This window comes from Thunnus albacares, chromosome 20 (assembly GCF_914725855.1).
Source record: "Thunnus albacares chromosome 20, fThuAlb1.1, whole genome shotgun sequence".
In the NCBI taxonomy this organism is placed as follows: Eukaryota; Metazoa; Chordata; class Actinopteri; order Scombriformes; family Scombridae; genus Thunnus; species Thunnus albacares.
Genome location: NC_058125.1, coordinates 17,320,841 through 17,452,991, shown reverse-complemented (window position 1 = coordinate 17,452,991; position 132,151 = coordinate 17,320,841). Strand labels below are relative to the sequence as shown.

General features: G+C 39.5%; 3 protein-coding genes and 2 long non-coding RNA genes across 7 annotated transcripts; 2 read left to right on the top strand and 3 right to left on the bottom strand.

The window, feature by feature from the left end:
• Positions 1–27,907: 27,907 nt before the first annotated feature.
• On the top strand, positions 27,908–64,290 carry LOC122971341 (carbohydrate sulfotransferase 15-like). The gene is made up of 8 exons (XM_044337942.1): positions 27,908–28,159; positions 50,423–51,025; positions 52,419–52,758; positions 56,458–56,601; positions 59,987–60,143; positions 61,215–61,371; positions 62,505–62,652; positions 63,948–64,290. Exons 2-8 carry the CDS (start codon positions 50,585–50,587, stop codon positions 64,145–64,147), a joined length of 1,587 nt encoding a protein of 528 aa, XP_044193877.1. The 5' UTR covers positions 27,908–28,159; positions 50,423–50,584; the 3' UTR covers positions 64,148–64,290.
• A 6,434-nt stretch (positions 64,291–70,724) lies between these two features.
• LOC122971813 lies at positions 70,725–79,711 on the bottom strand. Its single transcript, XR_006399565.1, has 3 exons — positions 79,576–79,711; positions 79,297–79,479; positions 70,725–71,023 (listed from the first exon to the last, which is right to left on the bottom strand). It is a non-coding gene; the product is annotated as an uncharacterized LOC122971813 (long non-coding RNA).
• A 2,668-nt stretch (positions 79,712–82,379) lies between these two features.
• Positions 82,380–113,935, top strand: cpxm2 (carboxypeptidase X (M14 family), member 2). The gene is made up of 14 exons (XM_044338560.1): positions 82,380–83,007; positions 85,828–85,929; positions 90,877–90,986; positions 93,581–93,720; positions 98,294–98,378; positions 99,655–99,805; positions 100,625–100,713; positions 104,011–104,134; positions 104,355–104,551; positions 106,558–106,737; positions 107,604–107,901; positions 108,245–108,384; positions 109,467–109,566; positions 112,479–113,935. The coding sequence occupies exons 1-14, from the start codon at positions 82,725–82,727 to the stop codon at positions 112,733–112,735; spliced, it is 2,256 nt and encodes a 751-aa protein (XP_044194495.1). The 5' UTR covers positions 82,380–82,724; the 3' UTR covers positions 112,736–113,935.
• Positions 113,936–116,392: 2,457 nt separating this feature from the next.
• Positions 116,393–121,035, bottom strand: LOC122971230. 3 transcript variants are annotated; one of them, XR_006399436.1, is made up of 4 exons: positions 120,829–121,035; positions 120,409–120,561; positions 118,293–118,488; positions 116,393–116,833 (listed from the first exon to the last, which is right to left on the bottom strand). It is a non-coding gene; the product is annotated as an uncharacterized LOC122971230 (long non-coding RNA). The 3 variants fall into 3 exon arrangements; XR_006399435.1 differs by having other exon boundaries at positions 118,315–118,488; XR_006399434.1 differs by lacking the exon at positions 116,393–116,833 and having other exon boundaries at positions 117,670–118,488.
• A 4,113-nt stretch (positions 121,036–125,148) lies between these two features.
• On the bottom strand, positions 125,149–131,522 carry LOC122970693 (G-protein coupled receptor 26-like). The gene is made up of 3 exons (XM_044336852.1): positions 130,434–131,522; positions 129,517–129,630; positions 125,149–126,941 (listed from the first exon to the last, which is right to left on the bottom strand). Exons 1-3 carry the CDS (start codon positions 131,099–131,101, stop codon positions 126,713–126,715), a joined length of 1,011 nt encoding a protein of 336 aa, XP_044192787.1. The 5' UTR covers positions 131,102–131,522; the 3' UTR covers positions 125,149–126,712.
• Positions 131,523–132,151: the final 629 nt, after the last annotated feature.

The window sequence follows — 132,151 nt, the reverse complement described above, 5'->3', positions numbered from 1 at the left end:
TCATATCTTTCCTCCTTGATTATTGCAACTTGTTATATCTTGGTATCACTCAGTCTTGTTTATCCTGTCTCCAACTAGTTCAAAATGCAGCAGCACGAGTTTTGACAAGGTCAAAAAAGAGAGAGCACATTACTCCCACTCTTGCCTCCCTACACTGGCTGCCTTTTAGCTACAGAATTGCTTTTAAAATCCTGATGTTAATCTACAAGGTGTTAAATGGTCTCGCCCCCCTTATATTACAGAACTCCTATTCCTATATCACACTGTCAGAGAACTGTGATCATCTGACTAAAGACTTCTGTCTGTCCTGAGATCCAGGACTACATGTTATGGGGACAGAGCCTTCTCTATTGCTGCCCCAAAACTATGTATTTCTCTCCCTTCCATCTGATTCTCCCCCACTATTGAGCTCTTCAAGAGTTATCTTAAAACACACTTATACTCATTAGCTCAAATACTCAAAGTATTTCTCCCGAAGTCACTGTTGGTCTATGTTGTCACTATAGGCTCTGCGTGACCATGCGCCTTTACTATTATTATTATTATTATTATTATTATTATTATTATTATCATTATTATTCATTATGAATCAGATTTTTCTTCTCTATTCTGTTTGTTTAATTCTTTTGTTTTTGTTTTCCTCTGTGTGTGCTATAAAGCACATTGGATCAACTGTGTTGTGTGTAAAGTGCTATATAACTAAATGGAGTTGAGTTGAGCAACTGTATGTTTAATCTGTGTGTCAACCTCTTAAACTGAACTGCCTAAGGATGCAAAACGAATTTCATTCTAAGCTGACAATAAAGTTGTATTGTATTGTATTTAACTTTCTACAAATAACTTGAGCCTTGACTTGGACTTGTCTCAAATGACGTTAGCCTTGACTTGGCAGTTTTGTAAATGGAGTACAATCCATTTGGACTTGGTACAATCTTGAATGATGATTTGACTTGAGCTTGTCTCAGATGACTTGACTTGACTGCTGCAAAAGTCTTCCACAGCTCTGGACCACACAGTACTTAAGCTATGTACATCTTGATAACAGTTAGCCTGTGGATCTACTTACCACACACACGGCATTGATTCTCTGAAGATTCTCGCCAACAAGAGAAAAAACTAAAATAACATGTACAGTGTATAAAATGAGGGAGTGCTGCTGGTAATTTCAGATGCACTTGATGTGCTAATGAAAAAAGGATGCATAAAATGCTTCACATAAATGTAGAAGCAGCCAGCTGTGGAATATGGCAGCTGTTAAAGTGGAGAGAGTATTTTTTATTGAACAAAGCCAACCCTGCCCCTGAGGAGAGCGTGGTGACTTCGTTTTACTTCAAGCAACTTTTAGGAACAACCCTTGAGTCTCATATTCAGTACACTATAAAATGTGAATAGCTTGTTCTAGAGGTACTGTGGGAATGAAAATGAGAATGGATTTGAGAAAGGCGTGCGCATGTGTGTGTGTGTTAGTACAGTATGTATCTATGTGGAAGACACACACACACACACACACACACACAGAAAGTATAATGGCAGTGAGATCAATGACTTGTATATCTCCCTCTTGCAATCTAGAAAATAAGGTTCATTTAATTGAGTTAGTGAAATGAAGTGCTATTGCAATATGCACTATATTGATTTTATGCTGCTGTATTCAGCCTCAGTGGCTGTTTGTTTCAAATAAGAACAATACCAGGGAAACAGAGACTTATCTGCCAGATCCCTCAAAGAGAGAGAGCTGATTTGAACAGGGAATGGAGCTGTTGTCTTTGAGGCTGTGAATCTGCTTTGTCATCGCTAAGCACCATTTGAATAGAGCTGCAGGCAAATAGTTTGTTTTGATGACAAAAGGAAAAAAAAAAGAGAATGAATGAGGGGTTGAGGACAGAGACAGAAGATTTGTTGTGAGGCTCAACCACAGCCACTTCTGAGTCTTTCATTTGTGTCAAGACTGCTGACCATTTACCAATACAGCTGTGTCACACAAGACATTTGCTCAAAGAGAGTTTGTGCAACGTTTTTTTCTTTTTGCTCCGCCGTGGTAAAGGAATCCGTGTTGCCTTCCAGACGCCTCAGGACATGAATACTGCATTTAGTACGACCCCAAACACTGACATTATTTATGAAGACGATCATCATCAGCCCTGAAGTGAACCCTGTCTGCCTGTACCGAGCAGCTGACCTCTAACAGTCCTCTTTGTGTTTAAAACTGAAGCTCGCTGTGTGGTTAATAAGGGGGGGGGGGGGGGGGGGGGGATTCAATCAACATATCAGTATGTATTTTTACATACAGAGTGTCAATGTGTGTAATTGTGCCTTCTGTGGTGGTTAATGACCTGCAAGATGTACATTTTCCCATTTCTGTGCTGTTTCTTACTTCAGCAGTTTGACGGAGATCTCGCCTCCTTCTTCACCCCCAGACTGTCTCTGTATCTTCATTGTGTGGTTGATGAGGCTGTCAAAGAGACAGTGTCTGGCCAAGTGATGAGACGAGACAAGGGCGATGACTTGCTTCAATCAGACCCACCTGCAGCCGCTGGCAAAGTCAGAATGTGTGTGTGTGTGTATGACTCATGTGTGTAAATCTGTATGATGGAAACGTCAGGTGCTCGCTTTTATCTAAGCCCTCAACATTACTGTGGAGAACAATTACAGAACATTTGCTGTTAGTGGTGCTTAAAATACAGTCGGTAACAACATTTTCTGTTGTGTTGGCTCTGTGCTCCAGCACACTGGATTTTAAGTGAAGCAATGACTGTGAGGGTAAAGTACCAACTTTCAGCAGTTGTTTGCATCTAATATAATGATAATAAGAAGACTACAAAGAAAAATAATTATTGCCTAGCTTAGTGCATATCTTGATCACAGCTCTTTAAAGTCTCCCTCCATTCAAAAATGTGTGTTGTTTATTGTTACTTTACTTGGATGCTTGACCACTAAAAGGCTGTTTTCATATCTGTTGAAGGGGGAAAGAGTCACCTTAAATCTGAGGTTAAAACATGCATGTATGAGCATAATTGGTGGCATTACAAGTAGTTTGGAAGCCAATCATGATCCAATATGCAGTGTACACAAGTGTGATGTGGAAACTTCAAACTTCCTGTACACATACTGTACACTGAGAATGGACCTTTCAGTGGAGTAAGAGACATCTTGTGTCCAGCAGTTAAACTTTAGTAATATTCATACATTGCATATTCATAGATTCTGGATTTGTCAATGAGGTAGAAGGAGTACATGTATAACTTTAAGATTTTTTTAACCAGGTAATAGTAAATTTGTTGTGGAAAAAACTTTTTTTATATCTTGAAATATGTCTGGAGGGAATTTTTAGTAACCAAATTTAGGAATTACTCATGAGAAATGTTTATGTTATGTTATCATGTATTAAAACTCATATCAAAATTTCAAATATAATATTGACATTCCTCTCATACAGACTCTTTAGAGGGTATGGTTTAAATGATGTTAAATCTGCAATATCATATCCTGAGGCAGGATGTTCCAGACCTGAGGTGACCTTGACCACAAAAATATGGATATGAACACCTTTAAAAATGAAAGTCAGCTCTCAGTCATCATTTCATTTCTAATCTAATATATCGGTGCACAGAACCATAACAACAGAAAATGTGTTTCTGTCCAAATTCTTACGGACTGCGCTGCATGTGTAAAAGTAGGTCAGGAGAAATGAAAAGTGGAGTTGAAGATGATGGTTGGTGTGAAGTGATGAATAGATGAGAGTTCAGCTCAGTATGAGTCATCATAGGTGGTGAGGTGGTAGGCAAACAACCTTCCTGTGTCAATAATAAAGGAGGAACTCTGTGAACAGGAGAGGCATCACGTGGCAAACTGAATTATCAAGTCACGGCTGCTCACAAATTAAATGGAAAATTTAACGCTTTCACCTTCAGAGTGGCGTGAGTGACACTGAGAGAAAAAGATGAATTCCAATTCATTTCCACAACTTGAAAGTACAAAAGCATCTGGCTCAAAACTCCTTATTGACTTAAGGTTGTTAAGGTACCACACTAGCTTTCAGTGTAAATAGCCCACCAGGGTTGAACGCCTTTCCTAATGAGCATCTGAAGCACTGTGAGCACCACAGTGCATGTTTGATGGCAAACATTGTAATGCATTATTCTGTTCAAGTGAGAAACAACAAACAATGGAGGAAAAAAAAAAACGTCCAGGACACGCAATCAGGCCCTGCAAATGCAGAGCATGAATAAAACATTAGTAGAACAGGAAGGTTTTACATTGTGAAGTCTCTCCATGGACTTTTTACTGTACACAGAGAAATTCTGCCAGGCGATAATGCACAATGGGAGACTTTATCAACTGTTCATTTTTGCTCAGCAGGTATTCTGCCATACATGCAGGCTCGGAGCTATAGTTACACAGGAATTTGGAGATTTTGATTATAAATATGGAATATGAGAGATTACGTTACTGCACTGTCTTAAGCTCAGCATTCTGTGGATGTGACTATTAAATATTCTTTAAATCTGACCTTTATTTAACCAGTATGGTCTCTTAAGCTATAAATTGTTTTTTAAGAGAGTCTTGGATGAAACGGCAGCACAATAATGTTGCAGGAACCAACGCAAAGAAGAAGGAGAGGAGGAAAAAGTGGGAAAATTTACAAGGAATTTAACCACATATTAAACAGGAAAGTGGAGAAACTTAAAAAGCCTTTAAACATTTTAAAACACACCATTTCCACCAAAAGAAAGAACTAGCTTTTGCTAGTTTCAATCCTTAAAATGTAAATTTATGTCTCTTCATCCAACTGCATGTGGATAAAGCTGGTTGGTGCCCAGACGATGTGGAATTTCAGCCACAATGCTCATCCAAGACACACAAAATTTAATTCGGACATGTTATGTCCTCTGGCATGATAAACACGATAAACATGATGACATGATGAAATATGAAAGTGTAACTGTAGCCCATGGGTACTCTCCTGACCCGACTAGCTCCGTGAAGGTGCCACGATTCTATCTGCAATTTACCTCCAGCCCTGTGAAATCTGTGAGAAGTTTGCTTTTCCACTCAGCTTGCCTGCACCTCAGTGACAGGCCCTGCCAGAGTTTACATCCATGAGAGGCCCCCCGGTTTTCATATTACAACATCAGAAATTCCTGTGGCCTTGTTGCACAGTACTCTGACTGTTTGGAGCTCCCGCCAAGTCCATAGTAACAGACAAGCCTATATTTAGGTGTGTTTACGGCCTGTTGGAAAACGCTTAAAATAGTTTGGAGGGAGACACTTCCATAATGCTGCCCCACAGGGGTCCATCAGGCTCGGGAATATATCAAAACTGCATAAACACAGCTCTTATAGTACCACGACTGAATCTTGGCACTTGAACATGGACATGATTGTTTACCTGTTTGAAAAGAAGTCCAAAAACTGAACTGAAAAGTCTCTAAAACCTCATTGACTCACTTACTCCCTCAAGGTTGTCGAATAGAATTTTTCCTGGTTTGCTAGTGGGTACAGGAGCTTTTTCGCCCCGGGCTATGAACTCAGCTCAAGCCAAAACATTGTGGACTTATAATGCAGTCTTTTCCCTGGTCCTCTCATCTAACAGGTTCAGCTCTCCAACATTGTCCACAGGGAAACCTGCAGCTTTAAAAATCTGGAACCAGCTTCATACCTACAGGAAACAATGACTGACAGGCCTCAACATCAAAGGTTGAACCCCTAGTCTGCATGATGCAGGAGGTTCAGAGACACAAGCAGAAGCACATCAAAACTCCAGAGACTCCAGCCTGAAGTGCACACACACACATACTTTGCAGAGACGCACAGCTCAGATGGATGTCAACTATCTTTCTACATTTTAAATGAGTCTTTGAACAGCCTGCACAATCAAATGCTCAAAGGGAATTATAATATCATGAAAGACACATGGGCTACACCTTCAACAGCATGTGTTTTTGTTGAATTTTTTACTCTTATATACAAAAGCTTTGAGAGGAAAACTTCTTTTAAGACTTCTGTGCGACACACAACACGCTATTGTCTCCATCACTTTCGTGCATGATCCTAAGTATATGTTTACAGCCTGTCGTGAAAAGATCCATCTAATGAAGCATTACATACACTGTTGTGCAAACGGAGCCCTGTGCAAAAGATGTTGGAACTTGCAAACGAGTGCGTGATAAAAACCTAGATCAGACTGCAAAGGCAATTGCTGTTTAAGCGTGCAAGGCATCAGAAGATTGCTGGAAGCTGAGATAATGATGTGGCATCAACAGATAAACTGGTGGTATGAGCCAATAACAGAAATTCCCAGTATTGTTAACATAGGAGCATATCAACACTATATTTAGACCCAATTCCATAGACCCTGTTTGGATAATGCCATCTCTTTGTTGATATTATGGATACATATCACAGCCAGATTCCCCACCACTGGACAGAAAAATGTAATCAATCCATCCATGTGCAGGCAATTTTCCTGACAATCCACTCCAGTCCACTAATCCACGCCTAAATAAAGCATCCCTCCCAGTCTAAGCAGAGGAATCCCAAGGCTGCGTAACACCTGCTTCATACACTCGGCAATAACCTTTAACCAGCTGCAAAATCCACAACTAGTAAACATCGAAATTCAGTCTGAAAATTGTTTTTCCACCTGGGAGAACTATAAGGTGGTGGACATTCAGGCTTGCACAGATATTGGGAGCAGAAAGGTGGAATAGTTCTTTGGTAGCGCAGTGGGCTCGGAGCGGCATGGTGGTCCGGGCTTTGTGACCCATGTGTGTGATGGTGTGATGGTATGAGGGGACGTTTCAGACGGCGCCTAATATCTAGCCAGCTGGAACAAGTTCCTAGAGTGTTCTTGGCTTGTTCACTGTGCTGTTGACAGTGAAGCCAGCGCCCTGATTGCCTCCCTCCCTACCCTCCCTCCCTCCTTATAACTCTCTGGGCCTGAATAGCTGCTCCCGTGGAGCACAGAGATGCTGATTATGCTGAGCAACGCGTGCTGGGAGAGCACCAATTACCCTGATGTGCCTTTTCATGTTTGCACGTTGTTGAGCAGCACATCAGCTGGTATCCCAGGTGTACACTACGGCACACACGTCTGGAGAGGCAGCAGCAGTGACAGCAGAGGTGACCCTCTCTGAAGGATGACACGGAAAGATAGAGGGCACAGCCATGGTTGTCACTGAAAACATCATGCATATGAATATATGCAGAGTGTAACGCAGGGAAAGAGGTTTTGGCCAACTGCTGTCGCCCTTCATTATTGAGTCAGAGTGATAACTGAGGGAAAAGGAGTCTTAAAACACCTTCATTTCCCAAATATTTCATAATCCATTAAATACTTTCAAGGCTACAACTACTGATTATTTTTAATATCAACTGACTTGTTGATTACTTTTGATTAATCCGTTTATCGTGCAGTCTATAAAATGTGAATGTGCCCATTACAATTTCCCACAGCCAAAAATGACATCTTCAACTTGCTTTTCTTGTCCTACCAATTCTCCAAAATTAATTTATGCTAATATAAAAACAGAGAAAAGCAGCCAATACTCACATGTGAGAAGCTGAAATCAGCAAACATTTGGCATAATTTCATGATAAATAACTTTAAATGGATATTTCAGAGATTTAATATTGCAGCTCAAGTTGTGAGAGACATATTTAAAAATAATTTTTAAAATCGATGTAACTGAGACCAGGATATCTTGACTATTAGTTCATAGTTGGGGTCACTCTCCAGCCAAAATTGCTGCAACTCATTTTCATTCTATCATGCAGTTAAATATCTTGCCTGAAGAACAAACTTCATCTTTCCACATTAGCATCCACCCCACATCACAATCTCTAACTCAGCATTCACAAAGTTGTTGTTTGACGTGAAGGACTGCAATAAATAGATGACCCTGTGTCAACTGTGCCAGCACCCTGACCTTTGAGATCCTCTGTGCTGTTAATAGCCTCATTGGCACCGAGCTGCTGTTGCTTCTCACATTCCCTATAACACCAGGAGAAGAAGAAGAAGAAGAAGAAGAAGTAAACTGTGCCATTTAAATTCAGACTTGGTAAGCTGTAATGTGTTGCAGCTGTATGATAAGCTGCAGGATAACAGCATCCTATTTTGTGCATTAAATCGTTTAGCATCCATATCAGGAAAACAGCAAACTTTTATAAACAGCAATGCTTTTATGTGAAATTACAAGTATCCGTTGAATGCTGATGTGTACATTAGGCTGAATGAGAAACAGTTAGTCATATGTTTGTCCCGGTTAAAGCTTATGCTGACTCACGGTATGCATTTGTGAAATTACTGGGGTAATCATATTCCCATTTGGCAGAATAAACAAAAAAAGCATATACTGTGTGTCTGACAGGATTTTCTATAACAAGGTCCAAACCAGTGATGCTGCTGTTCATATCTGATAACAACTCTGCAGGAAATTCATCTCAAAAAGTGATTTGTTATTGTCTCCAGAGGTAACAATTTCAGTCAACTAGTTGAGGTGTTCAGCGAGTGAAGCAGGTCCACAGTGACAATTTTACTTTGTGTTACAAAGCCACTGATTTGCTTCTGGGCTTGCTTGAAAAAATATCAATTTAATTTTCGAGGTTGCTGGAGGAGATATAGCTAAATCTCTGGGGTGCTTCCCAGAGGGATCCAGCCTATAATGCCTCCTGGTGCTGAAAAACAATCATGTGTGAGCTGTAGGTCTCTCCCAGCGTCTGCCTTCAATCATAGCACCTGCCTCTGTCTGCTAGAGGCATGTGAGTGGCGGCCATGTTGGAGGGCTTAACAGTAGCACCTTTTGTCATCGTCAGTCCTGGCCCTGAAAAAGGCTGAAACGCTCAAGCAGAACCACAAGCTCAGGTGGAGTTATAACAGTCTGAAAGTATGAAAAAGATACAAAGACCATGATCCATTTAACGACAAGGACACTGAAGCAGATGTTCTGAAGAAAGTAATGTGTCCATTAAAATTCTGTACAAGTTTTAAATGGATTTCTGAAATTTCTGTGAAATAAAAAGTGAATCAGTGCATGTTTCCTTCAACTACTTTTAAAGGAAAGTATTCAAAAGGAGGTGAATTACAAAATAAATGAAGAACTCTGACACATGTTGGCATTTTATTGCTACTTCCCGGCTAAGATGACATTTGTATTTTTTGTTAATGAGTGCATTTGTCTCTTCTTAAATCCAACAAGTCCTCCAAATGAAACAACCAAATACCATTTGACCATCTGCACTCCAGAATGACACATAGGAATGTTTTCTAATCTGGCGTCCCTATCAGCTGTAATCAGCAAGATGACATCATTTGTCTGTGCTTCCCAAAACCATTACAAATCACTACTAAAAAATAATTATGATTTATGATGTGACAATGCTATAGTTAAGGTCTGGTTACATTTAGGCACAAAAAACACTAAGAAAAGATCATGATTTGGGTTAAAATGACATTTAAAAAAAAAACTGTTCTGGCTTGCAGTTTGAAATGTGTCACTCTCGGATAGAAATGGGAAATGAATAGCGGTCTCCTGTGGCAAAATTCACTGTTAGGTTATAGCCCCCCATCCACCCCACCTCCTCCAAATTAGGAAATTTGTCAGCATACAAAGACATCATCTGAACTGCACCACTGCTCTGGGTCATAATTACTATGGCTGCTAGATGGCATCAACCCAAATGTAACTATATGTTGTTTTGGGGCGACTGACATTACGACCTATTGTGTCGTTGCTCTTGGGAGGACAGTCTCCTTAAACCACGTGTCCCCTGTGGTGTTTTTCTCAGTCACTATGGTAATAGAAAAGGGGGTTGACATGCAACAACGGCCTCTGTGTGGACGTGGACCAGGGATGCTCTTTGTATTCTTTTATTTGGGAAGTGGTGGAGTGGAGGTAACGATAAGTAGCAGCATGACATGAATCCTTTGTCCGGATTAGAAGAAGCAGAAGCAGATAACATCATTGTCTAGGTATATTCGAAAAATATGTCCACAAGCCTTTATTGCATATGGCAACTTTTATTTTTTCAAATTTCTATTGAGGTTATTTAATGTATAAATTAAAAATGTGCACAGAAACCAGTGAACAGAAATGTATCTTCTGTACAGTCTTATTTCAGCACCTTCCCTTTGAAACAGAAAAACATGTTTGGTCTTTGCCATTTACCCACTGAATACAAATTGAAACTTTTTTTTTTTATACGATTCAAGTATGAATGCAGTAAAAATGTAATAAAACACTTCTCACCACATTACCTTTTGAGATTCAAGGCTGCAGCCGCTCGCATGTAAAAGCTGGGAGTCTTGTTGCTGTTGAGGAGCATCTTGTAGTGTTCATTAAAGGTGAGAGGCAACATCTGAAGAATGTGAAATGAGGGTTTGGGCTTTAGACTGAGCCTCAGCACTGCTTTAAGAAAAATAAAAAACGCTATATGAGTTCATTTAGACTGCATCATTAATCAAATAAATTGGTTTGATTGAAGATTTCAAGTTCGGAGCGTGAGGCTGATTGATGATAGCTTTTTAAGGGCCCAATCCCACTTGTGATATTTCGCTATAAATGGAATATGCAAACACAAGGGATTATCCACAATTAGGGATGCATCCTCATGAATATTCACGAGCAGAGGTTGCAAGTGTAACAGAATCTGGCTCTTTATCAGCTCTATGCAGATACCTACCTTGGGCTTTTAAGGGACTCTCTTGATCCTCTGTGATATCTCCTTAGTCAATTTATCTTTTCCTCAAACTTTGAGTTTAACAAAGATTCCATTGGCAGATTATTTTATTTTATAAATTATGTGGGTATTTGTGTGCAGCGAACAAACTCGAACCTACTTTAAGGTAATGTGTGAACAACCCTTCCCAGACTCATTGAGGTACTTTTTCAAAGGGTGCAGATGCATGAGAAACTACAGATATTGGCAGGAAGAGACGAATATCTGCCTCAATCTAATCTCGCTTCCTGTGTGTGTGTGTGTGCTAGTTTTAACCAAGCGTGTGACCTCCCCTTGGTTTCACTCAGTGGAAAAGTGTCCATATTTCAAACAACACTCAGCAGATGTTTTCCACCAGCAAGCCAGGCAGTAGGAGATGACCACGCAAACTTGATTCATAAACAAGCGAGCCTCTCTATCTTGCAATTTGTCACTTCTTCAAAATGCTTCTGTTGTCGCATCCAGCAACTTTGTTTTTAGAAGTGCACAGATGCCGTACACTGACCTTTGCAAGGATAAATGAGCAGGAAACTCTGCATAGATGTTCTGAGACATTCTGTACTGACTGCTCAACAACTTGGCGACCTGCAAAAGGACATCAGCGCTGACCAGAAAGCAGTTTCCAGTGGAGTGTGGCCTTCATACTTTCCACATTAAAGAAACGCGAGCATAGAGAATTGTTCAAAACCACATCTCTCCTTATAGTTGAAATCGCACTGACAGGCAAGTGAGCCCCTCGCAGGATTGTATGCGGTCCCATGCGGTCGAGATGATATTTCCATTAACACACCATAACAGGCCACTGCAGCATAGCTGAAAACGCTGATCAACCTCACACTCTGATGTCCTTTATCAAAGGAAAAAGAGCTGTGGTGAAGACTGTGTCTATATTGTGCAATTATGTATAATTGCTTCACAGCAGCTATACATCTATAAACAAGAACTATAAACAAGTGCTGTTTTCTGGTAACACTACTGTCCATGGTTCACTTTGTTTGAAGTGTCAAAACTCGTTCTATGAGTGATGAAAGAAAAAGCTTCAGTCCCTTAAAGGATCTGCTGTCATTTGAAAAATGAAACTTTCCTCCTCCCTTTAGAAGTATTTCATATGTGTAACTGATGTTTAAATAGTCTGCCCTTTTTAAAAAATGTTTTTTATATGATTCATTTTCATTAAGGGACTTTGAGCTGCACTTCTTGAACGAAAGGTGCATTTAAATAAAGTTAATTACCATTTTTATAAAAACATTCATTTAAATGTGTGATTAAAACCAGTGAAGTTGCTGGTTTTAATCACTAAACACAAATCACACATATTGTACGTCCATGAAGCTGCTCAACAGCTACAAATAGGAGACTGGGAAACTCTAAGGTGCTAATAATTTTAAGTTTATATCCTTCCTTGTGAAACCATTATTTATACAACTCTTAGATGTTCCTGTCATGAGTAGAATTATTTATCTTTTAAGGAATATATTACAACATTTTCTCTTTTGAAATGTACTCCATCTTCCCCATTTCTCTTTTATTATTTTAAATTGTTGTACCTGATCTTGTTTAAAAGAAGCTGAACTGAGATAATCATTGAGTCTGCACAATGAAGAAGAAAAAGTTTGTGCAAGGCTTGACTGCCAGATGTGAGACGTCAAGAATGAAAGGGAAATTTCATAGTCGTTTTATCTCCTGTATTTTGTCATATTAGTTTATTGTCTCTCAACTAGTTTGACATCTATGACGTGCTCTGTGATGCTGACCAATGAGAGCGAGAGTTCCTGCAGTAATTTAAGGCCTTAGTCTTCTGCAGTCTAAACAAATAAATATGCAATGATTTAAAACTCTAAGAACTTTAAAAACCCTGACTGATTTTGAATTTCTTTAAGGTCTTAACAACCACCACCCTTTTATGATGAATATGAATATATTCAGCTTGACTCATTAATAAAGATTCTTCTAATAAAGATCTTTCACCAGATAAAACATGACACATTCTTGTACCGGCTCTCTGCTTCGTCTCAGTTTCTTCTACACAAAGTGAAGCATATAACCTCCAGTCTGTGTAAAATGTGACTGTCTCTGTTCATCTTTTGAGACTGCAATTCTAGTTGCTGGTTAAACTTCTACTTCTACTTGTAAACAAAAAATAATTACTCCCAGTAGCTTTATCTATTGTATATGCATCAGGATAAGAGTCTCAGACAGATCAGCTGCTAAGCATACGGCGGAAATGAAACCTAAACCGACACTCGGAAAACCGAGAGGGTAACAGCACAGAGGCGGGACAAGGAGCATATGTGGTTTCAGTTTAAAGAGCAATGCATAAGATTTAATTCAATTAATATCAGTATAGAGTAACGACCCCACTTAAAACAACCGAAGTGCTGACAGCTTTTATGTGTATGTATATGTCAACCGAGCCACTCTGGCATGGAAAATATGACAGAGTTGAGGGCAGTTTGAGCCCACTCTGCTTGTGTTTTGGGACACAAAGCTGAGCCCATTTTGAACTTTATGCCCCAGTTTCTCACAGTCGGACACAGCAGGCATCATCCCACTGTTCCCCCATGAAAGCAGCTCGGACCGGCCATTATCCGCCAATAAAGCCTTTGGCTACACTGTGTGGTGGCCAAAGCCCCGGGGGATGCGATAAGACGTGAGGGTGGATTTGGCTCTCAAAGCTGTAAATCTTTTTTACATGCCCTCCTGCCGGCTCATGTTGGAGACTGTTACTGTCTGAGCTAATTGGTTGAAAGGACTCTCCCAGCTCGAAGCTATGAAAAGAAAACAACCGGCTTTGGCTGCACATAGAGGAATCCGGAAAATTACAAAGGGATGAATCGAGGGCGGAGAAATTAAGGAGAAAGAATGACGACAGGGGTGTAACTATATATTGTGATACACGAACGTGTAACATTGTGCAGCAGAACAATCCTCACAGTATTCAGCAAATCTGATCAGTTCTGACTCCCAAATGGTGCAAATTTTTGTTTTCAATTAACTGCCATGGATCGATACTGTGATGTAAGACAGGTATTTGCTGTAGGTGGTGCCAATCGAGGCATCGACACGTCCTGTGTGACTGTAAAATATTTCAACTTGAGCAACAAATTTGTGTTTATTCTGAAGCTTTGTGACTGAACGTCTTGTACATAGATAAGAGAAAACAGGAGAGGAACTAGAGAAAATAACAGGAAGAACTGCAGTTCCTGGTAGGTTTTGAGTCTGAGCTGTCACGTAAACAAATACGTGACAGCACACACAGTGACTATGTTTGCATGCACACTAATACTCCACTATTATTCCAAATATGACAATATTTGGAATTTGTTACTTGTAATGGAAACAGCATATTCTGTTGGGATATTCTGAATTAGACCATATTCTGAATATAGCATATTCCGATTAAGACACGTGGAATATGCTGATGTTATTGGGGGTTTAAGAGCATTCTTTGGACATGTATACAGCACATTCGGAATAAGCGTCTCAACTGGGGTTTTTACCGCGGTTTGCAACACATGGCCCTCTTTCCTGTTTACCCTTGAGCAGGCAAAATGACATATGCTGGAGCAGGAAGGCAGACAGAGGAGAGGAATGAAAGGAGAGTGGAGAGTTGGAAAAACAGAGCACACCTTCTCCACGGGGACGGAAGGGTTTGGTTATTATCCTGACATGCAGCCATGCACTTACGGTGACGGCTTGGTGTGATGCACCAAAAACACTCAGCGGTGTAGTAAACATCATGGGACAACCTAAGTATTGGATGTGCCTGTAACTATATATTTACATTATCAGTTATATCAATATCACTTATAAATATCAGGCAGCAGCTCATTTATGTTTTTCACCTCGCTGGTTTACGTCACTGCCTGCAGAGATCTTGTGATTCCAGTTCCCCCTGGAGCAGAGAGAAATCCTGAAAACCCTCTGCATGTAAATGGGAATATTAGTGGAATATTCATTTTCATTAGCCATGTAAACAGCTTAGTAGGAATATTTTGGAATAAGGGCAAAACCCAGAATATTTTGTGGATGTAAATGTAGTTACTGTTGATGTGCACATTGCTAGCGAGCTAACGGCTAATGTCTGTTCAGTTTGTGCCAATAAACCAAGTCAATTTTGTGGTTTTGGGTTCAATATTAACATATTTGAATTATCTCAACTGCTGCCTGAAAATGGTGACTAGCTTATAGTCTGAAAAATGTCCTTCTCCAGAAATGTAAGATGATTAAATTTAATTTGTGTGTTTGGAGACTTTGAGCAAGTTCAGACATGAAGCTCTTTACCTCTATGAGGTCTTTCTCTTCTAGACATTTTTTATATTTTTATGTTATATTTAAGTTTTATGTAAATAAAGAACTGCATGTAAAAAAGGTTTTACTATTCCACTAAACAACCTGTAAGAAAAAAGTATTTTAAAAAAGAAAAGTGAAACCTTGAAAAGTTTTCGTACATTGTACACCCAAAGAAGAAAAATGAAGAGAATGTGCACTGATACAGTTTCTTTTAAGTCCGTCCATCCAAAAATATCATGATATTATATAATCCATTATCTTTGTATCATCTGTCGTGCCAAACCATGGGCTGGCCATCATACTATCTGTGGATAAACATAGAGAGATAATGACAAAAAATTACAATCTGAGTAGGAAGTGTGCAAGAACCTATGTTTTGGAAACAGCAGCTTGGAGGGGAATAATGACCTTGGACATTTGCCCACGTCTTTTGCAATGAGCAGACTGTGCAGCTGCTGTGAGCGCCGCTGCTGCTACAACACCTGAAAGAGTGTGAAACAGCATGCTATCACAATAATGTTCAAGAGGGACGAGGTATGTGTGTGTGTGTTGGTACATTGTGTGAGCACTGATTTGAAGGCTACAATCAATTCTGGGTAGTAGATGCAGAAATCTTGTAACAAACGAACACGTCAGAATGAAACAAGACAAAGTCGTTTGTGTGTGATGATGAGAAGCACAAGTAAAGGCCTTGTGGGGGTTTCTAATCGGAGCGGTTTTGAATCATCCACCCCGGGGTTGTTGCATCTGGCTATGAGATCATTGTCTCAGACTTTACTTCAACTGTGGTTTTGTGCATTTTTGACCCAAAGAAACAGGAACATTTTCTTTGTTTCATTATTTCAGTTCTGCATCTTTTTTAGTGCTGAAAATAAATTCAGTTAGTCAATCAACAGAATATTAACTGAAAAAAAAATCGATTAATCATTCAAATCAAAAAATTCAAAGCAAAAATGCCAAATATTTGCTGGTTACAGCTTCTCAAATGTGGGGACTCTGTTGTTTGTTTTAAATTGAATATATTTGGATTTTCAATTGTTGATTGAGCAAAGAAGCAATTTGAAGATGTTACATGGACTCTGGGTATTTGTGATGGTCCTTTTTTACTAATTTTTGAAATTTTAAAGACTGTGTGATTGTGATGATTAATCAATGAATGGCAAAATAGTCACCAGATGAATCAATGATAAAAAAAACAATCATTCGTTCCAACCCTAATCTTCCTTACTCCTCAGTTTGGTCAGTGGTGTCCTTCCAAAGTGTTATTTTTCTATTTCACAGGTGCAAGTGAGCAAAACACATTTTTTGCCAGATTTTTGTGATGCATACTCTGTGTCCACTTTCCATTTCCTTCCCTCTTTTTTCTTAACTCTTGCTTGATCCTCCCTCCTTTGCCACATATTCTTCCACTTGTGAATGAATGGGTCTCAGTGCTAATGGAAGATGTGAAGTCACCCCGTTGGCACAGGAACACAGGTTGGCACCTGGATGGAGCAGCTGTCTCACTGTCTGTGACGGACAGATTGCAGCTTGGGAACCCGGACAAGCAGCTACACAGCTGGGCAGACAGCGCCCTGGTTACCAGCCATTCAATTAATCTCCACCAGCATCAGCCTTACAGCTATTTTGACTGAGCCACCGCTCTGGTGCAGATTTACTCACCTGTGTTGCCACTCCAGACCAGTGAAGCTACTCTACGCCCAAGCCCAGTTATACAATGTCCCCCTTTTCCATTTCTGCAACCGAGGAGAGAAACAGACACACGTCCAAATCGTTTGACAATTCGGCTGGAATGTTGAATTATACACAGCACTGTATGTCTCTCTAATTTAATAGATCAACGTTTGACAGGTCTCATAACTTAAACCCAGCAGGATGTATTTCTACTGTAATTTGATCAACTAATCTGTTGCACAGAGGTTGATCTTGGCTCATGTATGAATACGAATGGCTGTATTTTCTACAATCCTTTCTCTCAGCAAGAAGACTCTTTGTTTTTCATTCATCTACCGCCTGCTCATAATCTAGAGTTACAGTACATGGCTCCATGAATGCATTACTGTCTGTCTACCTTCTGACCCAAGTCACTTTTCATTTGTCTTGGCGTGTTTGATTAAAACACTGAGTTGGGGTTCTGAAGTGAGCTTACACTTATTCTAAATGTTAGAGAGCTAACAGAAAGCAAAGCGTTTATCAAGTAAAATATAAAACGTGCTCGTTCTAGCTGCTCAAATGTAAGGATTTGCTGCTTTTCTCTGTTTTATATCATTGCAAATTAATATCTTTGGGTTTTGGACCGTTGGGGCCATATTTTAGTGTAACGACAACTGCAAAGTAAGGCCATGAGCATATGGGCTATGTGGGTGTCTCCAAGCGTACCTGCTATCTTGGTTCATGTACCGTATGTGCAGCAGCGTGAAGTGCAAAAGGGCTGGGTGAAGTGGTATACAGATCAGGGGGTGTAGTCATTAACAAGAAGACTATCAGTCAATCAGATCATTGGTTTCATAGCTCTGAAACGTCTGTACCAATCACTATGGAGCATGACGACAACAGCTCAACAACTAAAGAAACAAATGGTGCTGAGTGGCACAACGTGAACAGATGTTGTAAATGGTCACATCATATTATAAAGTACAATACAGCATTGATTGCACCGCGATGATCTCAAGAATAAAATATTAAAAAAAACAGACAAAAAGGTGAAAAGGAGGTCATGGTGCACAGGATTAATGAGCCTGATTAATCTGACATCTTCCACATGAATATGCAGAATGCCAAGTTATAACCGACCAGTCTGATGTGTGTGTGTGGTCATACTGTAGCAGCATGGTGTCATTTGCATATGATTTAATAAATGGAAACAGTGACCGGCCGTGCGTAATGGCACTGCACTGTGGCGCGGCCCTTAATTAGAGACTGCAGATTTATCAACATACAGTATCTGTCTTGCTTTCTTCAGATGTCTGCAGAGGCTTAATGAACTGAAGGAGAAGCTTTTCACACGTAGCAGATATTGTAAGAATAACTTGAGTCATAGATCAAAGCAGACTGCTTTATCAAAGTTAGTGGTTTAACCACATTAAATCTAGATTTAGATGCCGATTTAAATGCAACTGGTTGGATAGTGTTTAATAAAAATAGTTTATTTATATTTTAAGCATTACTCCATTGATATTGCTCAAGTATTTAGTTTGCTCTTGTTGACTAAATCACCAAATGTGTGTCTTTGTGCCATAGACAGATGTGATTCTGAGACGTTTATCCTCAGCTCTATAGTCTATGACTCATTTCCCATCAAAATACCAACTTGCTTTGTGCTGCCTCATTTGAATTTACCTCCCACCTTTTTACGCCTCTCCTCTCACCTATGCACATCGCATGCTGCACTGGGCACCAAAATATCATAGAGCCGGGCAAAGCAAATTCAAAATTCAGGAAAATACCAAGCTGTCAGAGCTCTGCTTGTGTTGGATGTTGTGCTGTGACAAAAACAAGGCCCATAGTCTGACAAAACAAGCAATTTGAAAATGTCACCTCAACTTCATATTGGCATTTTTTCTTCCTGACATTTAACTTTAAACTTAATTTGATTTATAGACAAAATAATTTAGATGAATTGCGAATGAACATGGGGGTTAGTTACAACTGGGTAAATATATTTAGTTTTATTGAACAAAAGGCAACAAGTAAAAGTTAAGTTTTTCACTACCTGTTAAGCACTAATGCTCTCTTTATGAACAACCTAAGCTTGTCCAATTTTATGCACTGCTGTGCACAACACAGTCGCACCTGCTTTCACTTTACTTGTCATTTAGCGATATAATAGCTCACTGTGCCTCTTAAGTACACACAGACATCTGTAATAGGAGTTCTCATTCTCAATCTACATATTACGTTTCCTTGATAAATTCATAGGATTTATGACCTTATGTTCTTTGAAAATCTCTTGTGATCACAGACCTAAAAAATCCAATTTAGGTTCCTCATGCAGGCCGTGATGTTTAATGAAATGGTTGCTGTTAGCTACTCTGCTGGAGTGGCTTTATATGCGTCGGTTCAGAGAGGCATCCCGCAGCATATTAACCCATTAGAACGATGTTAATTCCTCCATGGTTAAATGTGGATGCGAACAGTCATCATGCTGTTATAATTTATACAATACAAGGTGCAGATCGTTTGAGTTAAACCAATAATATATGTTTGATCTGTGCACGGAACACTGGAGAGGTCTTGTATCCGTGAAATCAGCTTTAATCATACTTGCATGGAAATGGATATTGATTGGCGGAAATAGCCACACAGCTATGCCACCGAAAACATTTCTCATTTACTTCTTATTCTGTTCACTCAGGGAAAACAAAAAAATCACCAGATGAAAAGCTGTTTTTGAAGCTAAAAATGAACAACAAAGCGTGTGGGTCCTCCGAGCATGAATTTCACAAGTAGGATAGGGGTAGCCTATGCAAAGGTGAGGATATTAAAACCGGATGCGATATCAAACTGTTTCATAAGAAGCAGAGGAAGTGTGATCCCCCGTGGTGCACACCCTGAAACATTGAGCACAAGATTTAAAGTGAGTTGAATGAAAAATAACATGTGCATCCACGCTCTGGCACACAGTAATGTAGTGCAGAATTCTCAACTAGGCATCGCTTCAAAAGCCTCTATGTGGCCTCCCTCACTTCAAACATAAACATCACAAAAATATACTCAAGCTGCGTCTGTGGCAACTGAACCAACAGTACAGAGCTGCTGTTGCCTGTCAACAAGTAAAGAAATCTGCTGTACCAATAGCTGAAAATAATATTTATTTGACTGACAAGTTTCCATTACTGTGTAGTAATTAGTTCGTCATACCCCTCTTGGAGTCTTCAGTTTATTTATGTGACCATGCCATTTAAAAATCTCATTTAATCCCCGCAAAATGCAAATGACAGCAAATGATATGTACTTTTTTATTTACCTCCAGCCATCTTTCATTTCATGTTTGTGTCTTGGTTGCTATTTGAATTCCTTTGTCGGCTCATTGAAATCTCCAAGCCAAGCCCAAACCAGTGAGGTTTGTTTCTTGGCATCCGGCATGTTTAAAATTTTCCTCAGGAAGACCTGGAGTGCAAGAGGAAGGATTTCTTGTCCATTAAAATAGTGTTTATTTCCCTATTTCCCATTATGAAGCACTTACCAGAATGTGAAAATGTACATATTTCCTGTGAAAACGTGTTTCTCTGCAGCAATAACTTGCAGAATTGGTATTTCCAATAAAATCATCATTCTATTAGCAGAGCGCTGCTGCCAATTATTATAGAATATGACAATAATATATACCATGCAACGTTTACAGAAAATAAATGTACTTGTAACCACAGAAACAGCTATGGAGCACTGTAAGTGAATATTTTTTACCACAATGAGCCTTTCAAATAATATCTGGGCAGTGAAAAGAAGGAAGAGGAGACATTATCATTGCTACATTTGGCCAACATCCCTCCGTCCCTTAAATGGGCTCTATTATGTTTTTCCTTATTTTCAGTCATAATGTTACAATGTCAGACGTTCATATTAAATGTGGCCAAAGTGTCAAAATAACGAGGTAAACATATGTAAAAGTAATCCCTGTGAGCGAAAAGCACCAGCTTCAGACTGCACTGTACGCTCGGTTTCCATCGGTTTTTTCTACTTTCAGCCGAAGCCAATCATGGCTTGTGACGGATTTCTTTATATGGTCATCTACTCCACACATAACATGTGAGTTCACCGCTCCACTCCGCTAACATTATGGCATTTATCCATTGTTTTGGGGGTAGTCACACCAAGCCATGACTCGAATCGAGCTGGCATGCTGTGAGTGTTTTTCCATTCACAGCAGGGCGAAGTAAAATGTGTTTACCTGTTGGAGGTGTGCTGGTCGTCTACAGCTCTTCATCAAACATCATCATCACTGTGGCTGTTTCTGCTTGTACTATTCCTCCCTGTATTATTTCTAACTGATCCGCTGAACAAAGAGCTCCATTTATCTCCATATGTTGTTGTGTGGACCAGTTTTTAGCGCTGCTAATGAAGCTCCGCTAATTTGGTGACAAACATGTTTAATTTCCTGTAAATTCTTCACAATAAATGTTTCCTGTTATTTAGTCATTTAAAAGTTTTTAATATAAAACAATAAAGAATGAAATGTTTAGTTTGCATGAGCGGTAACTTTACACAACTCTGATACGGCTGCCCCTCGCAGGCCTCAGTAGGACAGCTGGCCAATCAGAACAGAGTGGGCTCTTTGGGAGGGGGGCTTTAAAGAGACTCTTTAAAGAGGTAAGACTGCCTGTTTCAGACAGAGGCTGAACTGAGGGGCTGCATAAAGGGCCAATATAAGATAAATAAGGAGATGTTTAAACTGTGAATCACGCAAAGCTACTCTAGTAGAATCCCAGAATAAAAATATATAGCTGAAAATGAGCGTAACAGGTCCCCTTAAAGCTCTCATACTGACTCCTGTCTCTCCTATCTGCACGTTGGAAACTCAAATGTCTTTGTCGCTCAATGCTTTCAGCAAACAAACAATTAAAATCTTGAAAGTGTTCAAGCGCTCAAGGTCAAGGTGACAATTAGACGATTCTAATTCACTGAACTTCTGAAAGCCATAAATAAATATGTTCAAATAAATCAACAGGCTTTCAGTTTTCTGCGATGATCCACACATCTTTTAAACATTTCACATTTAAGCCAAGAAAACACAAAATGACAATGCTTTTTGGTACAATGTTTCAAATTCCTCATTCCTGGAAACTGTGTTTATGTATACTATTGTTGTTATGGGAAAATGGGTGTTGACCCTGCCCAATAAACTGATGTATGACATCTTATCCAGCAATGCAAGATTTGGCTCTATTGGCTCTCTCTTGAGACAGGACCTCTTCAGAAAAAGAAAAAAAAAACCCTTTTCCACAAGAAGCAGCTACAAACACAAGCAGGCTCTCATAAATCAAACGTGTATTTCAAGGAGAAAACACTTCTGTTTCCCCTCCAATGCCTCTCTGATCTCAGCTTAGTTGACGCAAGACATGGTATATTGATTCTATTGAGTATTGCACAAGAAATATTCAATTTTTGCATTCATCTACTGATACGAAAAGAACAGCCTCCAACACACAGAGAGGTATGGCGAAGACGATGGAGTGTGGCAGCTTCGATCGAAAGTCCCCCTTCAGAGAAGTGCTGAGGCAGCACTGTTCTCTGTGGAGTCAGGTGCTGATGTCTCCCTCTGATTGTTGAGTCAAACATCTGAGAGAGATTACAGCAGATTAACACATGCGATAATGTTTTTCCCTTTTGAACGGGGCTGACAACACGTCAGGACATCACATGAGGACGCACATTAGTCATCTGAATTTAGAGGAACATGAGTGTCCTGATAAGAAACATGCACTGATATTGGTGCTAAATTTAGTCTGCTCTGTGTCAAGCCATAGGGGGATTGTGCATTATTTATTCACATGATGTTAGTCCATATCAAAGAGGACTTGAAAAAATGATGAGTAAGCTCTCTGTAATGTCATGTTTCTTCCACTAGAGCTGTCAGGTAAAAACTCCCTAACTCCAACATTGGGAATTTTCGTGTCGAGTTAACCTTTCAGGGTTGAGAAAATCTGACTACTCTCAGTTTAAAAGGGCAAGACTGGCAATATTCTATATTTCTTACTGTCAACAAATCAAAACTAACAATAAATTGATCATGCTAGCAAGTATTTTCTGTAAAGCCAAAGCCTGACATACTAAAACTAATTTGTGTGCCATAAAATGCCATACAGTAGTGAGGCACACCATTGCACTGGGTAACATGTTTCTTCATTATAATGAGCACTGTTTGTTTTCATTTAATCCCACATATTGTACAGCATCCTGCTGCCATAAATACTCACGAGGACATATTAATCCGCATCTGAGAATACGTTCCAAAAAGCAATTGATTTACTCCTGCTTGAGTAACGTTTACTAAAAGCTACAGTGCCCAGCTAATTTAAGGAAATTTTGTATATAAACTATATATTTGTGACCCGTCTTTAAAATATGTCTTCTGTAGGAATTAATGGGTTTGGTTGGACTAAGTTCCACAAGCAGGGTAAGGAAATCAGACAGTATTAACAGAGTGGTTAACACATTGATGTTTTTGTGTGTTTTTTATGGGATTTATTGACATTAAGAAAAATATAGAATAATGCAAGACTTATCCTGCAAATGCTAATTAGAATAAACATCAAGATGTAAACAAGACTATTTTAAAATTTTGGAAAAGTTCACTTTTTGAAGATATAAACGGTTTCTGTTTGGTTAGGAGGGCATGAAACATTAGGGAGAAAGAGACAGAAATTAGAAATGACTTATTATTTCTAAGAATACTGTTGCTTGTCATGTAACTTTAACGCCAATAACCAGATTTTATGATATTATTCTGTATATACTGGACTTTTTGTAGCCATCTGTATCTTGATTTTCCAAGAGAAATCTTACGAGTATTGATTGAAAGGCTGAGCGACCATTTTACAGCAGTATTTATTAAATGTCATCAGTTAAAGATGAATGAAGCTATTTTTCTCTTTTCTCTGAAATTGTATTCCATGGTCTTTGTTCAGCTCTGATACTGGCGCTGAATAGCTTGTACAAATATCATTAGGGTCAGGGTATAATCACCGTTCAGCCTTGACACACACACAACATGGAATGAAAGAGATGAGTAATGCTCAGTCTGGAAAGAAACTCGCAGCAACAGCTGCCTGAGCTCCTAGGAGTTCAAACCAGACTTAGTAACAAAAAACATTTGCACAGAGGACAAAATAAAGATATTTCATCCCCTTTTCATGACCAAAAATATTGGAAACATACAGTAGTCTGTATTGAATGGAAACAGTGAATCATTTAGGCTTGAGGTCAGCCCTCACCCTTTCCTTAGAAATCCCCAACATGATTTTATCAGACATCTTTTCCACCCCCTCACACTAACAAGCATGTGTAAAAGCTATTATTTCTAATCTCTTTTGACTGTCCTGCTGGGCTCTTAGCAACATTTTAAACTCGTCCCATTATGCAGAAAACAAAAAAAAAGAGAAAGAAACAGTGCAAGAGCTGACAGTGGTGTGCTGTTCAAAAAGCTACTCCTTTATAGAGGAGCTATGGGGGGTCTCACTCTGCTCAGAGACTCTTTACACAGTCTATTTCTCAAGATTTAATCGAGATGGATGTGGTTTCTTCCTGTCAATCCAGGTGAGATGGAAACTAAAGTATAACTCATTGACATAAATACATTCATTAGTGAATCAGCTTGACACTAGACAGTCATTTTTAACTTAAAAGCTTTTCAATTTGATTCAATTTTTCCAAGCATATAGGAGAAGTTAAAGAACTTCATAGACTATGTTGTTCTTTGATCAAATTTGGAGACTTTAAAAATGACAGCAATGTAGTGGAAAACTGCTGCACTATGAATTTGATATGTGGCCACCGATACTGTGCAGTGATGACATAGATTTGTTACTGTACATAACAATAACACATAAAACCAATAAGGGATGTAATAATTTCAAGCCTACTGCCAAATAGTGGCACTTTGATCTTTGGCATGGCCTTTTGCAGAAAGGCATACTGGAATGTGACCAAACAAGCAATTGAAGGCCACAGCCAAGCTGTATTACATGCGGTTCTGGTCAATATATCTGGTGATTTATTTCTCTGGAGGTGGCTCGAAGGTGAAAAACATGACACAAGGGTCTCGGGAACTTGCAAACATTTCCTCCTGGCGTCTTCCTAATGTGTGTGATGAAACTCACAAAATAAACATGGATATGCAATTTTTCTAAGCTAAGAACACACAGAGAGATAAAACAAACAAGGCCAGTGACTCGTAAGCGTTTCCTTTTCAGTTTCCACTGGGCTTTAATAGAGACAGAAGCTGAGACAGGCTGTTGCTGTGAGGCATCTCTGCCTGCACACGTGGGGCACAGAGTGACTCATATGCTTTGGATGACTTGCTGTAGAGACAACCAGCCATTACACAAACACTTCATCATCATCATCATCATCATCATCATCAGGGTTGTTGTCGCCATTTGAAGCTTTGAGGATAAATACCTGCAAGAGGTCTTAGCAGTCGATTTGACTGAGATCATCTGCCAGTGAGATATAGCAGGCAGACACAAAAATTCATATTGTGAGAAGATGAAATTCTTGAAAATCTATAATCTCCCTTGGGCTACTTGTTCACTGTAAAAAATGAAAGGACGTATATCTTTTGATAATGGATGTTGGAGGCTAAAGAAACTAGCATGCGGAAAACAGCAACTGAAGACTCAAGGGTAGCCATTACAACGCTTGTGATGATGATGATGATGATTGACACAGAACAGAACCGTGGCGGCATCGGTGAAACATGATATGAGACAACACATTTCCCAGATGAGCGTGCATTTAGTGAAACCACCTCTCACAGACAGATTCGCAGCCGCGTGTGGCAGTCCAGCTTTGATTGGTGTAGCCGCTGAATCGTGCAGATGCGTCATAATGAATCATCTTTCACATCTCTGGTCCACATGCATCTCCCTGTTGGAGTTCATCATGCAAGAGCTACTGAAAACACCACAACAGATAAACACACACATTCTCAAATAAACATGAGATTATTGGGCTTTGTTTTTCTCTGCTACTGTAATTGCTGTGCATTCTGTTTTATTTCTTTGTCTGGGAGGCAAATACCGTGTTATTGCTGAAATTCTCCAATATTGAGCTCTAGCAGTCACACCGTAGACGCCACTAACTCACTGCAAGGTTAAAGCAGAGCAAAGAAAACCTAACATACATAATGTGGCCTCCTATAAATCCTTCTTTGCCTTAATGGTCCGAATAACCAGCCATTGAGGCGCAGCTGTCTTGGTGGCCCCTCTCCCATCCCCCACTGCCACCCCCCTTTAACCAACCCCGCCATATACACTCTCTGAGGAAAGAGCACCACAATAATGCGATGATGGTCCAGTAGAGACTCGGCCAATACTAGGTTTATGTTGTTGTTGTTTTTATTTGTTTCTACAGTGATCTATACTGCGTTTAGCACAGGAGTTGAAGATGAGATCAGTCAATGGTGAGCTTAAAGGGTCAGTTCACCCAAATTAAAAATATTTTCTCATATTTTCTCTTTTATCTGAGAGTGAGTGTATTCACATGAAACGTGAAGTCAATTTTAGAGGCAGTATGATTGCATATGAAATCAATGGAAAGATGTGAGTAGACGCGGATCTGCATGGGGTGAATTGACGCAAAGACGTGTTTGCACGAGTTGAAAATGATTTAACTTGAGTGAAAAATTGGCGTGTTTCCCGGGGCTCTGCTTCATAAACACAGAGACGAGATTGGAAAGCAGAAAGACTGGAGGGAAATAAAAGAAAGAATCAGAGTTTCTAGTGAGTTCTGAGCTCAGTTAGAAGCTGAACAGATCACAAACACACAAGCACACTCTCACAGACACGGTCGGTGTGTACGTTGCTAGCTAGCTTACAGCTGACGTACGGTTGATATATTAACTGTTTGGGGCCAATAAACTCACGTGTATGTGCTCTGTCTGAACACACATTTACTCTTTCAATCTTTTTGTCAGCAAATCTGAAATTTCAAAAACCAAGAATGCAATTAGTCCGTCTGAATATTTTCCGACTTCCTCAGCCTGTGTGGCTCTAAGTCCTGAGTCGATTTGTTCCTACTGAGGATGCCAGTCTTTTAAAAACTGGTCAAAAAATGTAGTTTATTTTTTTTTTTGGAAAGGTTAAATAATTTCCAAAAAAAGCTGGACACTGCAGTTTTATGCAGACATCAATTTAACAAGAGTAGATAATGCATTTGTTGGGGACTATTTTCAGCTGCAAATTTGGTGCACTAGTGGATATTTACAGCAGCAGGACGGTATATGTGGAATTGACTCAAACCAAGCTAAGCTAAACTAATTGTCTGCGTTAATTGTGATGAAGAAACATGTGATTCACTTGGGTGTAGCTCATTAATGTGTTTTTAATAGTTTATGGAGGTCTATACGGCACAGAGGAATAAGCTATAATGTAATAGGCTTTTTATACATGGACAATACATGTAAGCAGGATTAATTCATTTTTGGTTTTGGACTTTAACTGGATTTATTGATAATTAGACAAATATAGACACACACACACTTTTCATTTGAGGTACTCTCTGATAAAGGAATAATCCTTATGAAAACTGATGCCAGTGAATTATCCAGAGGAACCGCGACGCCGTTTCTGGAAAGGGATGTTGCTGTTGGTTTATTCTGGTATGCTTTCCCTTTATTAGACAGTTGACAGTGGAGATGGAGACAGCAGGAGAGAGAGAGAGAGAGAGAGGGATATGACATGCAACACAGATCACTGGCAGGAATCCAACTGGGAACATCTTGGCTATATTGAGCTTCAACCATTAGGCCACCAGGACACTCCTTGAATTTTATTAATGTAATCTATTAATAGCCCTTTACTGTGAGCACCTCGAACGATTGTATCGGGGTGGAGTCTCAGAGACAGATATCTCATCATCTGGGCAAATAAATCCAAATCTTTCTGCATATATATATACTGCAAGGAGTAAAAGAGAAAATATGTTAATTTGAAATTTATGTGAACTGACCCTTTAAATGAATGTATGATGTTTTTTCTCATTATATTCTAGCAGAGTTCCTGTTTGCATAGAGATTATAGGTTTATAGTTCTTAGTAAGGGACCCCTGCTCCCTGCCCCCATTTCCCCCCACGTCCCTCCTCACCCCTCACCCTTTTTACCCCAGAGAGAGAGAGAGAGAGAGAGAGAGAGAGAGAGAGAGAGAGAGAGAGAGAGAGAGAGACTGACTGACTCCCAGCGTTCATATCGGGAGCTTGAGAGAGGCTGAAGAGAAAGAGAGATTGTCACAGCGCCGATACTCCACGACTTGTTCACATGTAACCGCCAGTGGAGGAGAAGAAGTAGAAGAAAAAAAAGAATAATTACAGGGACTTACAAATGCCATTAATCCCGTGACCGGTGACCGGAATGGAAATATACGAACCGACAATAAGAAGTTGTTTGATCCGGGTGGTGGTGTGAGCGCTACGGGCTCCAAGAAGAAACTCATGGTAGGTTTTTATTTGGCACAGTGTTATTGTTTCACAGTCATAGGCATTGTCATAAGCAGTCTGTGCATTCATTTCCTCTTTTTATTTCAAGTTTTGTTTCAAAATCTGTGTCCTCTTAGTCAGTTCCGTGTCGTTGAAGTTCATGCCCTCGGTTTTTCAGGCTGCATGACTGTCTGTAAAGTGAGCGGGCGCAGCAGAAATGGAAAAGTTTTTTTTTTTTTTGGGTGATTTGACTCTCTCTATGTGTGTGTCTGTGTATATGTGTGTGTGTGTGTGTGTGTGTGCCCTGTATAAAACCGGAGACACCGCCAATATAACGGGCTCCTTTCAGCGGAGAGGCGCCCGCTGCCCGTAGAGAATGAATGGGTCACTATGTATTCTAATCTAACTCAAGAGTTCACTCAGTTTTCTTCAGTTTAAAGTGGTACAGAGCTGCAGGCGTAAAAACGCATGAGCGCTCGCCTGTCGTGGATGAATATTTGGGAGGTTATAATCAATTATTACTTTCGGAGGCAATCTAAACACGTCGCCATCACTTGTATAATGAAAGGTTTTTATTCCAAACTGCCCAGAGTCAGATATTTTGTCCACCCTCCTTTTTTTTTTTTTTTGGCGATTGTGCAGGAATATTTGGCTCTCATGCATGAAAGGCGTTGTGCAGGCTCTTCCACCGTGAGAGCCAAAACAAAAGGATTTCCCGCTGACCAATAGGAGCAGAGGATGCCTCAAGAGGGACGGAGTGGTCCTCTCTCCTCTTTGTCCTACCTGAGACACCATATAGACCACAGGCTGTAGCGAGGCAAAACATAAGACTGACTGGGAGTGTTGGCCAAGTGGATCACCATGCTCAAAAGCTTGATTTTTATGTGTGTGTGTGTGCCAGGTTTAGGTTAAATCCTGCCTGGTTTCACACACACACAGACATATAGATCATATTGAAATCATATTTGATGAAGAGTATATTCATGATCTGAGGAGCCATCAGAATACCTGGCCCGGATTAACATAATGTGGTGCTCTAGGGTGACCACACCTGAAGTGCCCCCATCTTCCCACTTTACACTAAAAAGTGAACACAACCCAAACACCTTACACCATGTAGACATGGCCTACAAATGCCACACATCATGCTAAATATCATTATTTCCATCATAAATGGCCTAAATGAGGACTACATGCGAAACCATTACGGAGTATGTCTCCGTATGTAAGGCGAGCCCAGTAACGACTGGGGCAAGCAACCATTTCAACGGCTGAATGATCACAGAGAACCCGGTGAGGTGATGTGAAGTATAAGGAAAAGCACATTGAGAGAATGTGCTGCAACACGTAGGAAACAGAAATGGTTGTTTTGTTGTTCTTTTGTTTTCAAAAACAGATATTAAAGGAATGAAAACAGAACAGTGATTTGATTTTCATTGCGAAATCCACAAACAAAAAGGCATTTTTTTTTGTTTTCTTGGTCAGAAACTGCAGTCGGTCTACAACATTTATAAAGGACTTGATTTTCCTTCTTGCCTCTGTAAAACAGAAAATAAAATAGTTATGAAGCGTAGCACTCAGGAATATGAAGGTGTAGCCTGCTTGTTCCACACAGGAGGATGGGTTAGTAAAATTGTCTTTGAACATATTTCCTATCGGCATTAAAGTGTAGATCTATTACTATTACTACTGAATTAAACAGCGGCTCTCTCTCCTCGCCACTCTCCATGCCTCCATGGTACTGATTGGCTGGTGGCCCCGGGCACTCGCCCAATGCGATATATGGATAATCCATCCCAGCTCACACCACAACATCCTTAACTGGCTCTTAAATTTATAAGTTTACAGATCAGGATTTTCTCACCAAGCTCAGCGGTAAATGCATCTCTAAGACATAAGCATATATGTGGTTTCATACGAGGACTGATTTGGTTTTGATTAATAGTTGAGATACGCCCTCAGGGGTGCATCACATCGCGTTAACCTCCTCTCTCTTACCCTCTTTATTTTCGAGTTGAGCAAGTTAATGTGTGAAGCAACACAAGGCTTTTAAATTACTGCACTTGAGCTTTCAATTAAGCCTATGGTAGCTGCTATCCAGCACATTAGCTGTATGGGTTTCAAACATAAAGTGAACTAAATCTGAGATAAAGCAGGTGAATGGGATGAAAATGCAGAAGTGGTGGACGCTCACCATAGAAGATTGACAGAAAATGAAGCGACATTTGAAATGTCTGAGTCATTTACAAAGCAAAAATGATTTGCTTGATAAAAGATTTGAAAGATTTGTGGCTTTTCTGATTTGTAAATTGCATATTTTTGTGTTTTTGAATGTTAATCGTACAAAGAAAGCAATTTTGGAGACGTCATCTTGGGCATTGTGATTGACATTTTCACTATTTTTCCACCTTCTACAGACTAAACGATGCATGGATTAATAAAAAAAACAACCTATAATGAAAATAATAATTGGTTGCAGCCCTAGGGAACGCTGACAGTTTTGAGACTCTTATTTAAAAATGATTCAAGCATAATGTTTACATACCATGGGTAGACATCTACAATGTGTGTGCGTGTGTGTGTGTATCATGTCAGAGTGTGCAGCTGTTTGCTTGTAAGTTGTCAGAGTCTGTGTGGGATGGAGGAACGTAGGTGTCGTAAATGTGGTGGGGATTCTCTTTCTCACTGCAATATATTATTATACAGTGAGTGGGATGGATGATTAGAATGATTTAAATGCCATGACTGGGTGTAGTGTGCGTGGCTTCTAGCAGGCACTCTGTTTTGTTAGAGCTCATTTCATCTCTCCCACCGCAGATTTCCGTGGAGTGACTGAAGCACTTTGATGAATTACTCTATCCGAGATAAGTCGAGCTGTAATATTTCTGGCTGATCGTTCCTGATTTAGATACAGCGTTAACTTCAGCCTTTGTAGTAGGTTGATGAAGTATTCATTTAAAAGAACTTAAAGTAAATAAACAATGAATCACACTCAGTGTCTGCTGCATGTTGTCATATCTGCATGTGAAGAGGCGCTTTGTGCTACACGCACACACACGCAAATAAAAGGCTATTCAAAAGAAGACAGAACTATGAATAAATCATATTTATGTTACAATTCTTCCATCAATTATGAAAAAAGCGAGATGTTAGGTTTGTTAGCCGGACTTTGATTACATGAAAATATGATCACAGCAGGAAGCGAACCTTTTAGGATGATTTTTTTTTTTTCCATCATTGGCTTTCATTAGAGATTCCAGTGATAATGCTCCTTTCAGTGCTAGACCAGCAGTAGACTCTTAATTATTGTGATGCACACAAAGAGGGAATGCCTTTGTTATTGAAATCTTTGTTGAAGATTTCTCAGGGGAAGGGAATTCAATTGAAATTGCCGAGAGAATGTCGGGGAATTCAATTTGAATGGCCTTTTTGGAGGCCACTTCATCATGAAAACCGGGGAGAATTTGGCAGCAAACATGCACAGAACTGTTGCCCTTTTCAAATTCATGGATTTAAGGTCATTAGACACTGACAGTGATAAAACGTTTCCTCATGTTTCAACAAGACTAGATCATTGCAAGTTCAAAAGAAAGCTGTTGTGGTTTTGTGTGTGTGTGTGTGGGTGTGTGGGTGTGCGTGTGCGGGAAGGAGGCATCTGGGAATGAGCTGGAATTACTTGACCGTCTTGTTCCCATGTTGTTTGAGGACTGTTTTGGGTAGTGGAGCGGCTTTTATTAGCTGAGACACTTGGGGTCCAAATGAAGACTTACATATGAATTGTTCTGCCATCCTGCATTTAATGTCACATAGATTTAACACGCTGGTGCTCTTGTTTATTCACACAGTTTTAATATTCAAAAAGGAGAACTTCTTTATTGCCTGCCATAAATCTAGATAAATGTTCATATTTTGAAAGTAGAGTCATATTTCGTCAAGCTCCTGGCTTTGTTGTGATTCATCAAAATTAACTAGAAATCAAAAGCAATAATAAACGTTTGTGCTGCTTGGTGTGACTTCTTATCGCTCCATATTCTTTTAATTTGTCTTTTCTGAGAACACATTCTTCCCTGGGACATTTTGCACCAGACAGGGAAATTGACAGTCCCACAACCTCAGTGTCTCATCCCAAAACCTCTGACCAGTCCTTAAAATATGTCTGCAATCCTTCATTTTCCCAGTGACTGACACATTCTGGCCCTGCTCTGATAACTCTGACATTTTTTTTTTTTTTTTTTTTACCTCCTCTTTGGGATACATCTCCTTTTTCAGCCTGAGAGCCTGAAGCTGCACTCTGTGTTTCTCAAATGAAGCATTTGACCTCTCTTTTAGGGGTCTTTTATTTCAGTCACTGCTGCAGGAAGCTTAGTGTCAAGTGTGCATCAGGGGCTGCTGTGTGCAGCTCGACAAGGCTCCTCTGGGGCACAGGGCACACAGACTGTCCATATGGACCCTCAACCCTGTATGTATGCAGGCAACGATAATATACAACAGGGTCAGCTGACTGTCTTTCAAAAATGATGTCCAAAAATGATGTGACTACACTTCATAATCCAACGAAAGCTTTCAGAGATCGGCCTTTTTAAATACTTCCCTTTAATGCACTCAAAACTTAAATTGTACTCGATGGCTATGAGGAATTTTATATCACTGCCTTGCTGTCAGTATTAAGACATGTTTTGAAAATTGACCTCACTGGGTCAGACAGTCTCTGTAGCCTTCACTGCTTAGAGATGATTGGTTGGTGCTGAAATGCTTAGTCAAAAAACTGACATAACATTTATTGCATATTCACAGATTTTGGATTTTTAATGGGGTAAAAGGAGAAGACGCCATTTTTAGTATATTTAAAATGTAACTGAACCTTTTGGAAAAACATGTCAAACTCAATTTATTATTCCACGCAGAGGATTTTAGTATGTCCTAACACGTCTGGATGGGACCTGTCATAGTTGATATTTTACCTCAGTGATGCAAATTTCGAACAAATTTGGGATTAATCAGATTATGTAGATTCATTTGACATAGAGTAAACCTCTGCTTTTGGGACCCTAGATCAGTTTCTGCCTGTTTGGTAATCCAGGCTTGTTCTTGATGGACATTTTTCCATTATTTTTTGACATTTTACAAATTAATGTTTAACATTTAATTGCAAAAATAAATGACAGGTTAATCAATACTGAAAATAATTGTTTGTTGCAGACCTAGTATTGGAGGTTTATTATTGATGGTTACTGAACTGACTGCACATCCTGAATCTACTCTAATGGATACATGCATCTGCCTCATCAGTATGCAGATAGCATTTTTGCATCAACATAAACAAACCGATTGTCAGATGCTGTTTTGTTCTGTACATCTATTTAAAAGTGACGTTCTAGTCTATTCAGCAGCCTATCAAAACATGTCAGCTCTTAAAGATTCCATCCTTAGCTTCACGCCTGTCACCAGTAACCCTTTGTTGCATAAATATTTCATAAGCAGACTGCTGTTTTTGTGAGCTTACATCCAAGTGACAGCAGGCTGCAGTTTTAGACTGAATGATCAGCGCTGGAAACAGGATCCGGCTGCACTCAAGTGTAGGAGCTGGACTTTGAAAATAATGGTGCATGCAGGGGCCCAGTGATGGATGGATCCCCCAATGAAGTTATGTTATGTATTCCTGATGAGAGCAGTGGATCACTGGACAGGATTTATGTGGATGTGGAAGAGCCACCACTCCAGAAGATGCTGTCTTTCTGATGCGGTGGTCCGAGGCCATTTGTCAGCATGATTGATGAGCTTCCAGTGATTAAGCTAACATGCTGACAGACATTAATCTGCCTTATCTCGTGAATGACTTGCATGGAAGTTTTTTCTCCAGTGTTATTGGCTCTAGTAAACAAAGGGACGGATGGTGCCATTTTACGCACTTCATTCTCTTTCCGGTTGTAGTCAATCTTGTCATTTCAGAGTCAGAATCAGAATCATTTTAACTACATGTTCTTACTGACATTACATGCAATGGATGAGATGTCTCAATTAAAAGTCTGCATTTAAATTCCAACCACACATGCATGTTTGTTTTCAGATGCAAAAATGTGAAATTCCCAACTTCCCATTGTCATATTTCACCTGTGATTTGCATCTCTATGAGAAATTTCATTTTAAAATGCAAAAAAAGTCCCTGCTGCTGCATTGTCATGTGAAAAAGTGGTCACACAAGGCAGAACACTCTTTCACACTGTATCTGCAAAACTAATTGTAATATATGATGTGAGAACTCAACACAAAAGCAATAGTTCACATATGAAAACCAACATGTTTAAAAAAAACACCTGTTATTTATAAGTCTGTGCGACACATTTCTGTAATAAGAGTATGAGACACTGTGTGTAATTGGGACACCATGCTGGAACTTTTGAGATGCTGACTAAGAAGATAAATCTGGTAACCCAGAGTTGCTGTGTGCCACTGCCAAGTTGGGGGTCATTGCTTGTATTAATGACGCATGGGAAACTAAACTGGCTTTTATTTCCCTCACCATCTGTACCCAGTTGTGCCATATAGATGGATCCTGGCGAATAAGAGCAGCCCCCCTTTTTCAGCTGGTAGGTTGATTTATGGGACTGTGGCAAGTGAGAATAGTATTATTTATACAGAGTTTGTGTTTTATGTAAACATCACTATTTACTAAACACATCATTAACTTGTCATCAGTAGCAGTACCATGTTTGCAGAATAACATATAGTTGAGGCTCATTCTTTTTGTAAAATTATGTTTTGGTCATTTTATGTCTTTTTAAGATAGCAAACAGTAGAGAAATGATAGGAAATGATGGGGAACGACATGCAACGTAGGTCCCCATGTGGATACCAACTGGGGATGTTGCAGATCATGGTTGGTGCCTTAACCCCTAGGCCACCAAGGCATCCAGTCGTTTTTGTTTTCTTTTACCAATTTTTCCAGAAAAATATCTGGGATCGTTTAAAGAGTTGATTCAGTCAAACTGAATTTAGCCTTGGATGCCAAGTGCACAGAGTTTGTTCTGTTTCCTTCTGCAACAGGGCATTGATAACCACTGTTATCATCAACAGTCAGTGTTGCTTTCTTCAACCATGAGCACAACTCTCCCAACCTTATCCAAATAGTTGTAACTAATATCATATGACCCTTACAAGCTATTTTGCCATCAGGACATTTAGATAAGTGAGGGACTGTGACTCCTGTATTGACGATTAGAGCTCAACAAATCTTCTGGTATATGGCATATGAGAAAAATGAGAAACTACAAATTAGCTGATGATTATGTATATGTTTAAAAAATAATTAAAATAGCTGAAATGATTAATGGATGAAAAGAAAATTCTGATATTTTCAATTCTGGTAATTTATTGTGTGGATTTTGTGAATATTTGATGTGATTCTTTGTCTTTTTCATAGCGAATTCAATGTCTTTGTGTTTTACATCGTGGGTCTGTGAAAACAAGCAATTTGACATCAAATGTGGGGTTTGGAAAATGACTTATGTCGACCAAACAAGTATCAATAGAGAATGGTTACGTTGCAAATGGCTTTTTTTCATCTAGATTTTTGTGTTTCTATTATTTTTTATCCAATCTTGTGTTGTGTTTTTACTTTCTAAATTGGCACAGATAAATTCACAGATGTTTCTTTTTTGTGAGATAAAAAATTGAAAATGAGTCCTATTTATAGTCAAATATGGTATTAAACTAAATGCTGACATGGCGATTTTTAAGGCTCTGGTTTTGTGTCATTTGAATAAATTCTGTTTTTGTGCACATGACTTTTAAAATCTATATTTACCCAGCCAGTGGGTTATGGATGCTTTCATGTGTTGCCATGGAATCCCTTAGGTTAGCAGAAAGACCCAGTATTAGTGGTTGTGTATCTGTCTTCCAGATGTCACTCTAATGGCCTCAACACAGACCTGTGGGGACCTCAACAATGTAGAGCCACAGGGAGAGATGTGTTCATTTTCCAATTACCTCGGGCTACTCCTTTTAAACGACCAACTGAAATCTTTCAATACCACAGCCATCTCTCACTGCACTGTGTGTGTGTGTATGTGTGTGTGTGTGTGTGTGTGTGTGTGTGTGTGTGTGTGTGTGTGTGTTTTTTTTTTTTTTTGAATGACCTACAAACCATTGAGATTGTCTCTGATAATTTCACACAGCTGGATGCTTTTCAGTCTCATCTCTGAGCCTTAGACAAGATCAATTTCTGTTTAGTCTGCCCTCCAAGTAATGTGACCGAAAGCGTGGTTAAGGTTGTGATTATAGGTGCAAGCATCTTTACAAGCTCAGACTGGTAAACAAAAAACTTGCATGCGCTTGCCACCTAGCTGCTTGTCTGTCTGGGTTCAAAGGTCAACATCTAGTTCCGTTTACCAGACAGCCTAGAAATGTCCAACATAAGTGTCAGACGCACCTGCAGGGCTGTTTGCATTTTTTAGACCTTTTGGCAGTGAGGAGACACACTCCGACCTGGCTCGGGTCACAAGGAATTTGTCAAAATGTTATTTTCATTCCTGCTGCTATCATTTTGTGGGATTATCCGTGCCAAGTTAATTTGGAACTGGAGTTCTATATCTGCACAGGCAACCGTTGCCAGTATGAACCTTGGCAAACCAGGAAAATTTTTTATACTTTGCAAGATGGATGTGCTGTTGTAGTTATAACATCTCTCCCCCTCCCCTCCATTTGTCAGGACGTGGCCAAGCAGGGTTTGATTTAACTTTTTTTTTTTTGATGCTACAGTCTACTACCAGAGCATACTGGACAGGACAGATGTATTATTGTGATTTATGCTAAACCTAACACTCAAATTTCAGTGCAAGTGATCCTTCTGCGATGGAGTTGAAACACACCGGCAACCTTAAAAATGAAGATACAAAGCAATTAACCCTCTATGTTAAAAGAAGACATCTTTATGCGCACCCTTAATTTAGAGAATTAACCTACCTGCCAGTCTGTTAAGCTTTGAGAATGTGTCCAAGCTTTCATTACTGTGGAGTCGCATGTGTTATGTAGCAGAAAGAAGATAAAGCGTATTATAAGTTGAATATCCACAGGCCAAGTTGATATTATGTATCCGCTGGGATGCCCTCCAGTAGCCTCCCTAAAACTGTTTGCATCCCGAGAGGCAGAGCAGTAAGCCAACCAACTCGGTAATAGCCTACGTTTTGTTAATTCACACGTTTTCTTGGCAGTCGTAGGCTAACACTCAATCCATGCACATATCCCTATCTGGCAGAGGGCTCAGCGTGGTTAGAGATGAAGCTTTGACTATTAACTAGGTGTGAAACGCTACCGCACAGGATTACTATACATCTCCTGGAGAACCTTAAGAAAGCGTTAAGAGATGAAACAGGAACCTGCTCTGAAAAACGTCACGGCCTGTGGTGCCTCACCTCATCCCAAGTCACAGATGGAAAAAAAAAAAATTCTCTTTAATAGCTTGGCAGACTTTTTTTTCCAGTTCACTGAGTGGAGATGGTGCCTTTCTGGGAGTCTTCAGCATCCAAGTTGTATCAGAAAAGCTGAATTTCTCCGATTGTGCCGAGCAACGCCTGGAACCATCGCACCAGCAGGATTTTAGAGATTGCGGTTTGTTTTTTGGGAGATGCTCAAGTTTTCCTCCAGCATTAGTCAGTCTGATCTGTAAGTCTGATCAGTAAGCAAGTTTATTTGAGGGGAGTAGGAAAAAAAAGCAGAAAAAAGTTTCTTTCAAGCCTCATTTGATTTAACAAATGAGCTCCTCTTATTTTTCCCACTTGGCTGTCCAGTCCTCAGTGACTTCAGCTGTCCTGGTTACCATCATCATCATCATCGTCATCATCATCATCATCATCATCCTCTGTCTGCTGAGCAACTACTGGAGCTTCTAAAGTACATGTACCTATTGAGAACAATGAATTACAAGCAATATGAAACATCCCCAGTGTCCCTTTCAGTCTGTAGTGATGAATAAAAGAGTTCTACATAGCAAATTACAGTTTCATCACACAACCATAGTGTTAATCTCAAGCATTACATGTAGTAATGACATGTAATTCAGGAATTTTGTATAATCATACTGTTGACTGCTAACAAGCTGTAAAGTGTTTGCTAATTAGACTTAAGTGTGATTGATTTCAAACAGTTAAATTATGATTTAATTGAGTTTCCCAAGCTGGAACCACTGAATAATAAGTCACCACTGAGTATTATTTCTGCGCTGTCAACGGGGGCGGAGCATTCTCAAAGGGGCCCTTCTGATAAAATCATTTTAAAATTCACAACTGTAAAATAGTTATGTGTCCTAACCTATCCTATCCGTTCCTATCCTATCCATAAAAACAAATTGTCACTTATTGAGCCAAGCAAGCCCACTGTATGTCTAAGAAAACATACAGTGAGGCCACTTTGTCAGAGAAGCTTATTCATTAGAACAAAAAAAGAAAAAAGGTTGCCAGTTGTGTTCAAACGTTTCAGCACCGAGGACAGCATGCAGCGCTCTATGTGCATTGACTGACGAACGGTTTAATCAATGCATGGTTCATGTCTTTCTTACTCGAGAATAACATAAACATAAAATAGACACAGCGGTCTACAACACTACTAAGGCCTATTCAAACATAAAATAGACACAGCGGTCTACAACACTGCAAGGCCTATTCAAATACAAAGTAGACAGTCTACAACACCACAGGCAGTGACACAACAGATTAATTTAAATTGTGATTTCTTCATGACCAAAATTTAAGTTAACAAAGACTAATTATGGATGTGTCACTCACCAGTTGTTGTCTCTGCTCAGCCTGCAGTAGTTTAGTGCAGCCAATTAGTGTATTCCACCATCCTCCATAGAGCAAAATAATTAATAGGTTAACAAACTTTGTGCCTATCATGGAACTGTTTCTTAAAACTCTATCCTCCTTTCCTTCATGGAGGCAAACCTGCCAACCACTTTGTCTTTGTCATTGTTTATGCCCTGCTCAACACACAGGAAAGTGAGGTTGGATAGTCTGGCCTCATCCATGCATGAACATAAATAGCTCTCAATGAGCCTCAGACAGCTCGTTGTTAGCCGCTGTCAGGCTAGTAGCACTAGCAGGAACATTAGCTTGATTCTCCGTTCCATCATCATCACGGTTGTGTTGAAAGAACGAGCAAAACAATGCTCACAATTTGTGATGATGCATAAGTACAGACGAGTGACAAGTTAAAGGAAAAATCTGAATAAATGAGTGGAGAAACATAAAGAATGCAGATGCTTCCACACAAGCGCACTGCATTGTACAATGGAACAATTAACATCCAGTCCTGCTCTGTGGCATGTATAAAAATATTGAGCTGGCCCAGTTGATTCTGATTGTGTATCCAGATGGGGAGAGGACAAGATCTAAGTGACTTTGAAAGAGGGTTCACTGTTGGGGCATGGATGGTGGAAGCTTCAGTCACAAAGACTGCTCAACTGGCTAATGTTTCAATAGGAACAGTGACTAATGTGACATCTGCATTTAGATCTATGGGAAAGACATCATGAAACACTTATGAGAGATTTTGGACCAACGTTTTACACAGCGCTCTACACCACCATCATCAAAACACCAAATGAGGGAACATCTTTTGGAAAATGGTGTTCATCCCTCTAGTAGAGTTCCATACTTGTAGAATCAATGCCAAGGTGCATTGAAGATGTTCTGGTGGCACCTTACTAAGACACTTTATGTTGGTTTGTCCTTTAGTTTGTCACCTGTTTGTAGATATAATTTAGTTTTCAGGGGGTCACAAGCTGAAAAGTTTGGCCCAAAATGTTTTACAGCACTCAACACTGATTTATCATCCAAATGGTGTCCAATAAATGACTTGCAGTTTAGTTTTTCCCAGGATCAGTTCTACATGTTTGTTGCATTTTATATGCTACTCAAGCTTTAATACTCACTGTTAGTGCCTTCTGTTAGGAGCACAGATTTGCAGCACTTTGACCTATATTTCAAATTTCTCGACTTTATTGGCTCTCGTGATTATCCCGTTGAGTCTTAAGCAAAATACATAATGTATTTATATATTGCACAGATGTGCCATAAAGGCACTTTTTAGTATTGGTTTACCAACTGTACTGTGATTCCAGAGCACAGAACAACAGAGCACAGATGTGTTGCACAGATGGCAATGGGCAAAAACACGTGTATGGAAAAGTACCGTAAATCTAACAACTACAATATTGAGTTAAATGTTAGAAAACAGTCTTGAAAGTTCTACCCACAACATTTTTGCTTCATTTTTTTTTTTCAAGTGTTACTTTGTGTTCCTCTAACCTCACTAACCGGGTTTCCCCAAATTTTCTGTGAGCTGATTTGGACCACATCCATTCATGCTGCACTGTGGGTTCAGAGACATTCCACTGGAAACAGTAAACATTCCCATTGGATTAATTACCAACTTCTTTTCCCCAGGTCTGTCTGCTTCTTGAAGAAAATGGAAGATTAACAGTAGATTGAACTTTGGTCCATATGTAGGCCGCCAGCCTGTCAGGTCTCATAAAGAGAGTGAGGAGGCAAGCAGGAGCAGGTGTTGGGAGAATGTTAAACAAATGAAAAGGTGGTTGTCTGAAGGAAAAGGTCAGATTAGGTAAAGGGCCATTGCTTCACTGTTGTCTCCAGTATTGCTTGTGTTTCTCTCTTAATTTAATCTGTATAAAAGTATCGATATATACGCTCAAGATTGACTCTTTCGCTTTCTAGTTGGACTGCTTGTGGGATGCCTCATTTTTTAGGAAAACAGATCTGTTGCTGACTTGCTAATGGTGCTCTATATAAATGTTAGAGGCTGCAGTTGCCACCCACATTATTGGCAATTTAAAACACAAGAGATGGACCTTAAGCGGATGAGAAACCGATTGGCACGTATTTTACAAATCCCAAAAACCTCCAATACTCCTACGCAGCACTGAGCATCCGTGAATCGAAGTGATATTTCAAGACTTCACATTCACTTTACTTACAATAAGTTTCCTCTGTCAGCATTCTGTTGCCGTCTCTACTATGCTTGTTTTTTGGGCTTCTTTTATTTCCACCTACATCTCCAGTCTGTCAGTGAGACCGTTTCATATTTCACAAACAAAGAATATGAATCAGCATCAAGAGACGACAACATCTGACCACTGACACGGAACACTAGAAAGAAATAAAAGATAAAATGGAAGAAGTGAATTAAAGTGACTGGAAGATCACTGTTAGAAAGATCTTCTAAAAAGCAGCAGGGAAATTGTGGAAATATACATGAGGATGTCCCCAGAATTATTTGAATTCATCAGGGTATACATTTTCTGAAGTTATATAATAAGTTACAGGCACATCACATCTAAGTTCACCCTAATAAATTATTCATGGGAAGCTGCTGTGCGAACACAGCACTATTTTGCATATGCCCCTCAAACTTGAAGCTCTTTTTCATTCACACAAGAAATCCTTGATTGTTTATTGTGTTGAAGATGCGGCTCTCCAAATTAAATTACCATCATTTATTCGTATTTGATGTAAAATAGGCTCCCATTCAAGAAAAGACACATTTGGTGTGTTGGAATTCAGATTACCTGTCATCTTTCCTGCTATCTCCCAATTATCATATTCAGTCCCAATTTAGCCTCATTGTATGTGTTCTAAGTAGAGACCAGAGCACCCCATGCCCTTCACAACATATCCGTTACCACTATCAATAATTAAAATGGCAGCCATTGTTTTTCTGCACTTTTTAATGACACCGTCATAAGCGTTTATCCACCTCGGAAGGAGTCCTGGCTGTGGGAGGCTGTCTGTGAAATTAAAATAATGAATAAAAGATAAGACGGAGGAAAGTGCTGAACTGGGACTTCGTTTGAGATCCCAGCTGAGCTGCTGTTATGAATCCAGGGCAGAGGCCACGTTTCTCGTCACCCTTCACTACAGTGAAAGTATCTGAGGGCTGTGTTGATAATTTGACCCAGCGGCTCCTCGGCCAGGTCACGGTCAGGTCCCCCTGGTCTCCTAAGGGGGGGGGGTGCGCCGCCGCTGGCTTCCTGGAGATTAGATTCTGATCTTTGGTCAACAGTTTGTGTGATTTGGAGGAATGTGATGGATGACTTCTCCCTTGATAATATGACGAATGAATCCACTCTGAACCAAAGTGAATACTGATCTTCTCTTTCTTGCTTGTGTCATACGGTTGTGATTTACATGACTGGATTGGGCGGCAGGAGTAGGAAGTGACTTTCAGAGGGCTTTGGGGTACATTGTATAGATGTAGCACCGCTGCAATCCCATTGCCAGATGTGTCTCTTGTACTCCCAAGCTATTGTAAGGATTAATTTCATGCTTCAGTAGCCCACTTCAGTTTTCGCTTCATTTACTCCCACCAATGATGCTTTTTCAAATTGATTTATTTAAATAGATATACCATAGTTAAAACTCATAATTTACATTTTAATTTAAAAAAACAGAGTCTAGCAGCTTGTATTTTGATTAAATTGTGTAAAAAAAATCAATAATACAAAAATCTAGGTGAAAATACCATTTGCAGCACCGGGGGCGTAAAAAAAATATAGCTTAATACACTACCAAGCCAGCTGTCAGTTTTTGGCTGAGAATGTGAATTGAGCTGCTGATTGTAAGGCCCTGATATACTCCAAAAAACTGCCACGGGCAAGTAGCGGACACGGACAGCCTGTCTATGCAGTTCTATAGTACATTACATACAAATTGCTCACTGAATGAGCAAGTGGTTGTTCATAAAAATGAAATGCTAACAGCAGCACTTAAATATAATGTCTTTCTTTGGAGAGGAGATGAAAAGAAAGAAAGGACACATGAGTTGGTTGAGTAGAAGGCTATTCAGTAATTTACCCTAGGATAATATTTTCTGTCTGTACCTGTTGATGTTAGGCTAATGTTGACTGAGCCAATGCCGATACACTCTTACTAATGTGTTTGTTGTGACTGAAGTTGCAAATAACACATTATCTATTGATTGTGCCATAATAATGTACCATTTATCTGTCAGTCCTGTTCTTCAATATATTTATATATCCATAATTGAAGAACTCAACATGTGAAGTTCAGTAAAGTTATGGGTTAAACAATACAGAAAGTAAGACAGCTTTTTCTTACGAATATTTAGTACTATTCTGAGAGAACTGAGCCATTTAGCCAATGACCAACCTAATTATTACCCGGATTTTGTATTGGTTACTGTAGTCCCTAAATGTATGTAGAAATGCAGGAGATGGGAATACTGGAGGACCCCCAGACCACCTGTTTTAATGTGCCCTCCACTTCTCAAACCAAACTTATGACCCCGTGCAGCACTAACTCACAGGAGTTTGACTGTGCTTATGTACTCAGAGAGACTATGGTGCATTGTGCTGCTCATTTGCATCATCTCCCCAGTTTTCTCTTTGCAGTTTGCTCTTTTGCTTTCGCTTGTGCTTGTGATCAATATCTTCTTGCAGCGAGAAACATAACTTTTGGGTGTGTAAGTTAAATGTCCTTTAAAATAGATTAAGGGTGTTTTCCACTGAAAATATTTTAAACAGATGAGACTTATCCACAGTGTTTGGATAGAGATTGTGTTCCTTTAAGATGCCCCCTTGCAAATTAAAATAGCCCTGATACTGGAGGAGGGAGTGTCAGTGTCATCAGCAGCTATTCATCACCGGCCCTCTTCAACCAATCACAAGGTTGCTTCAGTGTCACATGTCAGGCTGAGGCTCATGGCTGTACCACCCTTGCGGTGGCCCCCTACTGAACTTTAATTATTGTGAGTGGCCTGGTGGAAAAACATTTTTCTCCAGCTGACACGGCGATGACACCCCCCCCCCCCCCCCCCCCCCCCACTCCCTCCATCCCCCTTTTGTTCCTCTTTCTGACAGTACTTCCTGTGTTATTGGTGGACTTCAACCAAAATCCACTTCCAGTCCCTTGAGAATGTTAAGAGTGAAGATGAGCAGAAGTGAACGTACAGTAAATGCATGTTTACAGCCCTTCAGCCAGTATTGCCTTTTACAGTCAGCTCATCAGTTGTTTATGAAGAAAAAGCCATGAAGAGAAACTGGCTGAGTCTGGCAGCTCTGACACTCTGCTTACACTGAACTGAGTCATTATCTGTTCACTCTATTTTTCAGTTTTTCAAATTTTTATTTTTTTGCTTATTTGCTTTGGCGCATCCCTAAGTGGTCCTAAAGGGGAAATGGTTTGATAATGCTTTGTGGACGGGCTTGTTGTGAAATGACATACTGTTTCTTCAGTATGACAGCGGATGGTTGAAATCAGTGTGTGGGAGTAGGTCGAGGATACTCCTGGGCAGCTGCACACAAGGACTCTGTGAACAGAATGTGCTGTTCTGTTCTCAAGGTCTCCCAAGTCTGTTTGTCACAGGGTTTCCAATCCACTCCATCAAACTATCCCCATGTTTTATATTCCTCCACACCTTGAATGAAGCAAGCGTACCAAGCTTGCTTTCTTTCTTTGTCTCTTTTTTTATGGATCTGTGGTTGTGAGGGAAAGCTGGTAGCAGATTGTTGTTTATGCTGTGCACATTCAACTTGTGTTTTTTCACTCTAAGTTTCACTCTAAGAGTCCAAGTTTCTTTCTCTATAGGGAGGCTGCAACACTGAAGGAATGTGTATCAGCTTACACACCTGAATCAGAGATAATCACTTGTTTACACTGCGTTCTCTTGTTTATGAGTCAGTAATACATAACCTGCTCTGCGCCTCATAATGGTCATGGTGTTTGTAATGCATACTGTGTTTTTAAAGAGAAAATCTACTGTATTATGTATCTACTGTATGTAATATATTTATTCTCTTTGTCTTATGACATCTTTATTTGCTCGTTCATCATCCAGACTTCTCTGATGTAACTCATAATTCATCGTATCTTTGCAGTAATATGGCTCAGGCTTGCCTGAGCTTATCGACTCGCTCTGTGCAAAACTTCATATAGCATTCCACTGTGTCGCCAACAAAACCTCTAATCTGCCTGTTGTTCCTGCAGATAAGTACAGTTAAAGCTGACATGCTATGTAAACAGCATTGAATAATAAAAGATACTCTGACATTTAAGAAGACCTCCCTCTTCTAGTCCTCTGAGGACAGACACTTATACTGAGGCAAATTATCTTACAGAGCGTCTTTCTGCACCAAGAGAAAACAAGCTGGAAACTTTAGAGTCCCACTGTAAATGGGTTATTTTTACGCTCAATGGAAAAAAAGGCCTTTTAATCTTCTCTGGCAGTCGAAGATGAAGACAAAAAAACAGGGAGGTCTGTGAGGATAACTAAGATATTTTAACAGTTTTCTGTGATATGGAGCAACGTGTTCTTTGTAGCCTGAGAGAGACAAAGCTGGTGCTCTGCTTTGAATCAAAACATAAATGGCATTTCAGGGGCCCATCAGCAGGCCATGCAATTAATTTCCTCCATTTTAAATACCAGAGAGCTGAGGAAGTAGGACAGCAGCGTGCTCTCCACTGCACAGACTGCTTCTCCAGCCAGGTATAATACCACTGTGGTTTGATGAATGAATGATTTAAGGGTTGCTGAGTTGCCATTCGTATTGTCTGAATATGACCTGTTGTTGACCACAATTCATGGACGGTATAGGAAAAACATAACAATATTCTTACCCTGCAAGTAAAGGCTTGTCTACTATGTTTGTGTCACCACTCGGCAGTTATTGTCTTCATAATCAATGCTAAAGAAAGCACATTGACAGCAAGAGAAAAGCTGTAATACAACCAGCTTTTAAAGTTGCTTTGCAGCAGAAGACGACTTAATAGTGGTTAACAACAATAGATTTCGACTGGTGCTTAGCACAAATAAAGATAATCTGTCCATCTACATTGTGGCTTTTCACACAAATAATCAATCATCCTGCATCGACGGCGATAAACACAAAGCAAAGAACTGTTAAGCGAAGAAGAAAAGGTACACAAGACAGTAATTAGCTGCCAGTGTTTGAGATTGGTTGGGTTTTTCAGAGCCAAGATGGACATCCAGGAGCAGAGTAGACGGCAGACTTTAAACAAATCTGCCTGATTGCTTGTTTCACTGATCTGTCCCTGAATGACAGGGTAGACAGTATGGAGAGGTCTGTCTCTGATGAGTGGCAATTTCATTTGCACCACACAGGGAGGGAACCATCAGCACAGCATGCAGACCATTACCAGGGATGCCAGTGTCTTTGAAGTTAATTACAATCATTATGAAGTTATCTGTGTGGCTAACGTGTTTGATCCCCCCAGTCAAACATTTATACTTGGGACTTTTCAACTTGTAGTCCTAATCTTTCCCAGTCTTTACAAAAGTTGGCCACACTAAACCCAAATTTAACCCCCAATTTGTTGGCCCAGACTCATTTTAGAATCAGGGTCAATTTCTGCCAGATCTGCAGTCCAGTTGTTTGACATTTGACACAGGGGGTTGCTAGACCTCCTGTGTCAAATGTCCTGTGGGTGACTGTTGATCCATGTGTTGATCCAAATGTCCTGGCATGTTAGGAATTTTGGTTGGCGGTCTTGCAGTTTGAGGAGTTCTGTGATCCAGTTTCTCACATGGCTGCTGTTAAAAATTCCATTAATAAAATGGAATGAACTTGTTTTATTATTGGAATAGTTTTATAAATATTGCAGGTAACTGTGGTCTTGACTTAAACTGTGTTGTGGTAGAAATAAAACTGAACTTCGCTGAAAAACACCAAGCCCCCCCACCCTTCTTTTTCCTTGCTTTCCATTCAAAGTAGAATTACACAAAGTAACGCCGCCCTTCTCCTTTTTCCTTTTTTTGTCAGCTTTTTGATGCCACGGACATCTTGTTCGAATAAAACTTCAACAGAACTGTAAATGGACAAAATTGTTCAGGAGTTTACATTACGTCATGTGTGAGCATAAAGTTTCCTTTCCACTAAATCCCGTCGGAGGTGCAGAAATAAATGTGGTAACATCCATCGTCAGTGTCATTGACCAAGCAGTCAAAGCACAAGTAAACACAGGTTTCACAACTTTCAAAACTGGGTTTTATTTTCCCAAAGAGATTTAACAAAAAAAAAAAAAAAATGGAGGTAACTGAATTGACTAAGTTACAGGGCCCCTAAAAAGAGGTCAACAAAACATAATTCTGAAAAATAAGACTAACAAAACAGGATGTTAACTCAACCAACAGACCTAACAGAATAAGACATGAAGCAAACATATATACTGGCTAATCAAATCAATAAACACATACAGAGGAAGACAGCATAGACAATAACTCCCTCATGCTGTCAGAGCTCTTGGTCTGGTCCTTGGCTTGGGCATCTGCATATAACCAGGCCACACCCTCAGCCTCATCTTTTGCCAGACCAGAAAGGAGAACTCAGCACTCACCTAACTCAAAGGCAAAGAGAAAGGAATTAATATAACTTTATTAAACAAACCAGTAATGTGACAAAACAATGTAAACTAAATGTATGTGCTAGTGTCATACGGTGCAAATAAACAAAATTCTAAACCAAACAAACTGTGATTATGTTTTATGTCATTTAAGTGACTACAAGTGAAAGTGACTGAATGTGCGGTAATGATGTGGTTAACCTTAAGATACGGCCTTCACAGTCAGTGATGAAAATGTTCAAATTGCCATTTTTTTTCGTGTTGTGGATTCAGAGGTTTGTCAGGTGAAACGGCGAATGATGCAACCTTTGTCCACTGCCCCCCAACCATATTTCTGTTCAAGTTAAGCTATTTCATCAGGTTTGATGGATAGAAGAAATGTATTTGCTTTATGAATAGAGCAGATCTGTCAAGCTGCCAGTCACCCACTGCTACAGTTAGCTGACTGATTGATTTAGATGTGAATTCCCTTGAGAGTGCCATTCTCTTGTTTATGACACAGTTCCCTTTTCCTCTTCCTGTCTTTCCATCTTTGTGCTCTCTTTTTACCTCTCTCTCTATCTTTAACCTTCATGCCCTCTTCTTCCTTCCCTCTATCTTAAATTGCCTCAAGCACAAGCACCCCATTGACTTCAGCCTTGATGAAGGACACAGGCAGTCAATAAGAGCTAATGTCATGATGACTACAGATGAGTGCATATGGTCGTCAATAGTAAACAGCGGGCTTGTTAACAAAGTACAATCCTGAAAATGTCATCCCACTCAGAGTGCTAGGACTTCTAACCTGCAATAATTACATTTCTGCTGAAAGCATATCTCTTAGTCTAACTGAGCCTTTTATCACTTTGGAAAATTAGAGTATTTGTTAAAATGGGATCCCACACAATCACAGACTATTTGAATAACAGGAGGCACCTGAACACACTTGTTCTCCTGAACTGTTATACGAGACAAACGCTGATACGCCATCTGCAACGTGTGGGCAAACTTTAATTGAAGTAGCTAGCATAATTTAAAATCCATTACTCTTGCTCATATTTTTTTTTTTTTGGAAAGTGATAAAAATAATCCTGCTGCAAAAGATAGGTTCATTTTCTGGCTAAAAGCGAAAACATTAATATCTGAGTGTCCTTTCAGCTTCTTGCGGTGAACCTTCAGCGCTCTTTTTCACTGACTGAAGCTGCTGTCAGACAAAACTTTTTGAGGGCTGGAAATCTGTCTTTTCAGAGCAGGCTCGTTATTTCTCCACCTGTCTCCTGGAGAGATGGGGACTGTTGCTGTGAGGTGACGCTGAGGGCTCAGCTGGGGGTAAATGACATTGCTTGAGCAGGGAGGCAGGCACTCTCCAGACGTCCTCTTATCAGCTCTGCCGCAAGCTCTACAGATACAGAGCTGTGCATAGGGTGTGGGCGATGGGCGGCGGTGGGGGTACAGACAATATTAGCAGCCGTGAGGAGGAGCAATGACTCACTTCCATAGCACCCTTATCTTATGATGTATGCGAGCAGGACCAGGTTGCAGGTATAACATACATCATACCTTATGGCTGTATCCATACAGTTTCAAGTGTGAATGTGTAAAACAATACCAAAGGCTTCAGCCATATTCCTGAACATCCCACTCACCCTTTGAAAAGTGTCCTAGACTCTTGGCTCTGTTGGCTTTTTGTCATTATGCTGGGTTGTATTCACTGCCATAATGTTGGCTCATCTCCAGACACAAAGAAAGCCTCAAGGATAAAAGTAGACATTGCTGCTGAAGGAGCATTATCATTAAAGATCCCCAATTCTTTCACCCCGTAGACATTGGCCCTCCTTTTATCTGTGGGTGACTGTTGATCCATGTGACTTCACAGTGAGGAATACCATTTTCTGATAATATAATCCCTTCTCCGGTCCAGACCGGGTGTCTCTTATATTCGTGTCTCTCCCCAGGAGAGTCTTATACACAGCCTCATAGTTTCTAGGCTGAATGCATCCCTCATCCTTATCGCTCCCTCCATATTGTGACTCCGATGCACAGGAAGGATGGGAGGATGGACTGTGAGGTAGAGAGGGGTGTTGCTGTGCTGTCTGATTAAAAGAGGAAGTCTAAGAGAAAATCAGTGGAAATAGTTGAACCCTGTATAACGTGATTATTACTCAGTTATTAGTCATATTCTAAGAGGTCCGATTTTCCACAAATTTGATCTTTTGAACTGTGTTGTCATTTACCAGATGACTTATTACTATTCTCAGTGGCATTTCACCTAAGTCATCAATATTCAGAGCAGACAGATTTCTTTCACTGTTTCCCTCTACTATCAATTTATTTTCCTTTGAACAGCCTGAGGTTAAACTGCTTCAACTGCAGAAACACAGAGGTTCAAGCAGAATTCCCTACAGTTTTATACTGTTTGAATGCTTTCACAAAGTAGTATTACCTTACTACATTTTTCTGAGACTAAGGGATGTGATGAAATGCTTTTGAGGTATAAAATGTGAACTGAAACTAAAATGGAAAGAATTTCAATCAGTTCCTTTGTGGTAACCTGTTCCCCCAATTGCAAGTCAGCATTTGAGCAGGACGTGACTATCAGTATTACGTCAATGCAACTTCTGGGAATGAGACATCTCTTGCAGTGACTGTAATTGTTACGCAAAGAGCCTCAGCTCCATATAAGAGTGTGAGAGGTGACATAGGCTACGTTCAGATTGCAGGCAAAAGGGGTCCAAATCCGCACAGCATAAATCACAGTTGTAAAACAGAGTTTCACATAGTTATTTCAAATATTTATGAGGTTTTGATTATGCGGTTTTGGAAGCTTCTGCATTAGCCCAAACATTAAAACAATGAGTCAATCTTGACTGCTGGTCTTCTCTCTCTTAGTTTACTTTCTTTTTCCTCTAACCAGGGAGGCGTCAGTGGATGAGGTGGGCTGTTCACCACAACCCATCATGGATATCAGCTATCAGTTATTCCCGCATCCCAAAACCTCCGGTCTGGCTGTCTCCTGCTCCATAACACCTCCCTGTGTGTGAGCTGTGACACCTGGGACTTGCTGGCCGTGGACACCATGACACAGATGGACTACAAATACAGCCTGCTGGGCTCCTCGGTGGACGACTACCGAAAGAGGCCACTTCTACTGCAGGTGGACGACACTCCCATGAACCTGTTCGCCGTCCTGGAGGTGAAACGGGAGCTGCCAAGGAGGTGGAGCACCTTGGGGTGCTTCCGCAAGATCCGGCTCTACAGCTTCCTATTCGGCCTGGCCGTCATGTTCCTCATCATGGCCTCGTACATTTTGACGGGGGACAAGAAGGGCCTCCTCCTCACTCCGTCCCCCTATCATTTCAGCAGCCTGGTCAGCCCCGGGCCCTTTGCCTTCAACCTCTCGTCAGTCAAGGACTACGCACATATTAAACTGGTGGTCAAGTCCATCACATCCAAGGTGGAGTTTCGCAGTAGTCGACAGCTCCCAGAGCTCAAGGCACTGGTTAACAGTGAGCCACATGTGAGTAACCAGAACATAGATCTGTCTTATCTCTTATTAAATGTGTTCAAAGGGATTGTTTTTTAAAAAAAATCAGATTGATTGCCGTAACGAATACCTGTTTTATATTGTAAATGTTATCTCTCTATTTTAATCATACTACAAACGTGGCCCAGCATGATATCGATCTCTCTTTTAATTGACAATCACAGATGTGTCTTGAAGCGTAATTAAATTTGAAGTGAAAAGGTAATTCAAATGAGTATTCGTGCCTATATATGCTGTCTATGTAGGGTTCAATACAGCTACGCCAGTGCTATTCCCCACTGGCTGCAGTTTCTAATTTAATTTCTAAAAAAGATAAAACTGCTGAAAACCTTGTATAACACTTCATGTCACGCAAGATAATTGCATATGTCTCTACCAAATTTTTTCAGGGGGGATTTAAAGCTCAAAGTCATCCCACAGTCTTCCAACACACTGGCCCCGTCGCTTTCTCACAGTGTCCGTCTCACCTCAAAGCCTGGTTCAATTAATTGTTAATCCTAATGATAATGGATTTTGCCAGGGCTATTTGCAACATAACTAATTTCTTATTGAACAAGCTAATGAATAGGAGAGTGGGGCCGCGGGACAATCAATACCACGTCTGTGGATGGATCCGGCATTAATTGTCCTTAAAGTAGCTGTGTATCACAGGCAGTGAGCGAATGGTAGTAACAGGGGTCTTTGTTGTGTCTGATCACCAAAAAAACAGTTTGAAATGTGAGGAGGCTCCAGAAAGAAACTATGGTGGAAATGTGTCTACACCTGAGGATGAATCATCCTTATCTCCCCAGGCAGACTGCATGTCTGTTCATGTACAATACAGTCAGAGAGTATTAGCACAGATATGCTTTTTATTGTTTGGGTTTTAATCCAAGACAGACAAAATATTTAATATGATGAATCTATTTAAGTTTAAGTTAACTTGTCTAATCACTTTCTGTCTCCTAAACAATATTAGATAAAAACTTGAATTTTTTAAGTTTTTTGAGCCAACACAACAAAAAAGAACAATTTCAAAATACTGTCAAGTATATATTCATGTACATGTGCACTCACTTGTATCAATGTGTCCGTGCATCTAAAGCCAATTTACCCTCCAGAGACTATCCTCCTGCACAAACTTGTCATGAATGTGCAGTTTGATCTCACAGATGGTGTTTGACTACACCTGCCAAAACAGTGGCCCACATATAAAAAAAGTTTTCAGTTGTTTAATGTATCTGAGAAATTTCTTGAATGTATTTATCTTTCATCACGCAGACTTAGCATTGGTAATCCCAAGAGTTTACATAAGGCTTTGCCTAAAATGCTTGTGTATATCTGGGAAGCATGGTGACTCAGCAGCTTATTTTTTTGCCCTTTACAGATGTTTTCGGTTATCCCCCGCAAATTCCTGCCTGGTGTCAAGAACCCCTGCTGGTACGAGGACTACACTGGGAATATCACTTCGGACCCATACAGGACAAACTTGTACGCGCGCTATTCGAGGCGCTTCCGGACCGTGTTTCAGCACTTGAGGAACACTTTCCGAGAACATTTGTTTCACCGCAGCGGGAAACATTACCGCATGCGGTGCCTCCCTTATTTCTATATCATTGGCCAACCAAAGTGTGGCACAACAGACCTGTATGACAGACTGAGACTGCACCCAGATGTCAAGTTCACCACTTTCAAAGAGCCACACTGGTGGACCCGCAAGAGGTTTGGTGAGTAAAGAAAACTATAATTTGCTGTGGTTGAGGCCTCCAGGCTGGTACACAATAATAAGAGCCCGAGAGTATTAAGAGTGTGAAATGTGACTCTCTACCGTATATCATTTTGGCAGAGCCATACCTCAGGGGGCTTCAGAAAAGCACTCAGTGACAGAAATTTGAAGGGGTCTCACCCTCAAAGGCAGGCCTGTCGGTTGCATGAGCATAATTAAATTTATCCTCCGTTGTTACTGTCGTCATATTGTTAAAATGCATGAATTGCAAAAACTAAATTCCATCATTTCTATACATTTCAGTGGTACGGTAATTTAGGGGGAGGTGTTTCTTTGTCAGGGTATTGGCTGACAACCTTACACTCTGTCAAACTGAGATTTTTCTAAAATAAATGCAATTGTTTTCTTTCTTTTTTTCTCCTTCTTTTAAATATGAAGCCTAGCTGGATGTGAGCCCTGAATGTGACATGAATTAAGTCTCTCTGATGCACGCGGTTCAATCTCCCAATGCAATTAACCGAGAAATGAATATTCAAGACACATCTTGTGCTGTGCATGAGAATAAACTTAAACTGTTTATTTTCTAGCTGAGAGTTGTTAGCCTCAAATTTACAGCTCTAATGGTGTATTTAGAATCTTTACTGCCTGCCTCATTCACCATTATGACTGCTAATTGTCCTTTTCTTTTTTCCTCCCCTTGTGCTATTTTTTACACTGCCATCAGCCTCTTACCAGTGAAACTTCTCCATCCTGATAAATAGACGGCTGCGGTGACAGTGCTCATTAATGGCTCAACTAGGACTATACGCAGAAGAATCTAGACTAACAGGATTTCACCGTTGTCTGTGACATAGATTTGTCTATGTGGTAGAAGCCACTTGAAAAGAACACGTGAAAAATGCAACATCTGAAGCCTTGTCACACGCTTTGAACCCACATGTGTGGGTGCACTGTTTCCTGTTCTTGTTTAGCAAACCCGGTGTTGCGCTCGTTTTTTATGACACATCTACCCACCGTGAACTTTGCTTCCTTCAGCTCCTTCTGTATTTCTTGCTTTATTTTAAAGCTGTCTGGTTGCTCCCCCTTCGCACACCATGAATTTTATATTCTCATTTAAAGGAGTAACAGAGCAATCATACATTTATTAAATTGGATAGCAAATCATTTCATTTTACGAAGGAGCTATTGCATATTTTACAAACTCTTAGGGGCATATTTCAAGCTGCTTTTTTCTCTGTAGTTTCAGGAAATATTTGCCAATTTAGCTGGTTAATGTTATCTGTTAATCACTGCCTTGTTTCAGTTCGAATTTGTTAGACACACACAGCCTACACCCACAATCCTGGTTAAAGCCGTTGGCTTTCATGGAGTTTGAACAGGTGGTAATATGTTATTTACTCAAACAAAGATATAAACCCTCAGACTGTGTGCCAAGAGGTAAGAGACGCTTCACAGCAGGCATCTGGTAGTATGGCGGTTGTGTTGCCTGAATGTGTGGTTGCCAACGTGTGTCTCTTTCTCCACGTGCATCTGTGATGTTAAAATAACCACCACACCACCACAGATGGGATTAAAACTCATGCGAGATCTGGGTGTAAGACTGTATTCAGAATGAACTCAGAACCCTCTGAATTAAACAAATCCAACCCTTACTTAACTTGCAGATGCTTTGTTGCATTGCTGTTTTGGTTCAATTTGATGACAAAAAAACATCTTGAGTCTGTTCTTCCCTTATATGTGAAAAATGATTTTGATTGATGTCTATCAATAGACTACATTCTAAATTAGTCTTATGCTTTTGCACCCAAAATGAGGCAAATCATCATCCCCAATACCCACATGCATTTTTGTTTTCTTTTATAACTGAAACAGCCATTAAGACTGATGGATAATCTTCAACAGCTCAAGAGGCAGGCATCAGGAGTGTAAGCCAGTGTGTGTGATTGTCACTAATGTGTGTCTTCATTTGCGAAGAAGTAGGAGAGGAAGAAAAAAAGAAGTGAAGAGCAGCAGTTAAACTGTAGGGCACGGATCTGCCTCTCGACTGATGGTTCTGTTCAAAGTCAGCTCTGATTACGGAATCGAAAGCAGATCAGATAATGACTTTATACTGAGTTGAAAGACGTGCACATACAGCATGTAGATAATCTCATAATTCTCCTTTAAGAACAGCAGCTGCACTATCACACCAGCGCGGCATGAGGACTCAATTTTCATGGTGATTTCTCACTGTGGAGCACTATTCTTCTGCACAGCAATGACTGATGCATACATTTTATGTTGCCGCAAGCTATCAGTCTAAAAATAACTTAATGATTTTAATAATTGCACCTGGGGTTTAGGCATAATACTTGTTGAGGTTGTTACATACAGTATTTGGCCACACTTTCTGAAAATTTCATCCAAATTCAAACCACCAATATCAAAGGAGGCTTAACTGTCGCAACCAAAGCAATCCTTTTGAAGTTCATCCAATTGCTGACTATGCCCTTAATCCCTCTTAGACTCATAAAACCTAATTGGTGGATTGATCAGTCTGCATGCAATACTTTTTTTTTAATGTGTTGTATTTGGTTTAAGTTGATAATTATGTGAGCCTCATAAAACTGCGGGATGTGGATGAGCTGTTTGCCTTAATTTGTCATATTTTCTGCAGCTTGTGATGTTACGTAGCAGCAAATGCTGCTGTATCCCAAGGACATAGGTCCCTTCTCCATTATTGTCCCCCCTCACTCCCTTTCCTTTTATCTTGCCGTCACTCTCCTTCATTCCTCTATATTCCTTCTAGTGTAGCACTTAGGGCTGTGCATTGGTAATCAGCACTTTTCTCTTAAGACATCCTTTGAGAACACTCTGAATTCAAATAGTCTTGTTTTGTATTAATTTCATTCCCCTGGAGGCTCCACTCAGCCGATGCGGTGAAAAGGTGATTTGATGTGATCTGCGCCACATAACTTTCTTAGAGGAGCAGTTTGAATCTTAAGCAGATGTGTCTGCCGTATACTTTACCCATCAGGAAACACAGACTATTTGGAGATTGTGTGACGCTTCATTCATATCAAAAAGCAGAGGGATAAAAAAAAACAAAAAAACAAAAAGCCCTGAAGCACCAGCGCCATCACACCTCAAACGAGTTTGACAGCTCTGGATGAATAATGATGTAGGCTGGCTGTTTGGAGAGTTTACTAGAGTTTTTTTAATCATGTTTTCCTGCTAACTAGAGAAAGGTGTTTTACTGCGACACCATCAAAGAATCACTAGAAGTAACAGACGCCCGAGCTACCTCATTATCCTTATACTGCATGGATACTCTTAAGTTCTACACTGAATCCCCACAATTACCTTGTAAATTGCAATTATGCTGTAGACCACAGCAGCTCAGATGGAAAACGCATCTTGCATTCAAAGCAGTAACATGACATCGGCCCTTAACTGGAAACATTGAAAACTGAGTGGTGACAGTATTCCCTGTTGAATTTGGGTTGGATCTGAACTTGGATTTTAATAGGTCACCCTACAGTTAGGACAAAACAGAAGCTCTAATGACCTCCTGTAGAGTGAAACAAACACATGGAGAGGATGGTGCAGACAGGAATAAAAACTGGATGAATTCTAGCCAAGAGACAGAATCAGACACTCCAGTTACAACTGGACCCCAAGAGGTGTATCTACAGTACCGTCTGTCTTCTTTCACCACCAGGTATCATCCGTCTGAGCGAGGGCTTCCATGATCGCTATCCAGTGGAGGACTACCTGGACTTGTTTGATCAGGCTGCTTACCAAATTCAAGGCAACCTTACTGCAAATGCCAGTGGAACCCCCAACCAACCAAACATCATCATTGGTAAGTCAAATGATTTAGTTCACATTCGTGGAAAATACAGTGGAAACTTATTTCATAGGCTCCTCATATGTACTTCTCCTTCTGTTCAGTAACCAATGGTGAGGGCAGAAGACAAGCTTAAAATAATACATCACTGGCTTTAAAAGCAACTGAAGTGAGGCAAAGGGACTTATTACTTATGAAATATTTTGGTACCACAAAGATTGTCCATTATTAACCAACTAGTTTTTTTTTTGGACCGATTGGTGGGATCATTATACGCTCTGGTAGCGCTACCAGCAGGATTTGATTTGGGAGAGGATGGGAAGGGATAATGGAAAAATGGTTGCCTTTTTCCACCCCCCTTGTGTTAAGGACTCTACTTTTTACATTTTTAAATCCTGACATTAAAAGTCTGTCCACATGTTTTTCTGCATTAGATTTTTTTACTGGCAAACTAGAGTATGGTTGTAACAGACAGTCCCCAGCTTGAGAGACTAACTTTTCCTGGGAAGTTAGTGTAAGACGTGTGCTTGCTGGTGTTGCTCCATTTGGTCTCTTTTGTCTCTGTCACCAGGGATTTAATATAAAATACTCCAATTCTCCAATCCAGTAAGAAACTTTTAACAAACTGACCAACACCCTAAAGATGGATTCCTAGCTCTGTGTTAAGAGGTTACTGCTTTTGTCCAAAGCAGCATACAAATGAGGAGCACATAGCTGCCGTAGGCTACAACGTAAAGGGATATATGCCTACTGAAAAATGTGACTACATATTTAGGCTATAGACATACAATGTGGAGACCTCAAGAACTGCCATTTTTCAGCTGTGGCTGTTTGTTCTTTTTCCTACAAGTTTCTGATGCCAGAGAAGACTGTTGATAGTGAAAACAACATGAAGCAATTTGAAGAAAGGCTCTGTTGTCTTCTCCTTTTCAGTAACAGACATCTAGCAAGGACATCTTTTGCTGACTGTAAACAACAGTTTCTTTCACATACCAAATGAAAGAATGTAAACATGTCAACTGCAAGGCAATAGTCTTCCATCTAGAAAAGTAAACCTTTAACGTTGTTGAATCTTCATCACAAATTGAATGATAGAATGCAAACACAGTTACTGTGGGGGACGTAAATAAAGTGTTAAGGTGAAATCTGATTGAACAAAATCAAAAACCTATGCCATATGTAGGCAGGACTGCCTCTTACATTAAGTATGAAACCAGCTCAACACTGACCTTACCCCAACCCCAGTCCACACTAAGAAAGCTAAGCAAAGGATTACTTGGAACTCAGTGAACCTTGGAGTGGCACATTATTACAGGAAGTTGCTTATCAGCATTTGTCTGTTCCAATAAAGCACCGCCCATCTATCACAGATTGAAGAATTACATGTTAGATGGAAACCAAGAGAACTAGATACAAATGATAGCATGTAGAACATCGTCAGTAACCTTAATAATCAGAATGCTCAGCAGTTTTAGTTGCACAAACATTTCCTGTTGTGTAATCTCTACCTTCCTGTTTGGTAAGAGTGACAGGTTTAGCTTACCACCATCTGCTGTATCATATTAGTTACTCAGGTCATGTACTGTATCAGCACTGTGATCTGTGTGTCGAACGAGGAATGACAGTACTCTGTGCCCTCGTCAGGCTGCAGCCAATAGCATTTGGCTCAGGGTGACCTGACACTTGCCTGGAACTTCACTTGTAATCTTGCCCCCAATATTACAAAGCTGCTATTAAAGCAGCAGGTAGTGAGGCTGAAGCACGGTGCTGCTCTGTAGCAGCCACTCTCACTCCAGTGAGTGATGGTGATTTTTAAGAGAGCAGTGACTCAGCCCTATAGAGAGGCTCTAACAGCTTAATAATACTGAACTTCCTTCTGCTTCACTTAGCCACTTCACTGAAATGCCGTAGAAAGGAATCATTGTTTTTTTGTGTCAGGACAGCAATAATATCCGCAGCGGGGTGGAGAAGTCTTACAAACCTCCTTCCTCTATCTGCATATCCTGCTCCCAGCCCCTCTGCTCCCATCTGTCTCTGTCTTTTCCCGTCGTCCAAACATGATCTCAAAGAACTGCTCAGCTGCAAAGAAGAACTGATTTAAGTTTTCAACAATAGCCTTTTCACACTGGACTGAGTTGGTGCATTGAGCGAAGCTTAGCATGCCGCCCTGTTTTGTTTCCCTCTTTAAATAAATAATCCTTGTAAGGGGGGGAGTGTGCCAAAGCCCCGCTCAGTATTCACACCATGCCCTGGGAGAGCCCAGCAAGGTGCAGGCCTGTGGCCAGGATCTTGGGCTTCTGACTCTTCTCGACCACCGGCCAAAACCAAGCCGCTGTGAAACAGCAGAGGCACGCTGGTCTGGCTCCGCCATTTGTTTGCCCTATTATGGCCTCTCCCCGTGCAGCAAAATAAGCTCTTTTAATTGACATGGAGACCTTTTAAATAGACTTGATCACAGTGTGTACCATTTTAGGCATAACAGCATTAGCAGCGATCCTGTTTCACTCTGACCGTTGTCTGCCTCCTTTCCTCATTCCGAGGAAGGGAGGCAGATAAGGCCCGTGTTGCGTTCCCTCCAAATACATCACAGTTTCACTTCAAAGATAAGAGGATAATGAAGGCACAGACAGCCTAATGAATCCAGGATATCATTTCTCAGCACAGCCTGATAAAGTTTCTGCTCTTGAATTGTTTGAGAAACAACCTCCTCTGACTCATTATGAGCACCAGTACCATCACCGTGTGGAATGCACTCATTGCGCAATTTTGCTCACAGCTGGATATATATTTAGTTTTGCTTATTTATTTCTTGTTTGTGTACTTGCTTTAGAATCTTTCATTTTATTGACTTGTTACGTATGTGCTGGTAAGATGCTGCGTCTGTTGTAGACAGAAATCGAAACAAACTTCCACATATTTAAGTATTATGTTTCTTTAAAAGAAACAAATCAGGACATGAATGTGTTTTTTTTGACCATTCATTCTTTTCTTAGTTAGGATTGTGGCGCAATCCATTTCTGTTTGCTCCCCATGTTTCTCTTTATTTTGTGAGCTGTTGATATCACAAAAGGATTTTTTTTTTTTTACTGTAAACTACAATGCATCTTGTGCTCTGTCATGGGCAACTGAACTTAGATTTTTGAAGACTCTGCACCTCACATCCAAAAGACTTCTTCAGTTCCATTCCTCAGTTGTTTTTGATGCATAGGGACATAAAAAACAAGTGAAAATAGGTTATACCAATCTGGTGCTGTTAAAAAATCTGACAACACCAAAATGTTAGTGCATCACTATTAACATGTGTCTATATTTTCTATCTTTGTGATTACATAATTGTATGTATATGACATGTGACATGTTTGAATGCTTCTATTTAAAACATTGTGGATGTATTTTGCAGGAGAAGCCAGTGCGTCCACCATGTGGGACAACAACGCCTGGGTGTATTTCTATGACAACACCACAGAGGGAGAACCACCCTTCCTTATCCAGGACTTCGTCCACGCCCTGCAGCCTGATTCCCGCTTCATTGTCATGCTCAGGGACCCAGTGGAAAGGTGGGAGTGATCTCAGTGTGTGATTTCACTGCCTCCAACAGTACTGCATATCTGCACTAAAACGATGCAGAACAGTTCTGACACGCACACCACCACCTTTGTGTCTCCATTATGACTGTTTACACTGCAGATATAGACAGATACTTTCCCTGTGTATAGGAAACAAAGAGCTGTTGTTACAGATTTGTTGCCTTTTACTCAGTCTGGCTGTCACATAAGTTTCATTATGACGCCTTTATCAGATGCATGGTGAGCTTACTGCTGAATGCCTGCCTGGGAGGCATTCTGTTTAAATTGGGATTACTTTATGCTGTTAACGTTGATTTTTACTTCAGAGAATGTCTGAACATGCTCTCTATAATTGCTTTTGTCTGTCAAATCACAGCCTGTGCAACCTTTCCCAAATGCAATTCTAGAGGAAATGAATTGCATGCTCATTTAGATTAACAGTGCCATTTTTATTACGTGAGACTTGTTTACAACCAAGGCATCTCTTTGGTACAGGTGCTGTCTATCATCTTAAACTGAATTGTAAAGGAGTGTTTAAATGGCTCATGTGTCTCCAACATTCCTTTTGCATACAGACTGACATGAATCAGATAGCACTTGCAAATATTTTAGCCTTTGATTTATTGTATTTGGAAAGAGACATATTTACTGAACCATCAGAACTCAGATGAACAGTAACAATATATGAGGCTCATTATTTTCAGTTTACTTTGATCATTCAAAAACTGGTGGAAATTGGATTAAAAATATAGCCTATAGTTTTTAATTTACAGCAACTTTGCATCATTAGCAGCTCATTTGCACTTCCTCCCAAACTGTCTCTGTACTTTGTTCTACTGGAGGCTTTTTCTGGGCTGTCAACATCACAATGCAGCCTTGTTTACTGTTATAATCAGTGTCTGTGTTTTTGCTGCAGGAAACACAAAATATGGTTCAAATCCACCTGTCTCTAAAAAATATATCTGTAAAAAGTAAAAAATAATGAGCCTCACAGACTGTATGTCCAACAAAAGTGAAATTTCAGGGTGTGTCTTATTACCGAGCATCTCTGTTGTCTTGCAGGCTCTACTCTGACTACCTTTACTTTGGTATTGCCAATAAGTCTGCAGAGGATTTCCATGAGAAGGTGTCAGAGTCTCTGCAGTTATTTGAGGGGTGCCTTACAGAGTACACAATGCGCTCTTGTGTGTACAACACTACTGTCAACAATGCCATGCCGGTGAGTGCGTCTCCATCCTGCTTTTGTCTTGCAGCCCTGCAGAAAACCAGCATTTAGCGACTAGTGTATTAGCTGGTGGCAAGAACGAAATAGAAAAGGAGTGAGAAAGGCAGATGGAGTGAAATCCACACTTCATTAGCACATGCTAAAGCTTGCAGGACGGACTTTATGAAAGGGATTGGCATCGCTGTTGAACCACAAAGCAGCGCAGTGGTGTGAACTTCCTTCTTACTCACAAAACAGACCAAGTCTTAGTGTCAGGCAGTGCCGGACCCCAGTGTTTGGGCCCCTGGCCAGCCTTTCCCACAGTGCCCTGGGGTAGACAGGCTGAGAGGGAGAGGAGGAGACTGGCCCATCCTCTTTTGGCTCCCCCTCCAGGCTGCCTTGTATTCAGAGGTCCCCCACTCCAACTGCCACTGACGAGCTTTATGGCCCTCTGAGAGCATGCTCACTTGCTGCCACTGGCCTAATTGTCCATCCACTAATATCTCCTCAGAGTTATTAGACCATGTGAAAAGCATTACAGCTGTCCTCACAGCAGTCTCTCATGTCTGTGGCTCCATGATAAAAGTTTCAGAGCTCAGAATAGATTCTGGAGAGAAAATACGAATAAATACCAACATGAATGCACAATTGGCCTTCACTGTACCAAATTGATTTAACAAAAGGAAGAGCTGCTCGCCTGGCTTGTAATCATTTATTGCGACAGGCCTTTCAGTTTTGCTAAAAGAGCGAGAGGACACAGAGATAATTCCTTTCCCAGTAACAAGGTATTCTGTTTATGCCTACAGTTCTGCAATGACCTGTCGCATGGGAATCTAAAAATCCATTTCCATCCAACAATTAGGCTACTTGCAAATGCTCTGGTGAAATCTTACAAAAGATCAGAGGGTAATTTATTTTCTGGGCTGCAACTAATAATAGTTTTTTTTTCGGATAAATCCTGTAATCATTATATAAAATGTCAAAGAACAGTGAAAAATGCCCTCACAAATTCCCAGAGCCCATGCTGAGGTACAAAAAGAATATCTGGTTCACTGGCAGGTAGTGATCCAGTTCTGCGATTGCAGAGGAAACCCTGAGGAAGTTTCTTCGGTTTTCTAACATTGATTCTCCTGTTTTTGTTTCCACAGGTCAGATTGCAGGTTGGCCTGTACATTGTGTACTTGATGGACTGGCTGACCGTCTTCAGCAGGGAACAGATTCTGGTCTTGAGGTTGGAAGACCATGCCTCTAACAGGAAATATACAATGCACAAAGTCTTTGATTTCCTTAACCTAGGTGAGTGAGTCTCGTCTGTAATCAATCCTTTTGTGGACTCTGATCAATACAATACAAAACGATTACTAAAGCCAAAGCTATTCAACACATATAACATTATTGAATGTGATTATTAACAGTTGTCATTCGCTAATCTGAAACACAGGATCAGTATTGGCATAGATACAGGACCTTTTAAAATGGATCTGATAGTCATTGTCGTATTAATCACCAGCTATGATATGCTATGATAGTAAACTCAATATCTTTGGGTTGTGGACTATTGGATGGGACAAAACAAGACATTTTAGGTTGCATCTTGGGCTGTGAGTGATCAACATTTTTCACCATTTTCTCACATTCTATAATCCAAACAACTAATCGATTAAACGAGAAAATAATCAGCAGATGAATCGATAATGGAAATAATCGTTACTTGCAGCCCTAGATTAATATGACAATAATTTTCTCAATTAATCGTTTATGCTTTATTTGTTTTATAATAAGTCAGAAAAGAAGTGAAAAATGCCTGTTACAGTTTCCTAAAGCTCAAGGTGACTTCTTCAAATTGCTTGTTTAGTCAGATTATCAGTCCAAGATCTTCAGTTTACGATCACAGTTTACGTTTCAGCTCTAACACAAACACACAAGGAAAACAAAGAAAAAAAACCCCCAAGAAACAGCAAAACACTCTTTATGCATAAGCTCAGTGTTGCATTTCAGCAATGATGTGTTTCAGCTGCAGATGTCTGCAGGAAGAGATAAAAGTACTTGAGAGATAATGAGGGGTTTTTTGTAACATAAAGCATTGCATGACCTTTTAACCTTAACTGCACACCAAATGTTAGAAAATTATGTCTATTAAGTGCTTAAGCCTGCTGGTGCGGAAAAGAACATTTAATTTCTTTCAGATACAGTTCTGAACTTTCTTACACCTTCCATACTTTCAGTATCAAGCAACCTTTCCCAGGGGTATAGAGTACTTCTCGTAACGGGCCAGTGTATGTGCGACAGTCAAATACAGCTATGCCCTGTAGTCTGAAAGCCTCCTTACTTTTGTCTCACTGGTTCATCCCACAGTTTAATTGCCCCAAAGCTCAGATTTAGCTCTTCAAAGAGCTGCCAACACCAGCAAAGGTGCAATTACCTCCTATAGAGACTCAAATCTTCTGGATGAAAACGGTGCCGAGTGCTGATACACAGCGACATGTCAGATTGCTTGACTGAATTTTGTTCCATTTGTTTAGAGCTGCAGCAAAGAGTGAAGTGCTGCAGAAAGAAGGGGTGTGAAAGCAGTGTTTGTGTGTGTTTTACAGGACCACTGACAAAAGAAATAGAGTCAGAGATCACAAGAAGTCCTGCGTCAAACACCAGGAGGCCAGCTGACAAAAACCTTGGACCCATGTTGGCCATCACTAAAGAGATCTTGCGGGATTTCTACACTCCGTTCAATGAGAAACTGGCCAAAGTGCTGCGGAATGACTCCTTCCTCTGGGAGAACAACTCAAAACTCTGAACATCCATTTTTTCCCCTTTACTCAGTAAAAAAAGAAACCACTGACATGTCAGCCAGCCCCCTTGTTTTAGTTTCATCTCTCTGAAGTGCCCATGAAAATCAATGTTTTTTTTTTATTTAAATTATTTTTTAAGTTATAAAAGCAGAGATGAATTAAAGATAGAAAATAGCACAAGAGAGTGTGATTATGTGTGTGTATGTGTGTGTGTGTGTGTGTGTGTGTATGTGTGTGTGTGTGTGAAAGAGAGATGTTGGCAGATTTTGATTGTTTTTGTGACCAGATGTACAAAATTAAATAGTGAATTCAAAGATATTAAAACAGAGTCCTGTGTTCTCTTTTTAAATTTTGTTTGGTTATAGTCGGCCTCAAAACTAAAAACATGTGACTGTTATTTTCTGCTTTTTGTCCATAACAGCTGGAATATATCTAAACAGATACTTTAAATGACTAAGATTGTGCATTGACCGTGGAGAGAACAAGCTCAATGGTGGTCAGAGCAGGAGGGATTAGTGCAACAACACCACCCTCTACTGGGTGATACATGCAGCTACCATCTTATAATTGCCTCAATCTAACACTAGCTGTTGATTTAAAGTAACACACTGAAGACTAAAAGTTTGGAATACATACTGTCTTCAAATACAGACTTCAGACAGTGATGTATTGTGTTGGGAAACTGAAAGTTCTCCAGAAAGATTCAACAAAAATCTACCTGATTTATTTTTTTTAATTGATGTTGCCAGTTTGGCAGCTAAGTGATTACTGGGATCAAGCCTCCCTCTCCTTCTGCTGAAAGTTTGTCACAAATAGCAATAATTACTAATTAGTAAAAAACTGAATTAAAATGTTTGTGATTTGATCTGAGGCTATTAAATCTAGCAAATTAATTTAACAATTGAAACAAAGACTTTTGGGCACCTTAGACAGAGACACATCTACCCAGGGGTAATAGATAACTAGGAACAAATTGATAGCAATTTAATCTGTTTCAACACCAGCTGAGCACTGATGAACAATTTAAATAAAAGAAAAAATATAATTTATAGTAACATACTGAAATATGTGCTGAAGCGGTGACATACCCCATCTCTACACCAGAGGGCAGAAAATACCTAAGAATATACATCTGCAATTTGGACTTGTGGCATTTAGAAACTTACATCAGTAAAATATGAGTGTTTTTCAAGTATCACCAACATCTAGATGATTTAAAGTACTTGAGAGTAAGAGCTGCCTCAATTTTAAACAAGAAAAAGGATCTCAGGTCTCTCTTCTCTGGCAGCCCCTGAGCCTTCTTCCCCAGCCTTCATTTCAAGACAAACTGACCCAAATACCACTGGAAAACCTTTCATAATTGAGAGGAAACCTGCACAGATTCATGAAACAATATTGGATCCCATTCTTTTTTTTAGCTGTTTCCAAACAAGAATGCATGTCCTTGCCTGTATAATCTCAGCTGCCAGACAGCAGCTTCTCACTGCAAGGAAAGAAATCAAGGCAATCTGACTGGAAAACAAGTGACTGCAAGTTATTTGCACATTTTGTTTGGAGTTGGATGGTTCATTTCACTGGCTGAAGAGGTTCTGCTTCATTGAGAACTTCCAACCAACTTCAATTTGCTTGGAATTTGCAAATATTGTCATGTCTAGTAAATATATGGCTCCTTTTATCGTGGTCCCTGCTATATCAAAATACAGTGACTGACAGGAAACTGAACAATTCCTGCTTATTTCACATTTATTTGCATCACCTGTGCTTAATTTTGGCCTCAGTATGCCAAAAATACAACTTGCTGTCATAGGAAATTGCAGTTGTTTTTTTTCTGATGCTTGAAGTCTTTTAATTGTCTGTTGGACAAAATAATAATTCAGTCAATAATAATGCAGGTGGAATGAATTTATAATGTGAATACAGAGTTGATATTCAGCATCTATAGGCTCTGACCTCATCACTTCCCACAAAGCACAGCAGGGACTGGGGAGGGATGATAATAAACCTCACCCCAGGGGAACGGAGTCTACAGGTGGATGCGTGTGGAGGTGGAGCTTCAGAAATGCTAGCAGCGGGAGTGCTCACTGTTTACAAAAGAGAAGCACAGCAGCAGAATAGCAGAGTAAAGGGCACCTCAGACCTTAAGGGAAATATACTATCTGTAAGCACCTTCTATGTGCGGGTTGGACACAAGACTCAGTGTGATAATTCCCCAAAAAGTACCTCCAAAAATCAAAGAACCAACATATGACAGATTTGAACCCATGTCCTTAAGAGCCACCTGAAGGCTTCTTTTGATTGATCTAAATAGTTGAGCTATAGGGAGACATGGAGAAGAGAAGACAGGAATGAACCAATGCCCTGACAAATCTCATGATAAATGATCTCTTGATCTCGAAATAACAGCATTAAAAAAATAATTGCAATAATCTCAGCCTCCATAGTAATACGTTACTTGACATAGTAACTGTAATAATACTACCGAAATCCTATTAGTAACGTGTTTTTGTTACTGCTAAAAGTAATGTACTACTATACACTGTTTGTAAGGTGTTGTGCCACCACAAACCTCGAGAAGAAGCTCCTTATAATAGATTTTCCACGTCTTTGGATTGGAAATCTTTGGAGCGATGAATACCATTCTTCCAAAAGATATTCCCTCATTTGGTGTTTTGATGATGTTAGTTGAGATTTCTGTCTTAAACTCGGTATCCAAAATCTCCCAGGTATGCAGCTGGGTTGACATCCTGTGACGGTGAAGGCCATGATGGTTATTTATATGATTTTCATACTCATCAAAACATTTTCAGTTAACTCTTGTGTCCTCTAGACGGGGGCCATTGTAATTTCTCCATTTATTCATGTAAGTTTTATTTTGTCACTTATCTGTATGTGTGGCAAAACCCATGTTGAGTGTCCCATGAAACCAATATTAAAGAAGAAATAATTATGTTAAAGGTCCAGTGTGTAGAATTTGGTGGCATCTAGCAGTGAGGTTGCAGATTGCAACCAACTGAATACCCCTCCCCTTCGAAGTGTGTAGGGTAGGAGAACCTACAGTGGCCGGGAAACTCTTGAAAAACACGAAAGGCCCTCTCTAGAGCCAGTGTTTGGTTTGTCCGTTCAGGGCTACTGTAGAAACATGGTGGTGCAACATTACAGGCTCCGTAGAAGAGGACCTGCTCTCTATGTAGATATAAAGGGCTCATTCTAAGCTAACGAAAACACAAACAGGTTCTTATTTTCAGGTGATTATACACTAATTAAAAAAATACTTATGCCTATTATATTCTATTTCTGCCATGTCTGCTAGATGCCACTAAATTCTACACACTTGACCTTTAATGGGTTGTGTGCAAGACAACAGTCATGTTCACAGCCCCAAAGCCCTCTACTATGGTAAGCTACAACAGTGAACACTCAAGATAAGTTCTCAGACAGTACTCCTATCACGATACACGTACCTTACAAAAAACACAAGAAATCAAGCTTAACTATTCTAAGAAATTCACACAATAATTTGCAGCTAAAAGACAACAAAAAACAAGCAAGCAGATCTGAGGGAAACCAATAAAACAGTCAGCTGCGTCAGCAGTGGTCGTTAGCAGCCTAGCTTAACGGTATGGCTAATTAAGCCCAAAAACACCAACTGAACAGAGCCATTACATAAACCCACAATAGTCATGTTAACATAAGCAGTAAAAGTTGAAATGAAGCTCCGATACTTGGCATCTCAGTGACAAAAAATCCCAAAACCACAAAACAGAGTTGCCATGGTCCCAGGACATGTTGTTTTGTGTTTGTCTCACTAAGTAAGCCAAGCAAAACTTCTGACTGTATTTTGTACAATCAAAATCTTTTTGGGGTGGCTTTTGTGTTCCCTGAGCGGTTATCCAGGGTTTATTAGGATTTATTTGATCAATTCACTCAAAGGCGCCTTAATAGGACAGGGTAGGTATTATGTAATCAGACTGCTATGTTCTATATTTTTGTCTACAAAATCTCACAAGAGGACCAGAAACCAACAATGAATTGATCCTACCAAGTATTGAGATCAGAGTAACTAACCTAGTTTATTTTCAATGGAAGAGTGACTGAAAAGTGTTTATTGCAGATTATTTAGAGTAACCAGGGTTACTGTTTCTGAAAAGAAAAGTTACAGTTTTTTAAAAGTATTGGTGGTATTCTATATTTTTTGTTTTTATCAACAAATCCCATGAAATAACCAACAAACAAAAGATTGATCCTACTAACATGGACATTAGATTAAATCCCGCTGTGCCACAGACCTCCACTGTTGTCCAAAAACATGAATGAGCCACATCATTGCACTGGGTGTCATGTTTCTTCTTTACAATAAACATGGGCACTGTAGTCAGTCACTGAGTTAGTCCACATTCACACATCCTAGGGTTGTAAATACTAGTGCACAAAATATGTATTAATCCTCAGTCCCCAACAAATACACAATTTACTCCTGTTTGAGAAACATTTGTTAAAGACTAACGCATTGTTGTTTTTTCTTTTCATTGGATTTGCTGACAAAAAGGAACATATTAAAACAACGCCAGCCTTATCCTTTACGGGACAGAAAAGCAGGCTTTGCTAATCTTAAGACCAAAGGCTTCCCAAATAGTGGTTCAAGGACCATCATGAGTCCATTACAAGCACCCAGGGGTCTCAGAGGTTATATAAATGTTATATAAATGGCAATGTGTTCTAAGCACTTTCAGTATACAATTTACTTGTCATTTCAACAGAACCTGCTCTAAACTAATGCCACCTCTATTTCTATATGAGGAGTCATCTCTGTCATCTTTGTTGCTGCATGGATCGTCCTCGCTTGTAAGAGAAGATGTCTAGATGCTGACAGCATGATGATGGAGTACTTAACCTGTAACACGGAGGCAGGGCATTTCAGGTCACTTTCATAGGATTCACAACAGAATGTTGGATGTGACTGAGGGAAACTTTCTTCCCAGGTCCATTTCTCCTCTGCCAGTTTGGATAAGCTTTGAAGAAGGCTTTAGCAGTAAGGCCTTTCTCTCCAATGTCTTTACCACCACTTTTCTTTTCCCTCCTCATCAAGTCTCTCTCAACTCCTCTGCTCTTCCTTCTTCTTGTACTTTAGCCCTCTGTCAAATTAAACTTCAAACTAAAATGTGAGGGACATTTGTTACTTGTCACTTAAGTTATGCCCCAAGATTAGAACCTTTGACGATCAAAGTAAGGTTAAAAAATGCTGTCAGTGCCAAGACCACCAACAAAGTGAGGATCTGTACATCTCTTGCTTGTAACTCTCCCAAGATTGTGTCAAACAAACTGAGTGAAAATGAGAAGCCCTCTATTGAATCACTGTCTGAGCGTTGTCAGTGATTAATGGAGGGTTTCTTAACAAGAAAGAAAGATCTGGATAAACAAGTTTTTGCAGCAAACATTTGTAATACATCATGCTAATTGAGTGCTCTGATAGCCTGCCAGTTATATCTGAAGTCCCAGTCATGCCCGCTGATGATGGAGCAAGCGCGGAATGCAGGCAACAAACAGATGTCAACTGGATTGGACAACTGGAGATTTGTTAGAAAAAAAAGTAATGCTATGTTTATTCTCTTTTCTATCACACACAGTAATTCAAAAGTAAGTACTCTGTCAGTCATTTTGAAGGCTTTGTGGAAAGATTGTACTTGGGATAAAAGCTGTAATTTGTATAAAAAAAAGGTGCATATTTTCATTTTACACAATATAAAAATTAACTCTAACTTTCCTAAAATATAATAATAATAATTAGTAATAATGATAATATTTTTCAGATTATATTATTTACATAACTAATAATATTTTGAGAAGAAATAAGTTAACATTTCGCTATGATGGTTGTTTCTTACAGTAGTTTATTCTTGGGTTCCCAGGGAGCCCAGTCAGTAGTCCTGGTACTGTATGTTAAATATGTCGGTAGGATGAGGGTTAAACAGAGTCCTGCAAGTCCTGCACAGTTTTCCTTCCTAACATTTGTGGGATATTAAGGCTTCAGCCCAAAACATCTGTTTGTGATATACAGTGCTATGCAGTTTTATCTCTTTTGGACGCATTGTAGAAATAGAAATGGTGCCTGGCAAGGCTTGTGATTACTGATTGCCCTGCTTATTTCTTTACACAGTCGACTTAGCTAAGCTAAGACGCTATTGTCAAACAGCTTGCGGTTATTTTTATGTTTTTTTTCAATAAGCATTTTCCCTGCTCTTGTAAAGATTGTTGCCCATTTTTTAAAACATTTGTTTTTTGGAAAGATATACCTCCAAAGTCAAAGGAAGCCAAAATGTTTAGAAATGTCTTAAACCACAACTTTTTCATGCACATTTGCATCCCACTTATTTGTCCCAATTACTCTGTTTAGCTTTGGCAAGTCTCCATATGGCTGAATTTATCGATTCAGCTATTTCTATCAGACCAAATCCTTAACAGTGGAGGATGTGATAAACCAGATGTTTCTTCTGTCTGTTCTCTGTCCTCTTGTGCCCCTGCTGCTGTGTCATTTGTCACAAACCGGGCCGCACAGCCATGACAAAAGAGATGCACACAACCAAGTCAATTAACAAACAATTTATTGAAAGAGGAATAGCATAAGAGGAGAACCTAAATTAACAGTGGCATGTGTAATCAGTAAGATCAGCAGTATAGGTGAGTGCATGATTGAGGAGGTGTGTAGGTGCAACATTGTATAGTGCAGAAACACAAGCCAAATGCCAACCAAAAATCAAAGAGTGTCTCAGGGAGGAAAGCACACAGCAAATGAGGTCCAAGAGGGTTTTTGAAGGAGCACTGGCATACAGGGCCCCAGTTGTTGCCAGTGTTGCTGATGACACTGCCACACCCACTTCCAGTACCTGCAGAGACAGCAGCCACACAAATCAAGTAACAGGAAGACAGGGCGGAGAGGGTCGTCACACATTGTTACAACAAGGTTCAATGCATCCAGGGTCATTGCTCTGCATTAACTCTCACCTCAGACTCCAGCCAAGCATCTCACAACAAGGACTGTACAGAATTCTAATGTGGCTACATCGTTGCCCGGAGCTACCATCTCCTTGCAGCAGCTAAAGTGCAAGATGTCCTTCAGGGTGCCTGTAGAACTGCTAAAGATTTATTATAAAATTCTTGATGAAATGCTGAAGAAATCCTTGGTGTTTTGGAGATTTAAAATCTTTTAACTGAATAATTTTCAATGTGTTAACAAAATCTTGGGTAATTATTAACCTTTGACTTCTCCGAGACAATACAAGAGAAATAAGTGTGTACAGCAAAAATAGCAATAACGGACACGCAACATTTACGGATGTGTAACAGCTGACTGTTGCATCAAACATTTGATTGTGTTTATATGCACATTCATGCTTCCATCAGGAGGCTCTTGCCATTCAAATTGAAAACTGTCATTGTTATTAGAATTGAACATCTGGCTTGTTTCAGTCACATATAGCTGGAACCTGTCTCATGCGCGGTGAATGTGGACAAAGAATTAGAAACACAGGTGTTCAGGAAGGGAGCATTTTCAGAGAGGAAACTGAGGGCGGTTGTGCTGAATTGCAACGGGATCTAGGCCACCATGTAGTAAAACACATTGTTACAGAGGCGCTTGAGTGTGATAAATAAAGACCTTTCTCTTCACCCATTAGTCTCCAAAGAGAAGGCATTCTCAGCAACTTCTCCAAACCACAAACAATAATAAATTGTCCGAAACTGTAGGACTATGACAAATGTAATAGTTTCTGCAGGTATCAAAATAACTGGACAGAGTAGAAAACCATAGAAGTAGGTTGCAGTCAGTGTAAAATACAGATGTCCAAAGTAATTTTTGTCTCAATTGACCTGAATAGAGAACTTACTTTGGCAAGTTATTGTTCACGGACCAGTACAAATTTTTGCTTTTTGACTTTAAGACTTTTGACTTCAAGTCAGTAGTATAGACTTAAAACCTGCATTTACATTTTTTGGCCAGTAGGGGGAAGTGGAAAACACAGCAACTTGTTTGCAAACTGTGGCATATTTACACTTTCAGCAGATACAGAGCAACAATAGCATTAATTTGTACTCATGTTTCTGGCCACCTGATGAATGTAAGTCCAATACTCACCCCCCTATTAGCCTTGTTTTGCTCTCCAAAAGGGAAATGTCACTGCTAAATGCTCCATTATGTTCACTAGCTAGTTGCTAAATTTGTCTGCCTGCCATTTGGTGCGTACACTGAGTTTTCAAAGCCTTTTCACTGAAAGCAGTTGCTTCCTGCATCTGGAAAGAACGCTGATGAGAGCCAAAACAATCAGGCCACATTAAAAGCTCCTCAGAGCTGCAGCATCAGGTGATAATTCCCTGCTGGTTCATTTACGAGTGACCCCTTTCACATACTGTAGTCCTTTGATCCATGGTAATATAAAAATATTGATTACAGCAGCTGCTTTAAATATGTATAATATTTGGGAATGAGAATAAATTATTTCGAATTCCAGTCCAATAAGAGCAGCTGGCTTCAATCTTCTTACACTATTATGAATCAGAGAATGAAATTCTCTTATACCAAAATTACCATTTTGCACAAGCCAGAGCGTATAAATAGTAGCCACAGGCTGGTGGGCTCTTTGAATATCCATGCATTCATAAGTCTGCACTTCATCTACAGCTCAAACGTCTTCCCTCTCAATATCATAATTCATCACTGGCTGTTATTTGGGGGTTTTTCACTCTTCAGTAGAATGGCTCCAGAGCTGTAATTTACCAAAATATCAGGTTTGACTCTGCTATAATTCTGTTTATGTGGTCATTAAAAAAACAGAAGACAGAAAAAGCTTGTCAATGTGCCATACTAATCAGGATAAGGTATTCAAAAATGTCTGTAAAAACAACATCTAATGAAACTGGACCAATTGAACCTGCTTCAAATCAAACGAAAGGCTCAGTTTAATATCTGGTCTAGGACCTTCATTTGCAAAATATATGAAATCTGGTTAAGCATTAGTCACCATCAAAGAATACCATCATCTGTTATCTGGTGAGATCCTGATTTCTCAATCAACTAACATCACTGGATCCATTGACCATAATCAAACCAATAAAAAAGGCTTTCTGTGTTATTTAAGGCGCTATTGATAATGTTGAAATGGTCATGTAACACTCGTGTTTCAGTTCACGTCAGTATGAAGGCTACAGTGTTGCATCTTTCACTTGATTGATAATACAGGTTGAGTTCCAAGTAAGATACGAGACAAACACACACTGACACTGACTTCAGGACTCAAAGCTTACTGCTTTGCATGTGCAGGTCTACCTAATTGACCACCGCCACATTTCACACGGTTTCCATGGACACGAGAAATATTGCCAAGACTCCACACCAGCTTTTTACCTCCTCCTCTGTTCACAGAGTGAACAGAAATGTTCACAGCTACAATTGATTTTGATTAATTTATTTTTTAAATTCTTTGTTAAATATTGATGCTTTTCTCAAATCTATAATATCACAAACATAAAAGGTTTACTATAAGAACTCTTTATATAGCTTTATATAATCAAATTGAATTTAAACAGAAAAGTGCAGTTTCTGTTCTGTATTTATTCCTTGTTATTCAAATTTTCATTGTGCCAAAATTGAATTTAAACACTGACACCACCAATGTCATCCTTATGGGGAAATTCAGCATGTTTGCCTTTCAGTGTGCGGTGAACAGACAATTAATTCTCTTGCCTGTCCGAATATCAATAACGCCAAGAGTTGAGACCCATCCATAATGAAATGGACATGCTATAAAGTAGTAAATTCCAAGGTTGTAATATGCCATGTTTTGTATCCATAAATGTGTCACATTACATTTTGTTGGACGTGTAAATAAATAAATATGCCAAAGTAGGTTTGTCTCTGTCACCCAGGAACAAACCTTGTTTGTCCTCAATGAACTCTTAACATCAGAATTCATTACAAACATTGGATACGCGCCAGTTTGACTCACTCAAGGTTGCGTTTGATGGATGATCACAAAGTGTGTTTGCATGCATATGATTTTGTCTGTGTGTACAGAATGTGCAAGATTACCAGGAACCATTAATCAGATTTTCCTCTTATTGTAAAAAGCAAAGAACTCCACATTTTTGAGCACGATTTGGTTCATTACTGGCTCTAATTTATGTTATGTCTCAAAGGCAGAGTTGAGTCACTGTGTGATATTGCATTTGCTTTATTCATCCCTCACTTTTTGTCCCAATTATCACTAACTACACTTTGGTTGACAGGGAAAACTTGGCCTTTCCATGTCCTGCTGAACAGTACAAAACCATTATACATGATTCTTTCCACCCTCAGATTGTCTATCTTCAGTCAGTCCCCCTTTTTCATCAATTACAAGGTGCCAAAGCAGCAGCAGGGAGGTATTTGCCACTGAGCCTCTAACCTGTCACTCTGGGCATTGACGTCCAATTAATGAGAATTCAGCCAGGGATTTTCTCCTCTATAAGAGATTATGGTGAAAGGCGGAAGCCATCACTCTCCTACCTTGGGTGTTCTTCACTGAGAAAGACAGCTATTGTCACAACATCCCTGCCTCAAGCTGCTCTGCTCCACGGCCTGATAAGCAACTGTTTGATCCCCCTGCCTCAGACTATAGCAGGTATTTTATTGCAGGCATTCCAGCTTTTTTCAGACTGACTTCCACAGAGCATGTTTGGAAAATAATTTCATGCTTTAATAAATGTTGGCCATGTCTAAGTAACTTCTGATCCACACCGTGTGGAGTTGTAGCCTACATATCATTCTGTTTCCAGTGGAAGATAAATAGAGTGAATAGGGTCCACAAATAGGGTTTCTCTTTGCCACAGGCAGTCTTTTTTAATAGATTAGGTTTTGTAGGGACCCCTTTGCCTATCAAAAAAGGCCACAACTGTTGCTGATTGATTTGCTTTGACGCGTGCAAAAATGACGAAATGTCCACTGTTTCCAATACAAAGGCGATTTATTACTTACAGTCCGTAGGCTTTCCAAAACAAACAGAGTACATCCATTTTCTCTGTAATAAATCTATGTCCCAAGCATAGACAAAAGAAAATGTAATATTCATTTACAACCATTACCGCATGGTGAAAAACTGTTTGCTTCTCCCAAGTCAGCAACACCTGTGTCAAATAAGCCCTTGATTATATTAACCTCTGCCTAATTGACAGCAGCAATACTCCCCCAAGTGGTGGGAAGTTTACCAAACAAAACATTAACATAAAATGTCTATTACACACTGGCCCCTAATTTGTTACTGGCAGAAGACAAAACATTTCTTAATAAGTTTTACAGCCATTACATTAGAAACAAAAATTCACTGATTGAAACAGTCAATTTTATAAGAACTCCCTATAATCCATAAACTGTGCTTCCTTGGCTCAGAAATATGGATATGGGTTTTCACCATTATTCTTTACTAGTCAGTTGCTTCACAAAGAAGACAAATCTTTGTCACTGGTCTTTCAATTATGCTGGTCTTGGTCTGAAGATGAACAGAATGTACTAGTCCTTTCCTATCAGGAAATGTCTGTAGTATCCTTCCAAGTATCCAGGATCCACGAGGTTCCTTTGAATCGACGACAACAACAACAATAGCTCCAGGTAAAAAACTTACTTTTTCTTTATTCCGCCTTTGTCTTTCTTGTAGCAATGGTAGGTATTCTTGTGTCCATCTCTTCCAAAAGAGATCAGCTAAATGCTGAGTCTGTCTCCATCTCCTTTTTATATACAGATCCCTTTTTTTTCCAGGAGTCCAGGTGGCAAAACTGATTTTCTTTTATCAAAAGAATGTGATTTGACGTTAATGGCCCAAGTTCATTAGGATCTTCAGACAACTGTGTAATAGGAAGATCATTTAGTATGGCCTCCACACCACATAACAGTGTGAAAGCCTTCATCATCCAAACATTGCTGACGAAGAATAGTGTTTAGAATCTTCCTGACCATACGTATGATATGTTCCCAAACACCACCATGATGGAATCCGGCAGGAGGGTTGAAACTCCATTCTGTTGAAAAGATTGGGGGTATTGTATCATCCCAAAAACACTTCAACTGACACAGGTCTTGCAAAATCATCTTAGCTGGGATTGTGAAAGGGGCTAAGAAACCCAAAGGATCATAGATGGAACTGATCATAGATAATATTCCATACCTTGTGTGTGGTTGATCTCAGATGTTAAATTTGAACTTGACAGTGTCCGTCTCAACACACCATTGTAGTTCAAGATCCCATTCAACTGGCAATTTGTTTCTGTCCAGATCGAACTCTCTGAAACATCCTAACTTGCAGATAGCTGTGAGGTTGTTGACCATGAGAGTAGCATCTTATTTAGAAGGCAAACTTTTCAAAAGATCATCCACATAAATATTTCTTTTGAGTGTGTTCTTGTTCTTGTGTCAATCAGTTCTGCTGGAAAATTGTTTTGATTATCATCAGCAGTTTCTTAGAGCATAACATGCACAACTAGGAGAAGATACTGCTCCAAATAAATGGACAGTCTGCTCCAGGTTCCCTTCTGGCCACCACAAAAACCTCAAAAAGTCCAAATGTTCTTCTGGAAGTTTGACTTGTGTGAACATATTAGGAAGCTCAAAAAACTGCTTGCCAGCAAGTTCAGAGATTTCCAAGCCTTTGACAATGCAACTTGGAACAGTAGTATTGTGACCCATTGTACACAGATGAATTTTGGTCCTTTTTCCTTTGATGTTCAGTCTTTTCATTAGACTTTCAGAACAGAAAGTGTCTAAACTTCCTGGATCTAGAAAGCATAAGTTTGAATGACTTTGTTTCCCTTTGTACACTGAACATTGACAGGTAAGATCGAAAGGATGCCGTTACTGCCCCTGGCCCCTGTATGACCACAAGTAGAGACAGCCGTGCCACTCACCGACATTTCCTTTGGTTGATCTTCATCTATGCTTCTTTCCTTTTTCTCAGTGTGAAGAATGCTGGGATAAGTTTGGTTACAAACTTTGCAAGATATGAATTTATTGCAATCCTTGTGTCCTATGCACAGGCAACCAAAGCAAATCCTTTCTCTTTAAGAAAGTCCAACGTTTCCCGATGCATTCTCTTTTTCAATTGTGGACAGTGCTCCAATGTGTGCCCATGTGCACAATACAAACAGGAAACAAATGTTTGAGATTGAGGTGTCATACTTTGCGTTTGAGTCTCAAAGCCTTTCTTGGTTGCACTCACAGCTGGTTCATTACACATTAAACAGCAGTCGCAAAACTGTTTCTTTTGAACTGTGTCTTTTGCTGTAACTTTGTCTCATTGCTTCCTTTGTTTACACCAACTTCAGTGTTTTGGATGTCACCCAATATTGGACCAGAAATGATTTTGACTTGGTGTTTAATGATCTTGACAACGTCCCTAAAGCCAGATCTGCAAACTTGGGTTTCAGAGATTTCACATGCAGTCACTCTCCATTTCTCTCTGAGCTTGTAAGGAAGTTTCTGAATTATTGTTCTCATGTTTGCTGGCATATTGAGTTTGTCTAAATATTGCAATTCCTCCATAGTATTGAAACACTCCTGTAAAAACAATGCATAGGCCTGTAGCCTCTTAACATCTTCTGCTTTAACAGAAGGCCATCCAGTGATTGTGTCCACATAGGCAGCTGTGACCTTTAATTCATTTCCAAAATGTTTTCGGAGAAAGTCTTTGGCCACAACATAACCTCTTTCTGGAGCCATGTGTTGGCAACTGCACACTAGATCTCTATGCTACCTCCCAGTAAATTGCTCCAGGTAATACAAACAATCTCTTCTGTTGTTTGTTTTTAGCTTCCACACAATGTTCAAAACCTTTGATGAATGTTCTAAATTGCAGAGGATCTCCATCAAAAACGGATTTCTTTGTGTGGTAGAAATTGAGAGTCCTGTGTCTGTACAAGGAGTGCTGTTCCTTCATTTTGTCTTTGTAATAGACTGTAGAGATCTCCAGGTACTTGAGGATTGCCTTTAGAATGTGTTGCTTGCTGACTACCAGGATTTAAATCTAATGTGATTGTGTTTGACCAGATGTTTGCCACTTAAAGCTTGTCTGATTAGCTGCATTTTTATTTTCATATTTGTCCAATTTGATTGTTTTCTCCACTATTGACTGGGTTGGCAGACAATGAATATTTCTGCTGAGATGAGTCCCTGTGCTGTGGATTGTACTCTTCAGCATGAGAATTGAGTACTGTTCCTTTTTTGAAATAGGATTCCACTCCATCCGAATGTGCATCTGAAACACTGCCATGATATGAGGCATTTAACACTGCTGATTTAGCTGTAGATGCTGCTATTTCAGAATCAATTTCAAGTCCTCCTTTTTCCTTATTTGCTCTGCTTGCTTCTCCAAAGCCTACTTTTCCTGTAGTGCAGCAGTGCATGCCATGAGTGCAGCCTTTTCTGCCTTTGCTTGAAGCCATGCAGATGATGTTGTAGACTTGCTGCTCTTTGAGACATTACTTTTTCGACCAGAGCATTTGCTGGAAGTCTTGGATTCAACATTTGAAATGCTGTCCTGAGGCTCCACATTAACCCTGTCATTATTAATATCGACACTGTCAGCATGAAGGAAACTTTCATTGTAAGACATCAGCAATAAAGTCATTGACACTGAGCATTTTACTTTATACCACATTTCATGTTTTTCCATCTCCTCTAAGGTAATAAGCCCATCAAAGTTTCATGTTTTTCTTTTGCTTCACCACAGAGAACATTAAATTTACAAATGTACCTTTCACCTCTTTTACGTAGCTTTTATCACCCATCAAATCAACAATCGTCTCTTTGAGATTGTATGTTGTTTTTTTTTTGTTTGTTTTTTTTAATTTCACTTTTCTTTTTGTAGGTTGAAATGTTTTCCTAAGTGCTTTTTCTGTCAATTTAACAGTCCACTTTTTTACAGAGAGGTCCATATCACCTGAACCAACCTGAGGTTCTGTCTCAGTTAAGAGTTCAGAATTGGGAAGGTGCTCTTCATCCATTGTCAATTATGCAAATTCGCACAGTCTTGTGAAAATGTGCTTAGTTCGTTTATACAGTCACAATCAATGCAGTGAGTATTATGTGTGCACACATTTACAACAATGGCCATTCCTTTGTTAGTGGTAGCACTACACATACCTTGGTGTCGGCTGGCATACAGGTGTTCAGTTTTACTCTGTTGATGACCCCCGGCTCCAACAGCTCCGGTACGAAACAGGCAAGGATGAGTACAGCCGCTCTACTGGAATGTAGTCAAACGACAGCAGAAATCCAATGTCTTCAGTGAAGCCAGTTTTTGAATTATTGTAGTGACCCCTTTGCCTATCAAAAAAAGGCCATAACAGTTGGTGATTTATTTGCTTTGATGCATGCAAAAATGACAAAATGTTTCCAATACAAAGGTGATTTATTACTCACAGTCTCTAGGTTTTCCAAATCAAACAAATTACATAGACTTTCTCTTTGTAAATCTATTTCCCAATCATAGACAAAAGAAAATGTAGCAATCATTTACAACCATTACTGCGCAGTCCAAAACAGTTTGCTTCTCCCAAATCAGCAACACCTGTGTCAAGTAACCCCTTGATTATATTAATCTCTGCCTGGGAGGTTTACCAAGCAAAATATTTAAAAAAAAATTGCTCTTACAGGTTATCATTCATTTTCATATGACACCACATCACCTTTTGTTCTCAGCATTTGTCAGTTGTTCAAATGCCTAGATTGACCTATGTTTACGTTAACCTCACAAGTGGTTATGAAAGTAATGACGCAAATGTGGAAGTAGCATAGCATTGTTACGTTATACCACTGCAAAGCCTTTAAGGGTCTGACATTGAAGCTAGAGACTGCAGTTTGCATCCTGTCAACTACTAACAGTCAACATGTTGGTTTCTTTCAACCATGACCAAGATCTTTCACAACCATATTGCCAGACAAAAACACATTTTATACGCTTATGCAAAAACCCGGATTATGTTCAATTATACATTTTTTAGGCTCAATGGCAACGTTTGTAAAATTATCGTCCTCTGGCAACTATGGTACAGTTATGGTAGGGATAAGGTTAAGGTTAGGCAACTACAACAGTTAGTTAACCAAATATTGTGGTTATGGTTGATAAAAAGGCAAATATTAATTGTATGTCTATCACAGGACACTCCAGTCTCCTACTTGAATGTCAAATCTACTACACATCCATCCACCACCCCAACTTCTACATTGCAGGAAGTAGTGTGCCACCTACATTTGCCTCACTACATAAAGGCCACACTACTTCCTGCATTGCCACAGAACATTGGCATCTGGCATAAATCGAAAGTTATGCCAAACGTGGAATTCTCTAATATGGACATCATTTCCTATAGTAATGCTGGGCTGATCTTACCTTAACTAAGTAACATTAGCTTCCTAAACTAAACCAAACCTCAACCATAGACAGGGCAGATCAGAAGAGTATGAATCGTGTTTGTAACAGTCATTCAATATGGGAAGTTTTGGAACAGGTGGCCTATTTGGTGTTTAGGTATGACAGCTTTTTAAAACTGCCAGAAGGTATTGCAGATGCACTTCAGCTCATTGAGGCTTACTTCATAGACAGGAAGATGCTTTTATTCTGATGCTGTTTTAGAAATCCTTCATCATGTCTAAAGTAATTGCTCCTGTAGTGTAGACTTGTCTTCAGAGGCATCATAACTAAAGTGTTTCATGTATTTGGAGACACTGACATTCTGAGAGTTGCAGTTGTCTTAATGTGTGCAGGAAAGGGAGGAACTTTGTGGTAAAAATATTACACTCCTCTTGACTGCCTTCCTCTCATCTCTCCTTCCGTTTCCTCCCTCCTCTTTCCTCCCAGACAGTCTAAGATAGGTGTAGTCTAGATGAGGAGTGGGCGAACCACAAATGCTTGCTTAGCTGGTGAAGGACTGTGCCAGCCGAGCATGGAGCCCTCCAGCCTCGAGCTGTCCACCCACTCCAGATCCTGCTCTTCAGTGATTAGCCTGCAGCCTCAGCCTCCTTTAGTCTCCGTTCAGAATCTCAAGTCTCAGGTGAAAAGACTGATTTTCATACAGCCTTTTTAGACTTTTCTATATGCAATGTCCATCCACATCAGTTATGTGTAATGAACCAGTTCATTTAAATTGGACAGCATCCAGGCAGGACACCGGGCTTGTTAAGAGATATTATCTTTGCCTTTGTTTGTCTTGCCTCAGGTTGATGAAATGTCAAAAGCTGTACTTATTAGTTGTGGGAATGCTCCATGGATTCCCTCTTCTTTTAATTCTTTTAAGCCCAAGGCTAGACATTTCTCTGCTTAGCAATAACTCCAAATGCTTCTTAAATGCCAGAGATAACACAGTTGGATCCTTGTGATGAATCTTTTCTATTTTGTGACTGTTTAACTCACAGATATATCTTTTTATGTTACAAAATATGATTTTAATCAGGAGTGTTGACTGCTGCTGGCAGTTGCTCTAGTCATGTTTGTGTGTGTGAGAAAGAGGAAAAAAAAAAAGAGCTTCATGAGGAACAGACAGCGCTGATGTGATGAGCAGTGACACACAGGGCATCGCTCCATCCCTTGTGTTGGAACATGCCTGGATGCTCCACGGAGAGTTTGTTCGGTTAAATTTCAGCTGCTTGTTAATGTGTGAATTACTGCAGAGTCCAAACAGGCCCCAGCTAAAACAGGAAAAGCTTCAGCAAATGAGGCAGCATGAAGAGGAGCAACAAGTTAATTATCTCTCCCAGTGAAGGGATATCATGCGGTCTTAACTGACATTCGAAACAATAACTGCACTTTTACTAAACTCTTACAGCTGCACACCCAGTGTGATTTACTGTTCAAATTGAAAAACATCAAATGACTGCCACTGTTTGTTTAGGAATACATAATATATGCCAGTTTGGACTTTAAACACCTCCTTCCATGGATCAGGAAACTCGCCTGTGCTTCTCCTTTGGACACACAAAATTGTAAACTTGTTAAGAGCTGTTTAAGTCCCTGAGTTGATTCCCCCACAGGAAGGAGGAAACTTTCCTCTGGTTAGAGCAGCTCCTGCCCCAGAGTGGGAGGAGATGGAGATGAAAGCAGATCCTGAATGTGTCAATGTATGTTTCCCAGAGAGATTTTTTATCTCTATTTCACTTTTACCCACACTAATAAAATGACTGTGCAATGTGTCAGCAGCTTGGACTGGTTTAACTCGAAAAGAGAAAAACACAAAGCTTTCTTTTTGAGTCACCTGCCAGGATCTAAATGAGAGAGGAGCTCTTACTGTACTGTCTGTCTCCCTGCCTCTTCCCTCTACTCTCCCTCATCTCTTGCTCCTCTGTGTATCTCCCTCCCTCACTGCATTTTTCCCAGGCTGAGGCGTCCATGGACCCTCTGGCTCTGCTGCTTTCGTCAGTGACTTGGAGCGCTCTCAGAGAACTTTGTGAACTCTCCGTGTTGGAGTGGGGAAGGGAGAGCAATCGGAGCAGTTGATGGGACGCAGCCTGGCAGCAGCAGCAGGCTCCTCTGGAGACGGCATCGGGACTCTCAGCTGGAGATAATCCCCAGGGTCATGACAAGACAGCGCCTCAGCCTCTTCACACCCCTGGCTCTGCTGGGACTCCTCGTGGGGCTTGCAAACATCAGCCGTGGCTTTGCTGGTGAGGACGAGGATTACTACATGCAGGAGCTGCTGACAAGAGAGCAGTACAACCAGGTCCAAGTGCTGGAGAAGCCTGTGGCCTCAATACCTGACAGGCATGAACACCCCAGCCAAAACCATGCCAAGAAAGTACCCAAGGGAAAGGCAGACAGCAGCAGGCAGACGGATAAAACCACAGCTGATGCAAAATCAGGTAAAAGCAATGCCATCTTTCAGCATGCTGATTTGAGAATTGGTTGTTTTTAAAATTTCAAGGTCTCTTATTTATAGTAAAAGTTTATTCTTGCCTTACAAATCTTCCACAAAACTGTATTTTCAGTTCCATAGGCAATCAATCAGAAATAATGTTTTTTTAAAAATGCTTATTATTAGTATTCTGACAGTTTGTGTGATTGCACCATCAATGCTAGAAAACTAAAGTTCTGCTGAATCTTTAGAAGTAACTTTCTTAGTCAGTGTTGCCACTAGATGACAGTGTATGGCTAATCATTTCAGCTTCCAAAAAGCACGTTTTGAGCAAACTTTGCAATAAAATATAACATGACACTTTTTGCACATCTAGAAAAGCAAGGACATGCTTTGGAATTTAAGAGTAAAACAAAAGTTTCATTAAACACCTGGTTTTGTTACATTTTGCATCAGTTGATGTTTTTATGTAAAATTTGTGGCACAATATTAAACTGAAATGATTCACCAGAGAAGAAAGCTACTGTTTAATGACTTTTTGTCAAAGTCAGCTAACGTGCCCCTAAGACTCATGCTGCTTGATGAAATCAAACGGAAAATTTGAGGCTTCAGACTGAACCTTGGTGTCCTCCGGGACTTCAGAGGAGCAGCTGAATTCAATTCACATGGTGATGGATGTGGAGAGAGAGAAAAAAAAAACAACAACAATGACCTCCTCAGGTAGTCCTCTGCCTCACTCCCCCATACACATAGATCAGAGCCCTGTTTCTGTGTGGCTTCTGCTCAACACCAGGATTAACAGCCTCACGTACAGTAGAGGTCAGGAGTGCATTAGGAGCCAGAACATATGTGAAATCCACGTTTTCTCAAAAGCAGAGACACAGCAGTGCTGATCTGTTATAATTCATATATGAATGTACAGCTCAACACATGCAGTGGCAGGTTTGTAGGCATGTCTCAAATCCTGCCAGGTGATTGGAAGATAGTTACAGCATGAGGCTTTCTGTTGGTTGGTGGCAGATAATTTAGAGCAGCTGTGTCAACAGTGACCTCATGTTTCAGGCATCCAGGTTCACGTGTCTCAGCAGGGATACCTGGTGCAGGTGGGACTGGAGGAGGAATATGATAACAGTAAAACAGGCACAAGTCCCTGCTTTCCTTTTGATGAGAATGTTTTGTTGTTTTATCTCCATCACACTGTATCACATTGACCAGATAACCTGATGTTTTAGCAGGCCTGTTTCAGTTAAAATTATTTCCAGCAGGTTAGTTTGTGATAAGACAAAAAGTGGGAACTCGTTATCAGAGATGGAAAGTAACTTATTGTACTTAAACTCAGTTTTGATGTGCTGGTACTTTGTTTTATAGTTTCCATTTTGTAGATACTTTTCTTCAATTATTGTACTTTTACTCCAGTATATTTATCTAGAGTTACAATACTAGTCACCTTGCAGATTATGATTTTACATTCAGCATAAGCTAAGATAATAAAATATCAGTTTTGATGGGTAGATTTCTTTCACCTTTGGCCTTGTTTCAGATTGATAACAGAATGCATTTGACATTAGTTCAAGTTCAACAAAAGGTAGATATTTTCAATACTTTTGGGATACATTTTATTATTCCAAAACTCTCACCTGTCCATTGAAACCTAAACTTAATATTTCTAGATTTTTCAGGCTCATACCAATATCAATATTTGAGAGTTTAAATCTTATAAAAGTATAAAAGCTGATGTTGATTTATTAGCATGAACACATAACATAAACAAAGAAACACATTAAGAATCCCTTGAATTTGTTTTTAGAGAATTATGACCAGATAAGAATGTTTTACAGCTGACAAAGTACTTTATAGTAGACAAACTATGAAATGGAGACACTGTGCCTAAACTACCTCAAAATGTTCAACTTTTTTGGCATTTCTGTACATCAATTTCTTGGTACTTATTGGCTATATACACCGATTCTGATATGTCTGCAATACACTAATATCAGTCGCCCCATATCTCAGTTTTTGCAGCTGTACAAATCCATGATTTAAGAATCTGACATGGATTCTTACTCATGATACATGAGTGAATCTTACTGCCAAAAAAACTCAATTGAAATTACAGACCATTACAAGTAAACTGTCTGTATTGTTATTGCGGTGTTTAAACATTTTTCTTAACCAACTCTGTAAATCATCATATCTCTGTGCTTTTTAAATCCGTTACACTGAACCACATGCAGCTTGGAGCACTGTTGAGGATTTAACCTGTCCCTAGAATGAGACGTGGATAAGGGCTTTCAGATGTGAGAAGGATTGGTATCACGTGGGGGCCTATCCTGACATGACTGTCAAATAAAAAGTACTCGCCTCACTTCCATCTTCAGTTCCTGGAATGTGACTCCCTGCCCCCATCCTGCCCCTTGTGGGATATTTTCATGATTTATTTAAACCTTGAAGGCAGTTATTTCATAAATGTTATCACTCTATTAAAAAATCTTAAATGAGAGTGCAAGTTGAAATGCACCGCTGGCTCAGCTATTTTGAGTCTGCATATTATAATTAAATGTATTGAGCAAAAGAGTTAAAAGTATTCAAATTCTTTATCCAGGGACTGCCTCCTGGTTCAGTCCCCAATGCTGAATCTGTCCATATGTGACTGAATCCAGCCAAAGTTGGGGTTTTGGGGTTTTTTTTGTTTTTGCTGTGTCAACACTATTGTTTTTCCCTCCCTATGTTGACAACAGTGAATCCACAATTTTAAAGTGATTCAACTTGTCAAATAGGAAAAAAAGTTTTATTTCTGCTCCTGTTTTAATGTTATTTCCTTCCTTAGTGAAAACAGCCAACAAAAAGGCAGAGAAGAACAAGAAGGGCACCCTGAAAACCCCAAACAGCATCTCAGAAGGCGACAGACAATACAATTCGATCAAAGAGGGTGAGTGAAGAACCGTTGACACTCTCACTTGTTATGGGAAATTTATGATCTCATAAAAAATTAATCTCCCCTCCAATGTGTAAGGATCATTTCTCCCCTTTCACAGGATCTGTTAGTGTAGGATGGGAAAAAAGAAACAAATTCTCTCAGAAATGACAAATATTTTGGAAGGGGGAAGAGTTTTCAGATAGCATACTTTCCCTGAGAGGAAAAGTCTGGCAATATAAGGTGATGCTCTCAGAAGTGGAGTCAAGCCACAGAGGAACTGATGTGCTCTTTGCCTATGAAGCATTGTGTTTGGTTTCCATGGATCACAGTAAATTTGCTAAACTGAAGCCAGGATGCCCCAGTAGCCTTCCTCTCATGTCAGATGACTGATTAAACTCGCTCTACTGAAAGTTGGATTCGGGGCAAATCGCATGTGCTTTGACCCAAAACTTTAATGAACGGGAAGCTGTATTTAATAGTGCTGGAAGGTTAAGAGTGGGTAACTGTGAATTTATGTGTTTATATTGAAGCTATTGTAAGAAACCTACCAAGACAGACAGAAAGGCTGCCATTTGTAATTTGGCACTGGGGAATGAGAGCAGAAAGTTGGATATCCTTGCATGTTGGAAAGTGGAACTCCGTGCTGACATGCCTGGCACAAAGACACCCACACAGTCAAAATCTGGAAGGTTCAGACTCCCAAAATCATGTTTACATGGCTAAAACTGTGAGTCAACACCAGTCTGTTTTCTGAATTTGTTTTAGCGTCTCCTGGTAGCAGCTCTTTTAGGGCTTCAACGATGTAAAAATCACTTTGCACACATCAAGAGCTAAATTATTTTGCCATGGACATTATTCAGTTCCAAATTTCTTGGAAAGAAACATTGCCGGATACATCCACACATACCAAAACAATAGGGAATTCATTAAAGAGGGGATCTGAGACTGGCAGTGATTTTCAAAGTTTGATTCAACGGATGTTTTAACAGCTCATTCATTATTCCCATCAGACATAACAAAAAAATTTGTTGAAATGAGATGTTTCCGCTCAGATGTCACAGTTAGTCACGTGCGCAGTCAAGCTGCAAAGGCTGAGGTTGGTGAGATGTTGTTTTCTGAAAGTCCAGGCGGATGACAAGTATAAATTGTATTGAGATGTTTACAGATGCTTTGCTGCAGCTGTCTGGTGATGTGCAGTAATGGTTTAGGGTGGAGTCAGTCACGCTACGTTGTATAGCAAGGGTTAGTAAGTTCTGAGAAACGATTTACCACTGACGTTATGACTCTTCTCTACTTGTGTTACTGTTGCAATATACTTTGGCTTGAGATAATCATTTCAACAGTTTTATCACAAAAGTAGAAAAAACACATAATGGGAGCTGCTGCTAGCTAGTGCTACCTTGCCCTGCCAATAAGTCCTCACATCTCCCAAAATGTCAGAGAAAATGTTCAGACAGGCATTATTTTTGATAAATTGACCACATATGGTAGTCAAAGTTCAGCAAGTTTGACTGAGAAGGGCTTATGTTTGTCGTTTCCTCCTTGTGGTCCCATTCCAATTGCTAGTAGGAAAAGTGAAAGTGCCATTATACTGTAATTGCCACAGGTGGCCACAGGGGACACTGCTTAGCAAATGTGACTTAGTCTCGATTTAATTTTTAAAGTTTCAAGGACGCCACTTATGTTTTGATTGTTACTACAGTGCTATGTTTCCCCCCAAAATATCACTTGATATGAATTACAAGCTCTTTGGAAGCAATTTAGGGCTTATAGCACATAAACACTATAATATGAATAAATCATACACCTTAAGTATTTCAATACTGTATCACCAGATGTGAAGTAATAACTCGTGACATACATAACCGGACTAAACTTTGATCCCAGAATTGATTTTGGCCCTTAGCAGTAACATGGCTAGTGGCCCAGTAAGCAACATATGAGGCCGTGACTGTCTGTTTTGTCATTTCTATTACACATTTTTCAAGCCAGATACCAGATGTTGTGTTCCTGTGTGGGTCTCATGGAGGATTGCATGCAGATGGTGATAATGATTTAGGGCTCTGCAACATGGCAGACACCCATCAGCTTTTTTTGTCCTCCTAACCTTGATCCTGTGGGCTGCTTCGTCGGCCGGTTGTTCCTAATATGTCATGATCACTCCATTCAGAAAGCCTGTGGACTTACAGTATGTGTCTGAGTCCAAGAGGATTTTATGGGCATATGGGGTCACTAGTGGAGCAACACGTGTATTTTATTGCTATATGGAGTTACTGTGAATACTATGCTAACTGGTCTTACCGGTGGCATAGAATCTGGCTTGTTAATAGACTTTTATGCTTCAGTTTTACAGCAGGAATTAATTTCACTTTCATGCTGTACTTGCTTTATGCACCAAACATAAATTGTGTCATGTAATGGTATGTGGATTTTGGATACTGGTCTTTTTTGTCTTTGGCTTCTCTAAAAATTCTGTAGCATGTGATTGATGGTCATCTGTGTGTCAGGCATTTTCAGGCTACTAGAATGATTTGATACAAAAAGAACTTCCTTGATGGATCAAATATAATTTTCACATTATATCATATTATTATACTATATTCATATATCATGTGAAAGGCAAAAGTCCAGATCCACAGTATTCTTAAAGAAAATTCTTTTCTCTTTTCTTTGTTCATTGCAATTCTGGGTGTTCATTTGTGAAGGCAGTCCTGGCTGTATGACAGCGACATGTGCAGCATATGCTGCATGTACAAACAGACTGGTGCCCAATCGGAAATTCTTGCTCTGAAATTCCATCGCTGTGGTCCAGGGAAGTCGGCAAACAGCTTGATCTGACCCAAAGAGCCGTTGGCCAGCAGGGATTTCACACGTCAACCTTGATTTGCCCATTTGGCCCTCACCGGGCGATATCCATTGTAGTGTAAAAGATGAGCCAATCTCACACAAAGAGCTCTATTTAGTGAACACCATCTCAGTTTCTGCAATCACTTAAAGACAGGCATTTGCTCAAATGAACTGCAAACCCTCTACAGCAGTAAATGAAAACATTCTTAAGTGATGTGCAAGCTTTCTCTTTTAAAGACTGTGTTTTTCCTAAATAAAGGCAGAATGCCCCGAATACATCTGCAAGCTTGCCAAACCATTGCTGTTGCATCAGTTAGTGTTGAAGAATAATTGGCCTGCTCAAGGAGTTAATTGCAAGATGATTTTTCATATTGATGAATGAAAATTGCTGTCCTCAGTACTGCCAGTAAATATATGAAGTACTAGTCATGTCCATTGGTTTGGGCTGGGAGTATTGTCTACTGAACCTAAAATTCAGTTCTAAACTTATCATTGACCAGGGACAATGCCACTAAATGTTCTAAATAGTTCTGCATGTTTACAGTGTTATTTGTCTCAGGAGATTTGTGTGTGTTTGTGGGTGTGGGCATGATGTAATGAGACAGAATAAGAACCTTCAAACATGACAGCACAAGGCAAATCATTCCAGTTCATTGGATGAAAAGTACTGTATACTTGGAACAACCTGCATTGGAAACATGTTGACATTGATCTTATGCCTCTGGCAAACTCTTTCAAAAAAGAAGAAAAAAATGTGATTAAATGACACGTTAAGATAAATATTATTTATTTTGTGGCATATCTGTAATACTAAGTGTGGAGCCTTATGAAATGCCTTCAACAAGATGTCAAGATTACACTGTGCAGTCTGCATCACAACTCCGCTGATTTTACACATGAATATCTGGATATTGTGAAAAAGGTCCCAAAGGATGACACAACCTTTTCTGGTTCTGACATATTTGTTATCCAATAACTGGTAATAGGACTAGCACTAGAATCATTTCAGTCCAATGTGGATACCAGAGTTTGAGCATACAGTCAGCATGGTAAATGTAGGTGATTGGTATTATGCGAATAAATCTGTTAGTAATCCAAACTTCCTATTTTCTAATTCTACTATCTGGAAATTCATAGCATCTGAAAACAAAATCCAAAACTGCATCATACGTGAAGTCCATTCTCCAATGACAACTTGAAAAACCTCAGCAAAATAGATCTGATACTGAAAGAGCTTCATTTGATCCCACTTTAGTATATCTGTGTTACAAAAACCTGTAATCATGCTTGACAGATTTACAGCCATAGCCCATTTTGCAATTTCCCATTTTCTCCCTGTCAGGATAATGATATTGCTATTGTCATTCCTATAATTTAATCATGCATTAAGGGTGCAGTTAGATGACTTTGATAGGTGTGCGTTTCAAAAATTACAAAAAGGAAATATTCATAGCGTACAGTCATTAATCATCCGTGAAACTTGACACGTTTTGAAATTCATAGCAGTTTTGACATCAAAGTCTCTATCACACTGTTCAAATCCATTTCATTCGTGCAGGTTCACCTTTTGTAGTTTCATTTTCCGTGTTTACACACATGAACTTGTCTTTACTTCGCTCCTCTCAAAATATGATGGGGGCACGGCAGGTGATCATTTTAGCTACAAAGGAGACTTGCAATATGAGAGAGTTTCCATCTTGAGTTATTGTGTTGGGAAGCAGGAGGAAGAAACATCAACGCTGATAATGGCCACTATCATAGCAGTCACATTCGGCTTTAATTTGGTCATTTCACATTATCAGAATGAAACTGTTTACAATTCACTGCATGTTGACTACATTAGGTTTTCTGTATAGAGCATCTATTATTAGATCTTCTCTGTTACAAACACACAGTGCAGCTGCTCTCTTGTTTGTTTCACACATTTGCAAAGCTCACAGCGCAAAGTCTACTGTAAATTGCTCATTACTGTTGAGTCAAGCTATTAACAACTGCATGCTCCCTGACTCAGGAGCTACACTACATAGAGAACAACGCTCCTGTAGCTATGCAACACATGATACACACAGTAGCATTGCTGTCATAAGCCAATTTGTCATTCTCATTACCTAGATTGCCCTCCCATGGGACTGGAGACATTGAAGATCGATGATTTTCAGCTTCACGCCTCAACTACGAAACGCTACGGCCTCGGTGCACACAGAGGTCGTCTTAACATTCAGGTAAGACTGGAATGTGAAGTGTCGGCGTGGCTTGGGCAAGCTTACTAGAAAAGTTGGGGCTCGCATTATACCCTGGGCAATCTCACCTCCACTGGAAGCTTTCATGCTTTGTGGATTCATTCTTCCACATGGCAGCAGTACAAAAGAAATATGATTGAGAGATAGTATCTTTTAATTTCAGGATCACTTCAAGTTCATATTTAAGCTGCATAGAAAGATGTCCGCCGTGATAACTGGCTTCTGCTCAGTTAAATGACATTATCATTCTGTTTCTGCTTGCAGCATATTTTAATACTGCAAAACTAATTCAACAGACAATGTAATAGTGTTGCCATCAAACCAGGGGCACATCCCCAAACCTAATAAAAAGGATTGGCATCTGGGAGAAGAGGTATTTCCTGTTAGTGCAAGCTGTCCTTTGAGGGTATTAGCCTGCATACATTCTGCAGCGAGCTTCATCTTCTGCAGGCTGCACTACCCCGAATCCAACTTCACAATTAATGAAACACACACACACATGCTCCTAATTTACTCAAGACAGTGAGGCATTGTGTTTCAGGAAACCCACAAAAGATTTGTTGTTCGGTGTGTGTGCACCACTGTGTCTGTGAGTGTCTGTCAGGGATCATAGAGGGACAGAGTTGGTGTCCATTCTAGAGAACAATTATCTGTAAATCAGGAGAAACACATAGAAAGCAGATGTTGCCTGTTGAATCGGGCCAGTGGCCAGTGAACTTGGTTTATTTCCACTTTTGTAGCTGCTGCAGTTTGTTTAGATTCCAGACACCAACAGTACTGGGATGAATTTAACTTTCTATTGATACTGGAGGACTTTGCATATTGGCAGGAAACTTTTAGAAATGCACCAGCACTTAATGTTGATGTTTCAATCTCATGTAGCTTTAGTAAGATTAGATGAACAACATTAATACTACTAAGAACTGAAAGAACACATATCTTCTAAATTAGTTATTATCGCAGCAGAAAAGGTTTAGAAACTGTATCCATATCCTGCATCAAAATATATACAGTGACATCTACCAGATTTTTTTTCATTCAAGTAAGCATCACAAAGTAGCAAAAGTGATCCAAAATAAAGAACTCCATGGGTCTGCACCTGGATCTGGATTGGCACCAAATCTTGGTTTTCATGGCCAAACCCTCTTAGATGTTCCATTAAAATCTATTCACAAATATCTGAGATTTCCTAATAACTGATAAACAAATGGGACATAAAACAGAACCTCTTTGGCTGAGGTAATTATTTGCAAATCTCGTCCAACAGTTAACATGCACTTTTGCTTTAGGAATTTGGTTTCAAGGCCGCAGAACACTTCTTATACAGTAGCTGGAACACATTTCTCTTAGCTGCACGCAAATAAGCACTGGTATCACTTTGGAGATGTTTGTGCTGCCATTTTGTTTTATACTTGTTCGAATGTGAAGGTATTTTTCTTTCTTTCTGCCTCAAATATGCATCACAACAGGAAGTCGGATCAACTAGTCAACTTGTTTGACGCACAGAGCCGCGCGACTGATGGTTAAGATTTGTTAGATATGTGGGTCAACTCATTTACGAGCATGTGCGACCCACATGTATCTTTGCAGAACTATAATTTCAACCTTAGTCACATTGTTCCAGAAATCCAGATTTCCTTTGAGGACTCTTTATATATACAAGGCTAAATCTAATTCATTAACTTTTTCAATAAAAAACACTTTTAAATACATTTCCACCAGAAACACATTCAGTGGAGTCTAAATCTTGGAAAGCCCCAACCAATACCAAACACATTTAAAGTTACATGTTGTAAGTCAAATGATGTACAATTGATTAAAGGCAAGACAATAATATTAACTAATATAATTAAACATACAGTACATGACTGTTTCATATCACCTCTGTCTTTGAAGTGAGAATATTTAAATGTTGTCAGTTCCCATTCTTCTAAGTTTAAATGATTAGTTGCTAGGTATTGAGGCATATGAAGAGTGGCGTACCTCAAAGAAACTTAATACAGAGGCAGTGATATTATGCACTCAGCATGTGCAGTACAGTAAGTCATCATAATGTTAAAGTTTGGATGGAGAAAATAAGCAATGAGGCATGTCAACATGTGTGCAACTGTTCACACATTTCACTCTGAGCCAACAATTTGTATAGGCTTTATGGATAAAGTAGCATTTAATGCATTAAAATTTGTTTAACATTTTCAGCTGTTGCATCAGGTCAGCATCAAGAAAATGCTCATCTGTTTCCTCATCTTTCATCAGTAAAACATACGTTCAAACTATTGCCGAAAATTCAGGAATGCTGGGAAAGGCTAGACAGTGTTTTTAACATGCGGACGTGTCTCACAGATGTGTCCTGCCTTCATTCCTGTAACTCAGCTGCACTGGATTTTTAGATTGCCATGATCTAAGCCTTGTTAACTTAAGCATATTTCACGGTTCACTTAAATGGAAGCCTTTATTTGTAACAAAAAGAAGCACAGCAGACAGTTGTGTTGTACTATACACAGACAGTGTGTGTGCGTGTCAACATGTACATCTGGAATAAAATCCTGCTCCACCCGACTGTTTCTGGCCTGCAGGCTGGCCTTTATGAAGATGACCTCTATGATGGGGCCTGGTGTGCCGGGAGAGATGACCCGCTGCAGTGGTTCGAGGTGGATGCCAGGAGGCTGACGAAGTTCACAGGGGTCGTCACACAAGGCAGGAGCTCCCTCTGGTCGTGAGTAGGAACCCTGCAGACATGCATGGAGAGTTGCAGATGGTTGCACAGTGAGGATGAGGATTTTCTTGCCCAAGTTAACTTTGAAGCCTAATCGTGGGAGAATGGGTTTTGCGCCAGTTTTCTAAGTTGCCTTAAATCCTGGTGGTGTCTTTAAGAAGGTTGGTTTAAAATGTTTGTAGACATTAGAACATGAAAACAACTTCCACTGAACTACATCCTCCAACACATTTATTATGAACTGCTCTTTATGATTTATCAAACATTGTTGTGCAAAAGTTCACATTATATAGTACATTTCACTTTATTTCCAAACTAGTCCATGTAAGAGAAGGATAAAAGATAAAATAAATATAAAATATAAGAGGAAAAGATGAGAGTGCTTATACACTCTGCAAGGAAAAAATAACTCTCCACCAGGAAATAGTCCCTGAAAAGCTTTTTGCTTTATTTCCTTCATTGCTACAGCTCTGTTTTTACATTAGTGACATGTACTCATGCACAGCAGTACTTTTAGCATAATGCTAACACCAGCATGGCAACATGTTAACAATGGCAATGCTGACATGTTGACGTTAAGCAGGTATAATGACCACGTTCACCATCTTAGTTTGGTGAGCTAGCATGTCAACATTTGCTAATCAGCATTAAACATAAAATACAGCTGGATAAACCAAAAATATTGGACAAAATTTTGTTTTGACCAGATGATGGAGCCAGCTGAGAGGTCAGAAGATCACAGGTTATTATAATTCATCCTTTCAGTCTGTAACAAAAACTGAAACAAACTAAATAGCCAAAAATCTAATTACATATGGCATGAGTTTCAAAATGACTGCAGGAAATGAAAACTGGACAGACAGCAATAATTGCTCAAGAAGTCTAAACTTGAGACTCTTGGATTTTTCTTCAAACACAACTGGAAAATTTGACTTCACAAACATAAACAAAACAATCTTTTTTCCTCCTTTTTTTTTAATCTCATCCACATGCTGCCGAACCTTCACTGGTGTTTGGCCCTTTTCACAAGTCTTTTCTGATCCCCCTCACTTTGGGATTAAGGATTTATGAGTTTGATTGATTAGAGTGCAGCCTCGTTCTTTCATCTCTCTTATAAGGTCACTACATTATAAAAATAACACTGGAGAAAACGGACTCTACCGCACCGTACACTTATTCATCACACATAGATGATGGGAAAAAGATGGATATATAAAGATTATGGATTATTTTTTGAACTGTTTACTGAGCACAATCTAGGATGAGTCATCTAGCTGTGTGCTGTAAAGCTTGTTAAGAGATGAATTACAGTACCATCAGGTCTCCATGGCATCTTATGTACTGAACTTCCAAGTACAAAGGAACGGGTATCATCTTGCCGCCCACTGTCTCAGCTCTCCAGTCTGCTGGGTCCTTTTTGTTTATCCAGAGATTCTTAAAAATATTTCCTCCAAATTTAGAGCTCACCTACGCATCACCAGAGTTTAAACTGTTTTGGCACTGCTGTAAAAGTATTGTTAAAATCCACTTTGGAATATGTAATTGTAGAATAGCACCACTCTGATATACTGACGTTCATGCTCACATACACACACAAACACATACAGTACATACTGGATTCAGCAAGGCTGATAAACCCCTGAGCTCACAAAGGATTAGGTGTGTGTTTTGTTACGGAAAAAATACCTGTAGTCATGCAGTAGTACTTCACATTGAATTATTCTGCCCACATTTTTAAACAAGATTGGATTCTATGTTATGCCAGACCTGTGATCTATCATAGTGTGAGGGAACAATATAGTAAACTCCTCCTCACTGTAGGCTTGTAGCCTGAATTTTGTTTTGGTAAGGGCTTTGGGGTAGCATTTTTGAATAAGGCATACTTTATTAAGGGTTTATAATCTGGGATTACTGGCTTTGTTCATGTTAGTAAAAATGATTTACTCATGCTCTAAAAATCTGTGATAATCTGTTAATAAGGACAACTTGAAGCTTGGCAGTCAGTCAAAAATGACAAATGACGACCTGTGACCGTGACACAGCAGAAAGAAAAACAGCTAAATGGTGGACTGATGCACACTAAAAATGTAGGAATGAAAACATTGATGCGTTTTTCACAACTTGTCAATCTAAATGTTTTTCATACAAATGGCTTATATCTGGTGAGCCCGGGAGGTGTCATGGAGACACAAAAAAAAAAACTAATTTGTGCTCTGAAATGCATATTTTTTGCTTTTTTGCTTAGAAATTATTAGATAGTTAATATCATATTTAATATATACATATTTTGCATCTACCACTGTTGTAGAGGGCAGCAAACGACTTTGGCTCGGCACATTCATTCAGCCGGAAATTTGAAGAAGAAGATGAAGAAGACAGTTATAAAGCTCTCCTTAACCCTGAGGCTGAGTTTTTATGAACTGGATGACATCTGCAGTATCATCAAAGTTTTTATGGTGTAACCGTGCGTTATACGGTAAAATAAGTTCAAAGGATCTCAATAATAACACGTCGTGTTTAACAGCCAAAACCCAAAGTATATCCACATATCTCAGTCCAGGATCAAAATATTAAATCCAAGAAGTCCATAATGAGAGTGTGAGGGGTACATGTAAGTGGTTACATATGCACAAATTATTCATTTTAGGTAATGAACCAATATGGAGCCATTAGTTACAAGTTATAAACACCTTTGTATGCCTTATTATTAGAAAGTGGAGACGGTGATATAAAAGAAAAATAGAACCCTTTAAAAGAATTTTTGACAACAATAAAGTGATGAACTGAAGGGAAAAGTTTTATTTGTGTTTAAGTTGGTCCATTGTTCACAAAGAAAACCAATAATTGCTGGTGTTCACATTTTTCCCTACAATCTACCTACTCTGACTTTTGCTCTGTAATAATATTTGACAACTTTTAGCCTTTGTACTTCTTAATTGGAAAGGGTGGAATAGACTTCTAGAAACTGCTGTGTAGTTAGAGAGCATGGGGAGATACTTTATCAGGCAGTGTTTGTAATTTTCCTTCCATGCCAGCACAATCTAAGGGCGCAGAAGACCCCAATGCCTGAGACAGAATTTCTCCGCAATTAGCTCTGTCGGGCATGTAGCTGTCTGCAGTGCCAGCTCAGGGGCTTCTGTCTGTAACAGCGCTTTAATTAGCAGAACTGGGAATTCTTAGCAGGCTGGACCAGCTAAGCACTGATGTCTTTATCCAAACGCATGGGAGTCACCTCCAACCTCCAACCTACATACTGCACATACTGGGTAGAGCTCTGCTGGTACAGTGGGACATCTTGAATGAATTCTTTTTACAGATGGATATAAAAACATTTCACTATTTGATGTTTTACCTCTCCGTGTAGTGTGTTTTGTTGACCATTTTTAAATGCATTATATACTTTTTTAGACTTTCAGATGTTTGTTTTTTTCTGTTCTTGACTGCCATTTATACCCATGCATATAAAAAATCTTAAAGCAGACTTTTGTCCATAGCCAGGATCATAGAAATGCCAAGTGAATAATTTTGTGCCAAAGCCTCTAAAATTTTCATACTATTTGGTTTGTCATATTTGGTTTACTCAGTTAAATGTTCAATATATTTTCTATAAAGTATATTGGGACAATATAACTGGACCCAAATGAACACTGACACATGTTTTTCTTGCTGTAATCATTCCTCCTGTTCATACTGGGCATTAAAAGATCCCCTCATTATGCACTTTTAGGGCAAAATCCGCAGTCCTCCTTCCATGCAAAAGTTTAGTTAAGGTTAATTTGCCAAATTCCCTCTTTTTGTTATAATCCTTTCACTGCAGCTGAACAGGAAAACGCTTTCCGTTGAGACACAGAGAGAGAATTTTTTTTTTACAAAAAGACTGTAGCTGTGGAAGATATCCACTTTATGTGACTAACTCAGGCTGCTGAAGCCTTGTATTATCTATACTTTTAAATACATTTTTTCTCAAAACAAGGACTGTAGATTTTGTCCCCCATCACTTACACTTTAAGCGCATTTGGAGGGGATCTTCTGGTCATTATGAACAGGATGAATGATTACAGCAAGCAAAATCAGTTTTCACGTTTAAATGGGCACCTGACTGTTGTTTTAAGAGAGACTTAAAAAATTGTGAACCTATCCTTTAATATCCTCAATAGTAGATATGGCCCTGATTGTTAAGATTGATTTTAAAAGTATTCAAATGATGAATGAATGAATTAATGAATAATAGAAAACAAAAAATCAGTCATCTCAGTCTGATTATGAGGCCAACATTTCCTGGAATACCAAAATGAAAACCATCTGCATGAAAATTTTCACTTTTCCTCACATTCCAAAACTGTAAGTGATAAAAATGCTCAAGTGACATCTCTAAGATAAATTCTCTGACCTCCTCTCCCGTTTTCCTGTTTTTAAATGGACTTTAACCCGGTGGGAATGAAAGCGTGTCTGGGTGTGTGCTGAGCGACTTCTTCACGGTCACCTCAGAGCTGCATTTGCATTGAATCCATCCTGACAGGATATTTCTTTTCTTCCTCTCATCCCCCTGACTTTTCTCTCATAATGTTAACAGGAGTGATTGGGTGACCTCGTACAAGGTCATGGTGAGCAATGACAGTCATACCTGGATAACACTGAAAAACGGCTCAGAAGACTTGGTGAGTCACAGACATGACTTTTAAAGTAACATATATTCAAACCAAGTGTCTCCTGACGAATATACACAAAATAGAACATTATTGTCACAATGTAAAGACTCCTTTAGAGCTTTAACATTATCATTCTTTCTCTCTGTAAACGGATTTATAAGGAGTCTTGTTTTGTGTGTACCTGAAAAACTAGAACCAAATAGAAAAATGAATTCTTGCTTGAGAGCAACTACAAGGGAAGATTTAGATCTCTGCTTATTTCCAAGCTTAATGAGCTGAGAGGCAATAGTAAATACTGATCATCCTCGAGCAGATGAGAACCTCATCCCAGATCATTGTCAGAGTTGTGTCCCTTTTCTGCTAGTGCATTTGATGTAATTGAATAGAGCGAAACCAAACATAGCAATACTTTGACGACTAACTATAGCATCAGTGTTTTCAGCTCTAAAAAAATTAATAATGATATCACAATTATCAATGAACATGCAAATCTGATTATGTTGATATTTTTGAGGAAAATCATATCCTCAGTGCTCCCCACTGTGGTTCACATCCCCCCTAATTAAATTTTGGTGTAACTGTGCACTCCATCGTCTGGTGATGTCATCGATGTGGGAGATAATGTCCCTACAGTAATTTAGTCTCCGCAACAAGCTTCCCGCTCACCCACTCACCAAACTTTTGTGCCAAATACCAGACTGCTATGATTTTCTTTCAAAATGCCAAAAGGTGCAAAAAAAGAAGTCCAACTGTGGGTGTTAAAATTTACAATAAACTCACAGTTGTATAAGAGTTTATTTCTACAGGTGTGTTGATGTGTTTTATTAAAGGCCTATGTGGACTAAAATTTGAAAACTATAATATTTTTTATTATCTTGTCTAATTTTAAACTTAATTATTGTATTTCAGAATGCATCTGGCTGGTGACTGTTTATAAAAATAACATGATTGTTTTATCTCTCTTCACTCCCCCTATTATTTTTGTATCTGTTTCTCTGCACTGGGACTATGTATAATAGTATATAGTATATTCTGCTTTTTATGGCTATGCTGTGCTTCTTTATTCATAGTAACATAAAAAATTATGATCCAGCTAGGGACAACTGATGAAAATTGGCACTCTATAGGCTAACTCTGGCTTAGAGTTTTTCTATTCATCGGTGTGAATTTTCCCTGAAAAATAAACTAATAAATGAAATCAACTGAGGCGCACCATCACAAAAATCTACATCCTGTCCTTGAGTTTTTATTCACCGTCTGGCTTAATGTGTGTTTGCCTCAGTAGATCTTCAGTGGCAACAGGGAAAAGGAGATCCCGGTCCGGAACATTTTCCCAACACCTGTGGTCGCCCGATACATTCGAGTCAACCCTCGGTCTTGGTTTAACAGTGGCAGTATCTGTATGAGAGTGGAGATCCTTGGCTGTCCTATGCCAGGTGACGGGTTTGTATGGACAAAGCAGACATATGATTTATTGACACCAGAGGGTGGAAAACAAATGACACACGATTTAGCCACATGGGTAATTTAAAAAGTAGGCCTTTTTAAGTGACCTCACTTCCCTCTAGTGGCATCTAGCCATGTGGATAGTTTTTCTTTCATGTGCTGAAGTTTTCAAAGAATTTTTACTGGAGCTATACTTGAAATTGTCCCAGTGAAATCATTCCACAGCTGGGTAGTGGCGTGGCTCTAGTGATGACAGTGTTGGTCATTTTGTCCACCACTTTGGTCTAGACTAACATGAAAGTTTGCACTGGCATTCATGTTTCCCAGACGATAAATCCTAATGACTTTGGGTGATCCTTTGACTTTTCCTCTAGTGTCACCATGGTTGACATATTTGGTTTTTTTTTTAGAGAAATGTCCCAACAACTATTGGATGGATTGCCATGATATTTTGTACAGAAAGTCATGTTCCCTTTTTAGATTAATTGTTAACTTTTCATCTTTTGGTTTATGACCAAATACCTGCAAAACTAATGACTGTAGTTAGCTGTACTTTGGGTTTAATGCTAATTAGATGCTAAACTAAGATTGTAAACATGGTTAACATTATACCTGAACATAAACATGTTAGCATTGTCATTGCAGACGTGATAATAACATTGCTAGATATCACTAAGGTTATAAGTGAGAAAATATGGTTCTTTGTGATTTAGGTGAACTGACCCTTTGAGCTGTGGCTTTCTTGCTAATTAAAGGAGCTGATCCACCTTCAGCCTCTGGATAACTTTATGTTTTGTGATTCCCCACAGATCCAAATAATTATTACCACAGACGCAATGAAGTCATAACAACTGATGACTTGGACTTTAGACATCACAGCTATAAAGAAATGAGGCAGGTGAGTCACAGCGAGGAGATAACAGCCTACTTACTGAGGCCAGCTCCTATTTCTTATTCAGCAAAGACATCAGAGCACAAAGCAATAAAACATCTTGAGTAACTGCGAGCCAGTACCAGACAAGTTGTGTCCTTTGCAAGAACAAAGTGTGTAACAGCAACAAATGAACAGAGAGCTGCCAGCTACATGAAAATGCATAAAGCATCTCCTGGGTTGTGTCATTACTTATTCATATACTTGTCATGAACAGTAGCCTATTTGTACCAAGAGGGAGGACAGCTGTATTTGTCACTGTGTGCACTGTGATTGAGTGGTTGGGAAGGTACAAGTGCTGTGAATCGCAATCTTCTATAATGTAGCAGCTCCCCGTTTCAAAACAGTGTCCTACACGTGTCCTAAACTGCTGTTATGACCCAGATTGAGACTTATTCCAATTAATGCTCGGGCTGTATGGCTCTTTTTTTCTGCTGTGACAGCTTGAAATGCTACTCCAGGAATATCAAAGTCAATTAAATGGACTGTTTTTCTTTTCTTTTTCTTGTCTTTGAGGCTAATGTGTGTCACACAGGGTGTCCAGCCTCAATAGGCCTTCACAAAGAAAGGAGGGACTATTTTTAAAACTCAGCTTCTAAAGCTTTTTCACCCTTGACATTTCTTTTCTCCATGCAGGTACCTGTACCATATCTCTCCCTCTTTCATGGCAGTTTAAATAGTGTGGCGCCAGAACCTCAAAGTAAAAAATTGCCCATTGTGGCTCCTCAAATAAAGTACATGCCCCATGAGAGGGGTGCAAAAAATATCTCTAATATTATTCAAGGACATCACAGCTGATCATAACGCTGTAGCCTTGGGAATACTGATATTGCCAGAATGTGGACAGTTGAGAGTTGTTACAGAGTAGATGGACGGCGTATTACCTTGGCATTAACCCAGCACATCCTTGCCAAGAAGCATTTATTTAACGACAGCAGTAGTTTAAATACATTACCTGCCCCAGCCTTGTTAATTATATATCAATAATGAAAAATATATTCCTCCAAGTGGTGATGAAGTGGCAGGTTGTGTATGTAAAAAGACTCACAACCTTTAAAACAGAAAGTTCTACATTGATTCTGGTAAATACAATCCAGGTATATTTATCAAGGGAACGCTGTGCTTTTATTAAACTGGAAGAGCAGAGCAAGAATTTTACCACTGACTTTTGTTCTTTTGTTTTATTAATAAAAACAGCCATTGGTTTAATGATTTACTTGGTTAGAAAAGTAAAGATTCAACCCAGACTTAATTAAAACCCCATCACTCCTAATGACTGCTGCAGCAGCTGGAAGAGCGAGTAAACAGATTTTTGAAATGAATGTGGTTGCTTTACTTAACAGCTTGTTAGTCTATTTCCCGTTGCACTTCTGTGTGTCTCCGCTCATACCCATATGGGTAAATGATTGTTGCTATTTTAATCAGCTCCTCTACAAGCCTGTCTTCATAATTACTGTGACTGCTTCTCACACAGCCCCCCTCACTGGCAGAGTGTTATTAAATAAGGTCTGTGACACAGCACTGGCAATATTGTTTTTGAAATTTCTAATAACATTGTGATATTTTTGTTCAGTTTTGAGGCTATAAGGCAGTACTTAAAGTAACAAAATCACAATGTAAAAATGCCAGTTTGAAAGAATCGATAGAAAAACGTTTTTAAAACCCCTGAAAATATGGTTTCAAATCTTTTCAAAATGATATCAGTACATTAAATATTAATAAATGTAACTAGATGTACAACAATCATAATTAAAGTTTGGAGGAAAAATTGTTTAACACACAAAAACCCATCTAATGTGCATCTATTTGGTTGACATTAGCTTGGCAAAATAGGCAAACAACCCCACAACAGTCATCATATTTGATTCAGATGTTGATGTCAGTCATGATTGACATCACTGTTTCCAGCTTAATCCCACTAACCTCAATCCAATAAGAAAAGCACAGACAAAACAGAAAATGCAGTAAATTATAAATTTGAAATACCAAAAACTGTTTAACTTTGCCAGAAAAGAAAATGTTTTTCCTTTGCTCTTAGTAAGAAGCTGATTGAGAAAATAGGTTTTCAGGGTTTTAAAGAAGAAGAATGGACCTTTTCAGAGAACTAAATTCATTATTTAATTCATTTTACAATCAATCAATCAATTTATTATTACTAACCAGCATTTCTACCTTGTAGCTGATCCAGGTGAAGTTCCTGGATACACTTTGAGCGTAACATTTCATTATTGCCCTTGAAGACAAAACAAGCTCAACTCAAGGTCCACTTACCACTCATGCCAGAGCTTTCAGCAGAGGGAGTTTGCTCACTTGTAATGACCCTGTAGATATTCAAACTTTCCATCCCTTTTATGAGCACTTTTATGACCGCTGGTTCATGTTGGCATAAATGTTGAGCTTGACAGTTCAAGTTCAGATTGTTTTATTTGAACTGTCAAGCTCAAATTTTAAGCCAACACGGAAGAAAAGTCATAAAAGTACTCAGAATAATGGAAAGTTTACACATCTACATTTCTATGACAGCTGAGCAAACCCTGTGAGATATGGTCAAAAGCACCAGAGCAAGCAAGGAATTGAATCTTGAGTTGAGACTGTTTTGTCGATTTATCAACTGGTAGTTTAATCAGGGACTATTTATTGAATTTTATGTTAAGTGTTACCGTTATGGGTGTAATAAAAAAAAAAAGTATTTTCCTTTGAAATATGAAGTTGCAAAACATTTCCCAGATAGCAAAATTGCTGTGGTCCAGATCCGGCCCACACCCAACACTTTCATCCGGCCCACATACCGCATGGAATGATGCACATGGGCGGTCCACTCCTGTTTCCCAGATCTGGGCCACGAGCAAGCCATATGTCAGTGAAGAACAAACCAGATAAACCAGAAATGGCCCACATCCAGAATACACATAACTGAAAGCACCGCATCTTTTCCAAAAAAAAGGCCCACATTTGATTTGGGATATTTGGGCCATATTTGCTATTTTACATGTGGGCCATTTCTGGCTCACATCCATTTTGTCTGGGCCAGAAGAAGGCCAGCAGTGCCAAATCATTGCCCAAAGTGGCCCACTTCCATATGCTATCTGGGCTAAAGTACCTCTAAATTGTAGTGAATGAATAAATTAAAATGTTGCTTTCTACCTCTACAAGTAACTCATTTGAACCCCAAGGGTGATGCGATGTGCCAGACTAATGTCAGATATTTTAGATTTTTTTTTATAATCAATCAAGAACTGATGCTTTATTACTTTCTTTTCACAGCTAATGAAGGTGGTAAATGAAATGTGCCCCAACATCACCCGGATCTACAACATAGGAAAGAGCCAGAGTGGCCTCAAGCTGTATGCCATAGAGATTTCTGATAACCCAGGAGAGCATGAAGTTGGTGAGTATATTTAAGGGAACAGTGTGCTTTAAAGCAACAGGATGTGATTGCTCAAATTTGATGTACAATAACAACAACACTAGAGACATCACACAGTGTTCCTCAGTGTGATTTCCTCCATGTGGCTCTAGTTGCAGTGATTGCATATTTATTTATTTATTTTTGGCTCTCTCCGTCTACATTTTCCTCATCTCTCCCTTCGTACGAACCTTTTGACCAGGTGAACCAGAGTTCCGTTACACAGCAGGTTCCCATGGTAACGAGGTGCTGGGACGAGAGCTGCTCCTCCTGCTGATGCAGTTCATGTGTCTGGAGTATCTGTCTGGCAACCAGCGCATACGTCACCTGGTGGAGGAGACCAGAATCCATCTCTTGCCATCCGTCAACCCCGATGGGTACGAGAAAGCCTTTGAAGTGGTAGGTCTGCAAGACGGCCATTAGTGACCTCATATCACGCACTGGCCTCTGGTGAAAATAGCACCATGTCTGTTTGACAGGTGTGTCTTCTCCTGATAAGAGCTCATGTGATGCAGGTGCATGAGGAAAAATTGGTTTGAATGATATGGTGGGATACATAAAATTGTATCTTTGTGAACAAGGTATGGGATCTAGAAATAAACAGTGGAGAAACAAGTGGACACAGGCTGCCTGTTCTGCTGAAAAATACCACGGAAACACATGTTGTTGGGGATGTTCTTAAATCAGCTGCAGGCCTGCCAGATTAAAGGCCCAGTGTTAATAAAACAAACAGATGAAGACAAGAAAGGGAGATCAAAAGCAAGTCTGATAGAGCTTGGCCTCTGTACAGCCAATGACATCATGTCATTTGGTGACCTGGTGTGTGAGGACATTGTATGAACCGTAACACTCTTTTTCATGCAGGCGTCGCCCTTGTAATGGGACTCCCTAACAACTAATAGCCTTTTTCCATTGGCATTTTGGCAGCACCGAGTCAAACCATGCTGCATTGATTTGTGTTTCCATTACCACTTTAACACGCCGAGTTGTGCCAAGTTGCACCCAAGATGGTTCATCTCCAAAGTTGGGTCGAAATGCACCCAACCCACCTCCAAGCGGGTGGTGGTGACATCAGATGGGACAAGCCGGCTAAATTCCAGTTTAGCCCTCTGCTAACTTCAATGGGATATAATGATTCATGATGTGGCTCTTCTAGACTTTCCAAATGTTATTGGACAGAATGGATCAATTGTGATAGTGAAACGAATCATTGCGCACGGGTTGTGACGCTCAAAAACTGTATCCACCATTTTACAGCCACTCCTTTGACCACTAGTCACAGTCTGGCGCACTTCCTGGGGACTTGAGTAAACAATGCTAAAGAGGGCGCTGCTTTTAAACATCAACAACTCAAGACAAGTGTGTCATCAGTTCAAGACACACCTTCAAGCGGGTAGCCCTGTTGTAATGGAGATTAAAATCCCTGCCGCACGGTGCTGACATGTCGAGTAAACAGATTCAAACCAAGTCAAGTCAAGCCAGCACGTCTATGGAAAAGCCCCATAATTTCCATGTGTCTTTGAACTGAAAACTGCTTGTATATTCACAGTTAATAAAGATGAGCTTATTCAACAGTATGAGGCCTCTAAAAGGGCAGCAAATGCTTCTTCTCAACCAGTTTTTTCAGCTCCTCAAATAACAACTGTGTAATCATATTTTGCCATAGCTGATGCAATGATTAAACTAGAGCATGTAATTGATATTTACACTAAATCAAATGATCCAGTGTAATGGGAAAGGGCACTAGTAATGTCTAACCCCAGCCTGGATCCAGACCACTAAATTGCTGCCTACAACTCCGGTTTGTTTAGTGATTCATATGAATGAATGAAGTGAAACAGAATGATAATTCAGTCTAATTATCAGTTAAATCCACTCAGAATGAATGCCCAACTCTGTATCTCTACACACATTTTAGCAGCTTTTAGCCTCTTTTATTGTTTGGGATCCCTAGCTGCACATAGCCTATGTGGTTGAGTTGGCTGTCACTTAACCTTCATATAAAACCATGGCAGACTGTACATTACCTTGAAGGAAGTAACACCTGCATACATACGTTGTTCTGATTAAATTTTGTGGCTTGGAGTAAGTGTGCAGGAGATACTTTTTCATTGATGCTGCTTTCTAATAGCCTTGCACCTACGTGATGTGCATATAATTACTCTCCTTCAGACTGTATGCAACGTATGAGACTGTACAAGACGAACTACAGGTAAAGTCCTGCCCACTCTGCACCTTTCCTTGACCTGCTGCTACTGCTGGACCTCATATAAAATGAAGAAAACTCAGTGCTTACACCTAAAGCCCCTAGAAGTATTTGCAATCATAGAACTATAGTTGCCATTCATAACTATCATTGTCTCTGAATTTCCTTCAAATTTTGTTTCTTTCTTCTTTTCACCAAGGGTTCAGAGCTCAGTGGCTGGTCTCTGGGGCGCTGGAGCAACGATGGAATAGACATTCACCATAACTTCCCCGATCTGAACTCCATACTGTGGGAAGCTGAGGCCAAGAAATGGATCCCTCGCAAAATGTTAAACCACCATGTGCCCATACCAGAGTGGTACCAGTCCAAAAACGCCTCAGTGAGTCTTAACTGACTCTGTTTAATGGTCAGTGTGGTAGCAATGTTGTATTTTAAACTCACATAATGGGCAAATTTCAGCAGCCTCAAAGGTAACTGCATACAAGTGCATCATTTGTGCCTATTATCTGCATGGTGCAACTTCTGAGACATTTAAACTTAAGCATTCATTTTTAATCTTAGAATTTGGTGTTATAGATCACTTCAAAGTCCTACTCACAGTTTTCACTGCTTACAGCATCAAATTTGATCTACCATATGCTGCATCTTTCTTCCATCCGTCTCTTCAAAAGGGTAAAACAGCCTCGTGGGCGTATCAGCACTGTCTATTTTGGGAGGAGCGGATGCATTTGCTATTTGTGACGAAGAGGCTGAGAGCTAAAATATACCCAGTGATCTATAAAAAGCTCATCCTCACCAGTGTTTTGACGTTACTGCAAGCCACGAGTGAGTCACACAGAGCCTCCAGAATAGCTGCTGCAGCTGCAGAGTTGGGATCCCCATCTGTGCTCAGGAAGCTGTGAAAACTGTCCTCGCTCGCCTCACTGACTGGCCCAACCAGTGCTCAGAGATAGGAGGTCTGGTTTAATTATAAGGGGCAACTTTTATCAATTTCCTGATTGTAACATGCAAATACAAGTCACTGGATGATAGGTGGCTTGCTGCCTCTTATTGAAAATAAAAAAATGAAAATAAATAGTAGTGAAATTAGTTTACAGCATGGGAATGTGTGAACAGCCCTTTAGATATCTCTTAAGAGCATATTGCAGTGAAAGTGTTTTCAGCATGAGTTAATTTAGCAATCCCGCTACTGAGGTGATTGCATGAATTACATTAAACTCCCCTCTCCTGTGCCCCCTACTGTAGGTTGCCATGGAGACGCGGGCTCTGATAACATGGATGGAGAAGATGCCCTTTGTACTGGGCAGTAACATCCAGGGAGGGGAACTGGTGGTGACCTTCCCGTACGACAAAACTCGCTCCCAAGGGGTGACCAGGGAGCCGACGCCCACCCCGGATGACCACGTCTTCCGTTGGCTGGCCTTCTCGTACGCCTCCACCCACCGCCTGATGACTGATGCCAACCGAAGGGTCTGCCACACAGAAGACTTTGCCAAGGAGGATGGCACCATCAACGGGGCGTCCTGGCACACAGCGGCTGGCAGTTAGTGTCCATAGCTGCCCGAGTGTTTTCTCGCTGATCCTGACACTGTCTTATGCAGGATTTCTCAGCTCTGAGCCTTTGAGCTTTAGCTTTGTTTAGCACCCGTGAGCAGATCTGCATATTCAGAGTTAAACCCCTTTGGCTCTTTCAAAGCTTCTAGGTTTTAGCTTGAAGCATCTTGTTAGAATTCAAAAGCAAACAAATAAAAAAAAAAAAAAAAAGGCAAAAGTGGAAGCGCTTCAATTTCCATTTCACTCTCAATTATTGCCACAGATGTCTGGGCAAAATGCTAACCTGAGTCGATGCTGGCCTACAGATACAGTATGTCTCTCTTTCTTGGCAGGTATGAATGATTTCAGCTATTTGCACACCAACTGCTTTGAGTTGTCGATGTATGTGGGCTGTGACAAATTCCCTCATGAGAGTGAACTGCCTGAAGAGTGGGAGAACAATCGCGAGTCTCTTCTTGTCTTCATGGAGCAGGTACAAAAGCAAAGCAGCCCCCGCAACTCACACAAACAAACGAGACAACCCATGCCGTGCAGACAAGACACATAAACACATGCTTTTTTTCTATTATAGGAATATATTAGTTCCTATTTGACTCTTAATTTGTTCCTGTTGTTCTTTTGACTTCGGTATTTACTTAAAAGTGTTCTAACTGAGGAATTTTAACTGTGAAACATTTAAATAGACTTCTTAACATTTGCAGTAAAAGCCAATAGGAAATTGTCTTGAAGCAATTATTGGCTACAACTTAATTCAGGCATCCTGTGAAAGAAAAAAACTAAAGGCCAAGCTGAACTTGAGCACCTTCCCAAATTTGAGATAGTCTGACCCCACAAAATCAAAACTAATGGTGCATTCAGGTGCTCCTAATTATCTTGTGAACTCAAATTTGAGCCCTCATAGTGCAGAGAAATTGAGTAGTAGATGTTCAATGACACCTTAGCAGATTTTTTTTGTAAAATTTACTTCAAAACATGATGGACACCTGGCAAAATGTGTATCAGTTTAATAGCAAATATGTCTATATAATTTCCATTTTCTGTAACCCCTTGTGATTAACACCAAATCATGGCTGATAATACAAATAGATAAAAATACAAAATGACACATGTACTATCTATTTTATTTTATATTTACCAGTAATTGTTGACGACATAAAGACTTTCCTGAATCCTGAGTGTGGATTATGGGATACTGAGGGCTGCAAAGGTTGTGCCCTCCAAATTTAGGCAAAATAAGGCTGCACATCCAGCCTCACTTTGAGAAGACTTTAAGTTTTGACAAGCTTGTCAGCCTGTTATGATGTATTCAGTTTAGAAATGTTGACTTCAGAGGATGTGGCCCGATGTTCGGATGTACCTTCTTTAAATATTGATGGTAGAAGGAAGATATTACAACACACTTAAAAGTTCTGTTAAACTGAATATCATACATTATGCATCATATCATCACATCATGGAATATACAATGTATTAAAATATGCAGTAGATGCTGATGGGGTAAACTTCAGGCAGGATTTTTCACATTATTGCATGGGTCATGCTTTTCATATGCAGGTGCATCGTGGGATCAAAGGTGTAGTGAGGGATCTGCAAGGCCGCGGAATAGCAAACGCCATCGTCTCTGTGGAGGGAATCAGCCATGATATTCGCACAGGTACAGTACCATATGTCACCTGGTATTTATGTATAATTTAAACCATTAATTGTTCATTTGAGGTAGCAACATAAACAAAATAAACATGTTCACTTCAAAAATCTGTTCAGTTTAAGTTTGTCTGGACACAAACAGATGTCTGTTTTCCAGCATGTGAATATTTTCCCCTCCATCTCTGAGATTTTATGTGAGTAAGCTGAGATTTAGCAATCAAAGCAGCAGAAGCTACCTCAGGGCTGTGACTCGACTGTCTGTACACTTGAGCTGATATTCCTCAGGAATGAGTCACTGTTACAGTGAGTTAGCATTCCAGTGTAAGAAGGAATAGAAAGCCTAAACAAAAGCAGCTGATGTATTTCACTACAGCCGCAGGTACGAGTCTCAGTCAATTCACAGTCATAGCCAGCTTCTCCAAGACCTTCTGCTCTGAATTTTACTATCGATTGTGCGTCCTCAAGGCAATCTCTGCTGATGCCTAAAAAATGCAGCCTTCAAAGCCAAAGCAGTTTTTTACTTAGAGCGTGAAATCGAATGTCCAAAAGGACATTAGCCATTATTATTCCTGGAACTAAGTATAAGTCACCGCTTCCTCTCAGAAATCTTGCTACTCTCAGTTGCAGTCAGTAAAGATTTAAGGCTTTTTATTTTCAAAATGGTACCTTTTCAGCTGACTTGAGTTTGCTTTGGAACTGTATGAACCTTCAAAAACATTTGTGAAGGAATTGTCCTCTCACTAATGAAACAACCACAGTCACCGAGATGACAGCAGTGCTACTGATATCTGATCAATATCTGAGCGACGTTTTGCCAGACTCAGAATTAAGTAGCTCATTAGCATTTTATATTAAAGCCTTTTCAGGAAACAATTAGATCCCCTCCTGCCATCCGAACCTAAGTTATGTGAGCACAGATGTCCGTGTGTTACTGTTTGGATCGGCTGCAGATCAGCAGCAGAGACAGACCTGCCATCATACTTTATTTGTCTCAGTGGGCGTTCAGACGTGTCAGGTGGGTGTCTGTATGACGGGAACGAAGCAACGCTGTCATTTTGTGAGTGACTCAAAGGCTGAAAATACACCACAAGCGCATTTTCCCAGATCACATAAAGGCAGCGATCAGTGGGGAGAGACCAAGAAAATGTAACATGACAAAGCAGAGCTATTTTTAAAAATCTAAATGGGAATACAGAGCACTACCTTTTTCAGAAGTAGAACACAAAGAACTCTCTAACTTTGTGATGCTTGCTTTTTGCCACTGCTTAGTAGGCTGTTTAGATACAGCTTTCTAGGACAAAATTTGCATATTGCTGCTGATGCACAAATAACGAGTAACTTCAATTATGCTTGTTGTGATTTAGCCTAAATTGAACATTTACATGGTCTTTTATTGGTACAACCCACAAGGGAGAAAAATCCATAGAAAGATGTTTCACCTGAGAGAAAATACAAATAGTTTAACCAATTATTCAATTATTTTTGGTTTATATTTACTGTACACTGACAACAGAAAATAAAAAAAACATGCTCATTGTACATATATTCTCTCTGTAATATAAGTAAACAGGAAAACTTTACTTCCTACAGAATAAATCCCCATCTGGATCACAGTTCATTAATTACCCATAAACTCTATCTCCTGAGATATTAGAGAGATTTAACATTTAGGTTTAGCATTTACATAACATTAAATAAATCTACAAGAAAAGATAAATATGACAATCTGGTTTTATGTTATATGTGTGAAAAAAATAGGTGGGAAAGCATAAATTCACAGTTGAGTACAGCAGCTAAAGAAAAAATGGGGTTTTTTTGGAAATATGGTTTCTGTTTACGTTCAGTATTACTCAAGCATTTAATACATTTCATCCCATTTGATTCCTCATAAAACATCTGGAAAGACATTTTTTAAGTACACTTACATGTGCGGCCTTGTTTGCATGAGAGCAAACCAACGGGGACGTACATGTGAAAGCATTGTTCCATAAACAGTGCTGCTAGTGGTCAAACATTCCTCAGGGTACCTTTAACAGCATCAAGGAAATCACATTTTTGCTGTCTTCCAGCTGACCTAACTTATCACCTTGCTGCTATGTGATATTCAAGGTGAGTCAGTACATCGTGACATCACTGTTGTGGCTGATTACAGGTGCAACAAAGCTGACTACAACCAACAACACCTGTCAGTGATGTCTCACAGAGGGCAGTGAAACATTGCTTTTCAGCCTAGTGTTGAATAACTCTTTTAGGTCACTGTGGAGTCATTAAACCCAGTCGTATTCATGTCTGTATCGGGATTGTTACAGATGTATTTTACAGGACCTGAAAAAATGAAGTGTTTCTTGTGAGGAGGAAGATGAGAACAAGGTTTTACTGTGTTTTTTACTGTGTGAACTCAATCAATCTGAATCAAACTGAATCCATTACAAATTTCATGCTTGACTAGTATTACTTCTACAAGAGGAAACTGAATTAGTTTAACAGTCCACTCTGGGTATAATATAAGTTATTTTTCAGTTTATATATTGGACTTTGTGCTTAGATCACTGTAACATTACATTAAGATGTGATAGGATTAGTATTAGTGGATTAAAGATTTACATTAACCGTAGCCTCTATGGCTGGTACACAGAAAGCACAGGCAGCCCGTTATTTTTAAATCAGTCCCACCATTTTCAGTTTTTACCATCCGTTTGTGCTACTGAAGATGTTTAATGCTATTGCCATGGCTATCTGCCAAAAACATGACTTAAAAAAGATCTGATTTCTTTTTTATGTTATCAGGGGACTCAATGTGGCAAAAATTGTGATGTTAGTTTGAGCATGGAACACTTTCCTTCCATTGGTGCCACATAAAACCTAACCACAAAAGTGCAAAATATTTATTAGCCGTTTTGTGTTTGTGTGTGTTATCAGCTGCTGATGGTGATTACTGGCGCTTGCTGAACCCCGGAGAGTACAAAGTAACAGCCAGGGCTGAGGGCTACAGCCTTACCAGTAGGAAGTGCGAGGTGGGCTACGAGATGGGCGCCACCAGGTGCGACTTTACCATCGGCCGCACCAACCTGTCACGCATCAAAGAAATAATGGAAAAATTCAACAAGCAGCCCATCAAATTGCCCCTCAGGCAGCTCCAAGCTCGCAGGTCCAGAGCAAGACGTCTGGGAACATAATGACTGTACAAGGAAGCTGGAGGAAGAATTAAAAACAAACATCTGCTCTCATCAGACTGGGTTGAACTCCAAGCCTGGGTTTGGACCTCTGTCAGATTCCTTCATAGTGCTGTCAGTGGAATGGCTGTTTGGAGAAAATGTGGATTAATTTAAACGGGATGATTTATTTGTTTTGTTTTGTTTCATCCCAAGACATAAGCTCTGTGTTCACTGTCATCTCAACCTTTTTATTTTTAATATCCACTGTAAACGTTTAAGTTTTTAATTCCATCAAAGGCTAAGTTTATGTTTATGACCACTCTTTTTCAATGTATATGAATATTACCATTATTCCTTTGATATCAACTATAAATATTGATATTGCAGAATTAAAGAATTTTGTCAGAACATTATTTTTGTAAATAAAAGAAAACTGAAATACAGTGTTGGGGTAACAGTAATGTATTACTTTTAGCAGTAACAAAGTAATATAATGTGTTACTATAAGGATTTTGGTAATATTATTACAGTTATTATGTCAAGTAACGTGTTACCACCTGAAATTAAGTGTGTATTTGTTTTTAAAGAATTCATTCCCACTGCGCACCGTTCCACCACCAGAAAAAAATATAATAAGAATTTCAAGATGTCGAACTTCGACGGCTGAGATGGCTGCAGGCTCTGCGTTTTCGAGATGGGTATACTCTCACTACTTTCAGTTTATCAAAGAAAAGAACATAACAGTCAAGTGCAATCTATGTCAAGGCTGCTATGAAACAACATTACACTCTTCCATTTTATATTGCCTAGTCATCATCTGACTGTGGTTATTTTGGTGAAAATAATGCAAAAGTAGCAAGTTACTCTACACAGACAATAGTATATTGTAAAGTAACTTATTACTTTCAGATGAAAGTAACTAGTAATATATAAGATATTACATTTTGAAAGTAACTTGCCCAACACTGCTGAAATAGAAATCACACATGAGGAAACGTACGTGTCTTAGCATCTACTTTCAGCTACTGTGAGAAATGGCCATGACTGTCATTATGTACATACTTATTAACTTATGTAACACAGTTATGTAAACCATTACAAAAGCTTTATTACCTGCACTTCTACAATTTTCAATTCTTGTGGACTCAGTGACTTTTTGTGTGTCATTGATTAGTTTTTTTTATACACGTTGCTCTTGGCAAGTTATTAAATAAAGACTATGTTTGCACAAATTACTTGAATTTCTTCAACTGCTCTTGTGGAATCGTGTGGATTTTACTCACAGTAAGCACTCTGGGAACCAATCAACCGATCAATTAACTAATTTTTATTTTTATTCAGTAAATGCAGTTCAAAAGTGTCGGTAACACTTTGTTTGATGGGTCTGGAATTTTCAAATAATAAAAGAACTACATAATTTGGTACTAATTATAGGGAAAATAGTCCCTAAAGAGTCTTTTAATCAGTGCACAGCCCGTCAGCCAAACTGAAAAGCATAAATGTTAGACATTTTCATCTACAGGCAATAATAATAATAATTACTATAATAATACAGGAAATTACAGACCGTAAAATAATCTGCTACCGTGAAAATATTCGGAAATTACACACCACATTGGTGGACTCAGGGGAAGTCCACCAATGTCTTTGTGTCCCCCCCCCCCCAATTTAGTTACCAAAGCTCATTTGTAACATTATGAAATGACAACATGTATATAGTGCAAGTGTAAAAAAAAGACTCTTCTTTCATGATTTCATTTTTTAAGGCCACGGGGAGGCTGCAACTTACCCTAGCATCCGTTGGGTGGAAGGCACCCTGGATAAGTCATCATGTCTGCACAGTGCTAACACATATTGACAAGCACTTATCCTCGAATCCACAGGCAGTTTAGAGTTTTTTTGCAGGGGTAACTCCACACTGAAAGGATCAGGAATTAAAGCAAGGTCATAACTTGATAAAGAAAGTCAAAGCATTTGCAGTAGCAGGTGATTTACTTGTTGGTTATTTGTATGATTAATTAAAAAAAAAGAGTCTGATTTTATATTCACTCTTGCTTGATTGAACATCCCTGATGGAAAATAAGCTCCATTTCATTTCCATAACTCAGCTGTAATCACTGTGGTTAATTTTAAGCATCATCTCATTTGATTTCTGCAGTAGTGAGATTGTATCTTGAGAGTGTCGGGGTGGAAAGGCTCTAATTATCAGAGCTCTGCCGGGGCTTTTACAGATCACTGGCTTATTCTGACAACAACACCAGCCTTTCTCCCCTCTGGCCAACATGCAATTACTGTATAGGAAGACTTTAACCTCTTATCTCCTCCTACAAAGGTTATTGAACAGAAGCTCACACACCTGTCATCATCTCAGAGCACTGAAGAGTATAATACGTATAGTATCAGAGCTTGTTAATATTACTATGCTTTCTGCAGCTCTGTACCATGGCCAGTGACTGTTTTTAGATTTTAACTTACACCTGCAACTAACAATTATTCTCATTATTGATTAATCTGTAGAGTGTGTTTTTGATTTATCGATTAGTTTTGTCTGTAAAATGTCAGAAAATAGTGAAAAATACCCTTTATAATTTCCCACTGCTGAAGTTGACATCTTCAAATGTCTTGTTTTGTCTGACCAGCAGTAAAAAACCCAAAAACATGTGGTTTACCACCACAGAGGACAAAGAAAACCTCACATTTGACAAGCTGGAACCAGCAAATGTTTGGCATTTTTGCTTAAGGAATGACTAAAACAGTTATGAAAGTAGTTGCTTCAGTTGATTCATTTTCTGTTGGCTAATCGTTGCAGCTGTACAAGAGATAAATCAAAATAAGCCTTTATTTTTTCGCTGTCACTGTTAATCTGCTGTGATATGGTTCTTCTGTTAAGAGCAGGGACTGATTGCTCCCTTGTTGGTGCATTCAAGGGAAGTCCAACATACAATAATTGGATTTGCATTCGGGCTGTTGTTATGCTATGGACTTCACTGATTGAGCTAGAGGTAAAAGTTAAAGTTCGCAAGCCTTACATCAAAACTTTCATCTATTTCAGTCCTGTATAAGCTGGTAAGCTAGCAAGACAAGGAGGAATGAGAGAGCTACTGGATGTTCGTTATATGAGTTGAATAATGAGGCCTTTGTAATGCTGTGTCAGTTACAATCACCATTAGCTTACCAACATTTTGCTAACATTAGCTACATGTGTCCAACATCAATATAACATCAACTCTACAACACTGTTAAAACTTTTTCAGAGTCTGAAGTTTTCATCCACTTTCAAATGCTGCACCATGTTGACTTCAGTTAGGGAAGCAAAAAACAGTGCAAACTGCAGGGAGTGTGAATAGTTCAGGGGGTCTGGGAGCAAGTGTTCAAAACAAAAACATAGCTGGGCCAGCTTTGCCTTTTTTGAGAGTTTGATATTTCAGCATCCATTGAAGACACAAACTGAAATTGATCCGCAACACCTACCAGATCCTGCTCTAAAATGTTTGTAATTTTCCTCCAGAACTCACTTCAATAATACTGATTACACCCTTTTTCTTTTCTGTGTTGGTGTAGAGATGTGGACAGTAGATATGTTTCAAATACCAGATGTGAGAGATTTGATCCAATTAGCACAATTCAGAGTGTACAGCAAGTTGTAAATCCCAGATAAATATACTTAATACTACGATATCTTGTGCTGGTTTTGTGTAAAACAAGCCACACATTTATTGAAAAAGTGAAAAAGGTAGGTCTGTTCAAAAACAGTAAGAATTTATAAGACAAACTGAGGTTCAAACTTCTCCCATATGGCCTGCAGAAGATCCCTGGAAGTGAAGGTGGGTGTGGACCGAGGTGGGACAAGGGAGGGGGTTGTACAGTGTGTAGGGTGTGCATTGTAGCCGCTGTGGCCTGCAGCTGTGATACCGTGCAGATGTGTGGGAAGACACAGCCACAGGCTGACCTTGCCAGCAGTTGAAAGGCCAATGCTTCTTCAGAAGTTGATCCAGCCTTTGAAGTGTTAGAGTGCTTGCCTGGATATCACAGGAGTGAGTCGCCATGCAGCGTTGGTAAACCGGCGCTTAACCTCGCTCGCCTCTGCTACTCCGGAGCATCGGAGACAGATTAGATTCTCTGCGGGTTTGATGGACATCAAAGACCACAACCAGATCAGCATAGACAGGAAAGGTGGTAGAAAAAGTTTGGTCATTTCTGGATTGATGAACTAAGCTTAGCCATATATATGGAAAAACATTTTACTATATAATACTGCAAGCTGTACTTCTCTAGTGTAAAAACATACAAGTTTTGAACTGCAAAACACACTTATAATAATGAGTCATTGTTGACATTCAGTGTTGAATTTTGCTTCTTTATGAGCAAAAGACAGAAATGTTTCAATGGATTTTGATTTACTTGTTTCAACTAAAATTCAGGAAATTCCAGTTTCATACAACCTGGGTCTAATTTTTGTAGTTTTGGACATCCTTCACTTAAGTAATCATAACATTGTAGTCAACAAAGTAATTGCTTCAGTCTGGGAATGTGGCAACGCTGCATGAAAGAAGTCTAATGGAGCAAAAAACACAACCAGTCAGATCATTGAACAGGTTTTGAGCTAAATGCTAACAGCAGCATGCTAATACACTCTGACAATGCTAACATGCTGATGTTTAGCAGGTACAATGTCATTGGTTTTTCAGCTATTTGTTCAAAAGTGTATCCAAAAGTATTGGACAAATAAAAATTTTCATAACAGCCCATCCAAAAGTTGTTGAGACATTTCACTCAAAACCATAGAGGTCAACCTTCTGGTGGCACTAAAGGAAAAGTCACCAAACTCTTAAGGATCTCCTGGGATCCATGAACATCTAAACAGAGTTTTATGTGAATCCATCTGGCAGATGTTGAGATATTTCAGTCTGGACCAAAGTGGAGAGCTGACTGACCAACAGACAGACATCACCATCCCTCAGGCCATGACATTTACGTTTATTCACTTGGCAGATGCTTTTGCCCAAAGTGACATCACTCCATGTTCCGCCTGACACAAGTGCCACAAGGTTATAGGTGCTCAAAGTAACACCTAAGTGCATTGCAAATGACATTTTTTGAGCTATAGATAGATCAGGGAGGGCAGAGAGAGTATATTACATAAGTACTCTTGGTCTTCAAATGATTTTTGAAGACAAAGGTACTCTGCTGACCAAATTGAGTAACTACATTATTAGATATTTCATCAGGTAGCTAAAAATAAGATCTAGATTGTAATAAAACAAAACCATCCTTTAATATTTGTGAATATTAGGTTAGGGAGGTAATTCCAGTTATAAGCAACATGTGAGTTTTTGAAACAAGTTGATGACATTATAAACTATAAACTGACTGTTTAAGGTGAAAAAGCTAAGACTAAAAGTTAAATGTCTAGATAAATATTTCTGTTCTGTGCGTCAGGTGTTTTTATTAAACTCTACAACAAATCCTGACTAATGATGACAAAAACATGAATAACAACTGACTCAAGCAACAAAAATGGAAGCCACACACAGAATTACAAACAAAGGAACTTAATAAACATGAATAAAACTCAAACCAGTAGTGAAGAGGGCACAGACCAGTAGCATGTGTAACGTATGAGTGAGTGAAATTGTAGTGCTGTGTGGGAGGCTGCCGGGAAGTCAAGAGAAGAAGGCGATGACCCGGTGAGACAGTCTTTTTAAACTCAAGCAGATCCAGCACAGATGTTACAGGTTTAGGTAACGAGCAAGCCAACTCCACCCACCAGCAGCCTGCAAAACAGAAGCGAAGCAGACCTAAGGGCAGGCATCACACACACACACACACACACACTGGTCCACATAGGAGCTCTGGTTTTGGTCAAATGTGACAGTGCTGATACATGGGGGCTTTTGATAATGAGATTAGGTTAAACAAATAATGATTTCTACAATTTATCCACATGCTGTAGGCTAATAATCCATTATAAAGGCAACTAGAGTGCGTACCCCCACCATAGCTTTACAGTCCTCTAAATTTGTTATATTAATAACATTAAATCTGCATGTAAAACATCCAGGGATATGAGGGCTTTGTACAAAGACAATTTGTAGTCAGACTACAGTTAGACTATCAGTGCAATACCATCAAATTTTGCAAGATCACTCACAGATGGTATGTGTGCGTGTCAGCTACATCTTGTTATAGTCACACAATGTGTGGCGACCAAATGTAGAAAAATCATATCAATCTGTTTGACACTAATTTTCAGGCATATCCAAATATATTTAAGGCCCTGCACACCCACACAGATGTCACTTATTCTGGTTTTACTCATTCTGGCAGATCTGTGCTCAGGTTAAAGTTGAAGCAATGCTGAGAATTACTGTTTGAGAGGTAACCAAAGTTCATTTACTTAAAATAATAATGAAACGGTGCAACAAAACTAACAGGAAAGTAAGGGAGATGCCAGTAAAGCACAGTCTGTACAGTTTGTGGTTATTGCAAATAAATGAGGTTCACACTTTTTCAAGTCTGTCTTAAAACAATATTCAGGTGCCCCAGTGAACAGTGAAACAGGTTTTTCTTGCTGTTATCATTCATGTTCATACTGGCCATTAGACGATCTCTTCATAATGCATTTACAATATAAGTGATGGAGGACAAATCCAGTCCTTGTTTTGTGCAGAAAATGTATTTAAAAGTTTATGGGTAGGGTCCAAATTAATCAAGTGGATATCTTCCAAAGTTTTTGGAAGTCTTTTTATTGTCAAATTCCATCTTTGTTACAATCCCTCCACCACATCTCAACAGGGAAACACAAAGGGAGAATCTTAAAAAGACAGTAACTTTGGAAGATATCCACTTGATTTTACTAACCTAACTTCTGCTGAAGCTTCATATTAGCTTCAGATAAACTTTTAAATACATTTTTGCACAAAACTCAGCCTGTGGATTTTGTCCCTTATCACTTACATTGTAAATGCATTTAGAGGGGATCTTTTAATGGCCAGTAATAGCAGGAGGAAGAAAAACTTGTTTCAATGCACATATGGACATCTGACTATTGTTTAAAGACAGACTTGAAAAATTGTGAACCTTCCTTTAAGGTATGATTATCATTAAGCAACCAAAACAGTAAATGTTAGGTAATGATTGTGTTTACAGTTAATAAAAGTTTGAGGACACAAACTCCAATCTTCTGCATGAAAGTCTGACATGCTACACATCGATACAGCACCCAGACCTCCACATCCTTACTTTTCACCTCGTCACAAAAATGACACACTCCTTCCTGCGAAAACTGGCACCTATGGACACAATTTCTAGGAATACTGGGCTGTCTGAGTGAAAACACCTGTGAGGGTGTACCGTGGGTTTTGAAGATTAGTGAAAAAAGGTGGTAAAGGGGCATGGCCTACACTGAGAGATTCATCTCAAAAGGAGGGAATCCATGAAGATCTCCTCAGTTGATGTAATGACACTTCTGAGCAGCATTCACACATACTCTGTCACAATAGCATGCCAACAATGTGCGTCACACATTTTCTGGTACACACAGTCAAACAGGAAGCGTGTGGTGATATATGGGAGAGAAACTGAAGACTACAAGTTGTATAATAAACACCACATGCTCTTTGTTCATTCATATGAGAGGTAAATAGTCATTCCAGATTCCCCATCACAATTTTCACAAATTCACCTACACGTACATGTCATTCAGATGGAGAGGCTTGTTAACCAAAACTCCCAAATTGACGTTTCTTGGGGTTTTGCGGGTTTGCATGGAATACAACACAGCATTCAAAGATCAGTTTGTCCAAGATTTGCAGAGTCCTTCGTGCATTTTGATATTCTTGTGGTTTCTGCAGAAAAAAAAAATCAAACACAACATTCAGTCTTTGCTATCACTGGCCTTTTCATACCCTCTGTTTTTTTTGTCTTTGAGACTTTCCAAGTACTTATCAGAAATATGTTATTCTACTCTCAAGTGACTGTTGTTTTACCATTGAGATAAATGTGTCATTTTACATTAACCTCATAAAAGAAGCCAAAGAGTATAGCTTTACACACATGTTCAGATATATTATTTCAATGCATTAAAAAAAAATCATGGGCTTTACAACAAATACCTTGGGAACACCTAAAGCCAGCCTCTTTTGCTTCCTGGTTCTGAATCAAAGAGTTATGAAGAGGAAAAACGACAAACATTCCTTAGTTTTACAGAAGAAGGTGTCCACTTTTCACTTTGAGTTGTGGTTTATTCCTCACCCAGAGGGACCAGTTGACCGAGTGGGTTAAGGCCAACCATGATTAAGCCGTGTGTTACGGTCAATGCCACCCACCTGAGGATAATCACTGGCTCCTCCTGGGGTGTGAATCAGCGTGTAGAATCTCAGTCATTTACAGCCAAGGCCGTCTCAGTCAGCTGCTGATGTTGTTTCATTACCACCTGCACTGTGGTGTGAACAGAAAAATAGCTTCCCTCTGGCTCAGACTGATTGCAGGTGGAAATAGTCTGAATTGCAGTGGATACAAAAGCTTAAACTCATATCACTCTTGTCAAACTCTCCTGTATTTTCTCTTCCTGCCCCACACCAATTTGTTCCTCAAAAAATCCAAAAAGGATGAAACAGGTAATCATGACACTGATTTATCACTCTATTGTAGATGCGGTGCAGCAGCAATTAATTGAGCCTGCTGACAAATGTTGTCAGTGCAGACATGGCTTGAAATAGCTTTTGCCTCTGTACCATGAAACTCCAAAAAATATTAACACCAAATTTCAAAAAAACAATTATTGCATACATATTCTTTAAAAAGAAATTACACTTGTCATATTCATCGTAAAATTTCATAGTAAATTTTGAACACCTCATAATTTGAACCAAAAAAACTATTATTTTGTTTGCATTCAACAACACACAGTATCTTGCTACAGCATCTAAGTATCAAGTATCTAAGATAAATGGCTGAAACCCATGTATGTTTGAATATGGACAAAAAATGCAATGGCTGAATAAGAAAAACAAGAAAACATCACCATTTTCATAACACATATGTAACATTTAAAAAAAAAAAAAAAAAAACCCTCAAAACCCAAGCAAATATTATACAACACAACATTTTCAGAGGACACTAAAAAAATATATTTGCTTGGACTAAGCAGCAACTACCACCACTGATGGCCGGTAAGTTAGATGCTGGCTCCAAAAAATCCCCAGCTCCAGTTGACTCCCATTCAAAATTCCTTTTGGAAATTATTGTTCTGTCAATAAGATTTGATGTCTGCCATGTTTGTCTTGGATTCGTCGGAGTTTTTGTTTAAAGAATAAGTTTTATGTTACGTGATTACCATACCTGCCCTGTTAGCGCAATTTAGCTAAAGTAGCTAACATTAGCCCAAGTGTGCACTGGTTGTTGTCGTAAACTAGTGTTCGCTTCAGTCCGAAGTAGCGGGGTGTGTTTCCAGAGCGTGAAAAGGCAAAACCCTGTACTCCTCATTTAGAAAGTCCTGGCTCCAAATGGAAAAGATGGCACTGACCTTAAGTTGCAAAACTGGGCTTCAAACTGACTCCAATGCAAACCAATGGGTGATGTCGCACCTCGCTAGATCTATCTTTATACACAGTCTAAGGCTTGGACACGTGCATTAATTCTGTTGGAAAATGACCAACATTTATTTTAGTTTTACCTTATGTTTCTGAAGATGTTATGTTAATCATTAGTGTGTTCATCAGTTTTAAGTGTTCCTTGGAAACCTCCACAGTAACTCATGTTTTTGTATTATCTTGTGTTTTCCTGTTTGCAGTGCTTTAGTGTATGTTGCATATGGATTTTACAGCTCATCAAATTAGTTGGTGTGTAATTTTCTTGTGTTTTAATGTATTTGTATACAAGGTGGTGAATCTTTTTTCTTCATTTGTTGTGTTTTGTCTACCTGTCTGTGATTTTCTTCCCCCTAGTGGTCAAAAAAAATGTTAAATGCAGCTTTAAATGATGACAAGTTTCCTCTGAGATACATCATTAATCACAGCAGCGCCAGACAATAAGTCTACAGTTTACTTTAATCATCATGGTCAAAATCTGAAACAGTCATTTTCTTCATTTTCACCAAAATTACAGATATAATTACCAACAAAACTAAATATCCTCAATTCATCATCAACGAATAGAATAAACAGTCATCACTGTCATCACCACCGTCATCTGTTTGTCATCATAGCCATCTTTAGCAGCAGCAGCAGCAGCAGCATCGAGCCAACGTTTAATAAATTAGGAGTTACATAACTAAATCAGTTTAACAAAACACTTCAGGCAATCGAGTCAGTCACCATAACAAAATGAGGTATGTTACACTCAGTTCATTGTCAGCTATCAACAACAGTTAAAACTTCTTTGCATTTGAAGCAGCACATTCTGTAACACTCAAACAAATACAGTGTTGTCATAAATTACATGTACGTATATTAAAAGACACAAAAATACTTTTCACGTTGTCATTTATGTAAATCTGTCAACATACACAGTTTCATGTTTAGCTTTTTTTTTCACCAATAACCATAGTCATCATTTATGAGAAAAATAACTACTCTACGTCAGTGCAAAACATCGGCGAGTGATAACCATGTAAAGCAGAAATAGGGTACAGAAATACAGAGGCAGATTCTGGGTAATGTTAATGAACAAAAGTGAATAAGGCAATGATTGATTCTATCTATATTGTTCAAGGTATCCATATGCCATCAATGGAAATATTTTATACCACAATATATTACAGAATTTAAGGCATTGGTTGTCTTGGAGTGTCATACAGTACTACACAATGCATCATTTGTCCAAGACAACAATCTCTCCTCTGTATTAATAATCATGAACTCATGGACACAAGATGAAAGCAAAAAAAATATATTAAGTGGTAATTACATGATGATTTAAAGTCAATATTTTATTTATGTTCTCTAATGTTTTTGAGAGAATTAACTGCAGCTACTAATATTTGGCTCACTGGGCATCTTAGATCATTTTGGCACTGTGTGTTCTAACTGTAGATACATGCAGTATCTCACTGTTGGCCGCTTGCCCTTGTATATACATTAGTCTAATGTACTTCTAAACTTTATTTTTGTCTATAAAATAATATTTCAACATGCACGATACTCTGTATATTCTGTTATCCGAACAAAACACCTTAATCTACAGCATGTCAAAAGCCCTCTGATACAGAGCTGCCTGTCTTCTGATACAGAAAAAAAACAGATATACTAGATACAACATGTAGTGGGTTAGATAACACTAACTCAGTCAAGAGGGCTCTTGGGCTTAGACTTATCTTTAGGAAATGTCTGGATACTACTATACCATACTACATAATGGGGATAAAATATACACTGTGTGTATGTATTCAATGTAACAGTAAAATGGGGGTACTGGCAACGTTTATAGCTATCCATCTCATTAAAAAATATATACGTTGGTAATAGGTTGACAAGTTTCTTTCTTAAAAACACTGTTATAATTTTCATGGCTATATTTGACTATAAAGATGGAGATTTAGTTATATAAACATTTCTTGGAAGCAGAGCTGCTCTGGAAGCAAAATGATTTAAATGGCAGCTGAAGCAAACTAAATTCTGTCTGTTCTAGTTCACTGAAGATTAGTCTGTTTGACCCATGACCAGTCTACCTTACAGTTCCCACTCTGAAATGTTTTATAGATTGTGGGGAATTAAACAGACATAGCCTACATGTACCACATTACACTATCTATTCAAACAGGCACAGCTTTCTAGTTTTAAATACATATTGTAATGGGAAGCTCTCAATACAAAACACAACTAAGATGTCAGTAATGATTTTCATAAAATACTAACTTTGGTGATGACACCTTTAACTAGCATCCTTTACTGAAGCTTTTAAACCCCCTAATGAATGTTTCCCAGGGATATTATCCTAGCAATAAATAAATACATTGTCAATAGTTTTGCCTTGCTCCTTATAGTGAAGGAGGTTATTTTATGGGAAGTGTAGTTCTGTTTCACACAGGCTGTGCCCTCCAGCTGGACTGTAGACCCAGTGAAGGTGTAGGCTCACAGGTTAGAGGGTCTACAGCCTGCAGAGATTAAAGATTATAAATCATAACCATCGTTACATCCATTTTACACGATTCTGTGCCAAAGCCTCTTCAAAAATATAGCTGATGTCTTGTAATTACATGTGCACCTACATAAGCGCGGGATGATTTTCAACAAAATCTATTGCTTTGCTTAAACATGTCCTGTTATGTTTTTGGAATATCGCACAAGTCACTTCTAGAGGTAGAAACTATTGGATCAGAAGAGACAGTTCATATAATATATCATCTAGACTTTGCACTATTAACTTAAGTATTGCAATCCAGCCATACTGAGGATATCTTCTATCTATCTGTTTCTATCTATCTATCTATAAACTACTTAGCTTAACCAACCCTCCACATTCATACTAGCCTGCAGCTAATGGCAAGCTAGTTCAGTAGCCTGCGAACTTTCCAAGAATGCTTTGATCATAAATTGTTGGACAAAAGAGGTAATATTTTAAGTGATCCGCTTTATAGCATAGTTTAGATATGATGACCTGTTTTTGGGACCCAGCTATGCAGTTTGCACAGTTGTTGAGCAATTAGCCTTGATTGTGTCTTGCGTCCTAACTGGTATTAATATGTTCTACAAATGCAAACTGATTGTGTTGTGAAAATATTTGTGACAGAGTTGCCTACACAAATATTACATTCTGTCCAAAATGCCAGTTACATGTTACTGTATGGTACATGTTAAATGTTAAGAGACCGAAAGCAGAAACTATTTTGTTAGCGAAAACATTATTTCTGCTTCCAGAGTTGCTTTGTTCTACGAATCATTTGTATCCAAATGTGCCTCGCATGGACACCTGTCATTGCTACAAAATATCACATGATGTCATAAGTTTGCATGTGATCACCCTGCAGAGCAAAGGAAAACACAGATGTTTTCCTTTTCAGTCCATCTTGCTCAAAAGCACGAGAAAGCACAAGCAGTCTCTAGGGGATGCTCATCTCTGTGAGTATAAACCCAGGCAAATACTGTACAGTCAATCACGCTTCACTTGACTAAACAACCTGAGGGGCACACGTCAGTCATGACAACAAAGGCAGTCGGTTTGAAGGCCCATTTTACCCATTAAAATTCTGCATGGCCGGGTCAGTAAGTCCTTCAAAATGGGTGATGAGAGCACAAACGATGGAAACATGTTAATACACATGAAAGAAAAGAATCCATTAGAATCTTAGTTTTTCTGTTAATTGGCCCTAATACTACAAGGCAATATACTAAAAAATACCCTACAAATGTGTTTAATTGAGAATGTGTTTTGCCTCATCAAATCTGAAATCACCTGAGCCGAACTGTATGGTTTCATCTGTAATACAATTAGGGGACTCGGTTTTGTATCAAGTTTTGGTTAGGCTAGTTTTCAGTGCTACATACAATGTGAACACATCAACTTGTCACTTGCAAACACTTTGCACAGACTATAACAGACATACAGCCATTCCCTATCCTTTTTTTTTTTTTAAAAGATAATAAGAATACATATTATAGTAATGTAAAAACAAACAGTTGTACTGTAAAATCCATATCATGTCAAATCTCAAAGCTACATTTGATAAAATAATGAGGCTATGAACTGTCCGTTCTTCTTGGGTGAGCACATCTGTCTCTCCAGGTGGATGTGAAATCTGCTGTTGCTCATTGTCCTCACAACAAGTTCACTGCACTAATGTGCTGTTCTGGGCACTCAGTATGCAAGCACAGTGGTATTCCTGTGCCAGGATTTGCCCTTGTCTGAAGTGACTATTTTTTTGGCGTGTCAGACCAAATTCAAGCAGACGTGGACAAGAACAACCAATATTTGTCTCCAATCGATGATAAATCAGCTTCATATTTCCCTGACAGTTGCCAGGTCAACCCTCAGACCGTATCCCATCAGTCCCGCTCTCTGTCACTCTACCGTCGCTATGCTGTTGACTTGACTTTCGTGCACGCGCCCTGATGCATTCAAGGAGCTACGCTTCAGCAGCCTGTTGGTGATGTCAGCGCACGTCTTCTTGTACTGGTGTCGGAGCAGAGAGTACACGAAAGGGTCGCAGGCTGCCTTGCTGTAAGCTAAGCACTTGGAGACAATTCCCCAGTGAGGGTTGATAGGCACCGCTGGAAATAACTCCACGATCCTGCAGGCAAGCAGAGAGGGTGGAGTGTGAGAGAGGGAGCGCGGTGGAAAGGCAAGTTAACATGCTGGAAAAGACATGCATGCCCTAAGCTTATTATGCAGAAATAGAAATACATTTGCAAGACATTTTTGCCCATAACATCATTTTTGTTCATTGGGAGCAGGGTGCCTCTTCTACTACTGTGTAATTATTTGAAGTACCAGAATTTATTTCAGCAAGAGTCCTCTTTACTTTATTCTGCTTTTAGTTATTGTTTGCAGTCACATACAAGATATATAGGTAGCTGTCAAGTGAAACTACATGAAGAGTTTCCTCCTCTGTCTCTCATGTGTGTGGATGTACAGCGTCATCTCATTTTCATTTGTGGCCAGCAGCATTTCATGTCAGAAAAGGGAAAAGCAGTGCCACTGATTGTTATTTATTGCATTAAGGGCTAAGAGTTAAGCAGAAAACCTTAATGGACAGCAGACACTGATTTCTGCATCCTTATGATCTTCTGGCAGTCTGCAACTGAAAAATATTACCGTGTACTTAAGATACTGTATATATGATTGACAGGGGCCTGTTGTCTTAATCTCAAAGTAGCTGATCTCACTCATGCTCATAAAGACATAAAAGTCGGTGCTTTCACACAATTTTCTGTTAAGTGTAGAGTTATTTTACCGTACATGTTGTCATAAAAGGTACTAAAATAAAATTGCTGATCCTCCAGTCTTGCACTCTGTATGATTACTTCCACAATCAAGCCCTGTCAGCACGTTAACACTGGCCATACATGGGCCAGTCGCCATCACTGGTATTTGCCCACAGACGCCACAGCACCAGAGTGAACAGGAGGTTAAGTCAGCTGCCACCATGCACAGCAGGGCTTTTACTATAAACAATTATGTGTGATAACCCTAACAACTAGTGAGCATCAGAGAGGCGGAGGAAGAGCTTTTAGTGTAATATATTAAGGTTGTAATTAGGAAACTGCCATTTACAGAATGAGAGCATGTACAGTGTTACTATGGTCATTCATTACTGACAGTTTACTGGTAACAACAAACTATCAGTGTTCTTTATGTGAGTGGATGAAAAACTTAATTTTAAAGCCTTGAATGGCTTTTAATTGTGACATAATGGTTTCATTTCAGACGTGAATTTGAAGATCAACTTCTTGAAATGTATATGTTTTTAAATATGTACTTTTATCTCCAAGATACAAGTCAGAGAGTAATATCATGGCAGTGTATGGTCAATATTAAGTAAGATACATGGGCAATAATTTATAGAAACTTTTTCTCATTTGGTTAAAAATATATCTTAAAGGATCATTTCACCCAAATTGCCAAAAAACATATTTTCTGACTTACTATACATACTGTATGTTTTTACTCACTTACTGGTATTCAGCCATGCCTAGTTTGGTTTTATTTGGCCTGAGAACCTTTTGTGATATCCGTCCCTGAGATTTTTGATATTAATACTTCAAAAATGGAGGTGAACAGAATTTACTTTGAGGTGGTCACAGCATTGAAAAATTCCATACAAAAATTTAAATAGCAACATATCCTTCCCAAAACTGTGTCCCTATACAAAGCAACATAAGTAGGGCTGCAACTCACAATTGTTTTCATTATCAATTAATCTGCTGATTATTTTCTCAATTAATAAATTAATCATTTTGTCTATAAAATGTCAGAAAATACATAAAAATGCCTGTTTCTTAAAGCTTAAAGCAATGTTTTTAAATGTCTTGTTTTTTTCTGATCAACAGGCCAGAATCCAAAGATATTCAGTTTACTATCATGTATGACACAGAAAAGCTTCAAATTCTCACATTTGAGAAGCTGCTTTTGTTTTTTAAATTACTAACACACTCAATTGATTATCAAAATAGTTTCTAATTCATTTTCTATTGATCAACTAATCAATTGCAGATACGAACAGTAAGAACTGAGAAAATAAAAAGGTTTTTTTTGTAAAGAAAATGTTTACGTCTGTTTTATAATTTTGCTTTTTTGTGTTCTTCCTGATATATCTGTGACATTTAAAATAATGTTTTACATTAGAATGAATGAATAAGCTCCTGTGTTTGTGCACACAACATTCTTCGTTATTCTTATGTCCTCTGTGTGATTTCAACTTACATTAACTTACTTACATACAAATGAAATTCAAAACTTCTAACACATCCACTCTCACATCACTTGTGTCTCACTCAATAGGCCTCATTTGACATCCTCTTTTTCTCAAGTGATTGATGCGAGTGGATACTTCCTAACAAACTGAGATGCACCCAACGAACTTGAGGAGAAAAGTGCTAATGCAGCAGCAACAGCAGAGCAGAGGCATATTACTTATCACAAGGTCAGCCAATCTCATCTTCCAACTCAGGCCGGTGTGGAGAGGGAGCAGAGAGGAGGCAGGGAGGAGGAGTAGGAGGAAGTGGTGGTGGTGGTGGTGGGAGGTTGACTTGACAGCAGAGGAGGGAGGTTTGGGGGATACCAGCAAAATAAAAAGAGCTGCTGCGTACAATGCAGTGTGGCAGCATGGTTTCCCTCTCACCCCTGGGTGTCTCTCCTTCACTCACCTTGTGATCACATAGGGAGCAAAGCAGAGCATGAAGGTGCCGATGAAGGTGCTGATCTTCCTTGTGGCTCTCTGCCGTCGCCTCCTCTGCTCCTCCAAGCAACGCTGGCGAACACTGGCAACACAGACAGTTCAGTGCGTTTATAAGCAGTGGGACACACTTGGGGAAGACTGTAAAGTGTCTCTACAAATCTAATAAAGGCAGACAGGAGTGAGAGAACTCTTGTTATAGGAGGAGCCAGCAGAGGCTGAGCTGAGGTGTAGCATCACAAAATAATTGATTTATCACTCTAATTTAATACATAGTGAGGATCCCCGCTTCACGAACTACAGTTTTAATACCGTATGCAAGTGTGACTTTGTGTGTGAGCCTGAATGCATCATGGCTATGATGTCATGTTGGCACACTGCTTCAAGTCATAATTTATATTATGTAGGTCATCACTGTGAGGAGTTAGAACACCAGCATGCACAATACTGCTCTATAACGTACACTGACACACACACACACACACGCACAATATTGGTTTATGGATGCAAAGTAAAACAATGACTTTGGTGACATTTCAACACAATCCCCTCTGAATACTGAGGATACAATTCAAATGTCAGCGCAAAGCATCCTTAACTGTACTGTTATACCCACACAGAACAGTGTCATTTCAGGCTTTACAATCAATATGAAAAGCAATGATGGCACCAACTGCTTCTAGACAAAATACTTTTTCTCCCCATTTTGATCAGAGCAGCTTTGTACAGTTTGTTCTTTTTCTAGTTGTTCTCTTCTGACTGAACAGTCTGAAGTTGCCTCATTGTTTGCTTTGGATAATGTGAATCTGCACTGCAGATATAAGGTCAGTGTTAAGAGGTGCATGCTGCAGGGAAGAAACAAACTAATAATGAGTTAAAGGAGCTCACCTGGGGTGTATATCCACCAGCAGCACCAAAGTTTGCATTGTAATAACGTCGATCCTCTTACAGTGAAACCTTGCCACTTTAAGCACTTTGAGGTATGTGACACACAGCACTATAAAAGACAGCAGAAAGGTGAAGGAGTGGAAAAAGACGGTGAAGATAACAAACTGGGTCCGACTGCTCGCCCTCGGGTTGGACAGGGTGCAGGACGCGTAAAGGCGGTGGTATCCCACCCAGGAGAGGCAGGTGGCCACCGTAGAGAAGGACATGGAGTGCGCCCACGTGTACCCGAGCACAAAAGCGGCGTCTTTGTGGCGCATTTTGGAGTGGTACCTCAGGGGGAACACCACGGCGATCCACCTGTCGATGCTCAGAGCTGCCATGCTCAGCATCGAGTTGGTGGACAGGAAGGTCTCCAGGAAGCCCACGATCTGGCAGAAGCCGTCACCTCCCGGCTGAGCCTTACTGACAAGTCCCACCAAAGTGAGCGGCATGTTGGACACGGTCAGCAACAAGTTGCAGAAGGTGAGGTTGAGGTTGAATAGACCGGGGACCTGCTTGCGGATCTCCGGGTTATACAGAAAGCAGATCAGCACCAGGATGTTGGACAGCAACGACACTATAATAATCACAACCACCAACACAGAGAGAATTACCTCCGCAGTGTCCATCCTGTGGCTCCCGAAACTCACTTATCCCTACTTTTTGTGCGCATATCCATTCTTGGTTTGCAGCTGCAAAATGGCATTAATCACCCATAACCGTGTCCATGCATCCCCAGATCTCTCCACCGGTGGAGATCCCCTTTTTCTCTCCCCACTACATTGTCTCTGTACACGAGCCAGCAGAGATGATCAGGAGGATTCCGGCATGACAAGAAGTATGTTAGGGGATTCGTTTGGTCGATCTCCCCCTTTTCCCACAAACTACAGGAAACAACCTCTCGTGCCAAAGCTGCTCTATTCTGGCACTGCGTCTTGCAGTGGGGTTTTGTCGTCCTGTGATGCGCTCTCGAGGCATCACCCCTCCGCACACACTTCACAGTGTGTGGGCTACTTGATCTCTCCCCCGTCTGCTCTGAGAAACAGTAAAAGACAAAGAATGTTGATAATAGTTAAGTGGGGATTCCTAAAGATTAGAGAGAGTTCTCTTCTTTTCACATGATCCAAATTATCCTTGCAGAAAAAATGAAACAGACCTAACAAGAAATAACATAGCAAATAGGTGTTTTTTGGAACACTACTTTTAGATATCATGTATTATGAATTTCACATGCGTTTAATGACCATCATTGTTTCATATATGCAGGGTGTATTTCTTCTTTTCTGCATAGACATAAATACAATACAGACAAACTGTCACACATTGCACAAAAGAGTACAGACAATATGCAGCTAAGATGCATTTGAATTTTCAAAAAACAAAACAAAATGATGCAAATGCATTTGAATCTTAATTAATTAATCTTTCTGGCTCATCTAAAATCAACTATAAAACCTTGTTTTGGAATCAAACTTATCTGATAGATAAGAGTCAATGTAATTTAGTGGTTTCAATGCTTTGAACCATTATTGTATCCCAGCAACATCTCTTCCCCTCATGCTTACTCAGATATCTTGATTAAGTCTGCTTCATCAGATTGATAAGGAGCAACATCTTCCGTTCCCCTCCCTGGAAGCCGGATGATGACGCCCCCACACTATGCTGCCCCTCTGGACTTG

Excerpts from the sequence above, each read along its gene's own strand:
- LOC122971341 (XM_044337942.1), top strand. The coding sequence starts at position 50,585 with ATGACACAGATGGACTACAAATACAGCCTGCTGGGCTCCTCGGTGGAC. Across the intron at positions 61,372-62,504 it reads CTGTCAACAATGCCATGCCG|GTCAGATTGCAGGTTGGCCT; the intron begins GTGAGTGCGTCT and ends TTGTTTCCACAG. Across the intron at positions 62,653-63,947 it reads CTTTGATTTCCTTAACCTAG|GACCACTGACAAAAGAAATA; the intron begins GTGAGTGAGTCT and ends TGTGTTTTACAG.
- cpxm2 (XM_044338560.1), top strand. The coding sequence starts at position 82,725 with ATGACAAGACAGCGCCTCAGCCTCTTCACACCCCTGGCTCTGCTGGGA. Across the intron at positions 98,379-99,654 it reads AAAACGGCTCAGAAGACTTG|ATCTTCAGTGGCAACAGGGA; the intron begins GTGAGTCACAGA and ends TTGCCTCAGTAG. Across the intron at positions 108,385-109,466 it reads TTCTTGTCTTCATGGAGCAG|GTGCATCGTGGGATCAAAGG; the intron begins GTACAAAAGCAA and ends TTTCATATGCAG.
- LOC122970693 (XM_044336852.1), bottom strand. The coding sequence starts at position 131,101 with ATGGACACTGCGGAGGTAATTCTCTCTGTGTTGGTGGTTGTGATTATT. Across the intron at positions 129,631-130,433 it reads CTGGTGGATATACACCCCAG|TGTTCGCCAGCGTTGCTTGG; the intron begins GTGAGCTCCTTT and ends CTGTGTTGCCAG. Across the intron at positions 126,942-129,516 it reads GCTCCCTATGTGATCACAAG|GATCGTGGAGTTATTTCCAG; the intron begins GTGAGTGAAGGA and ends GCTTGCCTGCAG.